General features: G+C 40.2%; 3 protein-coding genes across 5 annotated transcripts; 2 read left to right on the plus strand and 1 right to left on the minus strand.

Moving 5' to 3' along the window:
- Window positions 1–34,270: 34,270 nt before the first annotated feature.
- Window positions 34,271–80,621, plus strand: LOC139456246 (serine/threonine-protein kinase 36-like). Its single transcript, XM_071237858.1, has 34 exons — window positions 34,271–34,356; window positions 35,016–35,157; window positions 36,371–36,511; window positions 36,677–36,754; window positions 37,378–37,557; window positions 39,723–39,790; window positions 41,559–41,785; window positions 42,392–42,552; window positions 44,364–44,489; window positions 46,869–46,886; window positions 49,754–49,909; window positions 51,189–51,409; window positions 53,205–53,304; window positions 54,127–54,224; window positions 54,811–54,916; window positions 56,811–56,961; window positions 59,414–59,544; window positions 59,725–59,832; window positions 60,926–61,024; window positions 61,437–61,531; window positions 62,049–62,112; window positions 63,132–63,242; window positions 64,378–64,452; window positions 65,326–65,553; window positions 66,471–66,574; window positions 68,263–68,376; window positions 69,650–69,809; window positions 70,150–70,291; window positions 71,537–71,660; window positions 72,600–72,660; window positions 74,068–74,197; window positions 75,920–75,992; window positions 77,133–77,229; window positions 77,624–80,621. The coding sequence occupies exons 2-34, from the start codon at window positions 35,074–35,076 to the stop codon at window positions 77,816–77,818; spliced, it is 4,026 nt and encodes a 1,341-aa protein (XP_071093959.1). The 5' UTR covers window positions 34,271–34,356; window positions 35,016–35,073; the 3' UTR covers window positions 77,819–80,621.
- A 2,526-nt stretch (window positions 80,622–83,147) lies between these two features.
- Window positions 83,148–95,209, plus strand: LOC139455435 (serine/threonine-protein kinase 36-like). The gene is made up of 9 exons (XM_071236988.1): window positions 83,148–83,355; window positions 85,496–85,614; window positions 87,228–87,368; window positions 89,624–89,701; window positions 90,758–90,937; window positions 91,444–91,511; window positions 92,680–92,906; window positions 93,392–93,474; window positions 93,928–95,209. The coding sequence occupies exons 2-9, from the start codon at window positions 85,516–85,518 to the stop codon at window positions 94,030–94,032; spliced, it is 981 nt and encodes a 326-aa protein (XP_071093089.1). The 5' UTR covers window positions 83,148–83,355; window positions 85,496–85,515; the 3' UTR covers window positions 94,033–95,209.
- Window positions 95,210–99,956: 4,747 nt separating this feature from the next.
- LOC139456247 (protein unc-93 homolog A-like) lies at window positions 99,957–123,211 on the minus strand. 3 transcript variants are annotated; one of them, XM_071237859.1, is made up of 4 exons: window positions 122,974–123,211; window positions 113,958–114,893; window positions 103,599–103,866; window positions 99,957–102,109 (listed from the first exon to the last, which is right to left on the minus strand). In XM_071237859.1, exons 2-4 carry the CDS (start codon window positions 114,870–114,872, stop codon window positions 101,850–101,852), a joined length of 1,443 nt encoding a protein of 480 aa, XP_071093960.1. In that variant the 5' UTR covers window positions 114,873–114,893; window positions 122,974–123,211; the 3' UTR covers window positions 99,957–101,849. The 3 variants fall into 3 exon arrangements, with proteins under 3 accessions (XP_071093960.1, XP_071093961.1, XP_071093962.1); XM_071237860.1 differs by lacking the exon at window positions 122,974–123,211 and adding an exon at window positions 122,777–122,913; XM_071237861.1 differs by lacking the exon at window positions 122,974–123,211 and adding an exon at window positions 119,864–119,911.
- Between the last annotated feature and the right edge of the window lie 3,079 nt (window positions 123,212–126,290).

Below are 126,290 nucleotides of genomic sequence, written 5' to 3' on the forward strand. Positions count from 1 at the left end.
AAGCTCATTTTTGGTGTCCCCCGCCGTGATGTTGCTGAATAGTGTTACAAGCGACGTAAAACCATACTCACTCACTCACTACAGCTTGAAGCGGGAGAGCACCTGTCTCCTTTTTCATGTCGGCATACTGACTTAAAACGGTCTCCAACGTCACAACTTAACTATCTTCGATCCCAACTATTGGTCATCCGTATATCAAGAACTTTATTGCTTTCATTTTTTATTGTCACTCTATTAAGACTCCTCCTTGATGGTTTCGAAGAATCGCAGCCCATTTCAAGGAACTGCATATGTCCAAATATGTCGCAAGAATATTACCTGGACGTTTACTCATTGTAACAAATGTTATATTTGGGATAACACTTTCTCGGTAAAGTACAGATTCTACTGAAGACCTATTCTATCTACCCTGGATCTTCACGGGTCGAAACCGTTAATGAACAGACAGTGTAACCACTCACCTCCATCTGGGCATTTGATTAAACCGTGTGTCCCATTCCTTGTACGTATATCCTTGCGTATTGTTTCTAAAACTAATGTTTGAATAGCTTTTATTACAACTCCCATGAATTAAGAAGTAAACGGGAGTGGGAGTTGTTTATCTTACAATAAAGCAAAGCAGGGAGAATAAACCATGAGAGCGTAGGCTTCAAAAATATTTACCCAACTTTTAATAAATGATGACTCCCTGGTTAGAATCCGACCTCGGAAATGTCGGACAAGTCCATTTTACTAACAGGTAGGTTAAGTTTTGGTATTTCTCGCATATTATCACATTCATCACGTCGATCATCTGTACCTTTTCTCCCCAAACAGATTGTCATATCTTTCCCACTCTTAGATGTGATCGTTCAGCCACTGCGTGTCTGTGCGCACCCTAGCATAATCTATGGGGAATAACTTACTACTTCACTCTAAAAAATAACGTCGTCCAATATGTGACGTCATCAGGTTGCGAGCGTATATTCCAATCTCCAAAAATGACGTCAATGATAAAACAATGTTTTATTTTTAAATAAACCACGCTTCGTTCTTTGGGATTTATCTCGCAGCTATCTTACATTAGCCAATAATATATACCATGTCCCTATTTATACATTGATATGCCTATAATAATAGTAGATATCTGTCAATATTCAATTTAAGTATTTGTCTCAAATGATAAGAAGTGCCTCCGTGGTCTAGTGGTCTAGAGCGTCCGCGCGGAGAGCGGAAAATCGGGGGAACCCTCCCCCCCGCGGGGTACTTGTTGTTACCCTGTCTGGCGCTCGGCATTAAGGGGCTTAAACAAGGACTGGTAGGCTCGGAGTCAGTATACTGTGTCTGAGTGGGGTATTCATGTTAAAATGTTAAAATGTGATATGGTATGTCAGTGGGCTAGCACTATAAATCGGCATCAGTCTGGAACAGCACTAGCAGACACACACACACACACACACACACACACACACACACACATACACACACTCACATTAAACCCCATTTCACCTCAAATGATAAGAACAAGCTCTGTTTCAGGGTGAATCAAATGTGTACCCGTGAAGATTCCGGGGTAGAATAGGTCTTCAGCAACACATTCTTGCCGTAAAAGGTGACTATACTTGTCGGGTGGTCAGGTTCGCTGACTTGGTTGATGAATGTCATCGATCCCAATTGCGTGGATCGATGCTCATGATATTAATCACTGGATTTTCTGGTCCAGACTCAATTATTTACAAACCGCCGTCATATAGCTGGAATATTGCTGAGTGTGGCGTTAAACAACAAACCAACCAACCATGACCCAAGGCAAGAGAGAACTGCATCGACGCATTTATTCATGGAGAACAGGTCAACGTGTCATCTCAAACATTCAAGTTACAATGCATCCAAAAGTTTATTAAGCTTGCCTTGAATTATAATTAAGGCAATTTCTACGTCACTTCCTTGATTTAAATGTTTAAAGTACACATAGCGCTTGAAAAGGTCCCACTGTTTCACGTACATCTGGAAGGAAGACAAAGGAGAAAGTGAATTAGAAAACGTTTTTGACCCTTTGCGCTCGTAATGGAGTGAGAATTAATGGATATGTGTTTCGCTACTTTGAGCACGCTTCCAGCAACATCCTGGCGGGTACACCAAAAATTGGCCTGTGAACCAGCACATTTTTATGCATATGTAATAGGAATAAGGTTTGAATGCTGTTTCTAAAAATACATATGGTGTTGCACTTGAAAAAATGTCACAAAACCATTTCTATAATCATTAGCAAAGTATGCTAAAAGCAGAATCCGTTGCACGATTCCGAATTTGGCATAAGCATGTGTTTATGACAATATAATAGGGACGGTGCCAGGTGTTCGCGAAACGGTGATTGTATCGTGACTTAACGTTGACATCCATCACAAACACATGCAAAGGCCATTCAGCTGTTCACCTGATTTGTTTGTTGGTTTGTTTGTGTTTAATGCCGCACTCAGCAGTATTCCAGCTTTATGACGGCGGTTTGTACATAGTCGAGTGACCCGAGAAAATCCGGGTTAGAATAGGTCTTCAACAACCCAAGCTTGCCATAAAAGGCGATTTGCTTGCCGTAAGAGGCAACTAACGGGTTCGGTTTGCTAACACCTACATAGGACCAAGTATACTTTACTAATGTTCATAATATGACGGTACCATGTGACTATGCTTGTCGAGGGACCAACGGGATCGGGTGGTCAGGCTCGCTGACTTGGTTGATGCATGTCATCGATCTCAATTGCGTGGATCGATGCTCATGATATCAATCACTGGATTGTCTGGCCCAGACGTTAATCTTCTAGAATAAATTCCCATGTTTTGAGTTTGTGAAGTGTTGATGCATAAAAAAAACAAGGAAGGGAGCCCTGGGGATGCCTACTTCATGTCTAAATGTCCCCTACTTGTAAAATGCCTTTGTAATTTATCCCTTTATGTTCTTACTACTGATACCGTCTTTCCCATAATACCAAAGCATGAGTACAGGTTGTGAAATAGATGTATTTCCATCCTAATACACTGTATCGACCTCTTAAATATATTATCAAATAAGGTGTGAATGACTCGTCTGAATTATATTTTCTTACCGATGATGTATTTAGATTTTGGCTCTTGTAGTAATTCGGTGGTATTTCTTCTTCTAGAATGTCTGCCTTCATTCCCATTTCTTGGAGGATTGTCCAGAATTTCTCTGAGTCCGTTGTGTAAAGATCTTGTAGAATTTGCATTTCCACTGACTGTGCAAACTCCAAGCTGCTGTCAATCTGCAATTACAAAAAGGAAATTACAAAACGACAACAACGACCTTCAAATTCGAGAGAAATATGGATATTGATGTCTTGAATGAAACGCCAAAAAGTATATTTTTCAAACCATTATTTCACAGATTTAAACACATTCTCCACATTGATAGCATCCGCTCAGTTTAAGGGAGATACACTGAGTGTACAAAATGTTTTAGGCTCCATATTCAAACCTAGACATTTTTCTACTTCTATAACATTTTTTTTTAGAAAATAAACGTGTTCAGATTTAAGAGATGTGAAATAAGCCACGACATACATTATAGTAATAGCATTTGATTAAAATACCCTGGTGTTATTCGTGAGAAAAAATCGAAGATAAATTTGCAAAGACATTCTCCTGAGCGTTGCTCGGATCCAGGTAGCTATGCCACGATTTACAAAATAATAATACCATTTAATGTACAAAACCATTTTGTAACACGTGAGTGGGTATGGTTTTACACCGCTTTTCGCAATACACCATCCATATCAAGATGCAGGACACCAGAAATGAGCTTCAGACATTGTACCCATGTAGGGAATCGAACCCGGGTCTTCGGCGTGACGGGCGAACGCTTTAATCCCAAAACTACCCCCATCGCCCCTGTAAAACTTGAGCATTACGACAAGTCTGTTCATATCCATTCAAGTGTAAAACTCACCAGACAACAATAATGTATAGCACAAGATATACGGATTTCCGACGAGAAAATGGTGTCGTCCCGGGTTAGCGAAAATCCAATTTTCACTAGTATCAGTAAAGCGAAAACCCAAGTTGGGGTTTTTGTCCTCCGAAGGCGAAAATGAGTAATTGCTATAAAAACAACGGATTACCGTAGTTTAGATTAGCGCCCGTGCTGTTACAAACAGAGGAGAGGAGGAGATTTACTAGAGAGTCGTTTCGTAAAAAAATAATACAGTTGGATGTTTAAACACAGAAGAGATGATCAGTTTCTTAATTGAACAAACAATTAGTTTCTTAGTTGAAATGGGTTATGATACCGATGGGTTTAGAGGATAGTCGTTTCTAAGAATACATACAGTATGTATTTGATGGTATATATAAAGATTTCAACTTATTTATCTACATTGCCCACATTGCAAACAACAAGAAACACCAGAACACGTACTCATTCACTGCACACACTACCAAACACACCGAACAACACTACAGACCACCCTAAATCTTAAAACCGGACTTACACTAGAATCAATCCTAAATCCACAAAATAAATTAGAAAAATTCAAAGCCTTGGGCATATACCTGTATAAAAACAGGACTAATTAGCCGCATTTAAACCCCAAATAAAATACTAAAACCAAAACTACCTTATTTGATAACCACCCAACACACACAGCTCCCTTAGTTCGTCCCCCACCCACTCTTGGCATTCTTTCCAAATCTCAAAATTTCAAAATTACTATATAAGCAACCCCTAAAGCCCCCCTCCTGGGTTGCACAGACTCACTTTTCCCCTTTTTGGAAACACATTAAATGGCCTGGCCGGGCCCGTGTGCGACATACGCTTGCAAGTCGGAAAGCGCACGTTAAATCTCCAATATAAGTAAGTAAGTAATTTATCTATGTCTAAAATGGCTAATGCACAAGTTCAAGTGACCATGGTTGATACCGTGCAAGGTGGTCAGCACTTGTTTTATGAGGGATTCAAGTTTCGTTGTAAGAAAACGGTCCGTGAGAAAAAGTATTGGAACTGCATTGTTGCTGCCAGACCTGAGATTCATCTGGAAGGACAGTGGACATTGACCGAAGCAGGAGAACACTTCCTTCATCGCATCGCCAATGACATTCTCATCTTCACCACAAGCAAGAACACTGAGCACCTGTGTGCAGCAGATGAAGTGTTTGGTGACGGCACCTTCTCCTCGGCTCCACGACTGTTTGAGCAGATCAACACACTGAATGCTGAATTCCAAGGCCACATGTTCCCGCTTGTGTACTGTCTGCTCCCGCACAAGTCCGAAAATACGAACACCAGGACATTTGAACATTTACGTCTAATGGCTCAACAGCAGAATTGTTACTTCAAGAACTTTCAAGTTAGACTTTGAAATCGCTGCCCACAATGCTGTATGGAGTGCTTTTCCCAACACTTTGATCAGGGGCTGTTATTTTAATTATAGAAAGTATTTATGTATTTACCATTATATTTTAAGATATAAGTTATTTTTGTTTTTGTATAAATTATAATGTACATCTATGAAATATTAAAGTATTAGAGTTATTAAATTTGTTAAATGTAAAGTACTTTTGTGCAACTATACTATACTTCAGCATCTAATTAATTACTACTGTAATTACGGTATACGCATTTCTGTGTTTTTCTTGTAATTTGAGAGTCCCGGTATAGCAATATCCCGTGTTTACTGTAGCGTTACCAGTCTTACTGTAGCTTGACGAAAGCGAAGAGATTTTAGAGTTGATTATGGCTAGGTTTCGCTCTTCCGGCACATAACCGAGAAAATGCCATGACATTAGTAATACATGTGCGTAAGTTTTACAACTGTGATTACGCCTTTAGGAGTGTAGTCACGCATAGCAAACAGAACATGTATATATACTCATGACAGTGGTGTCTGTTTTGTCACAGGCCGCCGTCGCTTAGCAGGAGTACTGATATTATCTGGTGTTGGCGTTTTATATGTATGTGGATTATATGTCCTGTGCGCTAAAGATGGATTCACGGAGAAACCTGAGTATCACTTGTCGATCAGGTCAACACTTAATGTCATCATTTTTACCTTACCGAACCACACCACACCACACCACAACACACCACACCACAACACAACACATCTTACCTTACCTTACCTTAATCTTTTTTATGTTATCTTATCAAAGCGTAATACCGTACCGTACCGTAATAGTCAGGCTCGGTCGAAAACGATCAAGACCTTCGGTTTTCGTCCACGTTCCCGCGATCGTTTGAAGTTTTAATAGTTATTAAATATATGATTATTTATTATTACATACACGTCTTGTGTGTAAAAACTATGTATATTGTACGTATTAGATCAATTATATGTTTCAAAGTAATATTTAACAGTTATAGTTAGCTCCAGTGATCGGCTCAAATAGTCCCGCGATCTACTGGTGCTTACGTCATCAAAAGTTGGGTAGTTTATTCCGGAATTGTTTCATGCTCTAAATCCACTAAAGTAAAAATATTTATTCCAAAATACTTACGTAAACACCTTCCTGGACATGTTATTGAGTAGATTACATCCATCCTAGATAATGTCACGTCGTATATTTGGTGTTTAATCGCATTCTTCTCGCTCTAACTTTTGGCGTCTTCTGCTACATGTATTTCCGGAAGTGACGTCACCACGAATATAATCTCGTTCGAAATGAGTTGCAGAAAAAACAGACTCAACGTAAGTTGTAGTTTTTGGCCCAGCGAGTTTTTAGAAATTTTATAATGATTCCATAGACTTGTTTACAGTTTTTTTAATAACAATTACCGTGCAGCATTATTGGCTCTGCCTTTGCGCATAGTAATTATTCTTTTTCGAGTAGATTAAATAGAATTTGTAGAAATTAATTATCTAGAATCTAACTGTCAAAACTGACAAGCGTTAAAAATAGAGTACGACTTGCAGTTAGTTCATGTACATATTGAAATTGTAACTCTCATTATTAATAAGAACAACAACAAGTAAAGATTTCAATTGACTTTTATTATTTGTTATAGTTTTCTCTTGGAAACTGACGGTTGGGATGGGACTGAAAACATCCTGACTACCACGTTTTCCCCACCCCCAACCCGTTACACTTACCTTACCTTACCTTACCTTACCTTACCTTACCTTACCTTACCTTACCTTACCTTACCTTACCTTACCTTACCTTACCTTACCTTACCTTACCTTACCTTACCTTTACCTGGCCTATCTTATCTTATCCAAGCGTAATACGTTACCTTACCTTATCTTTTTATCTTATCTTATCCAAGCATAATACCTTACTTTACCTTATTGTTTTTATCTAATCTTATCACAGTGTAATACCTTATCTTTCCTCACCTTACCTGGTTTATCTTATCTTATCCAAGAGTAATACGTTACCTTACCTCATCCTTTTATCTTATCTTATCAAAGCGTAATACCTAACCTTGCCTGGCTTATTTGATCTCTTTTATTTTATCTTATCAAAGTGTAATACCTTACCTCACCTGGCTCATTTTATCTCTTTTATTGTATCTTATCAAAGTGTAATACCTTACCTTTCCTCACCTTACCTGGCTTATCTTATCTTATCTTATCCAAGCGTAAAACGTTACCTTACCTTATCTTTTTATCTTATCTTATCAAAGCGTAATATCTTACCTTACCTGGCTTATTTTATCTCTTTTATCTCATCTTATCAAAGTGTAATACCTTATCTTTCCTCACCTTACCTGGCTTATCTTATCTTATTCAAGCCTAATACCTTACCTTATCTTTTTTTATTTTATCTTATCAAAGCGTAATACCTTACTTACCTGGCTTATTTTATCTTTTTTATCTTATATTATCCAAGCGTAATACGTAACCTTACTTTACCTGGCTTATCTTATCTTATCTTTTGTATCTTATCTTATCTTATCTTTTGTATCTTATCATATCCAAGCGTAATACGTAACCTTACCTTACCTGGCTTATCTTATCTTTTGTATCTTATCTTATGCAAGCGCAATACCTTACCTTACCTTACCTGGCTTATCTTATCTTGTTTATCTTATCTTATCCAAGCGTAATACCTTATCTTACCTTACCTGGCTTATCTTATCTTGTTTATCTTACCTTATCTAAGCGCAATACCTTACCTTACCTGGCTTATCTTATCTTGTTTATCTTATCTTATCCAAGCACAATACCTTACCTTACCTTACCTTAACTTCTTTCAGTGGCATTTAGAAGTTGGTGTGGTGAAGTAAGACGAGTTCTATGGATGAACAACTTCTTTATTACAATTTGTGCGACGTTTCGGTGTAGATAAAGGTGTTAGGATCTACACCGAAACGTCGCACCAATTGTAATAAAGAAGTTGTTCATCCATAGAACTCGTCTTACTTCTTTCCTTTACCTTACCTTACCTTATCTTATCTTGTTTATCTTATCTTATCCAAGCGTAAACCATACCTTACCTGGCTTATCTTATCTTTTGTATCTTATCTTATCTTATCCAAGCGTAATACCTTACCTTACCTTACCTTACCTTACCTTACCTTACCTTACCTTACCTTACCTTACCTTACCTTACCTTACCTTACCTTACCTTACCTTACCTTACCTTACCTTACCTTACCTTACCTTACCTTACCTTACCGTACCGTACCGTACCGTACCGTACCGTACCGTACCGTACCGTACCGTAACATTATTTCGACCTAATTTGGATCGTTGTCAGATGCACTGTCTAGGTTTTTTTAAAAGCCCCGAACTAAGTTATAGTATATTAATTCTTGTATGATATTTTTGTCAGCGATGCTACCCACTCAGCAACCGAGGCCTCTACAGAATGGTAGTTCGACAACTGGTAGTCTAGATCACGTTATTTATGTATATTTATGTATCAGTTGTCGGACTGACATTGTGTGGCCTCGGTGGTTGAGTGGGTTATATTATACACCGACTTTGTGTGAAACCTTGATATTCCGGAAACATCAACACGTCTTTATTAAAGTCGAAGTGCCGGCATGATCATATTTTGTCATCCTGTGTATGATATGTTTTGCTGGTGTTAACATAATCCTTCAAAAACAAAAAGATTCTTACTGGAAACGACTAATATCGTTAAATGAAACAACTTTAGTCTAGACATACGGACATTCCAGGCGATCTGGACACTTTTTAATCCGGGAAATTTTAACAAGAACGCTGACGTCCGAATTTGCAAGGTTTCGTCGTAACTGATTGTTCAAATATGATACAAATGTTGTATCAAAAGTTTCATTTCGTGCTGATTTGGTTATGATGATGATGATAGTGTGTCCTATCAGCGGTACATATAATATATGATATACATTGTGGTGGAACCATTGCATCATGATAGCCAACGGGAATGTCTTGGAACCAAAATGCATAATGAAGTAACATAAAGAAGGTGTATTTCTATATAATACGAGGCAATATTAAGTATACCTTATCTTAATACAGAAACGCCACACAATATACATTGCAGAGCCTAAATGACTGGCATAAAATAAGGGTCCAGTGTGTTACACACAGATATATTTTTATTACGGGGAGAACTGATCAACTGCGAGTATTATGAATGTCTTGTCTCCATCTGTTTGCTCGGTCCTCACATGTTGTCCACATATCAACCCTGAACGTAATCCATTGTTATTTACTCCAAAGTTGAATTGTTCATTTAATTTCATATAGTTTTACAATTTCTTATGCACAGATTGTGTATTTCTTCCAATTATTTTGTTGTTCTACCTTTATGAAACAAGGACAAAACCTTTGTGACATAAATACACGTGGCGTGTTGTCTGTGATAAAAATAGAGACACATGTCGAATATTTCACATGTCCTTTAGGTTTAAAACAATGAACAAGATATCATGACTTTAAACTGAAGAAGTTATTCCACCATCACCGAAATGGTACAAGACCTCCAAATAGTCCGATATCACCATCTGGAGAAATAACTTACCTCGGAATTGAAACCTATGGCCATAATGCATAGACTTTTCCGGGAATTATTACACAACAGTTGTTGAGGGCCCCACTACAGTACCGCTCCGGAAGTGAATATCATCAGAGGTCACTTGACCCCACCGACCAATCAGAAGCCAGGAGCGGTACTGCAGTGGGGCCCTCAACTACTCACAATGCAGAATGTCTTTGATAAACCGCAGCCTGATTGGTGAACAATTACACAGTCTGCATGAAACACGTGCTGCATCGAGGTGGTGGTAGACCGCATTGAATTGGTAGCGATTTGCCATTGGTCGTTTATATATTCTCAAAACATTTGCATGAAAAACATTCATTAAATTTCCTGACTGTTTTGACAATGTCTTTTTTAACATTTGTTTCAGAATATATGTTCTGAATAGCATAAGTAAAACGTAACCTTTCCCCTTAACACGCCGGACAACCATCATTCATGAACAAAGGATATTTGTATTTTGTAAAAAAATGGACAGCTGAAATACTCTTTTTGGAGAAACAGTTTGACATCTCGTACGTTAAGGTTAAGGATTTGAGTTTTGATGTTAACAAACAAGCCGCCGTGTTTGTTCTAACTAAAGACACAGTACAATTATCAATATCATACGAAATGTATGCTAAAAATAGAGTCCACAGAACGATTTCGACTATATCATGCGCATCTATTTAAGCAACTGATGAGACGGTTTCACCACTATCTATTATTTCTAGTTCATGTGGGTATCGTCGAAGTCGAAGGGAATTTGGCCCTTTGACCATTGTTGAACGATATCAGATCATCGGTACACCTCAAACTTCTTGGCCAAATTCCCCTTTTTTCATTTTGCCAACCCAAGCAGAAATTCTGACTCGCGTGCAAAAAGACAGAAATTAGCAAGGAGGGGATCACAGTTAGTTGGTTGGTAGGTTGGTTGTTTAACGCCGCACTCAGCAATATTACAGCTATATGACGGCGGTCTGTAAATAATTGAGTCTGGACCAGACAATACAGTGACTGGCATCATGAGCATCGATCCACGTAATTGGGATGGATGACATGCATCAACCAAGTCCGCGAGCCTGACCACCCGATCCCGTAAGTCGCCTTTTACGACAAGCATAGTCGCCTTTTACGGCAAGCATGGGTTGCTGAAGACGTATTCTACCCCGGAATCTTCACGGTTCTCACAGTTAGTGCCCATGGGGATGCCTAGTTCTTGCTTAAAGGTCCTATCCCCATATTTTCACATTGACGTTATCTATGAGATCATTATTTCACATATTGTTTACCCAGTAAACAGATAATATTTGCTTTAAGTTTTGACAAATTGTCCTGAACCTTTGACAATATAGATGTAATTGCATGCATCTGTGGTCACCACGTTCAGTGACAAATGCCCTAAGGATCAAAGAATGAAGTTATTCATTATGTTTGTCTTGTGGCAGGGTGGTGTTCAACGTTGAAAAAGCAAATGATGAAGCAAATCCTTTGAGTTTTTGAGACTCTTCTTGGTATTAATTCCACTTTCGGTGAAAACAAAGCTAGTCATTCCTTAATGGTATGAAAGATTATGGTTATTTTATGAGACAGGGATATGGTGGTGCATTTGCTGGACCCAGCAATGTATCTCTCTTTGTTGGACTTTTATGGAGACTATGATTCCAGTTCAAAAGAGGACTAGGCAAGTGTTCTGGTTTTAGAGTTAAGCCAAAAGTTGATAATACTGGTGAGTGGTTTGGGCAGATTTCTCAGATTTCCTCAGTTGACATTCTTGTATCATATGTCATATTATTTTATGTGTACTTGGTAACAAGTTCTTTGATCAATCAGTTAATGTACTGCTTACACATGAGTGCCATGGTATTTGATACCTTGTCAGTTGGAATGAGGAGATTAAATTGTGGAGTCTAATTCATTTCAGTCAACATGTCTAAAATCAAGTCTCATTTTTTTCCGGCAATATGTATAGTGATTGAAAGTGAATCAGGCAATATACATATTGATTACAATTTTCTGTCAAGATACACATTGTCTGATTATTGACATTGACTGTAACATATATCATTTGATTTGATTTCGGACCTGTTTTTATCTGGAATCCACACGACAAAAAGAGTATGTTCCCATTGGTATTTAAAACGATTTCAAATATGAAACATGAAAAGTGAAATACATATTTTTATTGTTCCAGTGGAGTGCAGAAGAAATCATAGAAACTATTCATACAATCAAAAGTGTCCGTTGTTTTTTGCCATGTTTGGAATGGAGAACATGCACTTAACAAAGGACACTCGTGATTGTAATTCCATCTGTGGAACCTTACAGAGTGGTGCAGTGTGCTAACACCTACAGAGGACCAAGTATAACCGTACTTTACACATGTTCATTATATGACGGTACCATGTCACTATACTTGTCGTAAAAGGGGCTAACAGGATCGGTAGGTCAGGCTCGCTGACTTGGTTGAACATGTCAACGATCCCAATTGCTTGCATCGATGCTCATATCAATCACTGGATTGTCTTGTCCAGTCTCGATAATTTACAGACCGCCGTCATATTGCTGAATGTGGCGTAAAACAACAAACCAACCAACCAAACATATATTGGACGTTGGGTGTGTGGTGTACAGAATGACTCGTCTTCTTGACATTTGTTATAAAATCTACCAAGATGTCATAGAGCGTCATACAACTCTTGCTCAGAAGTTGTTTGATCAAGGTTACAACATTCAAGGCCTCACTGAAGCTTTCAAAATGTTTTGTGGTAGACATGTGGAGGACATGTCCACATTGACATTGATCAGTGACAAAAGATATGTCCAATGCAATTCCCTATTTTGACTAGTACCATATGTTCCCGTACTTTTTCAGGTGCACAGTTGACTTGCCTTTGCATGTGTATGTGACGGGTGCAACCGGTAAGTCAGGATAGGCTCACCTTTTCACGAACACCTGGTATCATGCTCATTTCAAAGAGATTGATAAACATATAGTCGAAATCGTACAATGGGTGTTGCTTTTAGCAGAGATTTCTTGTGAATATTGGGTAGCTCTGTCTTATCTAGGAAGGTCATGGTCACAATCACTTGTGACCTATATATGTCTCAAAGTTCGAGTGATTTGATCCATGGAAAGGACGTGTTCCTAGAGTATAGTTGACAGTATGCTCAGCATCCACAAGACTCGTGCCTACGGACGTAATAGTACAGTCCAACGTGGTAATAATGCCACCTTCATCACACTGGAAAATATGACATTCTAACCAGTTTGGCGTATTACCAGGTAGTTGCAAGATGGACTTGACGGACATAAAAAATATAAAAAATTATGAACCAGAACGCATTCAATTCAAACTACATGGATTTAGTCAGCATGATGTGTTGAAGGTACATAACTACAACATTCCTCGATGTACTGAAGGTACATAACTACAAGTCCCGTGAAGATTCCGGGATAGAATAGGTCTTCAGCAACCCATGCTTACTGTAAAAAGGCGACTATGCTTGTCGTAAAAGGCGATTAACGGGATCGGGTGGTTAGACTCGCTGACTCGGTTGATGCATGTCATCGATCCCAACTGCGTGGATCGATGTTCATGATGTCAATCACTGGATTGTCTTGTCCAGCGGCGTTAAACAACAAACCAACCAACCAACATAATTACAAACTGTACGGTTATGAATTAGCTGTGAAAACAACTGAGATAAATACACTAAAGAGAGGAGGGACTGGTTTCTAAAATATGAACGATAATGAGACATATTGGTGCACATTTCCCAAAAAGAACTTGACATTACAGACAGAGAATCGGGAAGTTCGTTCAGAAAACAGCATTTACGTTGGCAGTATGTTTGTTTGTTTTGTTGTTTGTAAGTCGCCCCTTACATTGGCATTATGACCATGTTGGTATCATAATATGGTAATTTGAAAGTGCAGAAATCCGTTCTAAGAAAAACATTGCATCACGATCAAGTTCTACTGTTTGTAAAATATCCATGTTTCTGACGACATAATCATTTTGTTTTTTATTTTTTTATTTAACTTATTCAATTTTATAACCTTACAGTTGGAACAATCAAATGCACAGAAATTCTGCCAACCAATACCATGTCTAGGCAAAGAAACTTGGTGTGTTCTGTTATTTTTGTATATATTTTAGATGTAAAAAATTGGTTTGTCATTTTCAACAACGGAATGTTTTGAACAACAAATGAAGATTGAGTTGACAGGTTGATTATTGTACAGACCAAAGTCATATAGCTGGAATATTGCTGAGTGCGGCGTTAAACAACAAACAAACAAACAAAACATAAAATCCTGCAGAATGTAAGGAAAACACAAGTTATAAGTTTTATCCCAATCTGTTTGCCAAGGTCACTTTGGAATACTGAATTTAAATAAAAATCCTGGTCACACTTCCAGAATATTGAACTTAATGAGTATTTGACCCGATAAGATTCCGGGGTAGAATAGGTCTTCAGCAACCCATGCTTGTCGTAAAAGGCGACTAACGGGATCGGTAGGTCAGGCACGCTGACTTGTTTGATGCATGTCATCGATCCCAATTGAGTGGATCGATGCTCATAATATTAATCACTGGATTGTCTGGTCCAGACTCGATTATTGTCCATCTAATGAGTATTTGGTTTGTTTGTTGTTTAACGTCGCACGTAGCAATATTCAAGCTATATGACGGCGGTCTGTAAATAATCGAGTCTAGACCAGACAATCCAGTGATTTATATCATGAGCATCGATCCACGCAATTTGAATCGATGACATACATCAACCAACCAAGTCATTGGGTCTGACCACCCAATCCCGTTAGTCGCCGTTTACGACAAGCATGGGTTGCTGAAGACCTATTCTACCCCCGGATATTCACGGGTCTGAACTTAATGAACTGACAGTATTTAGGTACATGTATGTGAGAACATTGGAAAACATTGAGAGGATCCAAGATAAAATGAGCACCTGTAATTGCCATGGTCATGGCAAATCAATCGGATACCTGTTCCAGAAAAGGGAAACCTTCGATGGCATAATTATCTGAAGACAGGATCTGTAGCACTTCCAATCAATTAACTAGCATTGATAAATATACATTACAAATTAAAATTGATACATGATCTTTTATTCAAAAGACTTGTCATGAATCCAAGAGTTATTACTGTTAACAACTTAACATGTAAATTACGTAAAACAAATATCTTATAAGGAAGAGATTTTATGGATGTCAACTTCTTTATTACGAGGAAGACCACCTTCTGTTCCTCATAATAAAGAAGTTGACATCCATAAATTCTCTTCCTTATGTGTATCACTTCTGTATCACTTCTAAATGCCATTCAAAGACTTAAATATCTCATAAGTTCAAAGCTTTAGTCAACAAAATTATCTGTTGACATCATGACAGTTACTGATAAAGAAAAATTATTTGTTTGTCTGCCACAGAAACCACATGCCTATAGGACATAACACTAAATAATATATATTTAATTTTACAAATGACACGTGAAGTGACAAGTATTACTTATGCATGAAATAACACACATTTAAATGCAAATATCAGGTAGCTGGACACCTGGAGTTCATTAGATATTTAAACATATATCCCAAGTATGCTTCACAAATATTGGTGTGAACATGACTTTTCCTGAAAAAAATGAGAATACACACAAACAGGGATTCAGACCAATTCCTTTTCTCAGAGACCTACTGATTGTCATCCATAATGTCCTAATGTTGTTATAAGATTTGGTAAAGTCCTATCAAAAGATTAAAAAACACATGAAAATGTCCTGAAGCCAGCAAAATCAAAATCAAATGTGAAGTAAATATGAGTGAGTGAGTGAGTGAGTATGGTTTTACGCCGCTTTTAGCAATATTCCAGCAATATCACGGCGGGGGACACCAGAAATGGGCTTCACACATTGTACCCATGTCGGGAATCGAACCCGGGTCTTCAGCGTGACGAGCGAACGCTTTAACCACTAGGCTACCCGACCGCCCCGAAGTAAATATGAAGCTCATTCTCAACATAATCATAACCAAATCTTGAACAATGGTAAATAACCAACATCCTAAATAAGCACTAGCTCTTGCTCAATTATCAAATATTGACAATATCCACAAAACATGGTTAAGAACTACATTTTGGGTTAAACACATTCCAATATTCATCACAGTTATATATGAAATGTATTAAGAATCATATAATGTATTCTGTATCAGAATTGATCCGACACTCTGAATAATGCCTGAACAGGGTGTGACAAGGATATACTGCCTTTGTTTTTTACTGTTAAACACTTTCTTCCAAAACTTTGCATGTCTACCAGGCACATACTGGTGCCTTTTGCTATTTAGGAATTTTATAAATTTTTATTTTTTACGTTTCCATGGCAACATGTTGGACTTAGGTATATATTTAGGGTAGAGTTCGTTTCCGGAGCATAACACAAAACCTATTCAATACTTTCTAACAAAACTTTGCATGTCTATCAGACTCGTGCTGAACTGGTGCCTTTTGCTATGTAGGAATTTTAGAAATTTATATTTTTTACGTTTCCATGTTAACAAGGTGGACTTAGGTTCTTTAAGGGTGGTGTTCGTTTCCGGAGCGTAAATCAAAAACAGTTAAATACTTTCTTAGAAAACTTTGCATGTCTATCAGACTCAAGCTGAACTGGTGCCTTTTGCTATGTAGGAAATTTAGGCATTTTTATTTTTTACGTTTCCATGGCAACAAGTTGGATTTAAGTTTTAATACAGGGTGGGTTCACTTATGGAGTATAACAAATAAACTGTTAAATATTTCCTTGCCAAACATTGCATGTCTATATATAAGGCACACATTAAACTGGTGCCATTTGATATTAAGGAGTTTTAGAAATGTTTATTTCAGAATTTCCATTGCAGCTATTTTGACATGGGCTAAGAGAAATGTTGGGTCAGTTACCTGGTTTGGGACCATAGCGTGTTAAAATAGGCGGAGGATATAGATGACTTCGATAACTATACGCTTGTTTAGTTATTGTTTCTTGTAATTTGTCATTTGTTTGCATAAATAAAACCACAGAAACGCACTTGTTTTACTGTCCATTTCATATGGATGCGAGCATGGTGGATCTTTTATGGGTAAACAATGTATGCTTCTTCAAGAACATTCAACTCGTAACTCATAACATACAGAATGGCACATTTACTTGTTACTTTACAGACAGCTGCCGGGGGGATATGTCATCTTTCTGATGACTCTTTTTACAAATTCTTTGTATCTTGTAATAAGTTTTATGTTTTATGATACTGGTAATTACTTTCAACGCTAACTTTTTTTAAATATATTATTTAAAAAGAAAATATATTATGTCCTATAGAAAGAGCCAACAAGCTAAGTTTTATACCAGGTGGATGTTTTACCATCAAACATTTAGTGTTTGTTAGTCCTGCAATTAAATCACATTAATCTGACTTTTAAATGGCATCAAATAAATTATTGTTTGGACTAATTATTAATTACTTGATTAAATCATAATTTATATCATTACTTATACCACGTTGCCATTCTAAACAAATAATTTTCTTATATTAACTAAGATTTCCTGTATTTCAATCTTCCAAAATATTTCAGTAATTGACTTCCTTCTCATGAAAGTTTCCTCTTCTTTCTAACCTTGATGGGATGATTCCATATTACAAGAACAGGATCAGGTAATTCAATACCGCATGGGTCCTGTCTCTTCATAGAAATGTTGAAATATTCAAAGCATTATTTAATTAAATTGAAAGATTTTGCGGAACAAACAACATTGGCAATGACTATATTTCTATGTTTGAGGAATTATTACTACTAGGGTAATTTGCAACATTATATCGAGTAAATTGCATAATTAATAGATAGGCTTATTACAATATCTAAAAATCTGCAACAAAATTTCCACAGATTGTACTTCAATGTAAAATAATGGTAGATTTCGATCTGCACTAACCGAAATCAGATTGTCGTATTTGTTTACAGTGTGTCACGGCCATCTCGCGAGTCTCATTTCAGCGCACCCGTGAAGATAGGATGTACATGTACATACATTGTGTTTTCATGTGAGACATAAGGATATTACATTGTAAATCTTGTATGAAACTGATTGCACAGAATCATCGTCAATTAAAGCTTCAAAGAGCGTTTCAAAATATATATTGAATAAAATCAACATATCCGTTTCCAAATTCTTTATGTATCGACTGTCGGTCACTAGTCACCACACTGTCCTTTACTATGACAAAGGTATGTGCATTGTAAATGTGCTGATTTGCAGATACATTTGCGGGAACATATAGGATCTCTTTTGCAGCCACACTTGATTAATTCTCTACAACACTTTGCAGCCTCGGGTAATGTCATCCACACTGGTGTCCATACTGGATCCTTGGTACCAGTGCTCTTTTTCCAACCAACCGTGAAGATTCCGGGGTTGAATAGGTCTTCAGCAACCCATACTTGCCGTAAAAGGCGACTTTGCTTGTCGTAGGAGGCGACTAACGGGATCGGGTGGTCAGGCTCGCTGACTTGGTTGATCCATGTCATCGATCCCAATTGCTTGGATCGATGTTCATGATATTAATCACTGAATTGTCTGGTCCAGACTCGAATATTTACAGACCGCGGTCATATAGCTGAAATATTGCTGAGTACGGCGTTAAACAACAAACCAACCAACCAAATCTTTTTCCAACCACACTGATCAGGACTCGGCACATTCTGTATTGACTGCAGGCTCGACACCCAGATGCTTGCTTGGAGGATACATCTGTTAATGTGTTGTAATAATGAATCCCCTGTAGGTGGAAGATTTTGCATCATTTTCATCTGTTTTCCTTGACAGAAAAGTTCCTGTCTCAGTTCATTGATGTTGTCATGATCAGTTGTACCGTCCTACAGTATGCATGTGAATCTCTCTAGAAATGGAAAATGGGTGTTCTTTGAATCAATGACGTTGAAAGGTTGATCAAAAGCTAAAGTAAATCCATCTGCTGCTTCTTGATATGCTTTCCAAGCTTTCCATGCAGACCGTTTTCCTTTACCACTGAACTGTGATGTTGTATCTGAACCAGTGAACGCATGAAAGAATGGAAGTGCTTTTGCTTTTTGTAGGCCGAGATCATCAAAGATTGAATTGATATGATAATATCTGAAGTTTTTGCCTTTACCAAAAGCAACCCAAACTTGTACAGACGAGTTTAGGTGTTTGAGTTCTCCAAAGATACCAACTTAGACAACTATGAAGTCAGTGTCAACTGTTCTGATCATGATGTTCGTTGCTCCCTTCTCAACAGCATCCTTGACATGAAGGCATAGCCTAGTGTCTGCTTCTTCATGATCAGTGTGTGTCATAGGTGTTGATTGTTTGGTAAAGTCCTATCAAAAGATTAAAAAACACATGAAAATGTCCTGAAGCCAGCAATATCAAAATCAAATGTGAAGTAAATATGAAGCTCGTTCTCAACATAATCATAACCAAATTTTGAACAATGGTAAATAACCAACATCCTAAATAAGCACTAGCTCTTGCTCAATTATTAAATATTGACAATATTCACAAAACATGGTTAAGAACTACATTTTGGGTTAAACATATTCCAATATTCATCACAGTTATATATGAAATGTATTAAGAACCATATAATGTATTCTGTATCAGAATTGATCCGACACTCTGAATAATGCCTGAACAGGGTGTGACAAGGAGATACTGCCTTTGTTTTTACTGTTAATTATATATAAATACTTTCTTCCAAAACTTCTACCAGGCACATACGAATGCCTTTTGCTATTTAGGAATTTTATAAATTTTTATTTTTTACGTTTCCATGGCAACATGTTGGACTTAGGTTCTATAGGGTAGAGTTCGTTTCCGGAGCATAACACAAAACCCATTCAATACTTTCTAACAAAACTTTGCATGTCTATCAGACTCATGCTGAACTGGTGCCTTTTGCTATGTAGGAATTTTAGAAATTTATATTTTTTACGTTTCCATGTTAGCAAGGTGGACTTAGGTTCTTTAAGGGTGGTGTTCGTTTCCGGAGCGTAAATCAAAAACGGTAAATACTTTCTTAGAAAACTTTGCATGTCTATCAGACTCAAGCTGAACTGGTGCCTTTTGCTATGTAGGAAATTTAGGCATTTTTATTTTTTACGTTTCCATGGCAACAAGTTGGATTTAAGTTTTAATACAGGGTGGGTTCACTTATGGAGTATAACAAATAAACTGTTAAATATTTCCTTGCCAAACATTGCATGTCTATATATAAGGCACACACTAAACTGGTGCCATTTGATATTAAGGAGTTTTAGAAATGTTTATTTCAGAATTTCCATTGCAGCTATTTTGACATGGGCTAAGAGAAATGTTGGGTCAGTTACCTGGTTTGGGACCATAGCGTGTTAAAATAGGCGGAGGATATAGATGACTTCGATAACTATACGCTTGTTTAGTTATTGTTTCTTGTAATTTGTCATTTGTTTGCATAAATAAAACCACAGAAACGCACTTGTTTTACTGTCCATTTCATATGGATGCGAGCATGGTGGATCTTTTATGGGTAAACAATGTATGCTTCTTCAAGAACATTCAACTCGTAACTCATAACATACAGAATGGCACATTTACTTGTTACTTTACAGACAGCTGCCGGGGGGATATGTCATCTTTCTGATGACTCTTTTTACAAATTCTTTGTATCTTGTAATAAGTTTTATGTTTTATGATACTGGTAATTACTTTCAACGCTAACTTTTTTTAAATATATTATTTAAAAAGAAAATATATTATGTCCAATAGAAAGAGCCAACAAGCTAAGTTTTATACCAGGTGGATGTTTTACCATCAAACATTTAGTGTTTGTTAGTCCTGCAATTAAATCACATTAATCTGACTTTTAAATGGCATCAAATAAATTATTGTTTGGACTAATTATTAATTACTTGATTAAATCATAATTTATATCATTACTTATACCACGTTGCCATTCTAAACAAATAATTTTCTTATATTAACTAAGATTTCCTGTATTTCAATCTTCCAAAATATTTCAGTAATTGACTTCCTTCTCATGAAAGTTTCCTCTTCTTTCTAACCTTGATGGGATGATTCCATATTACAAGAACAGGATCAGGTAATTCAATACCGCATGGGTCCTGTCTCTTCATAGAAATGTTGAAATATTCAAAGCATTATTTAATTAAATTGAAAGATTTTGCGGAACAAACAACATTGGCAATGACTATATTTCTATGTTTGAGGAATTATTACTACTAGGGTAATTTGCAACATTATATCGAGTAAATTGCATAATTAATAGATAGGCTTATTACAATATCTAAAAATCTGCAACAAAATTTCCACAGATTGTACTTCAATGTAAAATAATGGTAGATTTCGATCTGCACTAACCGAAATCAGATTGTCGTATTTGTTTACAGTGTGTCACGGCCATCTCGCGAGTCTCATTTCAGCGCACCCGTGAAGATAGGATGTACATGTACATACATTGTGTTTTCATGTGAGACATAAGGATATTACATTGTAAATCTTGTATGAAACTGATTGCACAGAATCATCGTCAATTAAAGCTTCAAAGAGCGTTTCAAAATATATATTGAATAAAATCAACATATCCGTTTCCAAATTCTTTATGTATCGACTGTCGGTCACTAGTCACCACACTGTCCTTTACTATGACAAAGGTATGTGCATTGTAAATGTGCTGATTTGCAGATACATTTGCAGGAACATATAGGATCTCTTTTGCAGCCACACTTGATTAATTCTCTACAACACTTTGCAGCCTCGGGTAATGTCATCCACACTGGTGTCCATACTGGATCCTTGGTACCAGTGCTCTTTTTCCAACCAACCGTGAAGATTCCGGGGTTGAATAGGTCTTCAGCAACCCATACTTGCCGTAAAAGGCGACTTTGCTTGTCGTAGGAGGCGACTAACGGGATCGGGTGGTCAGGCTCGCTGACTTGGTTGATCCATGTCATCGATCCCAATTGCTTGGATCGATGTTCATGATATTAATCACTGAATTGTCTGGTCCAGACTCGAATATTTACAGACCGCGGTCATATAGCTGAAATATTGCTGAGTACGGCGTTAAACAACAAACCAACCAACCAAATCTTTTTCCAACCACACTGATCAGGACTCGGCACATTCTGTATTGACTGCAGGCTCGACACCCAGATGCTTGCTTGGAGGATACATCTGTTAATGTGTTGTAATATTGAATCCCCTGTAGGTGGAAGATTTTGCATCATTTTCATCTGTTTTCCTTGACAGAAAAGTTCCTGTCTCAGTTCATTGATGTTGTCATGATCAGTTGTACCGTCCTACAGTATGCATGTGAATCTCTCTAGAAATGGAAAATGGGTGTTCTTTGAATCAATGACGTTGAAAGGTTGATCAAAAGCTAAAGTAAATCCATCTGCTGCTTCTTGATATGCTTTCCAAGCTTTCCATGCAGACCGTTTTCCTTTACCACTGAACTGTGATGTTGTATCTGAACCAGTGAACGCATGAAAGAATGGAAGTGCTTTTGCTTTTTGTAGGCCGAGATCATCAAAGATTGAATTGATATGATAATATCTGAAGTTTTTGCCTTTACCAAAAGCAACCCAAACTTGTACAGACGAGTTTAGGTGTTTGAGTTCTCCAAAGATACCAACTTAGACAACTATGAAGTCAGTGTCAACTGTTCTGATCATGATGTTCGTTGCTCCCTTCTCAACAGCATCCTTGACATGAAGGCATAGCCTAGTGTCTGCTTCTTCATGATCAGTGTGTGTCATAGGTGTTGATTGTTTGGTAAAGTCCTATCAAAAGATTAAAAAACACATGAAAATGTCCTGAAGCCAGCAATATCAAAATCAAATGTGAAGTAAATATGAAGCTCGTTCTCAACATAATCATAACCAAATTTTGAACAATGGTAAATAACCAACATCCTAAATAAGCACTAGCTCTTGCTCAATTATTAAATATTGACAATATTCACAAAACATGGTTAAGAACTACATTTTGGGTTAAACATATTCCAATATTCATCACAGTTATATATGAAATGTATTAAGAACCATATAATGTATTCTGTATCAGAATTGATCCGACACTCTGAATAATGCCTGAACAGGGTGTGACAAGGAGATACTGCCTTTGTTTTTACTGTTAATTATATATAAATACTTTCTTCCAAAACTTCTACCAGGCACATACGAATGCCTTTTGCTATTTAGGAATTTTATAAATTTTTATTTTTTACGTTTCCATGGCAACATGTTGGACTTAGGTTCTATAGGGTAGAGTTCGTTTCCGGAGCATAACACAAAACCCATTCAATACTTTCTAACAAAACTTTGCATGTCTATCAGACTCATGCTGAACTGGTGCCTTTTGCTATGTAGGAATTTTAGAAATTTATATTTTTTACGTTTCCATGTTAGCAAGGTGGACTTAGGTTCTTTAAGGGTGGTGTTCGTTTCCGGAGCGTAAATCAAAAACAGTTAAATACTTTCTTAGAAAACTTTGCATGTCTATCAGACTCAAGCTGAACTGGTGCCTTTTGCTATGTAGGAAATTTAGGCATTTTTATTTTTTACGTTTCCATGGCAACAAGTTGGATTTAAGTTTTAATACAGGGTGGGTTCACTTATGGAGTATAACAAATAAACTGTTAAATATTTCCTTGCCAAACATTGCATGTCTATATATAAGGCACACACTAAACTGGTGCCATTTGATATTAAGGAGTTTTAGAAATGTTTATTTCAGAATTTCCATTGCAGCTATTTTGACATGGGCTAAGAGAAATGTTGGGTCAGTTACCTGGTTTGGGACCATAGCGTGTTAAAATAGGCGGAGGATATAGATGACTTCGATAACTATACGCTTGTTTAGTTATTGTTTCTTGTAATTTGTCATTTGTTTGCATAAATAAAACCACAGAAACGCACTTGTTTTACTGTCCATTTCATATGGATGCGAGCATGGTGGATCTTTTATGGGTAAACAATGTATGCTTCTTCAAGAACATTCAACTCGTAACTCATAACATACAGAATGGCACATTTACTTGTTACTTTACAGACAGCTGCCGGGGGGATATGTCATCTTTCTGATGACTCTTTTTACAAATTCTTTGTATCTTGTAATAAGTTTTATGTTTTATGATACTGGTAATTACTTTCAACGCTAACTTTTTTTAAATATATTATTTAAAAAGAAAATATATTACGTCCTATAGAAAGAGCCAACAAGCTAAGTTTTATACCAGGTGGATGTTTTACCATCAAACATTTAGTGTTTGTTAGTCCTGCAATTAAATCACATTAATCTGACTTTTAAATGGCATCAAATAAATTATTGTTTGGACTAATTATTAATTACTTGATTAAATCATAATTTATATCATTACTTATACCACGTTGCCATTCTAAACAAATAATTTTCTTATATTAACTAAGATTTCCTGTATTTCAATCTTCCAAAATATTTCAGTAATTGACTTCCTTCTCATGAAAGTTTCCTCTTCTTTCTAACCTTGATGGGATGATTCCATATTACAAGAACAGGATCAGGTAATTCAATACCGCATGGGTCCTGTCTCTTCATAGAAATGTTGAAATATTCAAAGCATTATTTAATTAAATTGAAAGATTTTGCGGAACAAACAACATTGGCAATGACTATATTTCTATGTTTGAGGAATTATTACTACTAGGGTAATTTGCAACATTATATCGAGTAAATTGCATAATTAATAGATAGGCTTATTACAATATCTAAAAATCTGCAACAAAATTTCCACAGATTGTACTTCAATGTAAAATAATGGTAGATTTCGATCTGCACTAACCGAAATCAGATTGTCGTATTTGTTTACAGTGTGTCACGGCCATCTCGCGAGTCTCATTTCAGCGCACCCGTGAAGATAGGATGTACATGTACATACATTGTGTTTTCATGTGAGACATAAGGATATTACATTGTAAATCTTGTATGAAACTGATTGCACAGAATCATCGTCAATTAAAGCTTCAAAGAGCGTTTCAAAATATATATTGAATAAAATCAACATATCCGTTTCCAAATTCTTTATGTATCGACTGTCGGTCACTAGTCACCACACTGTCCTTTACTATGACAAAGGTATGTGCATTGTAAATGTGCTGATTTGCAGATACATTTGCGGGAACATATAGGATCTCTTTTGCAGCCACACTTGATTAATTCTCTACAACACTTTGCAGCCTCGGGTAATGTCATCCACACTGGTGTCCATACTGGATCCTTGGTACCAGTGCTCTTTTTCCAACCAACCGTGAAGATTCCGGGGTTGAATAGGTCTTCAGCAACCCATACTTGCCGTAAAAGGCGACTTTGCTTGTCGTAGGAGGCGACTAACGGGATCGGGTGGTCAGGCTCGCTGACTTGGTTGATCCATGTCATCGATCCCAATTGCTTGGATCGATGTTCATGATATTAATCACTGAATTGTCTGGTCCAGACTCGAATATTTACAGACCGCGGTCATATAGCTGAAATATTGCTGAGTACGGCGTTAAACAACAAACCAACCAACCAAATCTTTTTCCAACCACACTGATCAGGACTCGGCACATTCTGTATTGACTGCAGGCTCGACACCCAGATGCTTGCTTGGAGGATACATCTGTTAATGTGTTGTAATAATGAATCCCCTGTAGGTGGAAGATTTTGCATCATTTTCATCTGTTTTCCTTGACAGAAAAGTTCCTGTCTCAGTTCATTGATGTTGTCATGATCAGTTGTACCGTCCTACAGTATGCATGTGAATCTCTCTAGAAATGGAAAATGGGTGTTCTTTGAATCAATGACGTTGAAAGGTTGATCAAAAGCTAAAGTAAATCCATCTGCTGCTTCTTGATATGCTTTCCAAGCTTTCCATGCAGACCGTTTTCCTTTACCACTGAACTGTGATGTTGTATCTGAACCAGTGAACGCATGAAAGAATGGAAGTGCTTTTGCTTTTTGTAGGCCGAGATCATCAAAGATTGAATTGATATGATAATATCTGAAGTTTTTGCCTTTACCAAAAGCAACCCAAACTTGTACAGACGAGTTTAGGTGTTTGAGTTCTCCAAAGATACCAACTTAGACAACTATGAAGTCAGTGTCAACTGTTCTGATCATGATGTTCGTTGCTCCCTTCTCAACAGCATCCTTGACATGAAGGCATAGCCTAGTGTCTGCTTCTTCATGATCAGTGTGTGTCATAGGTGTTGATTGTTTGGTAAAGTCCTATCAAAAGATTAAAAAACACATGAAAATGTCCTGAAGCCAGCAATATCAAAATCAAATGTGAAGTAAATATGAAGCTCGTTCTCAACATAATCATAACCAAATTTTGAACAATGGTAAATAACCAACATCCTAAATAAGCACTAGCTCTTGCTCAATTATTAAATATTGACAATATTCACAAAACATGGTTAAGAACTACATTTTGGGTTAAACATATTCCAATATTCATCACAGTTATATATGAAATGTATTAAGAACCATATAATGTATTCTGTATCAGAATTGATCCGACACTCTGAATAATGCCTGAACAGGGTGTGACAAGGAGATACTGCCTTTGTTTTTACTGTTAATTATATATAAATACTTTCTTCCAAAACTTCTACCAGGCACATACGAATGCCTTTTGCTATTTAGGAATTTTATAAATTTTTATTTTTTACGTTTCCATGGCAACATGTTGGACTTAGGTTCTATAGGGTAGAGTTCGTTTCCGGAGCATAACACAAAACCCATTCAATACTTTCTAACAAAACTTTGCATGTCTATCAGACTCATGCTGAACTGGTGCCTTTTGCTATGTAGGAATTTTAGAAATTTATATTTTTTACGTTTCCATGTTAGCAAGGTGGACTTAGGTTCTTTAAGGGTGGTGTTCGTTTCCGGAGCGTAAATCAAAAACAGTTAAATACTTTCTTAGAAAACTTTGCATGTCTATCAGACTCAAGCTGAACTGGTGCCTTTTGCTATGTAGGAAATTTAGGCATTTTTATTTTTTACGTTTCCATGGCAACAAGTTGGATTTAAGTTTTAATACAGGGTGGGTTCACTTATGGAGTATAACAAATAAACTGTTAAATATTTCCTTGCCAAACATTGCATGTCTATATATAAGGCACACACTAAACTGGTGCCATTTGATATTAAGGAGTTTTAGAAATGTTTATTTCAGAATTTCCATTGCAGCTATTTTGACATGGGCTAAGAGAAATGTTGGGTCAGTTACCTGGTTTGGGACCATAGCGTGTTAAAATAGGCGGAGGATATAGATGACTTCGATAACTATACGCTTGTTTAGTTATTGTTCTTGTAATTTGTCATTTGTTTGCATAAATAAAACCTTGACATGAAGGCATAGTCTAGTGTCTGCTTCTTCGTGATCAGTGTGTGTCATAGGTGTTGATTGTCCTCTTGAAATGACTGTCACCCCTGAAGTTATGTAGATTGCTTTGCCATCCTGTACATCACATGAAGCCACTGTATCTGTAAGCAGTGCAAAACGTTCTTCTTTGTTCTTAGAGTCTCTGAGAAAAGAAGGAAAGTTCCCTGGCAAGTTTTCTGTCTTGATACTTTCTTCTCGATCCTTTTCCTCGTTTTGTCCTTGTAGCTTCCTTAAGACTTCCAGCTTTGTATGTATCCCAAACAACATCTACCCCTGTGCAGTCAACAAATTGGCGATTTAACCACGGCAGAAAAACATCATTGCAGAAATCTCCAAACTGCTGCACCATCAAATATCTTCACTTCAAATGATGGAGTATTTGACAGATTTGGTGACTTTAGACATTCCAGCAGTTCAGACTTGTTGTTAGGCAGTCGGAGATTTCCATGAACTGGCAATGAAGGTGGCCATGGATGATTTTCATGTGAGAAGAACTCACCGAGATCTGCCTGTCGAATTTGACTAGCTATGAACATTTGTCCAAAGAGGTTGTAGTCACTTTTGAGCTCATCCGTTTGTTTCCTGATCTTTGACAGTTCTGTAGGATTTTGTTGCTTGAAAAGCAGTGTTTGATTTCTCTTGAATGGACAATGAATAGACTTTTCTCTGTCAACAAACACCTCTTTGACGTAGTTCTCGTACTGCCTCTTCCCAAGTAGTTCCATTTTCTGTATTGATTTAACAACTGCTTCATCAACACAGATGTGACTGTCAAGTACCATGAGCTCTGATGAATCATCAAGAAATGGATTTCCCATTGTTGATATTGTTTCACAAAGTTTGTTAACTTGCAATTTGAAAGTTTCCTGCATTGCATGTCCTTGCTAATGATTCTTTTTGTTGACTTTCAGTGTTGTTGAATGACTTGTATATTCCATTAAGATACGAAATAGTTCTGAACCCGCTACCATCCATCTGGTTAGTGCCACTGGGTTTTCAGTGAGACCTACTGCTCCACCAGAATACTTTATCATCTTGTTGTTTTGTTCATGTGCCTGATCAAGGGGCATGGCAGAAAACTTTCTGTCTGACTTCCCAAATGTTTATTGAAGTCTTCTCTTGTATTCTCTGGTAAAGACTGCATGTTCCTTATGTGCACTGAGAGCCATCTTGCATAGTTTTGGTGATCCAGTATGAAGAACCATGGGACAATCTTTTCAAGCACTTCAGTATACAAAGAAAAGTTTCTTTCCCGGTGAGAACAGACAACGAGTAGAACTAGAAGTTCCAATTGTAGAACCAACTCCCAAAAGTAAAACATAGGATACTTTTTCTTTGTTTCCTCTTTCCAAGCATCAAATGATTGGTCATCTGCCTGTCCATTTGTTGTTTCCCGGCCTTCTGTTTGCAGGTTTGCTAGTGACAAAGAGCAAATAAAGGTTGATCAACAGCAATGACAGGTGTTTGTGTTGGGTTGCTGTGATCTTCCTGATTACTGTCATCCCGTGCTTTACCATTACAATTGCTGCAGCTTTTTCATGAAACAAAGGCAGAAGAGCAGTGATACCAGCTAGGTCTGCTTCTTCTTTCAGTGGCCCGTGAAGATTCCGGGGTAGAATAGGTCTTCAGCAGCCCATGCTTGCCGTAAAAGGCAACTATGCATGTCGTAAAAGGCGACTTATGGGATTGGGTGGTCAGGCTCACTCACTTGGTTGATGCATATCATCGATCCCAATTGCGTGGGTCGATGCTCATGATATTAATCACTGGATTGTCTGGTCCAGACTCGATTATTTACAGACCGCCGTCATATAGCTTGATTCCGGGTAGAATAGGTCTTCAGCAAACCATGCTTGCCGTAAAAGGTGACTATGCTTGTCGTAAAATACGACTAACGGGATTTGGGTGGTCCGGTTCGCTGACTTGGTTGATGCATGTCATCGATCCCAATTGCGTGGATCGATGCTCATGATATCAATCACTGAATTGTCTGGTCCAGACTCGATTATACACAGACCGCCGTCATGTAGCTGAGTGCGGCATTAAACAACAAACAAAACAAAACCAAATCATATAGCTGGAATAGTTGTGATGAATGGAAAGCTCCCCATGCAATATAATCATCTATTTCAAGATGTTCCTTATCAAGTAGACTTAAACCTCTTTCACACCACTTGATCTCGTCCTTCAATGTTTCAAACATTGTCATTGTTTGTTGACTGCGTTTGTACTTCTGGTACATTCAATGTTTGAAGACAACAGGATACTTCCTTAACAATGGCATAGCTGTCTGGTAAGGATGTTCTTGAAGCTGCTGTAGATGATGATATATTGATGATTTCTCTTGTGATCCCCGGGTTTTTTTCAGCTGTTGGAATTTGGAGAATACTTATACTAGTCCCATGAAATGATCCTTGAGCAGATGTCGATGTTGGGTTGTGGTCAATATTGTCAAGTGTTCCTACTGTGTAGATATTTTTTTTTAACTATGTTGGACACACCATATCTTCTTCAAAATAGCGTTCACAAACAGCTGTTGTGATGGAATCTTCAACCTCCATAAAACGGTTATAACTGACACTCAGTCCTAGCTCGTATAGCTGAGATATCATCTTCTTGCTTCGGTTGAGGGAATGTACATTGAGACCAATATACATAGGGAGAGTTGGCTCGCGAGTCTTTAGATGACATGAAGATTTTGAACTTGGCTCTCTCTCTTTGCAGTTGAAAAGTATGAGCTGAGAGATTGTCAAACACGCAGGCGAATCACTCATGCTGGTATCTTTAATATTAGGGCCATACAATAACGCTGACACGACAGTTTTCAGGCTTTGAAGGAACAGACTTCTGTTCACAATCTGATGAAAAGTTACCATGTCCTTCCTTACATTCTTACAATAGTTAGCCAAGAATAGTGCATCCTGTTAGAAGTCCCGATTGTAAACAGCTGTCTTCATCAGTTTGTACATGCCTTCCTTAAATACCAACACCAGATTCTTCCCGTTGGATTGAAATTGACATTGATCTTGAATATGATGAAGGATCTTTTCTTTCAATCTTGATTTATTAACCTGTTTATCAACTCCCAACGCAATAACTCTCTAAACTTAGAGGGCATGGAGATCAACAAGTCTGAAAAAATTAAGACCATCAACTATTTTCAATGAAGCTTTTGAATTCTGCAAAAACCTGATATTCTTCAATTTTCCCACTGTCTCCTTTTGGTATTTCACAACTTCTTCTTCTGTGACTTCTGTATTTATTCTTGTAAGCAGTTAAACAAGTATTGTGGTATTTGGCCTCAATGGCAATAAGATCTCCAGTGGCAATACATGCCAACAACTCAGTGTCTTCCATCTGTTCTGCCATCTTTCTCATCTCTCATCTATTTTGTCTCGCCCTAAGGTTGAACAATTGTGTATAAGTCCCCAGTGATCAGAGGCAAAAGACACATGCTTCATGAGTTATTAAACCCGATTCTCTTGAACGTTTAGAACTCCGTTCTAATGAAGGAGTGTTTTGATTTTGCAAACGTTCCCTTGCTCTCTCAAGTGTTGATGTGGCAAATTTTAAACGACATGCTTTGTACCATTTAGCACGGTTCTTCAAGAGTTCATCTGCACTGTAGGATTCTGATACATGAGCTTTGGTACGTAGTTTACCAATGTCAAGAAATCCCTGTACGTTCTCAGTGAAATCTTCATAATATCTACATCCCTCAATACTGACGATATCTGCAGGACATCTCAATGTGTTGTCTTTCTGACCACAGATTATGCATCTCTCCCAGTCCATATTCGCCAACAAAACGTGGTCTGAAAAGAGAAATAAGTGATTTAGAACTAGAACATAACATAACTTTCATCATAAAAAGAGTTTGTAAATAAGTTTTGAAATAATAGTTAGAAAGAAACGATTGTGTGCTGTGTAGAAAACATCTTCTCAAAATACTTTGTAAATTATGTTAATATACTCACACGCAAAAGAAACGCAAGTGGTTTTAAGCAAATAGGTAACAAACACGGAAACATAAATTGATACGAGTTTTAGCATGTAGTGAAGCCTGATGGTGTTATCAATATGTTTGGTTGCATTTTGGAAGCCCCGAGTAAAAATGGCACATAGAAAAGGAATCGCCAAAACGCACCATTTCAATGAATATGTAGGTATCATGCACCCATTTCTCGCAAAATCGAAAATGCATGAACTGTCACGAACTGTAGTGGGTATAAAACTGTGGCCGAATCTTTGACCTACCACTCCTTGGCCACGCCTAACTCAAAATCAGAGAAACCAGGCTATCGGACGTTTGGAAGCTGGAGAGTCTGTCCAAGATGTTGCTCGTCATTTCAACATTAAAGGGGCACTGATCTAACGCAATTCCCCGGACTGGTTGTTGCCTTTGTTATTGTTTTTTCCCCCGTGAGTACCCGGATGATACGCAACGCAACTGAGCGTGACCAGAGACTGGGCTACCGTCTGCAAGGACAGCTAAATAAACTTGGAGGCTGGGGGCAATATTTATTTTACGCATTTTTGCATAAACACTGATTGGTTAACTGTGATCTATAAAGATTCGACAAAGGGCGCATGTTAAATAATTTCTTCAGACTAAACAAACAGACAAAAAGAACGGCGGAGCTCATCGGAAGTCGTCATTTGGAAATACCCCAGATGGTTATAGTTTAATACTAAAAAAAGTATCCATGCAGTGAAAGCATTTTCGGATTTCGGATTGTGTAATACGATTACTACTCCCTTGTTGTCATACACGTTTTCTGGTATAACCCTACACTTGTGTATTTGTCGTCATTCACTTGATGCTCAGTTAATGAATTTATTACAGGTACAATTAGTGGTAGCACCACTTAGATTACCTGACAAAGGTTCTCATTTGGCATTTATTGTGTCTGGGGTAATTATTCAATCTAAATCCAGGTTTGAAGTGAGGTTATGTAATATGCACGTGGCAGCCCAGCAAGAGATGAATGATCAGTTGATTTACTTTTTTTTTGTAAATCAACGGATCGTTCCTAGTCATCAAAGGATTAACAGAAAATACGTTGATTGATTAATCACTGTTATCTTGCACAGTGGATATGTCAAAAGTGAGTGTTTACATGTCTAGGTTTACTAAAACAAAGGGAATACACTCATATCATGGCGTGAAGTGCCGATGTAAAAACAACATACAATTTGTTCAAAGGGTTAACTGATAATACGTTGATTGGTTGCTCATTGTTATCAAACTCAATGGATGTTTTAGGAACCGTCGACGTAATGAAAATAGTTGTCACGTGGCCTTTCTCAGCCGACCCTTGAGACTTGACACCCAAAACGATATATATCTTTTAGAATATTTGATAGTTACAGAGACACGTGACATCGAATAAGTTATTTTGTATAGCTGCAGACAAGTGGGATATTATTCCTTTGTGTGGATATTCACGGATACATTCCTCTAACAAGGAAGCTGCCTATTTATACACATAAATTTGGTAGGTTGTAATTATGATATTTGCATTTTGTTTCCCTTCATTTGAACCGATTCGTTCTTGTTTCTCTATGTCTTTGTTGGGAAATTCTTCAATGCGCGATAGGCGTTGTTTTCACAGGTCATTTCCTTTGTAAGCGTGTATAGATTACCGTCAATTTGTAAAATGTGATTCTCTCAGGCAATTTTTAAAATGTGTAAATATTTCAGTCATTTTGACTAAAAAATCTGTCCAGATTGATTAAGACGATCAAAAGGGCCTACAAATATCACAACAGATTATTATGTAGGATTAGAAGCCAAACAACATAGAAATGTACTTTTCAACGTAACATTTTCAGTCTCTTGGTGATGACATTAAACATCCAAATGTTTGGAATTCGTTATCATAATAATACAGATGGAAATGTTTTTCAGTCACTTTGTAAAATAACTGAATATTTAGACGTTTAATAAATATGTTACACATTTTGACAGTAAAAAAATATACACACTATAAAAAAAGCAATGCTCAGGTGAAATATTTACTTTGTGTTGCAAGTCAAAATAGTGTAAACGAAAATCGCAAAATTACCAAGCAAGTGACTTATCAAAACTTCGTCACCATTACCGATGCTACCCACAAAGATGCCTACATTTCCTTATTATCTCGAAGACTGTATTTCATTTTGTTGATCAATGTGACCATACGCTCTTATTACTACCGGTATCCATAAAAGTGACTAACGCGCTTACGAATGGCGCAACAGAGGTCGCGAGCTAGTCTAGATTTCTGCTCTACATGCGGGTACTCACTGGGAAAAAACAATAACAAAGGCAACAACCAGTCCCGGGGAATTGCGTTAGATCAGTGCCCCTTTAATGCGAGACTTGGACCCATGTGCTTTCTGAATGTTGGTCAAGGTCGGGACGGGACACGGCGTCACTGCTCAGCAGTATATAGACCAAGTGATCAGACCCCACGTTGTTCCATTTTTTGCACAACATCAACAACACACTTTCCAGCAGGACAACGCTCGTCCCCATGTTGCCAGAGATACCATGGCCTTTCTGCAACAACACAACATCCGTGTTCTACCGTGGCCAGCCCTCAGCCCTGATCTGAACCCCATCGAACACTTGTGGGATGAGGTTCAAAGGCGTCTACACAATGTGAGCCCAGTCCCTACAACTGCCGATGAATTACGCACAGCTGCTCTGGACGCGACGTTAAACCCCATTTCACCTCACCGCGTATTCCTGACGAACTCTACTACAGCGCCCATGCTACCGAGGCTTAGCGAAATGCTGTGTGGAGCTTAGAATGGAACGCGATACAAACAAGATGGCGGCGAGAAGTTGTTTTCTTTGGATACGATGATATCGAGCATCTTCGTTATCATTTTAAACAATCAACTAGCTGCCGTTTTCAGGTATCCAAGCGTCACACGTTCTCAATCTAACTTAATTTACCAGTATTGTTCAGTTTCATGAATATTGTTGGTGCTGATCGCAGATCAAACGTACATATTTGGGGACATTTTCCTCAGCGCTTCAGATAGCAATGATGACGCGAAGCAGAAATTTCTATAATATTTTGTCTGTGTCCATATGGATTATGCTGCTCCCTATTTAGATTCGATCTCAGACAGTCTAAGTCTAAGATCTAGCTCCAAGATCAGTGATTTCAATTTGCAGGTCTGGTAGATATGTTGGTTATTTCTTTGATGCTTCAAAGTTGTAATAAAGCGACCAAATTGAAAATCTCTCTCTGAACATGCTTACCAAACTCACTCACTCACTCACTCAAGGGGACAACTTATAAATTCAATACATTCGCCTTCAGCAACTCATATGCTTGCCGTAAGGGGCGACGATGCTTGTTGTAACAGGCGACTAACAGGATCGGGTGGTCAGGCTCACTGACTTGGTTGATGCTTGTGACATCAATCACTGTATTGTCTGGTCCTGACTCAATTATTTACATAGCTGGAATATTGCTGAGTCATTAAACAACAAACAAAACTCAGCATGCTGATGAATTTGTGAAGCAGCCACTGAAATGCATTGTGTGACATGTTTAATTTTGTAGGTGATGCCAGATCATTGAACCTTGACCTTGACACTCTGAGTATCTCACAGGGCCTAATATGGACAACTATCATGTACTGGACATTATTGGGGAGGGATCATTTGGCAAGGTGTACAAAGGCAGAAAAAAGTACACAGGCCAGGTAGGTTTAATCATGTTGTCTTTGCTGTTAACACACAGTAGAAGACATAACATGTAGCCCAAAGAAGATGTTGCTTCCATTACACACTCAAGTGCTTGTCTGACATAGGGTCACTCGTATAATTATTTATCATGCATTTGTGTTATTTATTTCTCACAGGGAACATGTCTTATTTGATTCAATATGAAATAAAAGGGTCACTCGTACGCGTATTGTGGGGCAGTCGGGTATACGTAGCTTTGTGGTTAAAATATTCGCTCAACATACCAAAGACCCGGTTCGAATCCCAATATGGATACAATGTGTGGAGCCCATTTCTGGTGCTCCCCTATGGGATATTGCTGGAATATTACTAAAAGCGGCGTAAAACTATATTCACTCACTCACGTGTATGTCAGTCAATGGACCATGGATTTCTGCAACTCACACGAACCATCTCTACAAGTGTTATTCATGAAACAAATAAAATACTATCACCTTCAGTTAATGACAATTATACTTCTTACCGAATAATGACCCGTGAAGATTCCGGGGTAGAATAGGTCTTCAGCAACCCATGCTTGCCGTAAAAGGTGACTATGCTTGTCGTAAGAGGCGACTAATGGGATCTGGCGGACAGGCTCGTTGACTTGGTTGATGCATGTCATTTATCCCAATTGCGTGGATCGATGCTCATGATATTAATAATTGGATTGTCTGGTCCAGACTCGATTATTTACAGACCACCGTCATATAGCTGGAATATTGCTGAGTGCGAGGGTAAACAACAAACCAACCAACCAACTTCCCGAATGACATAAAAATAATAGTTAAAATAAACAGTCAAGCGCTTCATTACACGTTACCATGGTTACGTCTGCAACTGACACATGTGCAGGAGTGTTCAAAATTTAGCATGAACATCAAGGGGTCCTTTATGAACATTTGTAATCAAATAAACATAAACATTTCATGACTAAATCTTTGTAATTCTATACATCATCAGTGAACTTTATGAACGTGATGAAAATACAAATCATAAAGTTTAACATTTTTCTTGTACCATGTTTTTTTATTACATGATTGTAGAAATTTGGAACAAGCACATTACAAAAAAAATGTTTTCCTAAGATGTAAGACCACATTGAGGTTTCATCATGATTATCAAGGATCTGATATATATAACAATATTTTGTGGATCAGTTCTCAAGAGAGATTTTATGTTCCTGTTAAGATTGTTGCCCTCAAGTTTATCCCCAAGTTCGGCAAGTCGGAGAAGGAACTGAGGAGTTTGCGTCGGGAAATTGAGATCATGCGTGGCCTGCATCACGACAACATCATTGAGATGTTGGATAGTTTTGAAACAGATAAGGAGGTAAGTCACACCTAAACTTAGCGATGCACTTAGCATTTTTTACCATGTTTTACTTGACGATATCTACACTTATGGAAAATGTCTGTTCATGAAGTAAGCTAGTTCCATTACTGCTTACTATATTAATTTTTTTAATTCTTCTTACAAATGTTGTTATTTTTTCAGGTTGTTGTGGTGACAGACTATGCACAGGGGGAACTGTTTCAGATCCTCGAAGATGATGGGAATCTACCCGAAGAACAGGTTGAGTATATAGTAACTCGACTGTCACCTTGTGTATATAATCTAGTATCTGTACAGTAGACTCCGACTGTGTGTCTGTAGTCCAGCATCTGTACAGTTGACTCCGACTGTGTGTCTGTAGTCTAGCATCTGTACAGTAGACTCAGACTGTGTGTCTGTAGTCTGGCATCTGTACAGTTGACTCCGACTGTGTGTCTGTAGTCTAGCATCTGTACAGTTGACTCCGACTGTGTGTCTATAGTCTAGCATCTGTACAGTTGACACTGACTGTGTGTCTGTAGTCTAGCATCTGTACAGTTGACTCTGACTGTGTGTCTGTAGTCAAGCATCTGTACAGTTAATTCTGCCTGTGTGTCAGTACTCCATCTGTATGGTTGACTCCAACTATGTGTCTGTAGTCTAGCATCTGTACAGTTGATTCTGCCTGTGTGTTAGTAGTCCATCTGTACAGTTGACTCTGTGTGTCTGTAGTCTAGCATCTGTACAGTTGACTCCAACTGTTTGTCTGTAGTCTAGCATCTGTACAGTTGACTCTGCCTGTGTGTCAGTAGTCTATCTGTACACTTGACTCTGCCTGTGTGTCTGTTGTCCAGCATCTGTACAGTTGACTGTCTGTGTTCCAGGTTCAGCTGATCGCCTGTCACCTTGTGTCGGCCCTGTTCTACCTTCACTCCCACCGTATCCTCCATCGCGACATGAAGCCCCAGAATATCCTGCTGGGCAAGGGAGGATGTGTCAAGCTGTGTGACTTTGGTTTCGCTCGGGCCATGAGCTTCAACACGTTTGTCCTCACGTCTATAAAGGTGAAGAACATAGCTGTCCCCAAAAAGCGTTGTTTCTGATCTCCACATGGGTTGTGAATATAGTGAAACCAGTGGTAGAAACTAACAATTTCAGTCCACTAGTCCTTATAATGATGACATATAGCAAAACCCTTAAAAATGGCAAATTTCTACTAGTCCTTGTGATACTTTAACTATTGGGCAGTTTGGCAAGGACTACAGGACTAGTTCAAATTTCTCATGCTGTAAAACCTCAATGACTAACTTATGAATGAATGACATTGAAAACTTGTGATCAACATGTTGGCTATGTCTTTAGTTGAGAGCACATGTGAAATATAGTGTTGAATGAGCTCTTGATAATAATAATTCCTAACAATTCACCATAGCTCTTTGTCATTCTTGGTCCTGAAACTTTGTCCTGGTTCACAACCACTGACCCGCTGTCAGATACACTGAAAAACATGATAAGGGACACTGGCCCCAAGAAACCACAATATGCTGTGCAGAGTTACTTCCCTTACCTGTGCCAGGTTTAGCTGAGTTGGGTTTCCAATCTCTGTTTCTCAGTAATACTCCTAACCCGTGAAGAACCAGGATTAGAATAGGTCTTCAGCAACCCATGCTTGCACTAAAAGGCGACTATTCTTGTTGTAAAAGGCGTTTAATGGGATTGGGTGGTCAGACTCGCTGACTTGGTTGATGCATGTCATCGTATCCCAATTGCATGGACCGATGGTCATGATGTCAGTCACTGGATAGTCTGGTCCAGACTCGATTATTTGCAGACCACCGTCATATAGCTGGAATATCGCTGAGTGCAGCATTAAACAACAAGCAAACAAACAAAACAATACTCACACCATAACTAGGGCTTGCTATCGATATAGATTATAGAGATTGATGATCATTAACTAAATATTGATCAATTGTTGATATATATTGGAGAAGTAATTTTAAACAAATATGCAAGAGAGTCCCGAAAGAAATCACTATATCTCAAGCCACTGGTGAGCAGTGACACATTTATACATAGATTACTTTGTGGACATTTGAGATATAACAAAAACAGTTGCTTTCTGTCTTTGACAATTAGCATTAATGACAACAGTAAGTTTGTTTTGGTAAATCTAAACTTTATTTCATCACTGTAGTTCTTGTTATTTTTTATCAATGACAAGAATTTCATATTGATAATCATTAATATTTCTACCCATCAACAATAATTCCGATGATCAATTGTTTTAGCCAGCCCTAGCCATAACCATGTTTGTTGGTTTCACCAAGGATCCTAGCAAGTCTACAACATGTGTCACTTTTTTTATTTTCCCCACATTTGGTTGACTCAGCATTCCATACTTTCCATAGTGACTAGTGGTATAGCGATACAGCAATACTGTATTGTATCCTGATACAAGGCCCACGATACAATACATTGATTTACAACTCCTGTATCAGGATACATACCCCAAAATATGTAAATAACAACAGATTTAAATGGTCAACTAAACTGAACAACGACCAGCTTACACAGATTCTCAAGTATTTCCTGGTTGGCTGTAGTGAGCATAACATTCACACTGCCCTCTAGCCTACCGTATTCGACGTAATAAGCGCCCAGGGCCCTCTCAAAATTAGAAAAAGGGGGCTATATTAGAATATAGTTTTGGTAAGAAAAAAAACAGCTGAAAGATCGGTTATATTGTGGTTTATGCTGATAGCCTAATATGATAAAAAAAAGAAGTATATTTTCCAGAATTTAAATGCCCATAATTAATGGTGCACATAACTCACGAGTGAGTATTATGCACAAATAAATAAGTCTTGTGTACACTGATCAATCGAAGGAGCGCTAACTGGGATTGTTCACCAGTCAGTATATTAGCAAATATCGCCGTGGGCGCTTATTAGAGCAGGGCGCTTATTACGTCGAATACGGTATATGTTTCTGCCCCAAAATATCCTATCATCGATCTCTGAAATTTTAGACAAATTATTCAGGGTTGTGATTCACCTGCAAGAAGAAAGAATATGAACAGATGAAATATGAGTACTGTATCAGGATACATATATTGTGGACGTATCTTTACACCACTGAGAATGACATTAGCCTCTCACTCCGTCCATGACATAGTGCTGGCATTACTACACTGGTTCAAGACATATACATGTGTTGGTGATTGCAGGGTACCCCACTGTACATGTCCCCGGAGCTGGTGGAGGAGAAACCCTATGATCACACAGCGGATCTGTGGTGAGTTCATAACATTGTCAGCAAGACGTTGAGTTTGGGGCAATCTCATTAAAACCATACCTTAGTTCTCGCTACCGCTAAACAAAGATCTGAAGACATCCCATTAGAGGTCACATCAGAACGACCTTTCATCCGACCAATCAGTGCGTCGCTTACCAGATTATGAAAGTGACAGTCGGAATGTGATTTCTAATCATGCAATCTCGAAAACTTTAACATGGGGTATTCCGAACGATAATTACGGGTTTAACGACTGAATCCTTACAATCTAGACCATCTATTAGCCATTCCAGAATGGTTTTTTTTGTTCAGGTTTCAAATTTGTAATCGAAAATTTGTTTAAATATGTTTCGAAGCGTAGTCGCCAATTTGAAATTAGTGCCGTAAAGCACGAGAAAGCTGCCTTCTGATTGGTCATTCCATTGGTCGGTCAAAGCTCGTGCAAGGTCGGCCTGACGTGACCCGTAATGGGATGTCCTCAGATCTTTGTTTAGCCGTAGCGAGAACTAAGATCTGATTTTAATGAGATTGAGTTTGGGGGGAACTTATGGTTGTCTAATGACAAATGTGACAGATTGTCGTCAGTGTGGGAGCTCTACAACCTTTGTCTCTTTTGCCATTTAATGTTTTTGGTATATTTATAAAAGGTGTTTAACCAAGACTTTTTTAGCAGGGCACAGCACTCTGCTATTTATATTTAACGCCCTGCCCCTTTTCTTTGTATGCCTGGCTTTTTTGGGGGCGCCTGTCCTGCCTTTTCTGATGTTTGTTGTTTGTCCAGATTTTAAGAAAACTAGAGTTGCCTCCCTTTGCAACTGAAAAATTGTTTGATAACAATTATGAATAATTGATATTAACACTTGGTGATATCGGTAGGTGTTATTTGTTGAAGTCACTGCTCTCTTTTATTTAATAATCACATGCACATGTAGCGGCCATAAAATTTCCGCTTCTGATCAGAAGTCCGACGCCTTGTCCATATGACCAAGTTGACAAGGTAAGGACGTCATCTGGGGGATGACTCCACGACCTGCTACACAAACACATAACATGGTTTTATACATGGAAATCTGTTGCTGGGTGCATTTTTTTAAACTCTGTCACCCTGCCTGTTTTGGGTCCAGGGGGGAAACACTGATAACAGCATGAACAGTGCTGATGACATTACATTAGTGATCGTAGAGCATAGATCTTGTAAGAGCAATAACTCGTTTGTTTTCAGTGGCCTGTAAATTTGATTGAGTGGTCAGGCTCTGTGACTTGTGTTATTATCTTTTCCCAAAGGCATTGGGTGTTGCTCATAATATCAACCACTGGTTTGACTGGCACAGTCTTGTTAATATGCTGACTTGGGCATAAACCAACATACAGAACTTGAACCTGTTGTAAAAGACATTGATGATAAAATCTTTTTGTTCAACATGTTCAAATGGGTAGATTTTCTTATTTGACCAAACCTGAGGCTAAAGTCTTCTGTTGTGGCTTAAAGACTAACCCATAGGGACTTAGGGTAAGAATATAGGCCCCCAGCAACCTTTGCTTGTTTTGAGAGACTAAATGGATTGGGTGGTCAGGCTCAGTGACTTGGTTGATGCATGTCACCTATCTCAATTGCGAGGATCAATGCTCATGTCAATCCCTGGATTGTTTGGTCTCTATTCAAATTTTTTAGACCGTAGTCATATAGCTGGATTAATGCTGGATTAATGCTGGATTAATGCTAAAGATGAAGCCATTATTGTACTGTGTTCCCTGTCCACTTGACCAGGGCTCTCGGCTGTATCCTGTATGAGCTGTTCACTGGGGCGCCACCGTTCTACACAAACAGCATCTTCCAGCTTGTCAACATGATCATTAAGGACCCAGTCAAGTGGCCCAAGAACATGAGCGTTCCCTTCAAGGACTTCCTCCAGGGTCTGCTGAACAAGAACCCCCGTCAGAGACTGTCCTGGCCAGAGCTGCTTCACCACCCCTGGGTGTCTGAGGGCATTAAAGGTAGGGGGGACATGGGGTATTGGTTTGTCCTGGCCAGACCTGCTACAACACCCCTGGGTGTCGGAGGGCATTAAAGGTAGGGGGGACATGGGGTATTGGTTTGTCCAGGCCAGACCTGCTTCACCGCCCCTGGGTGTCGGAGGGCATTAAAGTTAGGGTGACATGGGGTATTGTTTTGTCCAGGCCGGACCTGCTTCACCGCCCCTGGGTGTCGGAGGGCATTAAAGGTAGGGGTGACATGGGGTATTGGTTTGTCCAGGCCAGACCTGCTTCACCGCCCCTGGGTGTCGGAGGGCATTAAAGATAGGGTGACATGGGGTATTGGTTTCTCCTGGAAGGACCTGCTTCACCACCCCTGGGTGTCGGGGGGCATTAAAGGAGGTAGCGGCAACTTGGGTTATTGACAGTTTTGTTAAAATATGACAACTCTTTCTCAGGAGTGAACATCAAAGATTCGTATACATGAATGTCCTTGTGTCAGATTGTTCAACTGTATTTCTTGTGGTATAACTATTTTCATTTGTCAGTTTGATCAATCCTGTTGATACATCTTAACATCTATCTACACAGTTTCTATGTAGCCTGTGTGTCTCTTGCATGTTCCAGTAAATGAGGAAGACGCCAAGATAGAAAGCCCGTTCACCCAGCCCCTGTCAGCCTCCATGATGCTGAAGAAGGAACAGCAGGCCAAGGAGAAGGCCCACCCACCCGGCACCTCCAAGATCCTCGCCAAGGCCAGGAAGAAGGCCATGGAGGAAGAGAAGAAGGTATGTCATCAGGGGCTGTTCACTGTGTCTGATGTCAAAAGGGGGTGTTCACTGTGTCTGTCAAAATGGGATGTTCAATATGTTGTCAAAAGGGGGTGTTCACTGTGTCTGATGTCATCAAAAGGGGGTGTTCACTTTGTCATCAGGTGGTGTTCACTGTGTCTGATGTCTTCTGGGGGTGTTCACTGTGGCTGATGTCACCAGGGGTGTTCACTGTGTCTGTCAAAAACAGGGGTGTTCACTCTGTCTTTCAAAAGGGGGTGTTCACTGTCTGTCAAAAGGGGGTATTCACTGTGTCTGTCAAAAGAGGCTGTTCACTGTGTCTGAAGTTGTCAGGGGGTGTTCACTGTGTTTGATGTCATCAGGGGGTGTTCACTGTGTCTGATGTCAAAAGGTGGTGTTCACTGTGTCTGATGTCGTCAAGGGGTGTTCACTATGTCTGATGTCATAAGGGGTGTTCACTGTGTCTGATATCATCAGGGGGTGTTCACTGTGTCTGATGTCATCAGGGAGTGTTCCCTGTGTCTGATGTCATCAGGGGGTGTTCAATGTGTCTGATGTCATAACAGGGTGTTTACCATTTCGGATGTCATAATGTGTGTTTACCATTTCGGATGTCATAATGGGTGTTCACTGTGTCGGATTTCATGAGGTGTACATTGTGTCAGATGTCATGAAAATGTAATGAGATGGTGTTGATTGTATCAAATTTTGTAAGTTGTCCAGTGCATAAAAAAATCACTGAGAATGTGTTCACTGTATCAATGCCATGATATGTACATTGAGGACACTTGTGCTGTTTGAGTTTAGTAATGGCATAGACTTCTAAATGCCACTGTGGAAGCCAAAATACCAGCAGTGTGGTAAAAGAAATGGGGTTGTCAGTGAAGTAACACTTTAATTGACAGCATTTCAAGCTTGTCTGTTGGTTTATACCCCTTTGCCTTGAGTGATGGATGCAGATTTAACTTGTACCATTATTGTAAAATACCGTTGTCTGTCAAAACAACATTTTTTGTGATTGAAATTTGGTGGAATGATTTTTTTTATTGAGGCATATATGATGTTTCTGTAATTTTCAGGATGATATCTTGGCCTCTGACATTCATACAATTTGCCCCTTACCTTAAATATTGATGCTTTTTTAAACACTGCAGGTTTAAAAAATACCTTCATTTCAGTACATCTTATTTTCGAGGTACCCAGGGTTTGACAAAGGTCTTATCTACACACTACCCACTGATCCAGTAAGAAATAAAAACTACTGGCCAAGTTACAAGTCCAACCAAAATTCAGAAAATTTTCAGAGCAAACACACTTGTCAGTATTGTTTAAGTCATTGTATACTTGTATGATATCAACCATAAAAACAAATTTTAACACTTGTCTCCACGTAGTGACACAACTCAGTAAATCTCTGCTCCACAAATTAGAAAGTCAACGAGATGAACTGGCAATTAAATGCATTCAGCATGAGGACATGCCACACGGACACAAATAGCCAGTTTACAGATATTTTATACATCGTGTTACAGTCTCGGTAAGGGAGGTAACTAAGATTGGTAGTGGGCAGAGACAAGTTGATGTATGGCTTTTGTTGACTGAATAAAAGATCGAGTGAGTTTTAACCTGACTTAAAGCGATTGGTACACCATATTATTTCAATAGCCAGCTGGTCCAGTATAAATATAAAATTACTTGTCCAGATCACGTTTTACTAGCATTTGTCTAGTTGGCCGGCGTATTTGTCGAACCCGGGGTACCCATTTCAAAGCTTGCTTGTACTGTATGTGCTGGTATTGGTGATTCAGAAATCAACTAAAGAGACTCGCCCCCAGGCATGGGGTGACAAGAGAGAGGGGACTGCCCCAGAGCCGATGCCGATCCACCCAGACAGGCCCCACTCACAACAGTGGGAGGATAATGGCACTTCCAAGGTACTTACAGACATTCTCAGGGATTATACTCATTTAGAAATAATGAACGTTTTTTAGACTTCCAAATCAGAGGATCAAATGTTTTACTTATGAACTACCCGTGAAGAATACGTCTTCAGCAAGTCCTTGTCATAAATGGCAACTAACAGGATCAAGTGGTCAGGCTTGGTGACTTGGTTGATGCATGTTATTGTATCCCAACTGGGAAGATTGATGCACATGATGTCATTCACTAGATTGTCTGGTCGAGACTTGATTATTTACAGACAACATCATATAGCTGGAGTATTGCTGAGTGCGGTGTTAAACAACAAACAAAACATATGAGCTGTCTGTTATGACACAAAGATGGTAGACCTTCTAAACTGTGTTCTCTTCCTGCATCTGAGATGAGCCAGTGTAATTTCTTCCGTCAACCAGCTCCAGCTCCACCTGTGATCTGCCTGCTGTAGGCTTGATTTGTGACTGTCTGGTGATATGGCTGGAATATTGCTGCCTCACTCTCTCCACGGGAGATAGTGTCCCATCAGCATGATCAGACATGGCCTGAATGGTTGTTATCAGCAGGAACATACTGTGTCATGTTGCTGTGTCCACATTCTACATATGACATCAGGGGTAGAAATTGACCAAGAAAGTTTAGCACGATTAGAGATAACATATAGTAATACCCCAAAAATTCTAATCACCCTTAGCATGCTTAGGACACTTTAAACATTAACAAAACTGGTCTAATGGACTAGTGCTAATTACTATCTCTTTGATGGGGGCTCGGGTGGCTCAGTCGTTTAAGCCGCCGCGATTCAATGTGCAGAGTTGCGTCCCTTGGGCACGCCAGAAACCTATGATTGTGGGTTCGAATCCCGGTTCACCTCGACTATGTTTCTAGGTTTGTCAACACAATACCCGTGCTCGTGGGTTTCATCAGGCTTTCCTCCCACATTAAGCTGACACGCCGTGATATAACTGGAATACTGTTAAAAGCGGCGTTAAACCCAACTCACTCACTCACTATCCCTTTGACATAGACAGCCTTCGTGGTGATAGTGGATAGAGTCTCTGCCCAGCGAGCAGAAAGTCAGTGATTCGATCCCCGTGAAAGACATGAAAAGATGGCGTTTGTTGTTACCCTGTCTGGCTTGGCATTATGGGGATAAATCAAGGACTGGTCGGCTCGGAGTCAGTATTCTGTGTCTGAGTGGGATATCCATGTTAAACTGCAGCATCATGTCAATGTGCCAGTACTGTAAAACCAAAATAAGTCTGGACTCGTATAAGCAGATGAACATGCAAATGTGCATGAACGTCGCTGGCGTTCAAACCCCATTTACATCACCTGACATGTGACATATGGTCACATAGTACCATGGGATGTGACGTGACTCTCCACTGAAAGGATATGACAGACAATTGTATTTCCAATCTCATTAAAATCAGGTCTAAGTTCTCGCTGCTGCTAAACAAAGATCTGAGGACATCCCATTACGGGTCACTTCAGAACGAACTTTAGCGAACTTTGACCGACCAATGAAACGACTAACAAGAAGTCGACATCAGCCAGTTAGAAAGCAGCTTTTTTCGACCTTTACGGCACTTGTTTCAACCTGGCAATTCCATTTCAGACTACGCTTTAAAAATATGTTGATACAGTTCTCGATTATATTTTTGAAAACTGAACAAACGAACACTCCAGAATGTCTAATATATGGTTGCGATTGTAAGGTAGTGCTTCCCACGTACTGTGCAACGCCTCCTCCGTTCAAATGTTTATGCCCACGGAAGTGAGAGATAGGCAATAATTTTGACGGAATCAGTCCTACGGGCCTTAACTATCGTTCGGAATACCCCCTGTTAACGTTTTTGAGGTTGCATGATTAGAAAATACATTCCGACTGTCACTTTCATGATCTGGTAAACGACGCTTTGATTGGTCGGATGAAAGGTCATTCTGACGTGACCCATAATGGGATGTCCTCAAAACTTTGTTTAGCGATAGCGAGAACTAAGATCTGATTTTAATGAGATTGATTGTAATTCTTGAAAAGCTTGAAAATCACAAACCATTCTTGTTTGATAACAGCCCAGAAAAACACTACCTGTCGACTCTTATAGACACTGTAGCAGTTTTAATCACTTTCTAGTTCTTCTATAAGAGTGTGTGCAATAGCATGATAATATTGTTCAGTTGTTTGCAGAGGAGATTTCAGAAGATAATATGCTATTTCAAAAGTACTAAATAAAATAATCTGTAAATCTTAAATATATGAGCATGATACTTGACAGGGAAGAATTTTTAAGAATGAGCTGTATGAACCTTTTGTTATTATATGTTCTTAGTTTAAGATGATTTTATAACTTATTTTGTTTATAATTGTATAGGAGCCAACTATCCTGGAGGTAATGCTCACCGATCGTATTTTTTTACTTAAATCATCCTCTCTGCAGTCAAAGAGACATTCATTGATTCTACATACCCAGGCTATAGTGTAGAACACCTCTGACTCTCACACTCTCTTTTTCTTCACTGTGGGAGGGGGGAGGGCAAAAGGTGGCCAAGTCTTTTAAAGAACTGTATTTTGCTGTGCAGAGTTGTGTCCCTTAGGTGTGCCAGAAACCTGTGGATTCAAATACAGGATTCAACCTGATTATGTTTCTGGGGGCACAGGTGGCCCAGTCGTCTAAGGTGCCGCAAATCGCTGTGCAGAGTTGCTTCCCTTTGACACGCCAGAAACCTATGATTGTGGGTTCGAATCCCTGTTCGCCCCGATTATGTTTCTAGGTTTGTCAGCACCATACCCGTGCTCGTGGGTTTCACCGAAGTGGTAAACATCTGAGACCTGCATCACTTTGGGCTTTCCTCACACATTAAGCTGACACACCGCGATTAAAAGCGGCATTAAACCCAACTCACTCACTCACTGATTATGTTTCTATATTTGTCAGCAACATGCACATGGGTCCCATGGGTTTCACCAAAGTGATAAATGTCCAACATCTGCATCACTTCGGTCCCACTGTCCCACATCAAGCTGACAAGGGGTGGTGAGGGAGCCTAGTGGTTAAAGCGTTCGCATGTCACACCGAAGGCCTAGGATCTTTTCCCAACACGTAAAATGTGTGAAGCCCTTTTTTGGTGTCCATCGCCATGGTATTGCTGGAATATTGCAAAAATTGGCGTAAGATAATAATCACTCACTGACACCCTCTGACACCAGGGGATGTTGTAGCAGTCCGGCAAGAAGAAACCAGTACCCCATGTCCGCCCTTCCTTTAAAGCCCTCAGACACCCTGGGGTGTTGTAGCAGGTCCGGTCAGGACAAAGTTGACACACTTCAGTATAACTGAAATACGGCACAAGGTGGCGTTAAGCCAAACTCACTCACACCCCTTCACTTGTCTTTACCTTTTATTCAATCATTTCTTGAATTTCAATGTCATCTTATCATGCTTATATTTTTCATGTCATGCGTTTTGCCAATATAGCTCTACATTTTATATATTTGAAGGTAGTTACTCTTGCCTGTAGTTCTTGTAGTGGTGCTTATTTCAGTAATGGATTGTGTCCATATATATCTTTTTTAAGCTCTTTCTCTTTTTCTTTTTTTTCAACATGTTTAGATGATTTTATGTAATTAATTGTAATTCTTTTTTTCAAACCATTTCGTCTTCAAGAGCTGTAAAAAGAAATATATGGGAAAAAATCACAGTGACAAAATGGTAAATGTTTGGATGAATAAGAATTTACGAACATGTGCTTTGATTCTGTTCTATTATAAGTCACATCAAATGGCTCAAGCTGGTGTACCAGTGCAGGATTGCCTCCCTTTGGCATGACAGGATCCTATGATAGTGGAATAGGATCTGAGATTGTTTGATTATAATCCTTGGTATGTCAGTACCCTACCCATGCTGTAAATTGAGATGTCATTATTTGATATCTTTACGTTCGTTTACACAAAGGTAACGATGACATGATTAAACTTATAGGGTTTTTTTAAGAATGAAACGAAAATGAAAACTTTTCAACTGTTTGTATCACTTTTTATCACTGTTGTAACTTCTCAACGTTTCTATTATGTTCACCGTCTTACAGCTACTTCTCGGTGTAGTTACTGTGTTGTCATTGGTTTGTTTTATATGCTCATTTATTTAAGTTAAGGGGAGGTAACTCTTGCAAGGGACCTAGTTTCATTCTGACAGTACTTAGTCAAATGTGGTGTTAGTTTTGTAGGTATATTTATTGATTTATATCCATGTTTTTTAGAATTTTTAGTGACTTCATGTTAAAGAGCATTACGTTAGTGTTTAAAAGTATCATTTTAAGAGTAGTAAGGGAGGTAACTCTTCTTACGAGAAGTGGTCTACAGTTTCATTCCGACAGTTGTTAAATGTGGTGGTCAGTTTGCAAGGTATATTCATTAATTTCAGTGCATATGTTTTTTTGTATAATTTATTTAGGTTCATTCTAAAGTGAATTACGTCAGTGTTTAGACATAAAGTCACATTTTGAATGTGACCAGTTACACAATTGATATTTGGAGTAAATAGGAATACTGTGTTTTCACTGTAATGACTTTAATATCTTTTGTTTTTTCTTACCTTCTGATTATGAATTTGAAATCAGAATCCTTTTGCATTGCTTCAGAAATACAGGAGAGCCTGAAGCATATTAATGATCTCCCATGTCTGTGCAAGATTGTGTTTCAAAACGCAGACTCATCGTTTCTGTTGCTTGAGCTTACTTAGTCCAGGGATTTATCAAGCATTCCAAAATAAGCGCAATTGTTCGCAATTGTGACTTTCTTAAAAGTCCACATATTTTTCTTAAACTCAAGGATATTTTCATATTTCATTCAGTGCACAAAAGTAAAACTAAAGATTTAAGATGCTTCTTGTTTAGATGCTTCTCCATTACAGTAGGTATTACTATAATACCATAACTTGGCAATTTTGTTTTTTCAATTTTGGATTTTTTTGGGCAGACTTTTGGCCACTGAGCAGATGTAGAGAAATCCCTGTAGTCCACTGTAGTCAGAAGAAAATTATGTATTTTAGGACTTATTTTTCCCTAGACATGCAGCATTAACATGATCATCAGTTGACTTAATATTAGAAGCATGTAAAATATATAACATACGTCTGATACTGTAGTAATATTATTGTTAATATTTGTGTCATATCTGCAATCAGCCTGCAATATACCAAGGGGTCACATTCAGCTAAATGTTTGTCGTTCCATAATAACTTCACTTTTCCCTTATAAGAATGTGGACCCAACTCCACGACCTAACAGAATCAGCCAGGATTATAAGAAAGAGTATCCGAGTATTGAGATTGAGGGGCGTCGTACCATCAAGAGGAAGAACTCTATTCCAGAGAAGAAGAAGAACATAGAGAATGTCAAGCTAGAAGGAGAAGAGGTTAGATTTATGAAATATCTGAAATCGTGTGTGAGATGGTCTTTGAAAATGATATTCCTTTGTGTTGAGGTAACAGTTCTGTTTGTGTAACATGAATCAAAAGGCCAGGAATCTGAGCACAGTGTTTTCAGCAGGCTGTAGCAATAGCCTCTGGTCTCCTGCCATCATATAGCTGGAATATTGCCGACGTTAAACAAAATACACTCTTAGTCTACTTGCCTATCTATTTGTACCTCCCATACTTTAATATAGTCGTTGCGATACAGTCACTTTGTGAAACAAGTCCCCGAACCTGTCTTTCTGAGACTTCTGCAGTAGAGTTAAGTGTTACCATCTGGATAAGCTGAGTGAAATAACCAGACAGAAACAAATTTTGCTTGAATTGATTTCAAGTTTTGTTTAGTGACGCATTCAGCTATGTTCCATCTATATCCACGTGACCTTTAAATAACAGAGTCTGGACCTGACAAGCAGTGATTGATATGAGCACTGTCAGTGCCTTCAGCATGTTCCAGGAATGATGACATGCAATCAAAAAAGTCATTGAGTCTCATCATTTAATAGCCCCTCGTGACCAGCATAAGATGCTAGGGACCAATTCTAATCCATACCAACTTATCTCAGTCAACCCAGCTGTTGTAGGCAGTGTTTCTGTTTACCAGTAATTATCAGTTTTTTTCCGGTAAACTTAGGCTTAGACTGGTAATTCATGTGACTGTAAGTCCCTGTGGACCGGCAAGTAAAGTACAAAGCATCGTTGATAATCAGTAAAGTAATCTCAAACCAAAATGAGAATATTCCCAGGGAAAAAGAGAAAATATGTGACTGAACTTTATGTCAATGACATGTAAATCTCACTAAGTTACTTCAGAGATGATGTCATTGAATTTGTGAACCCATGAACGTAGATGATTTTGAAAGAATTAAAACTAGACAAAAATTGAGGGAGGACTGGTAATTTCTAGAGATGCCAGTCCACCGGGAACACTGGAAGGGTACCAAAACGGATAGTGTTGAAAACTTGGATCAAGGCGCCTCTGTCTGTGCCATCTCAGTCAACCCAACTGTAGAAGGGGTCCTCTAGAAGTTGAGGTTGTCATGTTGGGTATGACTGTATGTACTGGTATATCTCCTGGGTCGTTTGATAACATTTCTTTGCTGATTGCGTTTGGTCTGGTAGTGTTCTGTTGGTGATGTGTACACTGTGATTTTCTTACAAGAATATTATTGCTGTAGTGGTGAAGTTGTTTCAATAATTTGACCCGCTGTGTCCATACAGGAAGTGGACAGTGAGGACGAGTGGGCCGTTGTGATCGAGACAACGGACCAGGAGGGTGACCCGGACGTTGCCCTTCAGTTCCTCCAGGACACAAAGTTCATCTCCAAGCTGGACGCTCGGCTCAAGAGCAGCTCGGCTCAAGTCCAGGACGGAATGCTTGAGGGAGCAGCTAGACTCAGAACAGCGTTACGGGCCCTCACAAACCTTGTCACACTCAAATGGTGAGAAGGAAACAAACATTGTTTGGTAACTGTTATTTAAATTAGGAGATAAACCTACTTTGGAAACAAACGCGCAGCATGAGGTTTCAAATGTTAAATTTAGTGCAGCTAAATCTACAGGTCACCTAGCTCTACATTGAAAACACAGTATGTTTATCATGTTTATGCCCATTCTACCATGACTAAATAACAAAGTAATACTTCACTCGAACATATGACAGGCATTGAAAGCATATAAGCACGGCAATTTGGTAAGCTAACATGAGGTGGGCATCCCTAAAGAAAACTAAGCAAGCTTTGCAAGGTTTTCGTTCTAAACATGACGTCACAATTGTGACATAAAAGATATGACGTCACAGTCGTATATGGAAAAGCACCAAATTCCAAGCTCTCTGTTGTCTCCAAAATGTAAATACATTCTCTTTGTAGATTCCTATTGTGTTTTCTGCACGAAATGTATTTCCACACATGCTTTGAATACTGTAGTAACCGCAACCATGCATTTTGTAACCTATAATTGTATATATAATTCATTAAATATGCCTACCGACAATGACTGAAAAAAAATACTATTCTATTAATATTAGCTTCTGCAGTGATGCGGCCGTCAAATCAGCTGTTTCAATCAGAGGGGGTTTATTGTGATTTAATAGCCTCTGATTGACCAATCAGAATCAAGTAATTTCCTAATTCATTGTAGAATGTAGCAATATTTGTGTTTTGTAATAGAAAAGTTTGTGATGAATGAAAAATACCTTTAAAAAGGGAAACATTCTTCGTTGTTTTGATGAAGAGACGGGAATCATTCCTTGCATTCCTTAAGAATACCAGTACGTTTGGTAGGGATGATGCTTCATGCTGCCTCATTTCCTTCGTCCCATACGTCTTATAAGGCTACACTGCTATTTTCTGTTTTATTCACAGAATCAATGAACCAGAGCCAAAATCCACAATCAGAAAATAAGGCTAAATCAATATTAGTCTTGGTTCTCAGGCACCGCCAACATCATCATAAAGTTCGCCGCACGTTTCATATTTATTTCCATTTTTTTTTAAATCCTTTAGCCAAAAACTATATTCCAGTATTTTACTCATCAAGGAATATATTTATGTAGGGAGGCCCTTTCACTGATTGATAGTGCACAACTGTTTATCTGGCCACACAACTGTTTATTTGGTTGCATACTAGTTCGAACAACCCACAAAAAAAAAAAAAAAAAGGACACTGACCGCCTGCCCGCCCGCCCGCCTGCCTGCCTGCCCGCCTGCCTGCCTGCCTGCATGCCCGCCAGCCCGCACTATATTTTCAAAAAACATTGCCTGAGAACCAATTCTTTTATTTTTTTTAAGTCTTAGATAAAAGTCCTTGTCCTAGTAAATTTGCTTTCATTTGCCCTTCTGATCATCTCTGATACATCAGAGAAATGCAAGGATACAACTTCGACAATGATTTAAAATTATTGTAACAAGTAAGTGTTAAGGTAATAATTGTACCTGTTTCCTTGCCTGGCGCTCAGCACTTTCCAAACAAAAACGCCCTTAAGTCAAGGTGAATTGCAGTGTGGTTGATCATTCTTGTCAAAAGAGGCAACTGGATTGGGTAGTCAGGCTATGGAGTTGGTTGATTTCGTGTCATTGTACCCCAACAGTATGGGATGGTGCTCATGATATCAATCACTGGATTGTCTGTCCTGGACTAGATTATTCACAGACTGGTGTGATATTGTTGGAATATTACTGACTGCTGCATTAATCAAGAAACAAACATTGTTATTTTGTATATCTCGTGTTTCAGCGATGTGTTCAAGGTTCTGTCATTTGTCAAGTCCATGTCCGTGCCAGGCCGAGTGTTTGATACCCTCACCCAGATTTTGGAAAAACCCAAAGTCAAACAGGTACAATATTGTCTTTGTCAGAAGTCAAACTTGATCTGCCAAAATTCTTCTTCTTGATGTATGAATGAGTGAGTGAGTGTTTTGTTTTCAACGCCGCTTTTAACAGTATTCCAGTTATATCACAGCATGTCAGCTTGACGTGGGAGGAAAGCCCGAAGTGATGCAGGTCTCAGACGTTTACCACTGCGGTGAAACCCATGAGCATGGGTATGGTGCTGACAAAACTAGAAACATAATCAGGGTGAACCAGGATTCAAACCCACAATCATAGGTTTCTGGAATGCCCAAGGGATGCAACTCTGCACAGCGGTTCACGGTGCCTTAGACGACTAGGCCACCCGTGCCCCCTCTTGATTTATGAATGATCATGCAAAGTTAGTCAGAATAAGAGTTACCTCCCTTCATTTTTGTAGTCATTTGCCCTGATTATGTCAGGAAAATATGAGTAAGGGTGACCAAAGTGGTAAATGTCAATGACCTGTGTCACCTTAGACCTACTCACTTGTGTCAGCTAACTTAGTGTTGATCTGCCTGAACTGGTTAGAGCAGAATCAGTCTCTTCCTCATGCTTGTCATTAGCCAACTTCTATAATAATTGTGGCTACTGAGCATGACTAGTGTTTAGATAGGTGACTTAGTTTGGATGAATGAATGGATGGATGGATGGATGAATGGACAGATGGATGGATGGACAGTTGGATGGATGGACAGTTGGATGGATGGACGGATTGATGGATGGAATAACTCACTGGGTGAGTTTTCTTCCAACAGGTAGAAAAGTACTTTTTTGCACTGTGAGTATAATGTTGTGTGTTGCTGCAGCAACCCTGGTGCCAGCAGATCCTGATAGACCTGGTCATCACGGTCAATGCCTACTTCGCCAGCGAGATCAGCTGGAGTGACAGGGTCGGCAAGGAAGTGTAAGTAAAAATAGATTACTTCAGCTATGTTTAAGACGAATATGCCCACTCAAACAACCACTCAACAAACCTTCATCTAACCAACCACACAACCAACCACTCAGCTAACCAACCTACCACTCAGTCAACCATTTACACAATGAAAAACACTCAACCAACTAACTGCTCATTAAACCAATCAAGTACACACTCAACCAACCTGCCTCTCCCTCATTCAACCAACTCCTTAACTTACCAACCAATCTCTCAACCATTGAAACAACCACTCAACGATCCACTTAACTAACCAACCAATCTCTCAACCATTGAAACAACCACTCAACCAACCACTTAACTAACCAACCAAACACTCACTCAACCAACCAGCCAACTTCTCCACTAACCCACCAACCACTCAACCAACCAACCAACTTCTCCACTAACCCACCAACCACTCAACCAACCAACTTCTCCACTAACCCACCAACCACTCAACCAACCAACCAACTTCTCCACTAACCCACCAACCACTCAACCAACCAACCAACTTCTCCACTAACCCACCAACCACTAAACCACTGAACCAGCCACTGCATGTATTCTCCAGGGCCCAGGAGTTCCTGTCCAACATGCTGCAGTTCCTGGGGCTGGTACCGAAGCTGCTGTCTCTCCAGATAGATGAGGATCTGAGACTCCGGGAACAAACCCTGCTGGTCAGTACTTGGGGTGACCATTGGTCCGGAAATCACTATTGCGATAACTATTGATATTGAAAGAAACTATTGCGATAACTATTGATATTGAAAGAAACTATTGCAATAACTATTGATATTGAAAGAAACTATTGCAATAACTATTGATATTAAAAGAAACTATTGCAATAACTATTGATATTGCAAGCAATTCTTGTGATAAATATCGATAGTTTTCAGTGTATCATTTTAGATGGATTTTAGAGTTGAATTAAACCTTGGAACTGAAGTTTCCCTTGAATATATATGATAACCATAACAACAAATAAAAAGTAAAATTTGAGATATGACTGATTTGTTTTTTCTTTACCCTAATAATTTGAGAAAAAGAAATTTCAACATTACCATGTGTAAATTACTACCACTCATGATCAAAAGAAAATCAAATTTGAGCAGCTTTGCATGTATTTTATTGAAACTGTATGATATGGTAAATACAATCGAAACAAACGTAGTCTGAAATGGAAGTCACCCGGTTGAAACAAATGCCTCAAAGCTCAAGAAAGCTGCTTTCTAATTGGCTAATGTGGACTTCTTGTAAGTCATTTCAGTGGTCGGTCAAAGGTTATGAAAGGTTGTTCTGACGTGACCTGTAATAGGATGTCCTCAGATCTTTGTTTAGTGGCAGCAAGAACTTTTAATGAGATTGATTTTCATCTTGTTGGCAAAGATTACATAAGTGTCAACATTGGACAAGTTGAATTGAAATTATGAAATGAGCTGTTTCCTGTGATTGTAAAAAGCAAAACTGTCTGCGACCAGTTTCCTGTATATAATGTGTATAATACTTCATCCTTTGTGACCAAATCAACCTCCAACAAAATACAAAGTTGTCAAAGTTGCGCTGGGGAAGATTTTTATTCAGGTTCATAACCAGTTACAGATGAAAGAACGTGTGCAATATATAGAGGATATTATATAATTGTTCATGTCATACTATGTTTACGACATGAGTGTCTTAATATCTGAATTTAGGCACTAGTGTCGTAAACATGGTATGACATGAACACAGATATAATGTTCTATTTATAACCGAAGAAGATACATATGTACAGAGATGAATTTTATTGTTTACCTATAAGGATTGCAAGTCGCAACAGCAGCGGAACCACAATTTGTCGAATGACGTCCACAATCTTCAGCTATGACGCCGTTTCTAGCGTGACGTCATTCCGACCACACGTCAAAATAATATTCGAATGACGTCAACAATGCCGTGCAGATGACGTAAACAACACACTGTTGTCTCATGATGTGATATGACCCTAGGGCACATACGATTTTTATGAACCGCGATATGTTTGCCCTCGTAGGTAATAAATTGTGATATTTATCACAGTACATGAATCATGATTGCAATAAATTGCGATACGAAATTCAGGCCAGTAGTCATCACCACCAAACAGAATAACATGGGAGTCCGCACCATTTTGCAGCAGTAAATTGGATTTACCGTATTCGACGTAATAAGCGCCCAGGACGCTCTCAAAATTAGAAATAGGGGCTCTTATTAGAATATTATTTTGTCGAAAAAAGAAGGTGCAGGGTAAACTTTGTGGTTTATACTGACAGCCTGAACAGTTTATATACGAGAGATATATTTTTCCAGAATTTAATTGCCCATAATTAAGGGTGCATATAACACACGAGTTTGTTTCATACGCGAATAAATATGTATGTACATTGATCAATCGGAAAGTGTGCTAATTGGGATTGTTCACTAGCCAATATATCAGCAAATATCGCTATGGGCGCTTATTAGAGCGGGGCGCTTATTACGTCGAATACGGTACTCACTTATTCATCTCAACTCTTGATGTGAGTACATCCCCCTAATGTCTGCTTTTTCCCACAGTGTACAGTGTATCTGAGTGAGGCGATGGACAGGAAGTGTCTAGGAATTGCCAACCAGTATTTTCTAGCAGTGGCCTCTAAACACACTGCCACCATTGACAAGCTGCTGGACTGTACCCGTGCAGACCCTCCGGCCTTGAAGAAACTCACAGGTAGGACATGCAGCTCACCTACTCCAACAAGAAAAGTCTGTAGACGTTGTGGCACGTGGTCCTGTGAACAGCATACAGGTCACAAATCAATAGCGTTGATCGCGGAAAGTAGTTTGATGTGTGACTCTGATATTTTCAAGGGCTTCTGTCCTGCCCCACACTATCACATGTAACATATGTGGCGTCTCCTTGGGCAAGTGACTTTGTTTGAATATGCCTCAGTTCACCCAGCAGTGAATGGGTACCCGGTAGGATGAGATGTGACTGTTTACCTTCTAGGCAGCTGAATTGAATACTTCCCAGGGAGCTGAGAATGAAAATCAAGAGCAGTCTGATTTATTGACTGGAGTAAAAATGTAGCACCTTGAGCATGCATGGGCAAGTGACTTTGTTTGAAATATGCTTCAGTTCATGGGTACCCGGTAGGATGAGACGGTGATGAGACTGTTTACCTTCTAGGCAGCTGAATTGAATACTTCCCAGGGAGCTGAGAATGAAAATCAAGAGCAGTCTGATTTATTGACTGGAGTAAAAATGTAGCACCTTGAGCATGCATGGGCAAGTGACTTTGTTTGAAATATGCCTCAGTTCATGGGTACCCAGTAGGATGAGACGGTGATGAGACTGTTTACCTTCTAGGCAGCTGAATTGAATACTTCCCAGGGAGCTGAGAATAAAAATCAGGATCACTCTGATTCAATGACTGGGGTAACAATGTAGCACCTTGAGCATGCATGGGCAAGTGACTTTGTTTGAAATATGCTTCAGTTCATGGGTACCCAGTAGGATGAGACGGTGATGAGACTGTTTACCTTCTAGGCAGCTGAATTGAATACTTCCCAGGGAGCTCAGAATGAAAATCAAGATCACTCTGATTCATTGCCTGGGGTAATAATGAAGCCCCTTGAGCATGCTTTAGGGTGTGAGTTTGGCGCATTATAATTATTTACATTATTACAGTCGACTTCACATCCTTGACTTGCCAACTCATACTTATGGGTAAACTGGTTGTAGTTTATCAGAGATATATGTGAACAGGTGATTATAATTGCATATCTCCTCTGAGGAACTTTCCTTTTTCCAGGAAAGTGATACTCCAGGTTAGAATAGGCCCCCAGCAATCTATGTTTGTCGTACATGGTGGCTAAATCAGAACTCCAGAAATTTTTTAAGGAATTGAGTTTTTACTCAACGGTTTCTATTTTAATTGGTTTATTACATGTTTCATTAGGTAACAAATATTTCTTCACTCATCTATTCATCACTTTTTTGGGGTTTTCCCAAAATGAGTAAACATTTTGAGATTTAAAAAAAAATGAAATAATGTTTTAGATGTATATAACGGTTCTAAATATAGGCTGGACTCGGAAAGTAAATTGGCTTGTAATTGTGTTTCGGAAATTAGCTCCGTTGTACAGATGCTGAAAATGCTTCATTGGGTATTTACGCATGCTGTTTTTATATTTTGAGTTTTTCATAAAATACATACTTTTCTGTATGCAAGTTAATTGAAAGTAATTGGGTTTTGAATATTTTGGGGTGGTATTTTACGCAAATACGCTACTTATCTGTAGCTCTGGCTTCATGGATGTGGGGCCTGTTCCACAAAGCCATCTTAGCGTTAAGGTGATCGTAACTCCCATACTTTAACACTGGCTTACGATAGTCGTAGCGCTAAGATCACTTTGTGGAAGGGAGCCCAGGAGGTCAGGTTCAGTGATTTGGTTGATTGTGTTTCATAATTCCCACATGGGATGGGATGGGATGTTATATATGATATCACTTGTTTGTTGTTCAACACCACACTGAGCAATATTTCAGATGTAACCGCAGCCTGTAAATAATCAAGTCAACTCCAGAAAATGATTGACATTTGAGCAACATCTGTCAGTGTACATCCAGGGCCCACTTGCACAAAGCAATCTTAGCGCTAAGATGATCTTAACTCCCATACTTTAACTAAGATCGTTTTGTGCAAGTGGGCCCAAGTCACCAAGTCTGACACACAATACAAAATGCGGGGGACCTGTTGTAACCCTGAAACCGCCTGTTGTAACCCTGAAACCGCCTGTTGTAACCCTGAAACCGCCTGTTGTAACCCTGAGTCCACCAGCTCCAGGCAACCTAACACTGACAGTCTGCTGTTGATAACACCTGCATTCGTCAGTTAGACAAATAAATTATCTTCATTACTGCATCTGTTTTAGAAATAGGTCTTCAGCAACCCATGCTTGTTATAAGAGGAGACTAACGTGATCGGGTTGACAGGCTTGCTGACTTTGTTGTTGCATGTCATCGTATCCCAAATGCATAGATGTCCATCACTGGATTGTCCGGTCCGGATTTTATTATTTACAGACCGTCGTCATGTAGCTGGAATATTGCTGAGTGTGTTACTAGACCACAAACAGTCATTCAAACTGTATGACTATGTATTACCTGTTCTTTGCAGAGCTAGCGGAGGGTAACGAGGAGGCTGCCGCTGACCGCTACGAGCACCTGATCCACTTGTCTGTGGGCAGTCTCTCATCCCTCGTCTTCGTGGTGCTCGAGGCGCAGGAGGGAGTGGACGGCAAGAGAAAGGTGGGAGTACAACTAATAGAGAATATGGTTAGATTAGAACTTGGTAAATGAGGAAATTATGATGGTGTGAAAAATAATTGGAAAATCGTGAATGAGTAAATGTTGCAGGGAAAATACACAACAGTTTCATGGAAGCCTGTGGCAGCATCAGCATCGTTTTGTTTATTGTTTTGCCTACAGATCGCCCACTACCTGGGAGAGAAGTTTGCCACCGCTGGCTTTGAGGGGTCTGCTGATGAATTCCTCCTACTGTTACGACACCCGTCTGCCTGTAGCACCATCCTTAAGGTGAGGGATCAACTTACCATTTATAGTTGTGGGCAAACCTTCCTAAAACAGATATAAATGATCTTATCATACCTCAATGTCAGAATGATGAAATCTGATTGGTCCACATATTCTTGATAAAATACTGTCTATCCTGTCATGGAGGGAAACAAATTTCTCAGCAGGTGAATAAATCCCTTATACCCGTCATGAGCAAGTCAGGCTGCACGTGGATTTCTGAGAGGCAGATTAAATCCATAATGCCCCGTTTTTGATGCAAACAGACACACGCTTTTTCTGAGTCAATAAAAGTCACATGACATAGCGCAAGTTAACCTCAGTTTAATCGAAATAGCTGTGTTCCATCAATTTTGAATTTGGTTTAATTCTTTACAATGTCATATTAAAACATCTGGGAAAGATAAATTCGTTGTACCAGGATCAAGTTAATCTTTTTTGTCAAAGTCCATGGGACTAGATCTATGACCTATCAAAGACCTCACCATAAGTCATCTTGTGGATAGTTTTGCATGGCATTGAGGTTAAACCTATACAGAGGTTAATTGAATGGTACAGGGGTTTATATAGACATGCTCCGAGACTAATATTCAGCACACTACGGCAAATGTAAGTCAACATTTCCTACTTGGAATAAGAATTGTCCATGAATGTTGTTCAACTTGTTTTAAGGCTTTGTAGAGGTGACTTTTCGCAGTTAACAGAACCAATAAGAGAGAGATGATTACTGGTAATTTGTTAATTATTGCATTTGACTGGAACAGTTTCTCAATTTGCTTGGCGAACGTGCTTACATTGGAATTCTGACCCGTGAAGATCCGGGGTAGAATACGTCTTCAGCAACCCATGCTTGTCGTAAGAGGCGACTAACGGGATTGGGTGGTCAGGCTCACTGACTTGGTTGATGCATGTCATCGTATCCCTATTGCATGGATCGATGCTCTTGATGTCAATCACTGGTCTGTCTGGTCCAGACTGAATTATTTACAGTCCGCCGTCATTATAGCCGGTATACTGCCAAACACCAAACAAAGACATTGGAATTCTAGATAAATCCTTGCAGGATTGTTTCATGAGAAGGGTTCTGTGTGTGCAGGTGGTGTACAACTGCTGCCAGACCTCCCACAACTTCTGCTCCTTCATGGCCAACAACGTGCACCACATTGAGTCTCTCATCGGCATCCTCATGGGCAAGGTGAGTCACAACATCCCCATCGTCACGACAAATAGATGCGTTCTTGTGCAGATATCTTTTTATAAAACGTTCACAGTTGACTTGTCGTAAGAGGCGACTAAAGGGATCGGGTGATCAGGCTAGCTATCTTGGTTGATGCATATCATCGTATCCCATTGGATCGATGCTCATTATGTCAATCACTGGATTGTCTGGTCCAGACTCGATTATTTACAGACCGCCATCATATAGCTGGAATATTGCTGAGTGCGCATTAAACAACAAACCAATTTTAGAATGTTCAAATTTAAGAATTTGTTTGAATTACCTGAATTGTTAGCTGAGTAAAGTTTATCATGTGAAGATGTGTTGTTATGTGTGGTAGAAGATATTGATGTGTTTCCATGTGTGATGAGGAGATGTGTGTTTGCAGGTTGAGGTGGCGGACATGGAAGTGAACACCGTGACGGAGATGGTCCTCCACTCCCTCAGCACCATCATCATACAGCTCCACACCATACCACCTGTGTAAGACAACTTCAACCATACTGCAGGCAGTGCTGCTCATGTTGATAAGGATGATGATGATAACGATGGAGTTTAATGATGATGATTCAATGACTCTTTGAATTCCTTGTTACAGATGATGATGATGATGATGATGATTATGATCATATGATGATATGATATGAAGATTATGATCATATGATGATGATGATGATGATGATGATGATGGAGGTTGTGCCAGCTGAAGACTGAATGCATGACACTTTTTAGTGGATAACTGGAGAGAAGCCAATTAAGTACACTGAAGGCGTGCTCAGTGTTCACCTGGCGAAGGAGCAAGAAGTAGCTCTGAAAAGCTTTGACAAATAATAAAATAAGTTCTTATCCATATAAAAGTGTCATGTATTAATGTTCTTCCAACTTCTAAGTTCCTAACAAAGACAACTATAAGACTAATTCCAAATTAAGGCCACTGTAACTTAAGATCAACAAGTTAAGTCTAGTTCCCTGACATTAAATGACTAACTTATGTTTTCAGGATAGCGGACACTGCTGGCATGATGGTGTCATTCTTCCTGGACTCCACTGTAGCCAGTCACACAGTGAGTGCATTGTGACGTGTTTAAACACCTGCTGGTCTGTTGTTTATTTAAAGGGGCGGGGATGGTAGCCTCGTGGTTAAAGCTCATTTCTTGTGTCCCCCACTGTGATATTGCTGGAATATTACTAAAAGTGGCATAAAACCATACTCACTCACTCACTGTTTATTTAAAGGGGCAGTGGGGTAGCCTACTGGTTAAAGCTCTTCACGCCGAAGACCCAGGTTTGATTCCCCACATGGGTACAATGTGTGAAGCCTATTTCTAGTGTCCCACACCGTGATATTGATGGAATATTGCTAAAAGTGGCATACAACCATACTCACTCACTCACTGTTTATTTAAAGGGGCAGTGGGGTAGCCTACTGGTTAAAGCTCTTCACGCCGAAGACCCAGGTTTGATTCCCCACATGGGTACAATGTGTGAAGCCTATTTCTAGTGTCCCACACCGTGATATTGATGGAATATTGCTAAAAGTGGCATACAACCATACTCACCCACTCACTGTTTATTTAAAACAACATGGAATAATGATTGTGAGGTCCAGGTTGGTGTGCCCCTGATTCCAGGCTTAAGATCCACTCTGGCTGTGCCTCAGCACCTTTCCCATGCTCCGTGGTTAGACTATATGGTATACAGCTACGCATGCTCAGACTTGTGTTATTTTAGCCCTTTCTTCAAACTTAAAACTGACAAGAAGTTATTTTGCTGGACATATTTAACATTAGGATATTCTGGAACATATTCTTGATTTTCTGTCCATGACTATGGAGTAATATAAACCCCCACATGTAATATTACTGAGATACTGTTCAATGCAGTGTTAAACCCAACTCACTGACAAAATTCAGTAAATAAGGAGATGTTTGAAAAGTTTTGCAACCCAATAAGTACACTTCTGTCAAAGTCTGCACAAACAAACTTTTTTAAATTGGATGTGTTAATGATGAGGCCTCATCAGATACTCAGAACACAGCCATGGAATATGAACCTATTGATTCATTATGCTTGTTGCTTGTAGGCTGCGGCGGCGCTGTTGTTCAGTCAGATGGTGTACTGTGGTGTGTCCGTGGAGGTGCAGCCCGAGGACATGCTGCAGGCGTGTCTGTCAGTCTTCACGGACCTAGCTCAGGTGGGTTGCTGAGGCCTGTAGTAATGTGGTCTTCACAGACCTAGCTCAGGTGGGTTACTGAGGCCTGTAGTAATGTGGTCTTCACGGACCTAGCTCAGGTGGGTTGCTGAGGCCTGTAGTAATGTGGTCTTCACGGACCTAGCTCAGGTGGGTTGCTGAGGCCTGTAGTAATGTGGTCTTCACGGACCTAGCTCAGGTGGGTTGCTGAGGCCTGTAGTAATGTGGTCTTCACGGACCTAGCTCAGGTGGGTTGCTGAGGCCTGTAGTAATGTGGTCTTCACAGACCTAGCTCAGGTGGGTTGCTGAGGCCTGTAGTAATGTGGTCTTCACGGACCTAGCTCAGGTGGGTTGCTGAGGTCTGTTGTAACAAGGTCTTCATGGACCTAGCTCAGGTGGGTTGCTGAGGCCTGTAGAAACTAGGTTTTCACGGACCTAGCTCAGGTGGGTTGCTGAGGCCTGTAGTAATGTGGTCTTCACAGACCTAGCTCAGGTGGGTTGCTGAGGCCTGTAGTAATGTGGTCTTCACAGACCTAGCTCAGGTGGGTTGCTGAGGCCTGTAGTAAATAGGTCTTCACTGACCTAGCTCAGGTTGGTTACTGAGGTCTATAGTAACTCGGTTACTATTCAGGTGGGTTGCTGATGCCTGTAGTAATGTGGTCTTCACAGACCTAGCTCAGTTGGGTTACTGAGGCCTGTAGTAACTAGGTCTTCATGGACCGAGGTCTGTTGGGTTTCTGAGGCAAGTAGTTTGTGATTGATGTCGCAAGCTCCGATGTTCATACAATTTGGCCCTCACTCTATGAAGGTTCATACTCCAATGATCTCACACAAAGTGAAGGTCAATTCTTAATTGAACAACAACAACCAAAATGGAAAAAAACAAAACTGCACTATATTTTCAAAAGCCATTGCCTGAGAACCAATTCTTTCATTTTTTTTAAGCCATAGTAGCCTAATGTCTTACTATGTTCCAAGGTGCAGTAATCGGGACCAGTGTGTGATACCAACAAACCTCTTACAAGAGATACCATCATATGTTGGCAGAACATAGAGAGAGCATGTGAATTCTGCTTTTCAGTATCAGGTTGGATTCTTCATCGTAGTGACATTTATACTTCTGTGTGTGTTCCACTAGATCTGTGTGCGATGTCCCTTTGACTATGGTGTCCTTGACGGCCTGTTGCTGCTACTGTGTGAACTCCTAGCTCAGGTAGGTTTGTCGATCATTGCTCTATCAGTCCTGAAAAACTGCTTCCCGATAATATTACTGTATTTCAGTATTATGGTTTTAGGCTAATCCTTTCAATGAAGCTCCAACTCTATTTATTCAAATTCATTGTCTCTTAGAAGAAACATGTATTTAAAAATAAGTAGATTGCAGGCAGTGCATCTTTAAGAGGTGAGAAGTCCTTGAAATTGAAGCAACACATGGAGCAGACAGACTCCTTGCCATCCACACAGCTGTGAGAGTAAGTGTAAGTGTGCACACAGGTGCATACTGAGTATTGGAGGAAACTCCTTACTGATGGTATTTGTTGGTTGCATGAATCATAGAATACCACTCACACACCTGTCACTATATAAGTGCAATAAAACCCACCTCACCTCACCAAACTTCACCCCAACAGAACACCACATGCCTCATCTCGCCTCCCCTTGCCTCACCTCTCCTTGCCTCACCTCACCTCACCTCACCTCACCTCACCTCACCCCAACATAGCACAACACCACAAACTTCGCCTTGCCTTGCCTTGCCTTGCCTCGCCTCGCCTCACCTCACCTCACCTCACCTCACCCCAACACCACACACCTCGCCTTGCCTCGCCTCGCCTCGCCTTGCCTCGCCTCACCTCACCTCACCTCACCTCACCCAAACACAACACCACACACCTCGCTTCACCTCACTTCACTTTACCTCACGTAACCTCACCTCACCTCACCCCAACACCACACACCTCGTCTTTCCTTGCCTTGCCTCACCTCACCTCACCCCAACACCACACACCTCGCTTCACCTCACCCCACCTCACCTCCCTCCACCCCGCCTCACCTCACCTTTTCAAAGCTGGCAGTGTTGTTTCAGTCGGACGTGCCGGTGGCCCAGCTGTACATTGAGAGTGGGATCTGGGGGACGCTGTGGCACCGCGTGGCCCAGGCCCTGCAGGTGCACAACCCAGAGACCAACATGCCCATCCACGACATCGAGGCCGACGGGGACTCAGCCCCCGGGTTTGTACCCCCAGACTGGGGCCTCGTGTCCCCCCAGGGGCTGATGGCAGCACTGCAGATGGCTGTCTCGGTCTTTGCTAAGGTAATGTAGACCTGTGTTACACTTGATCTCTGTTCATGAATACAATAAAACTTTCTGAAACCCAGCAAATTCCTAGGGATCAACTGATGTGGAGATTAATGAAACGTCACATTATTGTGGTGTGGAGTTATGTCCCTTTGTCTACAGGGATTTATCAAGGACTGCTCAGATGTCAGTGCAGCCAATGTCAGTACGAATTCCCAAATAGGAATTACAAAATTCCCATTCAATGGTTTATTTTAACCAATGATGTGGTCAGGATCAGTGACTTGGCTTATTTGGTCTCACTGTACCCTGACATCATGGAACATTGCTTATGATATCAATCACTGGTTTGTCTGGTCGAGACTTGATTATGTAGGCTGTCATCAAATGGATGAAATATTGCTGATTACAACAACAACAAACAAAAATTGACAATGTATTTTGAGGGATGAGAATTTTCTGCAGATTTGCTGAATTCTGTGGATTTGGTTTCTTCAGTGGTCACATGGTTCATGAATTCCACCTCCGTTGTCTGGAGAGAGGAAGGTCCACGGTTTTATCTCGGGTGACATCATACCAAAAGACATCAAAAGATGGTACTTGTTGTTACCCTGCCTGGTGCTTGGATAAAGGGGCTAAAACAAGGACTGGTCGGCTCGGAGTTAGAATACTGTGTCTCAGTGGGGTATTCATGTTATTCATGGGGCATGGGCTAGCTCTATAAATCGGCATCAGTCTAGACTAGTATAAGCAGACACACACACATGAACGTCGCTATATAAGTGCAATAATCTTGGACATGACGTTAAACCCCATTTCATCTCACTTCACATGGTACATGCCATTACACATAAATCTGTATTCCCTCAGAGCCCTGGCTAACAGTATTTGTTTTTAAAATCCATCCTCATCCCTGTATGTTGATGTTGCAGGAGACATACCAGTGTATACCCAACCTTGCTGCATCCGACAGCGTGGTGATGCTCACGCTGGTACACGTGCTACACAAGGAGTTTCTAGCCCTCGTGGCGTCTGAGTAAGTGGATGGTGGATGTTGCAGGAGTCAGTGTTAATTGTAACATGTTAACAGGTACACGTGCTACACAAGGAGTTTCTAGCCCTCGTGGCGTCTGAGTAAGTGGATGGTGGATGTTGCAGGAGTCAGTGTTAATTGTAACATGTTAACAGGTACACGTGCTACACAAGGAGTTCCTAGCCCTCGTGGCGTCTGAGTAAGTGGATGGTGGACGTTGCAGGAGTCAGTGTTAATTGTAACATGTTAACTGGTACACGTGCTACACAAGGAGTTCCTAGCCCTCGTGGCGTCTGAGTAAGTGGATGGTGGACGTTGCAGGAGTCAGTGTTAATTGTAACATGTTAACAGGTACACGTGCTACACAAGGAGTTCCTAGCCTTCGTGGCGTCTGAGTAAGTGGATGGTGGACGTTGCAGGAGTCAGTGTTAATTGTAACATGTTAACAGGTACACGTGCTACACAAGGAGTTCCTAGCCCTCGTGGCGTCTGAGTAAGTGGATGGTGGACGTTGCAGGAGTCAGTGTTAATTGTAACATGTTAACTGGTACACGTGCTACACAAGGAGTTCCTAGCCCTCGTGGCGTCTGAGTAAGTGGATGGTGGATGTTGCAGGAGTCAGTGTTAATTGTAACATGTTAACAGGTACACGTGCTACACAAGGAGTTCCTAGCCCTCGTGGCGTCTGAGTAAGTGGATGGTGGATGTTGCAGGAGTCAGTGTTAATTGTAACATGTTAACAGGTACACGTGCTACACAAGGAGTTCCTAGCCCTCGTGGCGTCTGAGTAAGTGGATGGTGGATGTTGCAGGAGTCAGTGTTAATTGTAACATGTTAACAGGTACACGTGCTACACAAGGAGTTCCTAGCCCTCGTGGCGTCTGAGTAAGTGGATGGTGGATGTTGCAGGAGTCAGTGTTAATTGTAACATGTTAACAGGTACACGTGCTACACAAGGAGTTCCTAGCCCTCGTGGCGTCTGAGTAAGTGGATGGTGGACGTTGCAGGAGTCAGTGTTAATTATAACATGTTAACAGGTACACGTGCTACACAAGGAGTTCCTAGCCCTCGTGGCGTCTGAGTAAGTGGATGGTGGACGTTGCAGGAGTCAGTGTTAATTATAACATGGGCCTACACAAGTCACACTCTGGCCCTGTGATGATGTCACGCTCTGGCCCTGTGATGACGTCACACTCTGGCCCTATGATGACGTCACTGGGTTGTCTGGTCCAGACTCGATTATTTACAGACCGCAGTCATATAGCTGGAATATTGTCGAGTGCAGCCTTAAACAACAAACAAACAAAATCCATGACAGCACATGGAGCCATACAATCAATGTAAACAAAGGAGAAATATGGAAATAGTTTTTCTCATCTTAGGATATTTTCTCAATGAAAGTTCACCATTTCCTCACATATTCTCACCTAAATGTGTCGAATTTCCAAACATGAAATGAATGAAAAATGTGTGTAATTTGTTGAATGAAATGTGTCTCGCTGGCCTGTGACAGAGGCACTAGGTTGCCCATGAGAGACTCTGGGTAGGAGATGGCAGCAAAAAGTGTATAACACTGGTAGCTTCCAAAAGGGGATGGAGTGGTTGTTTGGGTGGTGTGGTTGATGTCGAAGGACATGCCTGAAGCACATGACACAGTCCAAGACTTTCCATGTCGATGTACTTTTTTCCAGTTTTGGTTCTGAAGGCAAACAGCTTGCTGTTGACATGCTGTTGGAGATCACTCAGTTGTGCTGTTTCCCCTTTGCTGTGGATGCTAACGAGGAACTTCTTGCAGAGATACAACAGTGAGTTGTCAGTCGGACATATTGCCACCATATTAACAAATTACATGTGTGACCTCCTCACTTGTAAAGTGACACATGTGACCTCCTCACTTGTAAAGAAACACATGTGACCTCCTCACTTGTAAAGTAACACAAGCGTATCTGGTATAGTTGCCTGTACACATGTGACCTCACTTTAAAGTAACACATGTGACCTCCTCACTTGTAAAGTAACACAAGCGTATCTGCTATAGTTGCCTGTACACATGTGACCTCCTCACTCTTAAAGTAACACATGTGACTTCCTCACTTGTAAAGTAACACAAGCGTATCTGCTATAGTTGCCTGTACACATGTGACCTCCTCACTTGTAAAGTAACACATGTGACCTCCTCACTTGTAAAGTAACACATGCGTATCTGATTTAGTTGCCTGTACACATGTGACCTCCTCACTTTAAAGTAACACATGTGACCTCCTCACTTTAAAGTAACACATGTGACCTCCTCACTTTAAAGTAACACATGTGACCTCCTCACTTGCAAAGTAACACAAGCGTATCTGCTATAGTTGCCTGTACACATGTGACCTCCTCACTTGTAAAGTGACACATGTGACCTCCTCACTTGTAAAGTAACACAAGCGTATCTGATATAGTTGCCTGTACACATGTGACCTCCTCACTTGTAAAGTAACACAAGCGTATCTGATATAGTTGCCTGTACACATGTGACCTCCTCACTCGTGAAGAAACACATGTGACCTCCTCACTTGTAAAGTAAGACTAGCGTATCTGATATAGTTGCCTGTACACATGTGACCTCCTCACTTGTAAAGTAACACATGTGACATCCTCACTTTAAAGTAACACATGTGACCTCCTCACTTGTAAAGTAACACAAGCGTATCTGATATAGTTGCCTGTACACATGTGACCTCCTCACTTGTAAAGTAACACAAGCGTATCTGATATAGTTGCCTGTACACATGTGACCTCCTCACTTGTACAGTAACACATGTGACCTCCTCACTTGTAAAGAAACACATGCGACCTCCTCACTTGTAAAGTAACACAAGCGTATCTGATATAGTTGCCTGTACACATGTGACCTCCTCAGTTTTAAAGTAACACATGTGACCTCCTCACTTGTAAAGTGACACATGTGACCTCCACACTTGTAAAGTAACACATGTGACCTCCTCACTTGTAAAGTAACACAAGCGTATCTGCTATAGTTGCCTGTACACATGTGACCTCCTCACTTGTAAAGTAACACAAGCATATCTGCTTAAGTTGCCTGTACACATGTGACCTCCTGCCCCGACTGGTGGCCGGCTGTACCTGCTATCTGACCAAGGAGAACCTCGAGACCCCCATGGGCCTCATTGCCAGACTCGTGCTTGCCAACAGGATATTTGTGGAACAGTTCGCCTCAGCTATTAAGGAAGAGAAGGTCAGTTTCCTGTGCAGATTTGGAGTGGACAGTTTCAGTTAACGGTCTCTGAAATAAATTCAGTTATATTAATTGGCTATTAACATGTTTTCATATGGTTTTCATATATAGGGGGGCACGGGTGGCCCAGTCGTCTGAAGCAGAAATTCTGCTTGCTTTAATTCAGAGGTACATTAGAAAATGTGGAATGAAAATGATTACTTCCAAGAACACTCTCTTAGCAAAACAATTTTAGTATGTTGACTATTGTAAGTCATTGTGAATGTATAGAAACTACAACAGAGAATAATCGTCTGAATGTGACTCCAATTACATAGTCAGAGTTATCTCCCCTGTACAGACTGTTTCCTTCCTGGTGACTGTCGTCCAGGAAGACCACCCAATCTCCGTCGTCTGTGACGCCATCACTATCTGCAGCCACCTGGTCAGAATGTCTCCGCAGCATCTCTCGCTCGTCAAGTCAGTCTTTCTGGGTAATAAAGGTGAGCTTCATGGCCTATTGACATCTCACACTGCGGCCTTGCTCCAGTTAGTATACCATATAAACAGATTATGAGGTCACTGCTGAACTACAACAAAAACGGCATCTACCCATTGAAATTAGTTCATTTAGAGTACAGAGCAATCATCTGGCTTTATGCCTGTCAGAACTAACTGTTTTGATTTTCTCCAACAAGCTGACACATCATAAACATGATCAGCACTCTTGCCTTGAAAAGAACATAAATTTAAATAAACCTAAAAAAACCCCTTAAAATTCAATAAGATTTAAGAAAAGTCTTGAATTTATTACTATGCTGTCAAATAGATATACAAGAATTTGTTACTTATTTATTATGTATGATTATGAAAATTGTTAAAAGATGTGAGGGGAGGTGAAATGGGGTTTAACGTTGCGTCCAAGATTTTTGGACTTATATAGCGACGTGCATGTACGTGTATGTGTTTGTGTGGCTGCTTGTACTAGTCCAGACTGATGCTGATTTATAGTGCTAGCTCACTGAGATACCATGCCACAGTTTAACATGAATACCCCACTTAGACACAGTAAACTGACTCCGAGCCGACCAGTTCTTGTTTTAGCCCCTTAATGCCGAGCGCCAGACAGGGTAACAACAAGTACCATCTTTTAACGTCTTTTGGTATGACGCGACAGGGGATCGAACCCTTGGTCAAAAGTAATATTGAAACCGTGATGTGTGGAATATGCTTGTGGTGTATTTTGATGTACAAATGGAGCAGTAAGTAGGTCAAGAAAGTTCCAATAAAAAAGAATTCTATTGAAAGAACAGCTGGGTCATATTTTTAGCCACCCATGAAGATCAAGGTTAAAATAGGTCTTCAGCAACCCATGCTTGCTGTAAGAGGCAACTATGCTCGTCATAAGAGGCGACAAAGCTTGTCATTAGAAGAGACTAACAGGTGGTCAGGCTCGCTCGTCATTTTATCACAATTGCGTAGATCGATGCTCATGATGTCAAGCACTGGATTGTCTGGTCCAGACTCGATTATTTACAGGCCTTCATATAGCTAGAATATTGCTGAAGTGTGGCGTTAAACAACAAACAAACTAACATCTTATGTTGTTTGCCTTGAAAAGTGTGATCATTGCTTTGAAAAGGCCCTATAAAGACCTTAAAATTGGTGCCCATGTTTTGTAAGAATTAATGTGCCATTCACGCCAGCATTAAACTCACTCCCCGACTGGACCCCTCTCTACACTTCAGGTGACTATGAACCCCTGGTCAAGATGATCACCAACGTGTCCACAGCTGTCCGATCTCGGACATGCAGCTTGCTGGGTAATCTGATGAAACATGATGCTCAGATGTACCCTGTCCTCAAACAAAGGTGAGTGTATGGTGCATCCATCAGACTATAGGATGTCGTACCCTGTGTGTATGACCCGTGAAGATCCTGGGTCGAATAGGTCTTCGGCAACCCATGCTTGCCATAAAAGGTTACTACGGGATCGGGTGGTCAGGCTCACTGATTTGGTTGATGCATGTCATCGATCCCAATTGTGTGGATCGATGCTCATATTAATCACTGATTTGTCTGGTCCTGACTCGATTATTTACAGACCGCCGTCTTATAGCTGGAATATTGCTTAGTGTTGCATTAAACAACAAACCAACCAAATCATTTGACCTACACCAGAGCATCCACTAGAATGCTAGGTCTTCCAACACTAAATCTAATTAGGGATGCCATGAAGATCCAGGTCAGAATTGGTATTCAGCAACTCATGCTTGTCGTAAAAGGCGTCTACCAGGCTCTGGTAGTCAGACTTGTTTGATGCATGTCATCATATCCCAAATGCGAAGATTGATGCTTGTGATGTCAACCACTGGATTGTCCAGGGGTGAGAATCCTTATGGGTCCTCGGATCCGCAAATTTCAACTAATTTTAGTGGCCACAAATTTGTTAAAATTGATCCCAGACCCGTCATTAACACCCACAAATTATGGACCACGCTCCATTCAATAGAAGTTTCAGCTGAAAAGGAACATATCCATTCTCATCCCTGATTGCCTGGTCAAGACTCAGTTATTTACTGACCGTCATAATGTAGCTGGAATATTGCTGAGTACCGCGTTACACAACAAACAAACAAACAAACCTGATGAGGGGATGAGCTGTTGTACATAGAACATATTAAATGCTCTGAAAGCAGACCAGTGTCATCTTGCAGACAAGAATGGGATCAGTGATGTGATGTAGTGTGTTGTTTTCTTCAGAGAGGTCTATTAAAGTTTGAATGAAATATTGGGTGTGTTTGTTTACAGGGACAAAATACTGGCAGGATTGATAGCTCGGCTCCAAGATGAAGATTCAAATGTCAGAAAGGTAAAACATGTAGATCACTTCATGAATGTTTACATATTTCCAGAAGCTTTTGATTACACTTGTAAGAAGTACAGTCCATCTTGTAAGAATTATAAACCATTTTGTAAGAAGTAATGTCCATTTTGTAAGAATTATAAACCATTTTGTAAGAAGTACAGTCCATCTTGTATGAAGTACAATCCATCTTGTAAGAAGTATAATCCATTTTGTAAAAAGTACAGTCCATCTTAAAAGGAGTATATTTTCATTTTGTAAGAAGTACAATCCATCTTGTAAGAAGTACAATCCATCTTGTAAGAAGTACAGTCCATCTTGTAAGAAGTACAGTCCATCTTGTAAGAAGTACAATCCATCTTGTAAGAAGTACAATCCATCTTGTAAGAAGTACAATCCATCTTGTAAGAAGTACAGTCCATCTTGTAAGAAGTACAACCCATCTTGTAAGAAGTACAATCCATCTTGTATGAAGTACAACCCATCTTGTAAGAAGTACAATCCATCTTGTATGAAGTACAATCCATCTTGTATGAAGTACAATCCATCTTTTAAGAAGTACAGTCCATCTTGTATGAAGTACTATCCATCTTGTAAGAAGTACTATCCATCTTGTAGGAAGTACTATCCATCTTGTAAGAAGTACTATCCATCTTGTAAGAAGTACTATCCATCTTGTAAGAAGTACAACCCATCTTGTAAGAAGTACTATCCATCTTGTAAGAAGTACTATCCATCTTGTAAGAAGTACTATCCATCTTGTAAGAAGTACAATCCATCTTGTAAGAAGTACTATCCATCTTGTAAGAAGTACAATCCATCTTGTAAGAAGTACAACCCATCTTATAAGAAGTACTATCCATCAAAAGAATTTTTTTTCACTGATTTACTGATTTGTATACTGGTACTGATAAGCCCAAGTCAGTCAATTTTCATCAAACACACAATGACACAGTAGCATGAAAATAAACAAGTTATTGTTTATCCAAGTTTCTCATGATGCATGTCGAAGATGAACTATTGAACAAATGTTCCCACTCTGCTAGGGCCCATTTGCACAAAGCGATCTTAGCGCTAAGATGATCATAACTCCCATACTTCAACAATAGTCACAGCGCTAAGATCCCTTTGTGCAAGTGGGGCCAGGTATGACTAGCTGGTTACAAGTGTATATCACAACATTCATTGTTACCATGTCTCATCATCCCTCCCTCAGACGTGACTAGCCATAGGCGGATCCAGAGGAGGGGTCCAGGGGATCCGGACCCCTTTTGAAAACCTAATGTAGTATGTTGCAGGCAGAGAGGATTTTGATATTTTGGACCCCTCCCTTATAGAAATGCTGGATCAACCCTTGCTAGCTGGTTACTGGTGTAGATCACTCTTGTACTGTTACTGTCTCCCTACCCCCAGGGAGCCAGCTATGCTGTGGGTAATGCTGGGTATCACAGCGGGGACCTGTACACCAAGTTGAAGCCTGCCATCCCTCACCTGGTCCGACTACTCCGAGATCCTCTCACCAAGACCAAGTCTAATGCAGCCAGTAAGTACATCACATTGGCACTAGCAGTGTCACCATGAACCTACCTCATGGATACCCGAGTCACAATACGACATAATTATATTTTCGTTGTGTTCATTGTCCCAATGAATGTAAAGAATTAAGCCACGCCCAACGAAGCAGACTACTTTTATTACTACGGAATGTTGGGGAATTCCAAATATTTTAAATTTTTTTTACCGGGGTACCTGAGTCGGAATACGATATAATTAAATTTTCTTTGCGTTCATTGATTGTCCCAATGAATGTAAAAAATTTAGCCACGCCCATTGAAGCGGACTACTTTTATTGCTACGGAATGTCGGGGGATCCAAATATTATAGTCGAGGGAATTCCCTTCCGCTCACGTGTATCGTCATGTACAGGACATTCAGCAAAATTCATGCATATTCGTTTCCAAACTACCCTTTGAGACCAAAGGCCGAGAAGGAATGAAACAGAAAACATGCAGGCTCACTTACCTGTCTTATGTCTGCATGCTCGCCTGGGTTTCATTTCTAACCCGCATTTTTCCAACTGTATCTTCCTGTTCTCAGGGAACTAACGTTCAAATCTGCTGATAACTGACCATGTCATTTGAAACAACCCCCTTCTCCCAGACATATTTCTTCCGGTCTGTTACAGTCTGACTGTTGCAGTTCTTCTCACCTCTTGCCTTAATTGACAGGCTTTATGAACTTTGTTTTGTTCCTACTCTCCGCTGATTGGCTACTTACTTTGTGGGCCTGCCAAGTTATGTGCATAAATTAAACAATCACCTGATTCATGTCACGCCACAGTATGTTCTCCTACACCTGGAATGTTTATCAATCTCTTCATTTTTGTCTGCTTTGATATATAAAACTATTGTTGGTTAAACTATTGTAGATAACACATGTTTTGGTTGTCAAATTTAATTATAAGGATTGTGTGATGGATTCATACAGTTTGCACATCAGGTTTTCGATTCATACCTCAATGAACCGAAAAAATATTCAGTCGGTCCTTAAATAAATAGCGTACATAGTTTTTTACTTTCTCATGGCACAGCAACTGGAGGTTATTGTGGTCGACCTGTTTGTGTTCTGCATGCGTCAAGAGTTAATCTAAACACATAATGACACCATGAAATCAGGCTTAGCCATTTTTGGGGGTACAGGCAGTAAGGTAATGCTAGCTCAGATGGTGGTGAGGCTGGTTATTGCAAAATATTTAAAACGTTTTTTTAAAGCTATACAGAATTAAGACATGAATTGATACATAGTAGAACATATCTTGTATTGTATCCTGAGGTGTAAATTTGCAATGCATCAGTACATCGGTGTATGGTAGATGAAATTATTACCCATGGGGTGAAGATAAAGAGAAGAGGTGGTGAGATGTTAAATCGTACTAGTTTGACCTCGTTTTGTTCATTGTGAATGGATAACGGTGAGGTCGTTGAGGTCACATGTGAAGAGTCGCAAGTGTAAGGCCACACGTCCAAAGTCACCCTGGAACCCTTTTCTTTTCTTTTTTTTGCTTTCACTCAGTCAGTTTCTGAGAATGTTCACTTATTTCAATGGTATCTAATGAGTATTCTCTAGGGACAAGACCACCTCAAGTCTGTGTTTTAATATTGGAGTGACGGTAGTGGTAGCACTATGAAATGGTGTCCTGTCACCTGAGAAGGTTTTACTGCAAGGAAAGACATGATTTCAACATGGTGACATCCAACTGTTTCAGGTGCCTGTGGGAATCTCGGGATGCACTCTCCTGTCCTGGTTCCAGACATCAAACAACACAAGGTCATAGAACAGTAAGTGTAGTGTGAGTGAGTGAGTGAGTGTGTTTTTTACGCCGCTTTCATCAATATTCCAGCATTATTACAGAGGCTCCCCTACCACCCAAGTTCTGATGAGAAAAGTACCAATAGATTCCAGTTTAAGTAATAACTAACTGCTTGGTTTAGAATATGATCCATGTTTTGAAAGTTTATTTAGTTTTCATACCATTATTTCAACCTGTAAAATAATATATATTTAAGGCTAAAAAAAATAATAGTCCTAGTTCTCAGGCACCGCCCACATCATTATAAAGTGCGACGCATGATTTGTTTTTATTTCCATTTTTAGAAAAAAACAAAAAATCCTTTGACAGTCAAACGCCAGTCAAATATTGTTTTCCAGTTTCTAACTCATCAAGGAATACATTTATGGGAGGCCCTTTCCCAGGTTGATTGAACACAACTGTTTATTTGGTTACATACTAGTATAACCAACCCCCAAAAAAGACACCACCCGCCCGTACTGTATTTTCAAAAACCATTGCCTGAGAACCAATTCTTTTACTTTTTTAAACCTAAATAATAGATTGATGGATCTATCGTTTTGTTTGTTTGTTTGTTAGTTGTTTAACGCCGCACTCAGCAATATTCCAGCTATATGACGGCGGTCTATAAATAATCGAGTCAGGACCAGAAAATCCAGTGATTGACATCATGAGCATCGATCCACGCAATTGGGATACGATGACATGCATCAACCAAGTCAGCGAGCCTGACCACCCGATCCCTTTAGTCACCTCTCACAAGCAAAGTCGCCTTTTAAGGCAAGCATGGGTTGCTGAAAACCTATTCTTCCCTGTATCTTCACAGGTCAATGGATCTATCTCCTGGCCTTGTTACATCAAAGACATCAAAAGCTAGAGCTCAGCATTTTATTATAAAACAAGTTTTGGTTGTCTTGGAGTGTGTATAATGTGTCTGAGTGAAGTATCCATGTTAAACTGTAGCATGGTATCTCAGTGGGCTGACACTATAAAACTGGCATAAGTCCAGAACATTATAAGAAGCATAAATACACTTGTGTATGGTGGTGTGTAAGTGAAATAATTTTGAATGAGACGTTGAACCCCATTTCACCTATACCCCCAAGTTGATGTTGCTGGTTTTTTTCAGTCTCATCGATGTCGCATGCTCTGACAATCACCCGAGTGTCCAGACCAATACTCTCCTAGCCCTACGCAGTCTGGCACAGCAAGAACTACTCAGGAAGGTAAGACCAGACGGTTGATGTTTTTTAATAGATTTTGGTCCAAAAATACAGGTCGTTTGGTCCAAAAACATAAGAGGTAGACCATGCTTGTGTGTCGATACAAGGAGGCTTTAGAGTTTCTCCCTTCTGTTATAGACATTGATCTATTGCTATTCATCATAATTCATTGTGTTTTGAAGTTTTTAGGATATTTATTTGACAGGTTGAAGTATTTCAAATAATTCTACATTGAAAGTAAATGAGGTTTTTTACCTTTTACTTATTTCTTGTTGGCGAAATGAAATACACATTTATTAATTTTTTCACATTTCAATTTTTGGGAGTTGTCAGATCTGTAAATCAAGTTTAAAAAGATGTCTAGCCTCAGTAGCAATATAATGTTTCTCTCTTGCAGGAAATGCTGTCCCTAAATGCAGTTGGCAAGCTATGTGACCTGACCGCAGCCAGCACCCCCCGGCCCATCTCCGCCCTCTCCCGCCCTGCCTCCCAGATGTCAGGGCGGGGCAGCAGCCTCAGCATGCAGGGAGGGGGAGACTACAACATCTCCTCTCAGTGTAACAAACTCATACGTCTACTACAAGGCAGCTAGTAGTTGCAGCCTGGTGTGTAGTAGGCACTGCCATTATCCACGTACAAGGACCCATGTACAGTATTGGTTCAACACCTGCATTATAGGGAAAGCCTGTATGGTTGCAGTGCTGTACATAGGTTTGTTTGGCAATGTCAAGCAGAACGAACTGTCACAATAAAATATCGGGTAAAGTGATGAATGAATTCAGGTAAAAAGAATTTAATATCGGCTTTTGCAAGTCATAAACAAAGGACTGAATGACTTTTGTAACCAGGACTGCTCAGTATTACTGGTATACTGCAATGCGCTTTTCAAATGATACGTATTGCAATATTTTGTCTGTTCTGGTATATTGGGGGAAGAGGAATGTGAAAATATTATTTCTCTCGTTTAACCTTAAATTGACACAGAAGTTCATTCACAAATGATGTTCTCCTTCGAGATTGATCGACTTGGGGATTGATATTTCTCACATTGTTATCTCCCCTGTGTAGAAGTTTATAAAATAATGACGACTGACCATACTGAGAAATATTTACTTAAGTGTGTAGAAAATAAGATCTGCGTGTACAGTCAGTGTCACTCACTGTCAACCACTCTATGTCCCAATATATCGCAATACGTCTCGCGATACAGATACCTGTACCGCAGTATATTGCAATACAATATTTTTGCCAGTACACAGCCCTATTTGTAACCGAATCAACACCTTTTTCATTCTGAGAGTTCCGTGGTGCAAAACAGATGAGAAAAAAGTGAGAAAGCAGCCAAAGGTCACTGTGTAATTAGAAAGGATGACCCCGACTGGACGTGTCATGCCGCAGTTGTGAACAAATTGTACCAGGCCACAATCTTGGAAGAAAGCGTCAAGGGATGATACAGCCATGTTTGAATTGAAGAAAGGAATTGCATGCAGTGCCATTCTTGACTAAAACATGTCCTGTTCCACGTTTATGCATAAACCATGTGTGACTGATGAGAGCTGCCACACTGTTCAGAATCTCATAGTTTTATATATTATTCCCTGAAGAAATGTGGCAAGATTATGTCAACCTTGCGTGGTAACCTCTGTACATTAATGTGTTTATGTACATTAATTTGGTCAGCTGAATACCATTCAATCCATCCATATACAAATTCCCTCCAATGTCACACATATAGAGTTTGTTTTCGCATAGCTGTTTATATACTAATCAACTCTTGATAGGGATAGTCAGATATGTCATTCTATTCAAAAATCCACGACATATCATAAGAATCTGTTTTGTGTGTCATGGAAAGATAAAAAATATCCCTATCAAAAGTGGAGTAGTATTTTCAAGATGTTGACGATGTTTGTGACGTGTTTGTTAAATCACATGCTGTAAAATCCCTCCAAGATTTCATGTTATGTCATGTACTCTATCACACATTCACAAGAAACATCACCAATATGTTCAAAAATTTTGAAGATTTTACACGAGCTTCCGTCCACAAGAAGAAATATTTGATGTGCTTTAGCAATATTCCTGGTACCTTTTTGTAATAATTCATCTTGTACATGTTAATATTACAGTGCCTGTCACAATCACTGAGTGTGAGAAATATTCTATCATAATTAACTGCATAATATACAATACCAGAGTTCCAGAACAGTTCTTATTCTAGGACATTGACTGATCGTGATCCAAATGTCCTAAACACTCAGTTCAAATTTGGTAATGATATTAAAGAATGTCTCATCAAAACTTGAAAATGTCATACCATTTGTGTCCAGCTATGTCACTGCATACCATAATTACTGTAATCAACTACGTCAACGTATTCACCATCCCTTCTGGTGCACACAAGACATTATAAATGTCTTACCTGGACTGGAAAAGGGGGACCACAACATGCAGTATAGTCCCCGTATAATGTCACCACAACTAATTACCTGTAGCACAACAAGCACCCTCACCACCTACACATCCCCCTACTCTGTTCCTAGCCTTGCTTCCATCAATTTATATGCTGAATCTTCTCTAGTCTGGCATAATTGGGAGATATTCCCATTCCTCCTGCAGTGTGTAAATACTATTCCAAAAGTAATGCCATATTTTCTTAAGTATAGTGCACACTGGGTTTTTTCCAAAAAAGCTGTGTAGAAGGGTATGACACATGGCAAACAAAGGAACATCAGCTGACATGGAAATGAAAAGCAATACATTCAGATGGAGAACTTAAATAGCAAAGTTATTGTGTTGATGCAACCACAACTTATCGAGTTATATAGGAATATTGCCCATAGCATTCTACATTGATGTATGATATATCTATGGTGTTGTACTGGTCCCGGGTATTTATTATTACAGACTGGACAAAATACACTGGATAATGTTCCTGTTGAGTGTTAAATTGTGCCTGAAATATTCAAACCAGTATGGTACCAGGGCCCACTTGCACAAGGCGATCTTAGCGCTAAGACTATCGTACGCCTATGTTAAAGTATGGGAGTTAAGATCATCTCAGCGCTAAGATTGCTTTGTGCAAGTGGGCCCTGAACAGGCATGATGATGGTATGGGACCTTTCTTAGTTTATGGCCTCATGAAGATGTCAATCACTGGATTATCTGGTCCAGATTTTATTAATTACAGACCAATGTCATATAGCTGGAATATTGCTGAGTGCGGCGTTGAACAACAAACCAACAATAATTCATTGTTCATACAAACTGAAATCCTGTGAGAGATGTTTTTCTGCTATTTTTATGGACAATTTTTATCATACTCTTCATCTGTGATGTTTGAAGTATATGATACATTGATTATTCATGTTTTCTGTTTTGATGTTGAGGTTGGCAAAGCGAGTTTTGTACATTCCATAGACAAATAAATCATTCACTGAGTAAACCACACCGTCTCTTCTGTTTTGCACTATAATTTTGTATGTAGCCGAAACTTAGAAAACCAACAACTGAGATGGATGATTCCTGAGGTTTCTTTGTATTGAAGATGGGAACAACTCGTGTACTGCGGCTGGGACTGCTTCTCCTTGGTTCAGTCGACAGTACTTGCGGTACAGGATCTTCACAGTCATGAACTGTGGTTCTTCTGTAACAGACTGTAATTAATATTATATGTTATATTAGACTGGGACTTTCATGTAGAATACATGACCAATCGTGCTCATAAGCTTAAGGCTAAATATTTGATTCATTTGAAACTCTTGCCTAAAAATAGATTTCAACCTTGAAATATTGGCCTCCTTGTACCACAGCATTCATGGCATCCAGCTCAGTGCACTGCAGGGGGGGGGCACGGATGGCCCAGTCGTTTAAGGCGCCGCGATTCGCTGTGCAGAGTTGCGTCCCTTGGGCATGCCAGAAACCTATGAGTGTGGGTTCGAATCCCGGTTCGCCCCAATTATGTTTCTAGGTTTGTCAGCACCATACCCGTGCTTGTGGGTTTCACCGAAGTGGTAAACGTCTGAGACCTGCATCACTTCGGGCTTTCCTCCCACATTAAGCTGACACGCCACAATATAACTGGAATACTGTTAAAAGCAGCATTAAACCCAACTCACTCACTCAGTGCACTGCGGCAGCCCGAATACCACCATGACTTGTCACGTGAGCTTGTGGAGTGTTTCTTTGCAAGCATGTGTCGTCCAGTGTAAACATCTCAGAAACCACCGGACCAGGGAAGCTAAAATTTAACATGCTTGTTCCCACCTGATTTATTCAAGGGGTTCTAATCTGATTTTCATATTGTAAAAACTATGTATGGCCATTTACGCAGCCATTTTTTTTCGAAATGGAGTGAAATGTGACACATATGATACCGAGTTATAATGAATCTCCCACAATGCTTGTCATATGTTATTATGACCCCCCTATGTCCTTGTACATTTTTTTCATGACCTACCCTGAAAAGACAAAATGCAAAGACACTTAATATTTTGCTATAAAATGTACATTTTTCCACGAGCCTCACCAAATATGTATATTATGCGTCATGACCCACCCCTAGAGACTCATATTTGTTTGTGAAAGCTAACAATGTGTGAAGTTGTGATTGTCCAATGGTTGTGTTGTTGTTAAAGCAAATGGTCTCGACTACACTATCACTGCGATATGGCCGACTGCAGACCAGAACACATCTCATTCAGTCTATTGACTAAACTACCTGTTGAGATTCCGGGTTACAATTGGTCCCCAGCAATCTAAGGCGACTAGGGGCATGGTTGACCCAGTCGTCTAAGGCACCTCGATTCGCTGTGCAGAGTTGCGTCCCTTGGGCACGCCAGAAACCTATGATTGTGGGTTCGAATCCCGGTTCGCCCCGATTATATTTCTAGGTTTGTCAGCACCATACCCGTGCTCGTGGGTTTCACGAAGTGGTAAACATCCTTGACCTGCATCACTTCGGGCTTTCCTCCCACATTAAGCTGACACGCCATGATATAACTGTAATACTGTTAAAAGCGGCGTTAAACCCAACTCACTCACTCACTCACTAAGGCGACTAAATGGTTCGGGTGGTCATATGTTATCGGTGTACGAATTGCATCGCTGATACACATGTTTTTCTACCCCTAGATTTTCTGGTCCAGATTGTATTAGCCTATTTACAGTCCATCATGGTCATGTAGCTACACTATTTTTGAGTGCAGCATTTAATAACAAACAAGTTATGGAATAAACATGATAAATGGGTACTGGTCAAAATCACCATAAGAATATTATTGGCCATGTTGACATTTTTTTAATGGTCATTTTGAAACTGGCTCCTGAACATATCAGTATGCAAATAGTGCATGAAAACATCATCTAGCTTTATTCACAACAGAACATGTTACATTATATCACCACTAGTATAATGTTTATGAGTAACCACTTAATTTTCAGTAGGGATTTGGGATTTTTCTTAAAACATAATCAAGCTCCTGTTTTACAGGGGGAAAAAATTACATGGCTCGCATATTGTGCATTTGAAAAAAATAATGCGTTCTTTTGTTCTTCATCTGACATCTGCTGACCTGTGTGACCTGGCCACCATCCTGTACAGAAGAAAGACCACTCACTCACCCATCCATCCACCCACCCACTCACTCACTCAGCGCCAAGAAATCTCTGTTTGGGAAACTAATTGAGCTTCTAATATTAAACAAAATATCTCAAATTTCACTCTCGGAAAATATGTTGCTCTATTATGTGTGTCAGAAGGCAGTTTCAGGAGAGTATCTGACATACTGTGACTGAAATATCGACCTACAAACTCATTGTGCTGTCAGGCCGTGAGTTGACAGTAAACCCTCCAAAATGAGGGTAGGAAACAACACATCCTGTTGCGCATGCGCACACGATAATAATGGCGGTCACTTCAAAGAGTTGTCGTCCCAAACAAAGATGACATAATACACGAGATAAACCTGTCTGACAGAAGCGTTGATGACCATGATGACGGGTTTGTGACAATACCGCTAAATATGGAAAGACTTCATGATGAGAAACTAATCTTATGCTGAGATAAACAGGGGTTTTGGTCGAAGAGAGGGAAGGAAGCACGTGAATGTTGCAGCGAGGTAGAAAAAGGTATATATTGACAACCCGGAAATAACAATATTCAATAATAAATAGGCCTAGTGACACCTGACCTGCCAAATGTCACAATTTCAGGAGCCCAATTTCAAATTCTGTAAATTCGGCACATGTAAGATTTAAACATATATTATATTCATGCTATTCTTCTGATTTTGAAATCATAATACCCCATATACAAATATTTTCGTGGTTTTACATGTTATAGATAATAACTAAAAATTTAAGTATTAAAATTTTGATTTATAACAAAATTGATTGTATAAGACAAAGACGTATATAGATATGTATTTAGATTTCTACATCTTTTTATAAGATAACTGATTTGTGAAACTGAAAATATAGAAATGATTTAATTGCAAAATTGACTATTCGACAAATATAAGAAATACTATGCATGCTACATGTTAGTTTCTTGTTATTCACTGACTGGGTTTAACACAGCATTATTCCAGCTGTATCAGCGCTGCCTGTAAACATTAATTGGAGTCTAGACCAGGCAAACCCCAAAAAACATTGTAGCACATTGACACACACCAGCCAAGTAAGACTGCCTGTTGCCCAATCCAGCATTTTTAAATGGGAGGTTTTCAAAATGTCAAAATCCTTTCTCGGTCACTTTTACTGCCTTCAACATACTGAAAGGAGAAGGAGGGGGGAGGAGGGTCCAGATTTTTCTCTATGGGTTTGATTTCTAAATTTTGAATGCCCACTACAAATAGTGGATGCCATCCACTATTTTTGGTGGGTTTTAAAATTTGTTTACAAACCTGTTTCTTGACATTTGAGTATTTTAACTTGAGTACATGTTTCTTAACAATTCCTGTAAATCATTCTGACTATTTTGCCCCTTCTTGGTCTGCTTGCTACGACCTCTCCTGGAAGCTATTTTTCTTAAAACCTTGCATTGTGGTCATTGGACACTATTTTTAGAAGCACCAATCAGCAACTGTTTAAGATACCCTAGGCACATTGCGCTTCTCGGTTGGAATCTATCAGTGTTTGAGTTTGTTTGTTACATGTTACACCGAATGTAATTGTCGGTAAAAACAATTAATTTATGCATTTTTAATGCAAATACACCTTATCTACAGCTCTGGGTTTGTCAAACTATGTGTATTGCATTACGGGTGGGTGAATGTTGCAGTCAGATATGTTCCAACTGTGACCTTTTGATAATCAAGTCTGAACTTGACAAACCAGTGACTGATAGCATGAGCAGTGATCAAAGCCATTGGGGATTTGATGACCGCAGAGAGTGTCACCACCTGATGCCAGTCTTCGTCACCTCGTTTCAGTGTCTGAAATAACTGTGTGCCTGTGGCAGGTAGCCTTTCTTTCGGGCTGCTTGACATTTTCCTCCACCTACCTGACTGTCTGGCAGATAATTTTAAGACGACTTACATATTCAGTTTTATTTTAACTCCTTGTAAATTCTCAATTATTGTTTGCATTATTTCAACTGAATATCAAGAATTATTTGTCCTCAAGTTTTTGCGATTTTTCAATATTTATCCTGTCTGAATGTGGGCAGAGAACTTTGAAGATGGGCAGGCAACACTTATGGATCACCTGCCCGACTGTCTTGTTGGGTTTTAGAATTATTTCAAACACTGCCAAGCTTTAAAGTTAACATGATCCAAAGTACATTTTAAGGGACCAATTCTAAATCAGGAGTGAGTGAGTGAGTTGGGTTTAACGCTGATTTTAACAGTATTCCAGTTATATCACGGCGTGTCAGCTTAATGTGGGAGGAAAGCCCGAAGTGATGCAGGTCTCAGACGTTTACCACTTTGGTCAAACCCACCAGCACGGGTATGGTGCTGACAAACCCAGAAACATAATCGGGCAAATGGTGATTCGAACCCACAATCATATGTTTCTGGCGTGCCCAAGGGATGCAACTCTGCACAGCGAATCGCGACGCCTTAGACGACTGGGCCACCCGTGACCCCCCTCTAAATCAGGAGCCCTACAGGGCTCTGCATTATTATTGCAGCACGTTATTGTGGATTTTTAACTTTATCAGTGTAGATGATAAAATGAGGCCATGTATTAAGTGTGATATACAGAAAATGCTCCTTCACTGAAACTCACCTGTTGCTCATGGTAACTAGATTTTATTTTTTTTCAGCGTAAGACGAACAAATCACCATGACTGAGTCCACAGAAGATGATTACATCAAACTTGAGAAGTTGGGGGAGGGGGCCTTCGGGGAGGTGTTCAAAGGAAGGAAAAAATACACATCCGAGGTATGAGGTATAAAAGATATAACATCTGACAAAATGCTTTGTATGTGTAGCCTCTTGCTACTGAAAACATCATTTAAGGTAAATAAATATTTCTGTGACATAAGTAAATAATGTACTTGTTACTGTAATTGACATATTATCAGTCAGGGTGACCGCTTGTTAATGTGGCAATTCAATTTCCATAACTCTGTGAAGAAATTCAATTCGGCTTGTTTTTGCACATTTTTATCTCTTTTTGTTATAAAAAAAGTATTAACTGACATGAAGAAAGACATGAATAGTAACATACATTCATTATGTTTGTATTTATGTAGTTTTGAAAAATAAATTATATCATATTACCGGTAAACATTTTGTAAAATTATAATATATTTTTCTCACAAAACTGAGCTACCCAAACATTTTTTTACCAAACATGTCAAATATATTAAAAAATTTGAGTAAGAGATCTAAACCAAGTCTATTTTTATTCTTATTTCCACCTTCCCAAATATTTTACTTTCAATTTCATGGTTTACTGTCTCCTAGTTAACCATTTAGTATGGTTGTACGCCACCTTTAGCAATATTCCAGCAATATCACGACAGGGGACACCAGAAATAGGCTTCACACATTGTACCCATGTCGGGAATCGAACCCGAGCGAAATGCTTTAACTGCTCAGCTACCCCACCACCCCTCATTTAGGTTAGCCAAAAGTCAGTAAACCATGAAATTAAGAAGTGTGGCATAACTAGCAAAACCTCAATGTGGGTTACCTCAAATGTTTACAAATAAATTATACAATGTAATATGTGAGAATGTAACTTGTACGGCAATAATGACTCCGTTGCTAATGGTTGCATACCGGAATATTCTGTGGGTGACAACCCACTTTAGATTATGAAACAGACAGTATAAGGGCTATTTCCACTTACATAGAAGTTGTCATGAATTCACTCACAGTACCACACATATTCAGGAAGAAGTGATGGGGACATGTTGTGCAGGCTGTCACCTTGTCCTTAGGTAGCTTGCTACAGCAAATCTTCCCGAGGCAAGTGAGTTAACTAACTATAAACGTCCAGTTTCCACCCTTGCCGAACTAGGCTGGTATTATGGAGTTATATTTTGGCTGAACTAACATGCATGGTCCAATCAAAATCGCGCACCGAAATCAAAATCCGGTTCGTAAAGTGTCATGCATAGTTCGGTCGACTGCAGGATTTGCAAAGCATGTGTACCGCTAACTCGTTGTCAACAGATATTTTCTATATCTTTTCATGTTTATAATGAAGTTGCTCACGTGATTTGATGCACTTCGGGATGTAAGACTCGTTTGATCACAATATAGATCTTGATTATCGATAAGATTGTCTTGACTGGGCGCCACCGTTTTGTTTGAAGCAAATGCTAGTGATATGAGAGGTTGAATCTGATTGGTCAATAGGAGAGGCATAGTGAGGACATTACTCGTAATAGCCACTGGTGGCGCTACGATCGAGCCCAGTAATTCCAGCCTCGTTCGGCAAGGGTGGAAACTTGACTTTTAAAGTCAGTTAACTCTCTTGCCTCGGGAAGATGGTTACAGCGTTGACAGTTAACACAGCCGGTAATATTGTGTTTGCTCCACAGATATCGGCTATGAAATATATGTCGAAGTTCCACAAGACCAAGAAGGAGCTGGATGGCCTGAGGAACGAGATCACCATCATGCAGGGACTTGCCCACCCACACATCATCCAGCTCCTGGACAGCTTCGAGACCAAGGACGATGTGAGTATACCACTGTGTGAACACAAGGACAAACTAGCATCCCTGTGTTATGGGTTTTCGGATGCTGAAGAATCATTCATAATTTTTTCTCTAATCACATGAACAACTGTAAAACATCTCATTCACTTTTAAAAGAGAATTTTCTCTTAAAAACAATTAAGCCATCATGTGAGCATTTACAATGTCTGTGTGATGCTACAGGCACCGTTATTGCGCGAGTAATCACAATAAACATAGCAGTCTGAAAACGTATGACGTCAGGAAACCTATGATCTGACGGTATCTGTTACCTTTGCAGTGTTTCAGCTAATTAGAGATTATGATCAATTACAAATAATCCATCTTCTTGAGGCAAGGGAGTTGACTGACTATAAAAGTCCAGTTTCCACCCTTGCCGAACTAGGCTGGAATTATGGAGTTATATTTTCGCTGGATTTAGAAGTTGATGCATAGTCTAATCGCATAATGAAATTGACATCCTGTTTGTCAACTGCTGTGCAGATTTTGGTCAATTGCAAGATCTGTAAAGCATGCGTACCTCCAAATCAGTGTGAACAGATATTTTCCTAATCTTTTCATGTTTTTAATCAAGGTGCTCACATGATTTGATGCACTTTGTGAAGTAAGACCATTTAATTGCGATATAGATCTTGATTATGTATCAGATCTTCTCGACTGGTTGCCACCATTTTATTTGAAGCAAATGCAAGAGATATGAGAGATCTGATTGGTCAATAGAGGGACATAGAAGGGACATAACTCATAGCCACTGGTGGTGCAACGTTCAAACCCAGAAATTCCAGCCTAGTTCGGCAAAGGTGGAAACTGTACTTTTACAGTCAGTTAGTGCCCTTGCCTTGGGAAGATTGGGAAAATCTGTCATTAGTGAGATGATTTTTTGTTAGCCTTTGGCCAACAGCTTCACAAGCAGTGGAAATTATGTATACATCAGCTAGCCAATCACAACCAAACAAAAATAGTTTTTCTGCTGACTGACAAAAATTTAAATTCTAAGTGTTCTGTGTGAGTGATGTTAGTGTAAATATATTTGTGGTAAATGTCAGTGTCAGCATTTTATTGAAATTCAAGTGAAAAATATAAAGGGCTGTCATGGCCACATTTGAACCAGTAAACAATGAGGGGAGCTTTCTGGAATTAGTTTGAATTAGAATTAGAGTTATCCGCCCTTGTTGTCCACATGAACAGGGCACACTTGAGCTTTCTTTAAGTTTCTGGACAGGAAAGTTTCTAGACAACTGAAGCACCCATATAGGCCTCTTTGACCTGTCTTGTTTCTTATCTATTTGCCAAGTGCAGTTTGGATACCTATTTGAAATTCACGTCGTATTAAAAATATGAAAATAATTGTTTATCTGACCAGCGTTTAAAATAAGTTTAAGACCCCAAAAAGACAGTCAGGCAGGTGACCTATTAGTGTTGCCTGCCCATCTTCAAAGTTACCTGCCCTCATTCAGACATTATAAATATTGAAAAATCGCAACTAAAAACTAAGAGACAAATCACGTCTTGATTCAGTTGAAACAATTCAAACAATTACTTGAGAATCTACAAGGAGTTATAATAAAACTGAATACATTAGTTGTCTTAATATTATCTGCCAGACAGTCGGGCAGGTGGAGGAAAATTTCATGCAGCCCAAAAGTTACCAGCCATGGGCAGGCAGTTATTTTGGACACTGTATCAGACATCAGAAATTTGGTGCTCCTGAACGACCAAATGTGTGGCAAGTGTCACATAGTGTGCTGCCCGGTTGGAGTTTTCTTGAAACAGACTTAAATTTATGCTTACGGTATTCGACGTAATAAGCGCCCAGTGCCCTCTAAAAATTTATAATAGGGGCCTCTTATTAGAATATTATTTTGGTGGAAGAAACAGTTGAAAGATAAATTTCGTGGTTTATGCTGACAGCCTGAAATGTTTATATACGACAGATATATTATTCCAGAATTTAATTGCCCATAATTAAGGGTGCATACAACATGGTGCATATTATACGCGAATAAATAAGTCTTGTGTACATTGATCAATCGGAAGGGGTGCTAATTGGGATTGTTCACTAGCCAATATGCTAGCAATTATCGCCGTGGGCGCTTATTAGAGTGGGGCGCTTATTACCTCGAATACGGTAATATGTCTATCATGAGATGCACTAGAGCTTGATCATGAATGTATGTGTAACTTTATGTTTTACAGAACAAGTGTGTCATGCTATTACCGCTATGTTTGTGTTCCAGATAGTGGTTGTGATAGAGCTGGCAACTGGGGAGCTGTTCAGTGTGCTCATTGATGAAGGAGGGTTTGCTGAAGACAAGGTGATCATCTCTCACTCTCTGTGAAGATCTGGGTTAGAATTGGTCTTCAGCGATTCATGCTTGTCCCCCATGAAGATCTGGATTAGAAAAGGTCTTCAGCAACCCATGCTTGTTCCCCATGAGGACCCAGTTTAGAATTGGTCTTCAGCAATCCATGCTTGTCCCCAATGAAGATCTGGATTAGAATAGGTCTTCAGCAACCCATGCTTGTCCCCTGTGAAGATCTGGATTAGAATAGGTCTTCAGCAACCCATGCTTGTCCCCTATGAAGATCTGGATTAGAATAGGTCTTCAGCAACCCATTCTTGTCCCCTGTGAAGATCTGGATTAGAATAGGTCTTCAGCAACCCATGCTTGTCTCCCACGAAGATCTGGGTTAGAATAGGTCTTCAGCAACCCATGCTTGTTGTAAGAGGCAACTCAAGGGATCGAGTAGGTCAAGTTTGCTGATTTGGTTGTTGCATATCATCGTATCCAAGTTGCATAGATTGATGCTCATGACGTCTATCACTGGATTGTCTGGTGCAGACTTGATTATTTACAGACTACCGTCATATAGTTGAAATAATGTGGAGTGTGGCTTCAAACAAACAATAAATAAATAAATAAATAAATAAGTCATAGCTGCATGAGTGTATCATTTCTTCATTCTGTTTTGATCAATACCCTGGCCCCATGGCTTCATTTTGGAAGTGATGTCATTATGTCAATCTCTTTTGTCACTAAATCAGCAAAGAATTTCTCTTGCTTATGAACTTGAAATCAACAACCAATCAAAATGTCTTTTGTAAACACGACTTCCGCACCGATCTACATTCAAAATACAAGCGGGCCCTCAATGTATTTCAAGTACAGAAGTTCGATCAAATCAGAAGACTGTTTCAGGTTATTTTTGCTTGAAAAATGTTCCCATAAAATGGGGACAGGGATGTCCTAATGTTACCAAATTTCCAAATATTGTTCTAAATCAAAAATTAAAAATATTGTTTGGAATCAAAACATACTGTTGCAAAAATGTTTCAATATTAATCAGAAATGAACACCTGTCATTATCAGGTTCGAGACATCTCGTGTCAGATGTCGTCAGCCCTGTACTATCTTCATGCCCACCGAGTGTTGCATCGTGACCTGAAGCCGGAGAACGTCCTCATAGGCAAAGGAGGGGTCATCAAGCTGTGCGACTTTGGCTTTGCCCGAGCCATGGGGAGGGACTCCTACTACGCAAAGACTATCAAGGTACTTCATGGTTCATTGGTGCCAAAAATATGGTATGCAAATGTGCATTAATTCGAGACCTTTTTTTTCTGGTTTACATATTTTTTACCCATAAATTAAAAATATAAAAAGAAATTTCAATTTTCAATATATATTATTTTTCCTTGAACTAGTACGAAGGTAGGAAACCCAAAAGTAGGAATGGGAGGAATAGGAATTCGTCATAATTTAAACAATTGTTGTGTTTTGAAGTTTTTATGATAAAATTTTAACAGATATAAATTATAGTATTTTGAATAATTTATTTATATGGCTAGCGAAAGTAAACATACTAAGTGAGAGATTGTTTTAGTTCACATTTTACTGATTTCTGGTAAACGGAATAAAAAAACACTGCCTTTTATAATTCTCATTTTTTCACATTTCAATTTTTTAGTCAGGGGATTTGTAAACAATTTTGTTAAAAAAGAAGTCTGACCTTATGATATTTGAGATTCACTGTCTGTCTAAACTGCCATCATCATCAGGGCACCCCCCTGTACATGGCACCCGAGCTGATGGATGAGACCTCATATACAGAGAAGGTGGATTTGTGGTAAGATACATTTATGTGAAACCTCTCCAGTTGACTCTTAGCAATACGCTTAAGAGGTCCAAGGCTTGAACATGGGGGTCCCAGGCTTGTGGCATGTGCTTCCAAGGCTTGAACATGGGGGTCCCAGGCTTGTGGCATGTGCTTCCAAGGCTTGAACATGGGGGTCCCAGGCTTGTGGCATGTGCTTCCAAGGCTTGAACATGGGGGTCCCAGGCTTGTGGCATGTGCTTCCAAGGCTTGAACATGGGGGTCCCAGGCTTGTGGCATGTGCTTCCAAGGCTTGAACATGGGGGTCCCAGGCTTGTGGCATGTGCTTCCAAGGGACAATCTCATTAAAATCAGATCTTAGTTCTCGCTACCGCTAAACAAAGATCTGAAGACATCCCATTAGGGGTCACATCAGAACGACCTTTCATCAGACCAATCAGAGCATCGCTTACCAGATCATGAAAGTGACAGTCGGAATGTGATTTCTAATCATACAACCTCGAAAACTTTACCGCGGGGTATTCCGAACAATAGTTAGGGGTTTAACGACTGAATCCATACATTCTAGACCATCTCTGAGCCATTCCAGAATGTTCTTTTGTTCAGGTTTCAAATTTGTAATCGAGAATTTGTCAAAATATGTTGCGAAGCCTAGTGGCCAATTTGAAATTCGTGCCGTAAAGCACGAGAAAGCTGCCTTCTGATTGGTCATTCCATTGGTCAGTCAAAGTTTGCGCAAGGTCGGTCTGACGTGACCCGTTATGGGATGTCTTCAGATCTTTGTTGAGCGGTAGCGAGAACTAAGATCTGATTTTAATCAGATTGTTCCAAGGCATGAACAATCAACCATTGACAAAACCCTGACCTTTAAGTGTGTTTTTCTTACCAGAACAGAAATGTCAGTTATATGGAACTCACATTCTACAGTTTTGAGAAATGTATTAATGCAAACAGCCATACTTTTGGGCATCTCACAGGTCAAGTTGAACTCACAATTTAAATTATTTCCATCCTTACTTTATCTGTATGCATATAGGATACAATATTTTGCATCAGGTATAACAGCTTGCTTACAAGGGATCTAGAGTACAGTGGAACCCCACTTATCCAGACAATATTTGAGAAAAGTATTGTTCAACTGTTAGAATAACTCATCAGTATCTTAAATGCCACTTCCCAGGGCTCTCGGGTGCATCATGTACGAGCTGTTTGTGGGAAGGCCGCCATTCTGTTCCATGAGCCCCTACGTGCTGCACAAGATGATTGTGGAGGAGCCTGTCACTTGGCCCAACAACTTCCCCAGTGAACTGAAGGACCTTCTGCAAGAGCTGCTGATCAAGAACCCCCGGGAGAGGTCCTCATGGCCGGACATCCTCAAGCATGGCTGGTTCAGGGGAGGCATCAAAGGTAACCCAGCATCCTCCATCTTGGATGTGGCTAGGACAGGACATACTACTAGTTGGACAACTTACTCACATGATCTTATGCTGAATGCAGCATTCAACAAAATTTTCAATGCCCCCCATAAACACGTTTCCCCATGGTTGATTTCGGTTGGGTTTTTTTCCTGGCTTCCTTGCACCTAGCTTATCTTATTTTTATAGAAACTTGGTTGTTATACTAAATGTCCGGGCTTAATTATTTTCATGTCAATTTCTATCAGTCTAGTAGGGCTGAGATTGATGTTCTTCCCAGGCCCCTAACACCCCTAACACCTTCCCATGGACACCCCATACCAGAATGTGAATCACATACCACTAAACGAGCTATTCGTGCCTACAGGTATGTGATGCAGTGTTAGGATGATATTATATTGATCAACCAGTTACATGCTATGTGAATCCAAGTACTTCCCTGGTCAGTTAGCTGTGATCCCTGGCTCTACCTTGCAGTGTCGGATGAGGACTTGGCCCTGAACAGCCCCTACACCAAGCCCGAGATAGCTGCCCAGAAACAGAAGGAACACAGCGAAAAGGTAACAATTTCGACGAAGTGACGGTTCTGGGGATGACAACCTCTTTTTGTATGCCAGATGCTGAGCCCTGATAAGTGGTACTCCGGATGCCAAGCCCTGTTAAGTGGTATTCTGGATGCCACAGTGCATCTTTGTCCTTACATGGGAACATATGGTACAAGTCAAAATAAGGAATTGCATCAGACATCATTAGTTAAAAGTCACAAGACCCCTTCCGTGGCCTAGTGGATAGGATGTCTGAGACGGGAAGGTCGGTAGTTTGATCCTCGGCCACATCACACTAAAAGACGATAAAAGATGGTACTTCTTGTTACCCTGCCTGGCGCTGGGCATTAGGGGCATAAAACAAGGACTGGTTGGCTCAGAGTCAGTATGCTGTGAAATACCACATGTCAACCCGCCCCATTTATTGTTGAAGATAAAAGGAGACATTTTGTGATTTCATTTTTGCAGGTTTTAGCTCTTGGTTGTGGTCGCAGCTTGACATCAGATGTGACAGATGGCATCCGCCTGGATCGAGTGGTGCTGTATGATATTGAGGAGGAACCTGAGCTGTAGGCGCCACCGTTCTTGAAGCAATCCTTGTATGAAGGAACAGGTGTCAAGTTGTAGCAGCAAGTATAACACAAGACACAGCGTGACGTGGTCACCTTGAACATTGTTGTTATTGAAGCCCTAGGGTTATTTTGTGCCATTGAATTGATCTGAACCTCATTTTCATCCATGGAATATTTGTAATGCAGAGAATTTCACAATCACCATGACATTAATCTTATCGTGTACTGTATTTAGAATAATATCACCGTGTATGATGACTCGTATCAACCCAAGGTCCAATATATCAACCCAAGGTCCAATGTATCAACCCAAGGTCCAATATAGCAACCCAAGGTCCAATATATCAACCATGTGCTGACCTCAAGATTTAATGTGTACGACAAGCTTGTGAGGTAGGCATGAATGAGTGAGTGAGTCGGTGGGTGTGTGAATGAGTGGATGAGTTAGTGAGAGGGTGTGTGAGTGGGTAAATGAATAGGTGAGAAGGTGAGTGAGTGAGTGAGTGAGTGAGTGAGATGGTGAGAGGGTAAGTGAGTGAGTGAGAGGGTGAGTGAGTGAGTGAATGAATGGGTGTGTGACTTGATGAGAGGGCGTGTGAGTGAGTGAGTAGGTGTGTGAGTGAGTGAGTGAATGAGTGAGTATGGATTTATGCTGCTTATAGCAGTATTCCACAAATATCTCAGCAGGCCACGGGACAAAGGAGCTGCAGACATGGTAACTGTGATAGCAAAGCAAACACTATTTTCTATAATGTTACAAGCAAATGCTTTTACCACCCACCACCCCATTAATATGTGAAATGGGTATTAATTCGTATACAACAAAAACACAAGAGAATGTCACAGAATGAATGGTGAGCCATGATGACTTACCGGTACATGTATATTCCACAGCTGTCACCCTATCAGCCAATAGCTGTCTCTATTCCACCTTTCTGTCCAGTCCATTCAGTATTCATGATACATCTTATATGTTATGATATTAATAACACCTCAAGTTGACATTTTTTAATTGCCTTAGTTATTCTCTTTTTAAATCACATACTTTGGAAAACACTTCTCATGTAAGTCAGTTTTAGTGCTATATACATTTCAACAGCTTTCACTGTGTCAAATGTCTTATTTATTTATTTACATATTGACAAGTGCAATCTCATTAAAATCAGATCTTAGTTCTCGCTACCGCCAAACAAAGATTTGAGGACAACCCTTGTGGGGTCACGTCAGAACGACCTTTCATCCAGGATCTGACCAATCAGAGCGTCGCTTACCAGATCATGAAAGTGACATTCGGAATGTGAATTCTGATAATGCAACCTCGAAAACTTTAACACGGGGTATTCCAAACAACAGGTTTAACGACTGAATCCATACAATCTAGACCATCTATTAGCCATTCCAGAATGTTCTTTTGTTCAGGTTTCAAATTTGTAATCGGGAATTTGTCAAAATATGTTTCAAAGAGTAGCGGCCAATTTGATATTAGTGCCGTAAAGCACAAGAAAGCCGCCTTCTGATTGGCTAATGTCGACTTTTTGTCAGTCCTTCTAACGGTCGGTCAAAGTTCGCGCAAGGTCGGGCTGACGTGACCCGTAATGGGATGTCCTCAGATCTTTGCTTACCGGTAGCGAGAACTAAGATCTGATTTTAATGAGATTGTGACAAGTGTAGCCTTGGTAACTGTTAAATCTCCTCAAGGTTTTACCTTAATCCGCAGAGATAATAATGACCTAGTCTTGCCATATTATTCATCATGCACTTACGGTTCTGCAATTTTGATATTTTCATGATCCTATGTGTGGAATGGTTGTATCGTGCTTGATGATGATGATGATGATGATGATGGTGGTGATGATGATGATAATTGATGATGATGATGATGATGATGATGATGAAAGCATTGCACAACAGTAGTAAAAATAAAAATTTGTACAGATTTATTTCCCATGTATCTGCATTGCCAGAGGTAATCATTAAGCATGCAGTGGTCTGAAACAAAAGAGTCTGTTTTAACAAGGTGTCACTGTGTGCTAGGTTTACATCCAGTCCCCAGATCTCACTGTTCTGCCAAATCTTTTTTGCCAATACCATTTGTTAATGTGTCCAAAAACATCATTGATGAAATTTTTTGTTATTATTTTAAGTGGTTGATGGATCAGTGTATGCTATCTCTTCTTGCCCTAGACTCGTACAGTTATGTTTTCTATTGTATTGTCCTGTTTTGATATCTTCTTTAGGTGCTTATCATGCCTACAGCATATAAACTACTTTAGCCATTCATGTGAAGTATTAACTATGTTAAAATTTGTTCTGTTATTTATTTACTACAACATTATTGTGCCATTTTAAACAATTAGTCATGTTATTCAACAATAAATTATCATTGTTCATTCAAATTGATTTTCAAAACTAAAATTTGAGTATTTTGGTGCTTTAGTTTGTTTTTCTTTTTCTTTTGTTTTTGGTGGGGTTTTTTTTTGTGTTTTAGTTTTTTTTAATTTCTTTAACTGATCATGTCAGTCGTTGTTGCCATAATCATGTTTTTTTCACAAGTGAAAATGAAAAATCTGCCAATTTCATTTGAGGATATATTTTATTTTAGATTATTTTGTATTATATGTGCCACCTGTATCTCTTCACAGTCAGTGTAGATCTTGTGCTGAGGCTTAGCGTCTAGTCTTGTGCTGAGGCTTAGCGTCTAGTCTTGTGCTAAGTTTAGTGTATAATCCAGTGCTATGTTTAGTGTGTATTCTAGTGCCAAGTAAGGACCTATACTAGATTTCATTGATGTAGAGCTCTTCAGGTAAATGTAGGGGACCTGGGATAGTGCAAGTCCCAAGCAATCTATGCTGGTTGTAAGAGGCAACTACCGTATTCGACGTAATAAGCGCCCCGCGATAATAAGTGCCGACCGGAATTTGCTAATATACTGACTGGTGAACAATCCCAATTAGCAACCCTTCCTTCCACAAGACTTATTTATTCATATATAATACGTATGTTATATGCATCTTTAATGATGGAAATTAAATTCTGGAAAAAACATATCTGTCGTATATAAACATTTCAGCATAAATCTGTCAGCATTTACGATCTTTCACGGAATTTACGATCTTTCAACTCTGTTGTTTTTCACCAAAATACTATTATAATAAGAGCATCTTATTTCCTATTTTGAAAGCGCCCTGGGTGCTTATTATGTCGAATACGGTAAATGGATTGGGTGGTCAGGCTCAGTGATTTGGTTGATGTGGTGTCATTTTACCAAGACGGCATGGATCTCTTTTTACAGTATCAATCACTTGATTGTCTGGTCCATACTCAGACGTCATGTAGCTGGAATATTGCAAACTTGTAGCCATATCCGTAAGAACATATACTGATGAGAAGAACTTCAGGAACAGTTCAGGAAGTGTGAGAGAGACTGGTTGCCGTTGCTGATAGTGTTGCTGATAGTGTTGCATCCTCAAGGATGGTGTGTCTTATTGCCAATGGTTTCAGTTTGTCTGGGAGGCACCCTGATAAAGGAGCCCTTCAAACAGACTTGTGCTTTCAGATATACTTAATACTCAAACTTGATGCAGGTCATGTTATATTGCATGTTTATACTATATATGTTGTATCACATTGTATCATCCAGTAAAGGTGAGCTTCTGCACCTATTGATTATTTCTAAGAAATAAAAATCCTGAAGCAAAATATTTCATAGTTTTTATCTGGACTTGGGTTTAACCCCGCTTTTAACAGTTTTCCAGTTACATCATAGTGTGTCAGCCTTAAACAACAGACAAACCACTTTTTGCGTATTCCAACAAAAAGAGATTAACCAGGCATGGAAGTCTATGGTGGTACCTTAAGACTTTAAGCTGTGAGTGAGTGAATGAGTGAGTTTGGTTTTACGCCATTTTTAGCAATATTCCAGCAATATCATGGCGGGGACACCAGAAATGGGCTTCACACATTGTACCCATGTCGGGAATCAAACCCGGATCTTCGGCGTAACGAGCGAACGCTTCAACCACTAGGCTACCCGACCGCCCCTTTAAGCTGTGGTGATGGGGCTGCTTCTAACATCTTCTAGTTCATACTGGTGGCACTTCTTCCATAAAGGTTTCCTAGTTGCCATGGTTACTTTGTAGACTGATACCCATGTCCTCTTCCTACACTTCTCTTCATGTGGGGTGAACAGGTAGCCCAGTCGTCACAGGTAATACAGAGTTGCACAAATCAGGTGTGTCAGAAACCTATGATAGAGACTTCAAATCCTGGTTCGCCCAGTGTACGTTTCAGCACCATGCCTGATCGCGTGGCTTTCACCAAACCTGGTATAAAGTGAGTGAGTTGGGTTTGACCCCGCTTTTAACAGTATTCCAGTTATATTGCGGCTGTCAGCTTAATGTGGGAGGAAAGCCCGAAGTGATGCAGGTCTCAGACGTTTACCACTTTGGTGAAACCCACGAGCAGGGTATGGTGCTGACAAACCTAGAAACATAATTGGGTCGAACCGTGATTCGAACCCACAATCATAGGTTTCTGGCGTGCCCAAGGGACGCAACTCCGCACAGCGAATCGCGGCGCCTTAGACGACTGGGCCACATGTTCCCGTTATAGATTATTGCACTTATATGTGTGTGGCTGCTCGTACTAGCTATAGTCCGGACTGATGCAGATTTATAGTGCTAGCACACTGAGAAACCATGCCGCAGTTTAACATGAATATCCCACTCAGACACAGTATACCGACTCCGAGCCGACCAGTCCTTGCTTTAGCCCCTTAATGCCGAGCGCCAGACAGGGTAACAACAAGTACCATCTTTTAACGTCTTTTGGTATGACGCGGCCGGGGATCGAACCCCGGACCTTCCGCTGTCCGGGCGGACGCTCTACCACTAGACCACGGAGGCGGTCTCTATCACTGAAACCTAAAATAACCTGGTTGGCCAGATTAACCAATGCTTGTTAGCAGGAGTAATGATCCTCGCCGTCGGGAAACAATTTTCATTTAGCATGCTCTAACAAGCATGGGCAGATGTAACTGGGATCCTAATCTACATCGAAATACCAAGACAAACAATGATGGCGAGTGTTGTAATGAAGGCTGGTCATAATATCTTGGTAATAAATGTCGATATTACCAAGTTGAACCGAACATGTATTAGCATTGTTATTTTAATTGGATGTTTTACTATTGTCCTTGACACAGATGAGCTTCATTATAACGCGTGGCCCTACCCGTTCTCTTAATGAACGTACAATGGACTTTGGACGACTGGAGGAACAAATAACAATGTCGGTTATGTTTTTTCACCTACATTGTAAATAATTATATTAAAAACATATTCTGGAAAGGTTTTACTGACTTTTCATGTATTCATGTTTTGCACGTGTTTTCATGTATTATTCAGTATATGGCGGGCTGCATGTCGCTCTGCAGAGTTTCGTCCCTTAACTGCCTGGATTCTCCGATTGCTGGCTCGAATATCAGAGTCGCACCGATTATTAACTTTGGTCAAATATTTGTTTGTTTCATTTATTTGTTTTTTAACGCTCAACTCAGCAATATTCCAGCAATATGACGGCGGTCTGTAAATAATCGAGTCTGGACCAGACAATCCAGTGAAGCAAAGCATCGATCCACTCAAATGGGATACGATGACATGCATCAATCAAGTCAGCGAGCCTGACCACCCGATCCCGTTAGTCGCTTCTTACGACAAGCATAGTCGCCTTGTAAAGCAAGCATCAAGCATTGGTTGCTGAAGACCTATTCCAATCCGGACTTCACGGGTTGCAAGTGTTGAAGTTTGGGCGAGAAAATGGCCTGCTGTCATCACCTGTGCTACAAAGTTGTGATCAGTCATATCACGCACAGTTTTACAAACACACAACCCAAACTCATTTTACGTTAACTTTTTATCACCAAGTCGTTCCAAAATATGACAAATTATCTAGTAATATAAGGAATAAATAGAAACAATGTTGACATTATGTAACAGTGGTGCTAATCTCATTAAAATAAGATCTTAGTTCTCGCTATCCCTAAACCAACCTTTGTTTAGCGACAGAGAGAACTCAGATCTGATTTTAATGAGGTTGCAGTGGTGCAACAATTCAATAGATTATGACACGATACGTATTGAACATTTTGACAATTTTTTCCCCCAACAAAAATAGATACAGACAATAAGTCTATTAAACGTCATTTGTGACAAACCCGTATAACGTCAGGACGAGATTTGTAGGTTACACAACCATGCGATTGGTAACGTACACAACGATAACACTTTATCATCACGAAGGAAATTTGGGTTACATCATAACAAGGACTCCACTTCACGACAAACACATGGAAAAATACGTTCGAAGATCACAAATAACATACGATTCGGCATAAAAAAACGCCCAACAACAGCTGAAGATGCATCACCATAACGTCTTTACATAGCGGACGTTGATTGTTCGTTCCTTAACAATAAACAACATCCCATCCCTTCCAAGTGCCAGTGTAACATATTTAACCTCATGAACCTTCTGTCTATTGTATTGTAGGTATCTTTCTATCTAGTAATAACCTCTTGGGAGATTTTACCTTTTCCAAGTTAGACCTGGTTTTAGGTTACCGTATTCGACGTAATAAGCGCCCAGGGCGCTCTCAAAATTAGAAATAGGGGGCTCTTAATAGAATGTTATTTTGGTGAAAAAATTAGAAATAGGGGGCTCTTAATAGAATGTTATTTTGGTGAAAAAATCAGAGTTGAAAGATAAATTTCGTGGTTGAAGCTGACAGCCTGAAATGTTTATGTACGACAGATATATTTTTCCAGAATTTTATTGCCCATAATTAAGGGTGCATATAACACACGAGTGCGTATTATACACGAATAAATAAGTCTTGTGTAAATTGATCAATCGGAAGTGGTGCTAAGTGGGATTGTTCACTAGCCAATATCTTAGCAAATGTCGCCGTGGGCGCCGCAGTTATTACGTCGAATACGGTATACTTTTTCCTTGTTAGACCTGGTATGAGGTTTTCCTTTTTCATCGTGAGACCTGATGTTTTGAGCAGCAGATGGAATCTGGACGTCCAATGTTGTAAAATCGAAGACAAAATGAAATGTCACATTATGGATTACGGGAATTGAACCTGCAACCTCACATATGGTGGTGACTTTTGTAACCCACTGCTTTCCCACTGAGCCACCGGGACATGTGCTGAAAGAATGTTCAAATTTAGATGTCATGACTTAGTTTTGTCTATGCTGAACGCATTTCTCTCGCACGCTTTGATCGCATTCCTTTTATTCCACGACACACTGTATTGTACTATAAGACATCTAGATGTTTTCTTAATTTTGTCTGTTATTTCTTGCATTTAGACGGTTCATAGGTGAGATAAAGCACTCCTTCTCGGTTAAGGTCGAGGAAATAACACCCCGGCTTCGCTCCCCGCTCTTACATTGCCAGTACCCTCTTGCCTTGCCTCGGTCTTACTTCCTCGACCACAGTGAAAGTGAGTTGGGTTTTAACGCCACTTTTAACATCATTCCAGTTACATCACGGCGTGTCAGCCCGAAGTGATGCAGGTTTCGGACGTTTACCACTTCGGTGAAACCCACGAGGACGGGTATGGTGCTGAGAACCTAGAAACAGGATTCGAACCCACAATCATCGGTTTCTGGCATGCCCAAGGGACGCAACTCTGCACAGCGAATCGCAGCGCCTTAGGCGACTGGGCCTGTCTGCCGTGCCCCCTTCTCGACCATAACCTCGGAGTCGATTTGTTTCAAACTGCATGTACATTTGCATTTGATTTACTTCTTAGAATTCTTCACTTGAATTTGAGACCTTCTCCCGTGAGCTCTCTGCTTGTGCAGAATGTGTTTGTCGCAGGTAGATGACCTCTGCGAGAAGGTATCCCAGACTTCCGAGCGCAAACAGAACAAGACACACATACAGCTTGGCTCGCACGCACAACGCACCGCCGTAGGCGAAGGTGATTGTGAACCCGATGGCGTTCCAAGTGTGGAAGTTTGCGAACGCTGCTTCTTGTTTCTCGGGGAACATCAGTCCAACCAAAGCTGTGGAAAAGGTACGAATGATTTATTACACATTTATCAATATCCCACCAATAATGGCCAACGCATGTCCTAAATTAAAGTTCTTAAGGTACAGTAAACTACGGTTATAACGAACACGCTTATAACGAACTGACGGATATAACGAACCTACTTTTTGGTCCCGACTATTTGCTGTAGTTATGCTGTATATATGCTTGTAACGAACTACGGTTATAACGAACTAAAATTAGTATTCCCTTTGAGTTCGTTATAACCGTACTTTACTGTATATCGAACGGATACAGGAGCTACACTTTAACCATGAGTCTATATCCAATGAACGCAAAAAGAGGCGACTTGCATGTAGCCTCGTAAACTCATTGGCTAGCTCTACATGCCACTTAAGGCGATATTAAGAGGTTGCACTTGACGTACCCAGAGACCTATGCTGGTCGTAAGAGGCAACTTAATTAATCGATTGTCAGACTGGGTTGACTGCGCGTCATCGTACCAAGGTAAAGTGGGGCGTGGTGACCTGCCTCAATTATTTACATGCCGCCGTCATATTGCTGAGCGAGACGTAGATTGACATTTAGTCCAAGACAAAGTTATTTTTAAAAAAAATATATATCTACAAAATAAAAATTAGAATCCAAATGGAGCCAAGGGCAATGCTTAATTCCAGGCCTACCGCAGAGACAATCTAGACTTGCCCAATCATTCTAGACTTGAGTTAGATTTTATTTATTCCTTAGGGTCTGGAAAACAGACTGGCAATAAAGGTAAGTTTAGGTGAAATCGGGTTTACCGAGTTTCATCGTGTTTTCTCTTATATAGCATGTATGTACGTGTGTGTGTGTGTGTGTGTGTGTGTGTGTGTGTGTGTGTGCGTGTGCGCACGCGCTTTCGTTCTCGTCAAGATTAATGTCGATTTTATAGTGTTAGCCAACTGAGATATCATGACGCAGTTTAATATATAAACCCCACTCAGACACAGTATACCGACCAGTCTTTGTTTTGTCCCCAAAATGCCGAACGCCAGTCAGGGTAACAAGAAGTACATGTTTTAACGTCTTTTGGTACGACGTGGTCCGGGATCGAACCACCGACCCTGTGCTCTCCGGACCGTCCACTAGGCAACGTGGCGTTAAACGACAAACAAACTTATATGATATTAGAATATCTGGTTAATCTCTTTTTGTTGGAATACGCAAGAAGTGGTTTGTTGGTTTGTTGTTTAACGCCGCACTCAGCTATCTTCCAGCTATATGACGGCGGTCTGTAAAATAATCAAATCTGGACTAGACAATCCAGTGACTGACATCATGAGCATCGATCTACGCAATTTGGATAAGATGACATGCACACCTTAAGTCATTGAGTCTGACCACCCGATCCAGTTAGTCACCTCTTACGACAAGCATAGTCGCCTTTTAAGGCAAGCTTAGGTTTCTGAAGACCTATTCTACCCCGGATCGGCATAAAGTGGGGTGATGTGAGACACACTTACCGTTAAACTGTGTATGGAATATTCCAATAGCAATCCCCCACAGCGAGGGTATGATGAAAATAGGTCCTATGAAGTCGCTCCTTGGTTTCCATAGTACCAACGTCAGGAGCATGGCGGCATTACACACGATACTCACACCAAACAAAACATACCGGCCAGTGTATTTTGCTGCTTGGCTGGTAACTATGGCAACAAGAGCAGTGACAACGCCATGACATGCCATCACATACCCTACCATAGAGACACCTAGAGAGCAACTGATGAACGCCTGAAACAGAAAAATATAAAACGTCAAAGCCAGAGAATAACCAGTCTCTATTATCTGCCGAAACAGATTCCATCGTGCAAATGTGAAAATAGCGGTGACATTTCTCACTGCACTGGGATTTTGGGGCTTGGTGGAAAATGTTTATGAAACGGGTCTCGATTTCGTTACGCGATTTTGATTGGACCATGCATGGGCTCGCAAGTCCAGCCTAAATACTACTCCATAATTTCAGCCTTGTTCGGCAAGGGTGGAAACTGGACTTTAAGAGTCAGTTAACTCCCTTGCCTCGGGAGGATGGGGGGAAAAGTCATGTAATTTTACTTCGGTTTAAGCAATGGTCCAGCAACAGAGGACACCATCATTAGCTTCATGTTCTACAAGAATCGACCGCCTCCGTGGACTAGTGGTAGAGCGTCCGCCCGGAGAGCGTCGTACCAAAAGACGTTAAAAGATGGTACTTGTTGTTACCCTGTCTGGCGCTCGGCATTAAGGGGCTAAAACAAGGACTGGTCGGCTCGGAGTCAGTATACTGTGTCTGAGTGAGTGAGTGTGTGAGTTGGGTTTAACGCCGCTTTTAACATTATTCCAGTTATATCACGGCGTGTCAGCTTAATGTAGGAGGAAAGCCCGAAGTGATGCAGGTCTTAGACGTTTACCACTTCGGTGAAACCCACGAGCGCGGGTATGGTGCTGACAAACCTAGAAACATAATTGGGGCGAACCGGGATTCGAACCCACAATCCTAGGTTTCTGGCGTGCCCAAGGGACGCACCTCTGCACAGCGAATCGCGGCGCCTTAGACGACTGGCCCACCCGTGCCCCCCTATACTGTGTCTGAGTGGGGTATTCATGTTAAACTGCGGCGTGGTATCTCAGCGAACTAGCACTAGTCCGGACTAGTACAAACACACACACAAACACACACACGTACATGCACGTCGCTATATAAGTGCAATAATCTTGGACGCGACGTTAATATGATTTAGCATTATTTAGCTAAATCGGTTTATGGTCAGCTCCGCATAAACAATACTAGTAACTATTCCCATTTACCATTTTCCACCATTTGTTTACAAACATTCTCCTTTCACAAGACCCGCCAAAATATTCCCCATGGCAACATACGTCATTTCTCCCATGACGTCACTACACGTGGTCTCGTGACGTCACTTCTTTTACTCCCCAACCGTCAAGTCATTCTAACAACACAACACAACGCGTCCTGAGGTTAGCATTTCGATCACCTCTTTCCCCACCCTCCACCCCCAAACCACCCCAATTGTCAGGTTGCGCCTTCTTTCCACAGTGAACAACATTGTACAAAGTCTTATCAAGTTTATAAATGTATCGTTCTTATTGTTGTTATTCTATTTCAATAAATTTGGTACAGTGGGCATGGTGCAGTCGGGGGATTTGGTTTAAAGCCCCACCCTGACTATAAATAGCCCGCAAGGTGGCGATGTTTCAGTTTCGAACAATGACTGACAATGTAAACACAACCGAGTGTCGGGAGAGGTTTTTTGAAAACCATACGGGAACCAGATCACCATTGACCGTCAAACTTCGTATCAACTTGAATAACAAACCATGGATACAAAAAATGGCTCCATATCAAGATATAAGTAAATAAATTTTCTGTAGTTTTATCATAAAAAATCGAATCGATCGTGTTTGGCGTCTGCATCAATCACAGTAGGCGGAGCTTAATTACGTTAGCGCTATAAATAGCAAAGCACATGGTCATGTGTACATGTGACACATTTAATGCATTTGTGGTCAAAGTGTATTGTGTTGTATATTTTTACGGCAGAACATCAGTTTCGGTTAATGTAACAGTAACGATACTTAAATACGAAATTGACGACGCGATTCTTTCAGTTCTATCCGAAAATTACAGATACTTGTTTAGTTTTGGTCATTTGCATTCAACAGTTAGATTTGTGCCACACAATAATCAGTTTATATTCATAAAACGTAAATTATTACAGATTTTTCAACTAGTGTTTAGGAAGGGGCCTAACTTGAAGCACCAGAAGTTACGCCAATATTCCTCAACTTGACTACAATAGATGAATATGTCACGTGTATCAAAATAACAATGCACATAAGCAACTGGTAATAAAGTAACGAAATATATTTGATGATTTGACCTATAGAAGGCGTATCCAGATAATATTGTACTTACGATAAACGAAAACTCCAATACACATATTCCAAGACAACTTTAATTATGAATTTCCTTCACTTTCACAGAATTTTCACACACAAAACTGAGTTTGATCATTAGATCCACACTTGTCCCATGTATTTTTGTTCGGGGTATTTGGATACACTTAGCGCACAAGTTTTAAAATACAATCTGGGATCCCTTTCCCGTTTTGTCCACACCAATCCTTCATCTGCTCAGAGACCATATAATATTATATGGTCTCTGATCTGCTGCAACGTTTAATTCCGTTTCTTCATGTCCAAGTATCTACGATCTCTCCAAACACTTCGTCCAGAAGCAATGTGCTCGAATCGACGAATTTCTGCAACATGCTGGCCGCACCATTCCTTAACTACGATTGCCTGTGCCGTGTCACGCATGGTTGACAAAAGAAGTGCGAACATACATATTCGGCTTCATCTGGTTCCACAATGAAATCTAGCCGTGACACTGATTCACTAATCCCAAGAATCGTCACTGAATTTATCAAAGTTTCTGTTGCCCTTACAAGGGCGGGAAGAGAGGCGCCATCTTGTCGATTCGAGTTGTGAATCGGAATGATGTCATCTTGAACTGGAACTTTCTCCACGATAAAGTCACCAATGTCATAATCGAAATGACATAAGGCTCCCTGATTATCTCGAACAATTCTTCGTCAAAGTAGGCTTCACATGAAAATCTTCTGTTGCTCATATTGAAGACAAGCGAAATTGCAAAGATCTTCACAGTTGTAAGCAGCAACTCGATGCGCTCATGGGGCGTGGTTGCTAGGAGATCGCGTGGTCAGAAATGCGAAAATAAAAAGTTTTAGAAAGTAATAAAAGAAATACCCAGTGCAATGAAAAAGTACCATCTACGGGATATTTTTTTAATTATAATATTCACGAAAAAAATAATATTTTCTAAAAATGCAAAATAATTTATTAATTTATCCCAAGGTCGTAACCCTGATCACATGGTGGAAGAAATCTTTGCGATGACGCCATGAATGAGGCCGTGTGTATTACATTGTTGAATTCAACTGCCCAGGAAGATTTGTTGAGGCACTGACATTATGACAGATGCTCGTAATGGATGGAGAGAAAAATGTATCTGAGAGAAACATTGTTGCTTTGAGCTTCGAGACAAAACACGACTGCCAAAGTAGCAAGCGACCTGAATGTAAGCTTGATGAAAGTAATGATGAAACCCATTTTCACGCACATGACAGAACTAATGTGAACAAATATTTATCTGAACATCGTTTCGAAGTCTGTGAGGCTGTCCGTATTTGAATATATTTATCTCCATTCCGACGTGAAATAATATAATGTCTTCGTGTCTCAATTTTGCTGCGGCAGTGGAAAATTGCCCACCGATCTAATAAAAGAAATACTTCTACATCTACAACTGCACCGTCATAAAACCAGGTCAACTTTATCTTTGTTCCGTTGTTTATTAAAAATTCGTTTCCGAAGCAAAGCGAATCGATCTACATCATAAATTAATTCATAGACTTGATTCTAGTATCAAGTGTTTTTTTAAAATGTCATAACATTACTTACACAATTATTAAAAGGCATTTTTTGATAAGTCATATATTTTATTTCGTCCGCCCGCTCTCTGATTAGTTGAGGCTTGAGGGGAGAAACACATACAAACAATATAGATGGCCTTATGCAAATGACACTTGGCATGCCAATCAAAAGGGATCTGGGTCACTCGGACCCGCCAAGTTTCACGGATCGAGTTACTTCGGCATGAGGAGCTTCATCGGACAAGTGAGACTTTGTCAAAATACATTGCTACTGGGCAATGAAAAAACGACAAGAAACTACTTTGAACAATTGAAAATATTTTTGACCAGGTTTTTTTACACGATCGTTGTCATCCAGATGAGGCAAGATGAACACAACGAAGAAAAACATTGTTGAAATCACCGATTGCCGTATATATTGTGAGAAATGCTATTTATAAACTGCAGATATACCGTACACCACAGGATAACGATTGGTGCCCCAACACATATTATGTTTCTTGTTCATTTACACTGCTCATATGCATTACGACAAACATATTTCGTTCTAGTCTAGAAATCTAGAACTATAATTTGTGTGTTGGATAAATCGTGGACATTCACACGGTATCATTTTATGAAGATGTGAATACGACATGGCAGGTAAGTTTTGAAACCAAAGATAAACGCGTTTGTTGAAAAGTCTTGGAATCGTTTGTTAGATATTTATATTACCATTAAAACTTACGTCCTTGTTGTCAAACGGCCCACGTGGGTGGGTGTTTACATGACGTCACCCGTTTACGCATTAACCAATGAAATCTATGTGTTTATGATGACGTCATATTGACCTGTCAGATCACTTGTATAAGCTCCGCCCACTAGAGTGCGGTAGTTACTACCGCAGATGGGGCTTTAACCCTCATGGTGCCTGGACGTCAGTCAGCCTGCAAACCGCTCAGTGCCGCACTGTGCTGACGTCGCGGTTACAAAAACGTATACATTGTATCAAAAGTGTTGCGATGTCTTTATTTCTTCACACAGTGTTACCAAATTGTATAACATGCAACTCGAGTTGATTGTCTTTCCAACAGTATCTAAAGTCACCAAATCCAAAAGATCTATGCACTGCCCAGCCATCGATAAAAGTGCTGGTATTATAAGTTTCCTAATTTTCCACATTAATCGTAATATGGACGCGCCCGAATATGGCAAGCAAAGTCAAGTAAGCGCCCTTGTTTGAAATCTAAATGACCAGTAATTCATATCATTGGCAAGTACATGTCCAAACAGTGATAGACATATGATATTTATGTTGAAGTACACATTCACTGAGAATTTTCCGTGAGTTATATTTACCGATAAAAAATCCCGATGAAATTGTGCGTGTTTTTGACGTCAAAACAAAATTGACGGAAGTGGTCGTAATTAATTCATACGCAGACTGTTTCAAAGATTATGTCACCAAACGAATGACAGTTTGGAATGTATATCGTGAAGCAATCCCGGTTCCGTCCATGTATGTTTCAGTGACCGTGCTCTTATATTAGTTATTAAAACAACTTCGGGGTAACTGACATCGTACATTTTCAAAGAACAAAATGTGAAAGATCGCTAAACAGCCCTAACAATACTCAAATTGACATCGCTCAATATCGGGCATCATCATTATTTCTTAATAATTAACAAGATTATACTAACGTTACACCACCCAAGAGTAAGTACATGTAGATTCAATCAAAATTGTTGAAACGTTTTCATGGGCAGCAAATCTATTCAACAAAACTATTTTCGATCACTCGCAACTCGGGCGCCATAAGTCATTGTTTCAATATGGCCACCAGAAAACATACATCCTCGTATCAGCTCGTATTTCGCACTTGGCTGCCTAACTTTGACCTTTGCTCAAAATATACTTGTATGGCCAGTCCATGAAAAACCACTTTTTCTTTCATTTATTCATTTGATTTATAAATACGACTTTAGAAGTGTATTTACACCTAGCCAGGTATATATGTACATGTACATTTAAGGACATACGTGATAGTTTATTTCCACTAGTTTCCCATTCCATCCCATATTCTATTAAAGGAAAAGTTTGAAATAGATAATGATCGTAGGTCAGTGAAAGTAATGGAATTATTTGTCATAAAAGGAAAAATATATTCTTGGTATTGAACTTCGAAAATGTAACCAGCAAAATCTTTAATAAAAATGGTTTATTATGTATATCCTTTTTTCCCCCTTAATTTTGGCCTAGCTAAACTACAGCTTGGAGGGAAGATATACAAATTAAAATGGTGAAAAAAAACCACAAGAATGCATTGATTTTGCTCTTAGACAAACATTTATTTTAAAAAAATATCTATTTCATACTTAGGATACAAAACAAAGTAGAATCTAATTACTACTATATGTCACTGGTCGAAGTATTTGGTAATTTAGATAATGCAAAGTGAAAAAAAGACATAAATATAACTATATAAAACATCAAAACGAAATCACATTTACACTGAAAACTTTTTGTCTTTCAGAAATTGATTATCTATATATTGTGAGTAGATCTAATTACTTTTACTGTTTATGTTATAAATTGAACCATTCGAGATTCCAATAGATGAAGCTAAAATGTTAAAAATCTGGGTTGTTTAATATTGGATCCATTTTGACAGCTGTCTCACTGTACTCAACTAAATGCACATTATATTTTTGGAATATCAAGCATTCAAACAGATATGAAAAGCACATGTCAACATACCAAAATTAGAAAACTGCACCAAATATTCTAACACTGTTCGTCAAATGATATGCGGTCTCATTCACTCGGTCGTCGTAGACATTTTCCAATCGTGATGTACTAGATATGCTTTCTAGTTCAGTTAAAGGGAATATTGTTATTTGGAAAATGAAACCACGTGTATCCATTATACTACCACAACATTAGATCTGCTGTTTCATGTGACGTCATCCACGTCACAACACGCGAGGTCAATTCACGCGCACCTGTCCAGACGACAAATTCACAGCGGCGGGAAATCACCGACCGTCTATTAGCCTATTTGAATAAAATTGCAGATTGTAACGAAATAAAATTAATTTTAATCATTGCTGACATTTCCGATGACATATCAAATAAGAGTTGAAGACTTGCAATAGATTATCATACGTTAATCGAGAGTACAGTGTACATAAATAATTTGTAAATCTAATATTAATTTTTGATCTAATATCCATGGCAGAATGTTTGAAAACGAGCTATAATATATTCCATTTTCTGAAGAGATTAGTAATGTGTATTTCATGATATATATGCATACACAATTGGTTATCAATTATCTTCTACAATCACAGCATGTACCATGTACATTAGACACATGGAAAATACTATTTCAGCAAACCAATCACAGCGCCATTATCACAGTTTCAATGAAAGGAAAAACAAATCGAAATCGAACTTTACAACACATCGTATCCATAAGCGGTTAATCCAAATGCAAAAAGGTATTGCTGGCATCATTGTAGAAGTTATGTTGATGTTTTCAGTAGTTGCATTATGTTTGTACCGCGTGTACCATCGACAGAAACGGGGGCCGAGCTACCACATGTGGAACCGACCTTGACACAATTTGTTTACAATATGGCGTCGACTCACGTTAGATGTGGCCACACTTTTAAAATCTCCATTTGCGACAAAGTGTGAAACAGTTAGGGCAAGTCACTCACACGGTCAGCTAGTTTGAGCAATCACACATGACTCTTAGTCATTTCATATGAAAAAAGTAGCAGTTATTTGTCTGAACGGGCGAGTATGTAGGACAACCGGTAAACAAGAAATCGCGGCACTGCTATGATGCGAACGTCTACTGTTCATCACTTCGGGCTTGGCCATTCAATGTTTAGGTTTTGATCATGAACCTCCTGCCCATAAATATACACTATACCAACTTATTATTAACGATTATAGCTATCTTTCCGTATCTTTGATTTGAATATTTTCTGTAAATCAGCATCATAAACAAAAAGACAATCTGAACTGTCGGTTTGTATGTAGCGCCGTGCTAAATCGCCATGACACAGAGTCGATAAACATATGCAATACTTGAACAAAAAACTTCCGTGGCCGACTTAACGTTAGTACTCTTACGCCAATAACTGGTACAGTGGGGACTAGTAAATCTTTCTGACCAGTCCGATCAGATTTCTTTTTCAAATTGGCTGTCTGATATAATAATAGTTACGTGTATGTGACAACGGTGCATAATAAAAAAATGCCTTCATTCGCATGAAGTTCAACATGGCAGAAAAAGATCGAGAAGCGCGGTAACCACATTACTAATCTCGCCATATTTCGCAATCCGTAGCACTGCATAAAATATGAGTTACACGATATTAACGTTGAGATGATTAGGGTGATGATGGTTATAAATTCATTCAATGAACGGCATAAATATACACTGTCGTTTTCTCATGTGTACCGACCTTTCCGCCATTACCAATAGTCGATAAAAATATACGAAACGTGTAAATAAACTTGTTCATAAAGGAGTGAACAGAATTGTATTTACGTGAATATGTATACAGTTGGGAAAAATATGTCTTTCTGACCACTCAGGTCATATTTGTTCTTATGAACAAGGATTTTATCTGAAAATATTTACGTGTATGTGACATTGGTGCATAATCAAAATTCGCCGTCGTTCGCTTGGTGTTCAAACATGGCAGAAAAAGGCCGAGAAGAGCGGTAGCCACTTTACTAATCTCGCCATATTTCGCAATCCGTAGCATTGTATAAAGTATGAGTTACACGATGTTAAAAGCTAAGATGATTGGGGTGATGATGGTTATAGTTTTAACTTTGCGCACTCCGTGTTAAATATCAAAATTCACAGTTTAAAAAGGGCATTTTCTCGGGACCATATATGGTCCCGTGGCACCAAGAGGGTTAACACCATGCTTGTGGGTGTAAATGATACTCTGGCTGCCTGCTAATTACAGCGGGAGCCCAAATTCTTCTGCGCGCTGTTTCCGCGGGGGAGTGACAGTATCTTTGCTGTGGGTCCTGTCTGCCAAGCACGGTGGAGGGACAACTTGACCCGCGATAGGGTCTGTATGCGATTTCTAGTCCGCGGTAGGACCTTGCTTATCGCCCCCGACTGCCTCATCCACACTCTGCCCATTATATCCCACAAAACATCATTGTTTGTTAATCTTTTCATCTGAGGTAGTCTGAACATAAACCCCATTTCACCTCACCTTCTACAAGAATCCTAAATTCTGACAGAAAATTGAAGCGTTGTGTCTGTCGCATAAATTACTGGAATTTTTTTACAAATAAATTTAAACGAATGTCCAGTAACGCGTGTGTTACCTGACTTTAAATTACAGCTTCAAAGTGACAAAATTCTGCGTATTCAGATTTTAAACGGTCTGAAAATGATAAAAATAAAACAATAAATAGATGAAAATTAATACAACCCCAAAAGGTTGCACGGTAATGTTATCCAGTTCATTCGTAATACATCTTTAACCTTGTGCTAACCTAGCCAGTGCATTCACCGGCACATAGTCGCTGTAGCCAGTAAATTCGTAATGCACCTGCTTAGAATTAATGCATGGGCTTAAAATTTGCATTGCAGAAAGTAGGTCAGTGAACCGTCAATTCGTTACAAATGATCTACAGTTGAAACAACAGAGTGACCCTACAGCTTTTGTAGTTCTTACAATCAAACAACCCTCTAGACAAATATGTTTAACAATGAAAATAATACATTAGTGATGACACTTTGTTAGTTTAATAAGAACTTCGGATTCATAAGCATGCACAACGTGGGTTGGTTGTTTTTTTCTTTAACGCCGCACTCAGCAATATTCCAGCTCTATGACGGCGGTCTGTAAATAATCGAGTCTAGACAAGATAATCCAGTGATTAATATCATGAGCCTCGATCCACGCAATTGGGATGCGATAACATGCATCAACCAAGTCAGCAAGCCTGACCATCCGATCCCGTGAGTCGCCTCTTACGACAAGCATAGTCGCCTTTTACGGCAAGCATGGGTTGCTGAAGAGCTATTCTACCCCGGATCTTCACAGGTCTGGAACTTACTACTTGTACTTGTACTCCAGATTAATGCCAATGTTATAGTTCTAGCCCACCGAGATAGTTTAACATGGATACACCACTCAGAGACCTTATACTACCCCGAGACGACCAGTCCTTGTTTTAGCCCCTTATACCCGAGCGCCAGAGAGAGGCAGAGTAACAAATACCGTCTGTTGGTATGGCCCGGCCGGAGATCGAACCCCAGATCTTCCGCTCTCCGGGCGGACGCTCTACCACTAGACAACACAGGCGGTCTGAAAAAACGAATTTCTAGGCTGTGTTACCTTCGTGTAGTCTGCAAAGAGGATGCCCTGGCTCATGGCCGAGGACAAGAAGAACATGACGAGGAGAAGCAGTTTGGGATCCGACAAGGCCGTGAACCAGGACAACAGCGTACGCCCCATACCCAGGGGCTGTTCGGTGCTGTCTTCCGAAGTCGGAGTCTTTTGGAACTGGGGCAGAAAAAGCAGCGTGAGGACCAACGCAATGACGTCACACGCCAGAAAAATCCCAAGGAGAGTGTACACTATGTGCGGTTCCGGCTCAGCAAGCTCCGTCGTTGTGTTACCGGAAGTGGGGCAGTCGTCTGCTCCACAAATCTGGGTCACGTTGTCGGAGTCTATGAGAGAACCTTGTTTGAGCACGAGAGAGGAAATGAGGTTACCCGTAACTTGCGTACATTCATAACACATAAAGAACACACCGTTCAGTTTGGATAAAACAGCATGAAGTTTCTCTCCTGAAATCTTAGACAGGCGCATACCGCTAGCGGTGATGTATAATCCCTGAGACGTCCACATAGGTCCCGCTATAGCCCCGAGCAGGATTGATGCAGGGATGAGGGTGGCCCACGTGGGGTAGAAGTTGCTGGCTGTGTACACACAGTGACACACCCACGCTATCACAAGGGTCCACTTGGGTCCCACCAGACGTATAAAGGGCGGCGTGAGAATGCCGGATAGGATGACGGTCCCGTACAGACAGGCTAGCGACACCACCCCTAGTCCCTGCTCCTGGTTCAGACTGCTCTGTAGACTCTGTAGGGCCAGGTAGGCGGTGTACGCTGACAGGAACGATGCCGACACCACCAACGTCTCTCGCCAGGACGACCAGAAGCTCTCGCCGCCAGGCGTCTCTTCTCGCGTTTCAAGGTCATCCTGGTTTTTGTTCTTGAAGAGGAGAATTCCGTTTTCAGCCATATCTGTGTTGTAAGGTCACGCCTGAAACAAAAATATTTAAAAACCAGTTAGGAAAACATTTCCTGATATAGAGTTTAAACATTTTCGAGGATTCTGACTAGGTGTGGTCCCCATCCTTGTTGTCAGAGCTAATTAAATTGGGGCTTTGATTTTAAGAACTATTATTAAAGACTGATTGGTATAAAATGCAATAGTTTTGAACGCGACAATTTCACACCACCTGACCTTTTTGGCATCTTCCTGAGGCAAGTGAGTTAACTAACTATAAAAGTCCAGTTTCCACCCTTGCCGAACTAGGCTGGGATTATGGAGTTACATTTTGGCTGGACTAACGAGTCTATGCATAGTCCAATCACAATCGCGCACTGAAATCGAAATCCGGTTCGTAAAGTGTCATGCAGATTTCGGTCGACTGCAGGATTTGCAAAGCATGTGCACCGTTGTCAACAGATATTTTCTAAATCTTTTCATGCTTTTATCAAGGTGCTCACGTGATTTGATGCACTTCGCGATGTAAGACTCGTTTTATCACAATATAGATCTTGATTATCAATCAGATCGTCTTGACTGGGCGCCACCGTTTTGTTTGAAGCAAATGCAAGTGTTACGAGAGGTTGAATCTGATTGGTCAATAGGAGAGGCATAGAAAGGACATTACTCGCAATAGCCACTGGTGGCGCTACGATCGAGCCCAGGAATTCCAGCCTAGTTCGGCCAGGGTGGAAACTGGACTTTTAAAGTCAGTTAACTCTCTTGCCTCGGGAAGATGCTTTTAGGTAAATATGTTGAAGTCGCCCAGAAAACCGACAACCATCCTCGTTAATCAAGGTTAGTTTATCTCATTCTGTATTATTGGGATATATACCCTGGGCTTATTTGGAACCTCAACCTCGATTTAGAAATGACGTCTTCACCCCACCTTTCATTAACTTCGCACAGAATGTCTCTCGCTCTTGAGGTTAATATGACTGGTTATCCGCTTTGGCGATGTATCGGATTCAACACAAAGTATTTAACCAAATGGGTCCAGTGAATTTAACATATAATACAATGGAAATAATGAAGCTCATCTGTGTCAAGGACAGTGGTAAACCATCCAATTAAAATAGCAATGCTAATACATGTTCGGTTCAACTTGGTAATATCGATATTTATTACCAAGATATTATGACCAGCCTTCATTACTACACTCGCCATCATCGTTTGTCTTGGTATTTCGATGTAGATTAGGTCCCCAGTTACATCAGACAATGCTTGTTAGAGCATGCTGAATGAAGATTGTTTCCCGGTGGCGAGGGTCGTTACTCCTACTAACAAGCATTGGTTAATCTGGCCAACCTGGTTATTTTCATGTTTCAGTGTTAGAGACCGCCTCCGTGGTCTAGTGGTAGAGCGTCTGCCCGGAGAGCGAAAGGTCCGGGGTTCGATCCCCGGCCGCGTCATACCAAAAGACTTTTAAAAAATGGTACTTGTTGTTACCCTGTCTGGCGCTTGGCATTAAGGGGCTAAAACAAGGACTGGTTGGCTCGGAGTCAGTATACTGTGTCTGAGTGGGGTATTCATGTTAAACTGCGGCATGCTATCTCAGTGAGCTAGCACTATAAATCGGCATCAGTCCGGACTAGTACAAACACGCACGTACATGCACGTCGCTATATAAGTGCAATAATTTTGGACGCGACGTTAAACCCAATTTCACCTCACCTCACCTTGATGTGGTAAATATTTATTTAATTGGGAAGCAAAGGCAACATGACATGAAAGTTATTAATAGACCCAGATTTACAGTATAAATGTTATTTAAATAGTCTATTTCTTTGATATTCATAATATCTGGAATTTTTAGACAAAGTAAAAATAGTGAGTATGGTTTTACGCAGCTTTTCCAATATATTCGAGCAATGTCATGGCGAGGGACACCACAAATGGGCTTCACACATTGTACCGATGTGGGGCATAGAACCCGGGTCTTTGGCGTGACGAGAGAACGCTTTAACCACTAGGCTTTAACCGCCCAACGCCGCTATAAACAGCATTTCAGTTAACTTATATCATGGCGTGATTAAATGGAAGCATAGTGTGAAAGAACATGAGAATACCTATAAATTCTGACCAACCTTGAACGAGAACATCAACGAGTCTTTGTTTAAAGTCGAAACAAATTCCAACTTATCCCGAACACCTGGGGCACGCCAAAGGAGATGAAATACACTCGATGACCGAGGATGAGCCACAGAAGGTGCAGATACGAAGTAACTCGGGTGACGACTTGCGTATGAAATATGTTTTCTGACACGAATATTAATCACAATCAGGGAAGCTCTACACATAATATTCCGGACCACGCTGTCGCTGCTCTCTGAACATTTATATGATATCTTATCTATACTTTAACATACTGGCAACCTTACGCAGCAAATGTTTGTGGCAGTTAATTACGTCACATCGTGTCCTACTTACAGAATATAAACAACCCCACTTTTTAAAGAGATATGTTTTAACTTTCCATGACACCAAAAACTGATAACATTATGTACTAGTGAAAGCGTTAAGTGAGGTGAGGTGAAATTGGGTTTAATGTCGCGTCCAAGATTATTGCACTTATATAGCGACGTGCATGTACGTGTATGGGTTTGTGTGGCTGCTTGTACTGGTATATAAACCTGATGCCGATTTATAGTACTAGCTCACTGAGATACCATGCTGCAGTTTAACATGAATATCCCAGTCAGACACAGTATACTGACTCCGAGCCGACCAGTCCTTGTTTTAGCCTCATAATGCCGAGCGCCAGACAGGGTAACAACAAGTACCATCTTTTAACGTCTTTTGGTATGACGCGGGCGGGGATCGAACCCCGGACCTTCCGCTCTCCGGGCGGACGCTCTACCACTAGACCATGGAGGCGGTCGAAAACGTTAAGGATCATCCGGGGTTTTTTCATAATAGTGTATTTAATATGCCATGACATGGTAATATGAATGACTGGTAGGCCTTAACTGTTTTTGGTGGTATATGTCAAATGTATATCTAAATATTACATATCTGATTATCCATGTCAGAAGACCGCCTCCGTGGTCTAGAGGTAAAGCGTCTGCTCGCAGAACGGAAGGTCCGGGGTTCAATGCCCGGCTGCGTCATACCAAAAGACGTTAAAGGATGGTACTTGTTGTTACCCTGTCTGGCGCTCGGCATTAAGGGCCTAAGACGAGGACTAGTCGGCATATTGTATCTGAGTTGGGTATGTTCAATCTGCGGCATGGTATTTCAGTGGGCTAGCACTATAAATTCGGCAGCAGTACGGACTAGTACAAGCAGCCACACACACACACACACACACACACACACACACACACACACACACACACACACGTGCGTGCACGTCGCCATATAAGTGAAATTATTTTGGGTGCGACGTCAGTCCCCATTTCACCTCACCTCACCCTATCAAGAAGGCGACTATGCTTGTCGTAAGAGGCGACTAACGGTATCGGGTGGTCAGGCTTGATTAAAGCATGTCATCGTATCGATGGTCATGATGTCAATCACTGGACTGTCTGGTCTAGACTCGATTATTTACAGACCGCCGTCATATAGCTGGAATATTGCTGAGTGCGGCGTTAAACAACAAACAAACAAACAACAGAAGTTGAGTTGTATATTAGTTTCATAGTTTTCATGTGCGACACAGTACACAAGTCATAGACATAGAACTACAAATTGGTTCACGCTGCGTTTTCGAGTATTTCCAAATGCCAAAAAAATCATTTCTCACACATCCTATTCATTGTAAAAAAATGTTGTTTCCAAATGTGTTCGAAATATTAATGTCATCAAGATGTCCAGGGCCCACTTGCACAAAGCGATCTAAGCGCTAAGATGATCGTAACTCCCATACTTAAACATAGGCTTACAATAGTCGTAGCACTAAGATCGCTTTGTGCACGTGGGCCCAGCTGTATCACGACGGACCGTACATAGTCAAGTGTGGGCCACAGAAGACCAATGGTGGGCAAAGTGGACATTATAAGCAGCGTCCCAATTGTGTGGATCGATGCTCATCATATCAATCACTGGATTGTCTACTCAGTTATTTACAGACTACCGTCACAGAGCTGGATTGTTGCTGAGTGCGTTGACACGCAACCAACCAAGTCACCATGCCGAAACCCCTGTTCCATTTGGCCCTCCACAAGCAGCATAGGTTGCTGGGACATCTAAACCAAATGTTGTGAGCTTTAAAATTTTCTGAGAGAGGATTTTGATATGTTGGACCCATCCAGTGTTCGAAGTAGATATCGGCCCGTAGGCCCGAGGCTGACAGATTAGATCTCGGGCTGATAGTTTTAAATTTCAGCAATTTTATTTATTTAAGTAATTTTATAAACAGAGAATATCTCCCGAGTGTCTTTTGATGTCAAATATATCAACACGAGTTGATAAACTCCGAGGCTTAAAATGTAGATATCGCTTTATCTCACCCAAGCGATATCTCCTGTGGCAGCCAGTTTTGGATGATAAACATAACTTTCATATGCAAAAAAAGTAGGATATTAGACATTTCAAATGGTGCATGACGTGTCCTCGCATAGATGTCTCACAAGCTGATAATTTCCTTATAAATGTAGGCTTCATCTATCACCACAGAGTCTGGGGCAGTAAAGGCTTCCGGTGGACTGGTTATGTTTTGTAATATATATTGCAAGAGTATGTCGCACTGGTTCAGCTAAAATGTAAGGGCCTACAGTTTTATCCGCCTACAGTTTTTTTCAAAGAAAACGTGCTAGCCCTTAAGGCTCTCAGTTTACTCTTCTGAGTTTCAGACACTCGACCTATCCCTATTAAAAATGTTGGATCCGCCCTTGATGTAAGGTAATTAACACAACGTTTCCATGTGTTGATCAAGGGTGATACTCACTGAACGTTATATTGTATAACACCGAGTCACTGCACAGAAACATCCGCCTACAAGTGAATGGTAAATAACTCACCTTCATATTGTGTGAACTTTCCTCGAGCTATGGTGACACGACACTGTGACTGAAGTTCACTTCCTAGTGTAGTTTAAATCAATGCCCATCGCACGTAGTTTCACTGACAACGCGTGGCCGTATCGACCCCGTTGCGTTACTGACACACCTGCTCGTTATTTTCGTGGCTTACTTTGATTGGCTTATTTACTGCTTGTTTGCCGGCGAATGACATATGTTACTTCCCGTGTTCGCGCATGCGGTTTCATTCATGACCAACCAGAAGAAACAGCGCCGACTAAAGCTTGGGCCACGTGTAATACAATCCTCATAAGTTTACGGCAGGCAACGTACATTACGGAGTGTGTGTTACAGATGTTCGTTTGTTTCTATTTCTTTATGGTTTAACGCGGCGGTCTGGAAACAATAACAATAATAATAATAATAATAATGTCTGGGCCAGACAAACCAGTGATTGATAAAATGAGCAAAGTACAACGCCGTCGGGTTCTTATGACACGCAACCCAATAAGAGTGACCACCCGATCCCTTTATTCGTCTTTTATAGGCTCATGGGGACTACTTTTTATCCGACCTCCCCACATTTATTTATTTCTATTATGTCTCCCGATAGAAATATACACCCTACATCACCATCAGTGATTCATGAAGCCAGCTTCAGTTTTAACTCCACGGCATGACTTTCAGATAAATAAATAAATGAGTTATTAATTTTCATTTTTATTACCGACCTTGAGTGGAAAAGCAGTGAAACATAAAATGAAAAATTGTGGCGTTAGTGAGTGAGTATGGTTTTACGCCGTTATAACAATATTTCATATACATACAAGGCGGGATAGAACACACATAGCACTCGTGTGGGAATCGAACCCAGCGTCATGAGCAAACGCTTCAACCACAAGGCTACCCCACCACCCTTTTTGGTAAAGTACAGGCAACGGATGGAATGATGCATCGATGACATACTACCCTAAGAAAATGCTACGCCGCGCATTACCTGTCAGTCTGTCTCTTTCACCTCACTACAGAATTCCAGGTTACGAGACCCGTGAAGATCCGGGGTAGAATAGATCCTCAGTAACCCATGTTTGTCGTAAAAGGCGACTATGCTTGTCGTAAAAGGCGACTATGCTTGTCGTGAAAGGCGACTAGCGGGATCGGGTGGTCAGGCTCGCTTACTTGGTTGATGCATGTCATCGATCCCAATTGCATGGATCGATGCTCATGATATTAATCACTGGATTGTCTGGTCCAAACTCGATTATTTACAGCCCGCCGTCATAAAGGCTGGAATATTGCTGAGTGCGGCGTTTAACAACAAACAAACCAACCAACCAGGTTACGATACGCCCCAGCAATCTATGCTTGTCATAAGAGGCGACTTCATAGAAGGGGTGGTCAGACTTGGTTTTTTGCTTGTCATTGCACCCGGCCGCGTGGGTACTTGCTCCAACACCCGTGAAGATCCGAGGAAGAATAGGTCTTCAGCAACTCATGCTTGCCTTAAAAGGCGACTCTGTGGTAAGAGGCGACTAACGGGATTGGGTGGTCAGTCTCGCTGACTTGGTTGATGAGTGAGTGAGTGAGTGAGTATGGTTTTGCGCCGCTTTAAGGAACATTCCAGCAATATCAGGACGGGGGACACCAGAAATGGGCTTCATACATTGTACCAATGTCGGGAATCGAACCCGGGTCTTCGATGTGACGAGCGAATGTTTTAACCACTAAGCTACCCGACCACCCCGACTTGGTTGATGCATGTCATCGTATCCCAATTGCGTGGATCGATGCTCATGATATCAATCACTTGATTGTTTGGTCCAGACTCGATTATTTACAGACCGCCGTCATATAGCTGGAATTTTGAGTGCGGCGTTAAACAATAAAAAAAAATAACACACAAACAAACTTGCTCATATCAATCATTGGATTTTCTTGATCAGCTTCGATTATATAATGGCCGTCATGTAGCTAAAATGCGGCGTTATATCGAAAGACTACAAAGTAACCGCCATACCAACATCCTCATAATCAAGTTGGGGGCACGGGTGGCCCAGTCGTCTAAGGCGCCGCGATTCGCTGTGTAGAGTTGCGTCCCTTGGGCACGCCAGAAACCTAAGATTGTGGGTTCGAATCCCGGTTCACCCCGATTATGTTTCTATTTTTGTCAGCCCCATTCCCGTGCTCGTGGGTTTCACCGAAGTGGTAAACGTCTGAGACCTGTATCACTTCAGGCTTTCCTCCCACATTAAGCTGACACGCCGTGATATAACACGAATACTGTTAAATGCGGCGTAAAACCCAACTCACTCACTCACTCACCCATAATCAAGTTAATTTCCGTTAAACGCTCCATTGATTAAGTGTTCACAGTTAAGGTAAAATGGTGTTGAACATCAAGATTAATCGACGTATGCTACTATGCAGCAGTTTAACATGAATAGGTGAGGTGAGGTGAAATTGGGTTTAACGTCGCGTCCAAGATTATTGCACTTATATAGCGACGTGCATGCACGTGTATGTGTGTGGCTGCTTGTACTAGTCCGGACTGATGCCGATTAATAGTGCTAGCTCACTGAGATACCATGCCGCAGTGTAAGATGAATACCCCACTCAGACACAGTATACTGACTCCGAGCCAACCTGTCCTTGTTTTAGCCCCTTAATACCGAGTGTCAAGCAGGGTAATAACAAGTACCTTATTTTAACGTCTCTTTGAATGACGCGGCCATGGAATCGAACAACTCTCCGGCAGACGCTCTATCCACTAGACCACGGAGGCGATCCAAAATGTTTATAATTATGTTATATGCACACTCGACATCCTAAACGCTATCCCTAAATGTCTCACACTATAAAATGTTCTACAAAACTACGTTCTTAATCACTACATACAGCCAACCACATACTTACTGTGTGAAACACGTCCGGGCGAGATGCTTGTTCAACACATGCAGACTGTTATCAACGTGGAGTTTGAAGTAAATTCATGTTGAATAATTCGTAATTTTGCACTCTACAACCCCTCCTCAACAGAGAGTACAGTTCAAACGTTCCCTTCTAAGCGGGTAGCGTATTGTGAATGAATCGATAGAGAACAAATGACATACCGTATCGTAAACTGTTGATCAATCAGCATGACTCGGCAAATCTCGTTGACGCAACTCGCTGAATATGTGCTGTTGAGTTACTCGAGGTGTGTAACAAGTGCACATGACCGGCAGTCATTCGGAGCACACCCACTGACACACGGTGTCGTTGCGAGGCGAAGGCGCTGCAATGCAATGGAGGATGTTCGAGAGTTCGTTCGTTCGTGCCGCACGTGCCTCTCGCGCTTGTCTGGTGACAGGACGCGTCACGGTCTAATCTACAATCGACGTATCCTGTTGAAACGGTATTCACGGATTGCGGTAACCCGGTGAACGATTTGATATGGCAAACACATCGGGTCTTCCTGACAACTACTCCTGAAAATTTGATGTGATGCATAAATATATACAGTCTACTTGACCCATACTAACAAACCACTCCAATGCGAATTATTTAGGAAAGGAGAACCATTTTGTTGTCAAGGAACACGTATAAATTAGAGTTAAGTGCCGAACAAAAGTGTGCTGTGTGCCAAGAAATATCTTTAAAACGACCCACCGCACCCCCACCCCACAAAATCACGAATACAATCCATAATACCGAATACCATGAAGTTATTTTACAGACCGCCGTCATATAGCTGGAATATTGGTGAGTGTGGCGTTTAACAACAAACAAACAAACAAACAAACATGTACTACCCGGACCCGTGAAGATCCGGGTTACTTATAGGTCTTCAGCAACCTCTGCTTGCGTTAAAGGCGACTATGCTTGTCGTAAGAGGCGGCTAACGGATCGAGTGGTCAGGCTCGCTGACTTGGTTGAAGCGTGTCATCGTTTCCCAATTGCGTGGATTGATGCTCATGATGTCAATCAATGGATTGTATGGTCCAGACGCGATTATTTACATAAAAGCTGGAATATTGAAATATTAAACTAAAACATTGTTTGGAGTGCTTTTTAATACCTCAAAAAATCAGAGACAAGTTTATGTTTAAAATATCAACACAATGGAACAACTATATTTTATTACATCTACCTATTCAATTATGTTTGCTGTTTGTTGAAAGCTTGTGTATATTTTTTATTTCGAGCTACAGACCAAGTCTGGCCGAAACATTGCTCTAAATATCTCTAGGCTTGGTACCATTTATATGATACTTGAAAAGCACCTGCTCGCACATTAATAACGAGTGTTTGTCAAACAAACAGCCTTAAGACAAGCAAGCTATCAGAAAACACTAGAAGTCCTCTTGGTGGAACCTATGACGGAGGACTTATTAACTATGTGTAAGTTAGATCGCTCGGACTCTCGGGTTTAATCGGTTAAATAGTTTGGGGACTGACTAAGCATTTCCACGAGTAGAGCTACAGGGGCGTAACTAACAATTTCCACGAATAGAGCTACAGGGGCGTAACTAACAATTTCCACGAGTAGAGCTACAGGGGCGAAACTAACCATTTCCACGAGCAGAGCTACAGGGGCGTAATTAACAATTTCCACGAGTAGAACTACAGGGGCGTAACTAACAATTTCCACGAGTAGAGCTACATGGGCGAAACGAAACAATTTCCACGAGTAGAGCTACAGGGGCCTTACTATTTCCACGAGTAGAGCTACAGGGGCGTAACTAACAATTTCCACGAGCAGAGCTACAGGGGCGTAACTAACAATTTCCACGAGTAGAGCTACAGGGGCGTAATTAACAATTTCCACGAGCAGAGCTGCAGGGGCGTAACTAACAATTTCCACGAGTAGAACTACAGGGGCGTAACTAACCATTTCCACGAGCAGAGCTGCAGGGGCGTAACTAACCATTTCCACGAGCAGAGCTGCAGGGGCGTAACTAACAATTTCCACGAGCAGCGCTACAGGGGCGTAATTAACGATTTCCACGAGTAGAGCTGCAGGGGCGTAACTAACAATTTCCACGAGCAGAGCTACAGGGGCGTAACTAACAATTTCCACGAGTAGAGCTGCAGGGGCGTAACTAACAATTTCCACGAGTAGAGCTACAGGGGCGTAACTAACAATTTCCACGAGTAGAGCTACAGGGGCGTAACTAACAATTTCCACGAGTAGAGCTACAGCGGCGTGATTAATAATTTCCACGAGTTGAGCTACAGGGCCTTACTATTTCCACGACGAGGCCCAGAGGCCCTGGTTTGATTCCCCATACGAATGAATTGTGTGAAATCCATTGCTGATGAACCCCGTCGTAACATTTCTGTAATATTGCTGAAAGCGGTATAAAACCATACTCATTCATTAATCATCAGAACAGTATTTGTCTTTTGTTTTAAGAGATACCAAATCACGTGTACATTCATGTATAGCAATGGCACGAATGGCCCAGTCCTCTAAGGCAACGGAATTCGCTATCCATAGTTGCGTCCCTTAGATTTGCAAGAGTGAGTGAGTGAGTTGGGTTTAACGCCGCTTTTAACAGTATTACAGTTATATCACGGCGTGACAGCTTATATAGTGTGGGAGGAAAGCCCGAAGTGATGCAGGTCTCAGACGTTTACCACTTCGAACACGGGTATGGTGCTGACAAACCGGGATCCGAACCCACAATCATAGGTTTCTGGCGTGCCCAAGGGAAGCAACTCTGCACAGCAAATCGCGGCACCTTAGACGACTGTTACTACTGACGTTAGTGTGAAACCAACGAGTAAATATTTAACATATCTTCAGTTGTGTGCCTTAGAAAACACGTAATCAGTAGTTCGAATCGGAGATCGACTACGAGAATGGTGCCAACAAAGCTAGAAACATAATCAGTGCGACCCGGGATTCGATCCTATGATCATAGATTCCCGAAACAGCGAATTGCGGCACCTTAGACAAATGTACCATCCGCGCCCCTTTGTGAGAACAAGACCAGCGTAAGTACACATACAAATAAACACAACTTCATTGAACTTTAACAAAGTAAATAAAAAAATTCATCGTGAGACCCCCAAAATAAGGGGCCATGTAATTTATTTATTTTATGACATGGTGTGTTCATTCGATCTCAATCTCATAGAAATCAGATCTTAGTTCTCGCTACCGCCAAACAAAGATCTGAGGACATCCCATGAGGGTCACGTCAGAACGACCTTTAATCCGACCAATCAGAGCGTCGCTTACCAGATCGTGAAAATGACATTCGGAATGTGAATTCTTATAATGCAACCTCGAAAACTTTAACACGGGGTATTCCGAACGATAGTTACGGGTTTAACGACTCAATCCATACAATGTAGAACATCTATTAGCCATTCCAGAATGTTGTTTTGTTCAGGTTTCAAGTTTGTAATCGAGAATTTGTCAAAATATGTTTCGAAGCGT

This window comes from Haliotis cracherodii, unplaced genomic scaffold (assembly GCF_022045235.1).
Source record: "Haliotis cracherodii isolate W230 unplaced genomic scaffold, xgHalCrac1.p SCAF_11, whole genome shotgun sequence".
NCBI lineage: Eukaryota > Metazoa > Mollusca > Gastropoda > Lepetellida > Haliotidae > Haliotis > Haliotis cracherodii.

Coding starts and splice junctions, on each gene's coding strand:
- LOC139456246 (XM_071237858.1), top strand. CDS start 35,074: ATGGACAACTATCATGTACTGGACATTATTGGGGAGGGATCATTTGGC. Junction 41,786..42,391: donor GGTGTCTGAGGGCATTAAAG/GTAGGGGGGACA, acceptor TGCATGTTCCAG/TAAATGAGGAAGACGCCAAG. Junction 51,410..53,204: donor AACCTTGTCACACTCAAATG/GTGAGAAGGAAA, acceptor CTCGTGTTTCAG/CGATGTGTTCAAGGTTCTGT.
- LOC139455435 (XM_071236988.1), top strand. CDS start 85,516: ATGACTGAGTCCACAGAAGATGATTACATCAAACTTGAGAAGTTGGGG. Junction 90,938..91,443: donor ACTACGCAAAGACTATCAAG/GTACTTCATGGT, acceptor CATCATCATCAG/GGCACCCCCCTGTACATGGC. Junction 92,907..93,391: donor GTTCAGGGGAGGCATCAAAG/GTAACCCAGCAT, acceptor TCTACCTTGCAG/TGTCGGATGAGGACTTGGCC.
- LOC139456247 (XM_071237859.1), bottom strand. CDS start 114,872: ATGGCTGAAAACGGAATTCTCCTCTTCAAGAACAAAAACCAGGATGAC. Junction 103,867..113,957: donor TCTTTGCAGACTACACGAAG/GTAACACAGCCT, acceptor TTTCTGTTTCAG/GCGTTCATCAGTTGCTCTCT. Junction 102,110..103,598: donor ATTCCATACACAGTTTAACG/GTAAGTGTGTCT, acceptor CCTTTTCCACAG/CTTTGGTTGGACTGATGTTC.